Source organism: Vanacampus margaritifer, chromosome 2, assembly GCF_051991255.1.
Source record: "Vanacampus margaritifer isolate UIUO_Vmar chromosome 2, RoL_Vmar_1.0, whole genome shotgun sequence".
In the NCBI taxonomy this organism is placed as follows: domain Eukaryota; kingdom Metazoa; phylum Chordata; class Actinopteri; order Syngnathiformes; family Syngnathidae; genus Vanacampus; species Vanacampus margaritifer.
In genome coordinates this window covers 19793237-19897539 of record NC_135433.1, presented here as the reverse complement: position 1 = coordinate 19897539, position 104303 = coordinate 19793237, and the positions used below count along the sequence as shown (strand labels likewise).

Here is a 104303-nt window from a genome sequence, read left to right as displayed (position 1 = left end):
CCATATCATTCAACATCAGTCCTTGTATCATCGTGAAAATAAGATCGGCAACAACATTTTCATCACAAAGTAAAATTTAAAAAAACAATACAGTACTCGCATTTGAATTTTCTCATTATAATTAACACTATATATAAAATTACTAATTTATAGCTAAGTACATATTATGGTATATGCGTTTAAGACCAAATAATTCTAATAAAAATAAATCCATAAAAAATCTAATTAGTTTGTTTAGCCTATATGTATATGTGGACATGAAGCGACCTTTTTCTACTTTTTAGCAAAAACAAAAAAAGTAATTTATCTGTATTAATTGTAAGCATATTTTTTAAAGCATCTATTTTTTTTAATTTGATTATAATAAAAAAATAATATGTATTCTACTTAAATTCCTATTCCTTGGAGTGATTAGTACACAATTGAAAAAATAAGAAGCAAAGAAACAAATTAAGCGCTTACAACAATTTCACTTGACTAAATATAATCTAATTAAACATATGCTATAAGCATAAACCCCCCACTAATAAAGCACAGTTAAATAGATCTACTATAATTAATATATTGAAAATGATGATTGACCGTCAACCCGGACAACAGCGACGCTCTCAGGTTACAAAATGAACTTCGCTTAATTTGACAAACACTTACAAAAAGGACAAAGGTTAATTGATGTTTTTGCTTAAGTCATTATTTATTTTCCAAATTAATTCATTTAATTAGTTGTTGCACTTAGTTTTTTTAAACGTCGCTTTAGAATGTGTTTTTTCAATTGAATTGAATTACTCAATTAACTTTATTGACATTAAAATCATTAACATAATGCAATATGTTATGTCATACATACAGTATGTCATATGCAAATTAAAAACTTGTAAAAGAATAGCAAGTAGGACGATTTATCTGCTATATTAAGTGAAAATTATATGTTTGCAATCCAGTGCATTTTTTCCATATTACATTTATGGTTGATTTATTTTTCCTATCAATGTCATGGCATCATTAAGAAGAAAAAAAAGGTGTGTGGGGGTGGGGGGGTAGTGGTATCTAAATGATGTCCCGGGGCTTTTTTATAAGTGCACTGACGAGAAATGAAAAGACATTAAGGGAAATACTTCTCGGGTGTTGCTGTGACAGAATGAAAATGAAAATAGGAAGTTTCATTTTTATGTGTTTGTAAGTGTGAGCAATATCCAAATACAGAATGGCACCCAGACCTCCGCCAAGGTCTTACAATTAATTTATACAAGCCCCATCATAAACGTTAAATTTTTGGGGGGAAAAAACACACACACACACACAATCAGAGCATAAATATTTAAAAATAGATTCAGAATAATATAGTGAAACATTGAACATTGTAGTAGAGAAAAAAAGCAAAAAAGATACACTTTGAATAGAAACAAATATAGCAATGCTACAATGCACTGAAATATGTTTCAAAACTTTAGGCAATTTTTTAAAGTCCTTTTAATTGTCCCATTTATTTGGCATTTTTTCCCCAAGTATTTTTTGTTCATTATAATATACTTTGCACATAATATGATCCTGTGAGCTACCAAATTGAAATGTAGCATCATTTTAGGGTGAATTTGTTTTTATTGCCTATATATAATGAATAGCGGCAGCACGGTGGCTGACTGGTTAGCACGTCTGCCTCCCAGTGCAGAGGACGTGAGATCAAGTCCGGGCTTCGGCCTACCTGGGTGGAGTTTGCATGTTCTCTCCGTGCTTGCGTGGGTTTTCACCAGGTACTCCGGTTTCCTCCCACATTCCAAAAACATGCATGGCAGGTTAATTGAACACTCCAAATTGTCCCTAGGTGTGATTGTGAGTGTGGTTGTTTGTCTCTGTGTGCCCTGCGATTGGCTGGCAACCAGTTCAGGGTGTACCCCTCTACTGCCCGAAGCCAGCTGGTATAGGCTCCAGCACCCCCATGTCCCTTGTGAGGAAAAGCGGCCAAGAAAATGGATGGATGGATAATGAATAGCAACAGTAATGTTTACTTTTGTACAAGAAACAGTTGTCTAACATGGCAGTTGAGCTCCAAACAGTCATTTGAAAATAGATGGAGAGATTTTTAACACCACACATGGAAGGAGAAAATTTAAGTCAGGCCAGATCCAGAGAAAATGTGTTGATAGTACAAGACAAAAGAATGACAATAAAATGGAAGTATGTACATGTTGTTTTATAGTGCTTGAAAATGAATATGGTAAAAATGGCAAACACTACATTTGCATAATTACATTTGGCAGGGATGGAAAGTGAGAGTTTTTTGTGTGTGTGTTTTTTCAACAATGACGTAGCTTATACAACAATGTATCTCTCACAACACACCCACACCCACACATTCATCTCTAAAGGTAACAACTTAAAATGTATATCATATTTGCAAGTCACCGTGTGAAGAGACTGTTGAACGTTGAAGGTGATGGACACATCACAATCATCAGTACAAGTGGGAACATCGTTTACCATCTCTTAGCCACAAATGCTCCATGAAATTCAACCCAAGTTGGATGTGTTCACATGCATGGGAGAAGCTACATCCATGTCCAGAGTCAGAGATTCTGTGAAAGATAGCAGTAGACATGTATATGATGAATTTTGATACAGCAATTAACAGGTTCTATTTTTAGCCCTTTCTAGATTAATTTAAAGAAAACTATTATTGGAAATTTAATGGACTTAATGGTACCGCAAAACTAAACAAACAAAGACAATTAGTGCATTCATCCATGCCACATAATTTTGCCAAAAGTCTGTTAGCTCAATGCTAACAAATCATAGGAAACACCATAGGCATGCAAATAAAACTAGCATTGACATGTCGGTAATTCTTCACCTTTAAACAACTATTTGAATACAATCAATATCAACACATGCAGACACAGCATAAAACAATACTTAAAGGCGAATATGCTTTATCCTCTGCAAAAAACACTAATATTACTGAAACAAGTTTGCAACAGTCTTCATTTTCATCATCATATCTACATGTAGGATGTCTGTATGTATTATACTGCCCTCTAGTGGCCAAGGCGCACACACACAAGAAGGAGAAGCAAAAGCACCATAATTAAGCATCAAATCAGTAGAGTGCTGTTTTTTTGTTTGTTTTTTCATTAAAACCTGTTACAAAAATGTTTTGTTTTGGGGAGGCTGTAACGGATCAATGGCATTTCTATTCAATATAATGGGGAACGATCATTTGAGAATGTTAAGGCGGCTGATTGTATATGAATGTGCATGTTTGTACGCAACTCACCCAGATGTCCTGGATTACCCTCCGCTTCATTGGGCATCAACGAGTCCAGAGTGCGTGGAGACAGTGAGAGTGAGAAAAGGTCGCTGGTGTTGCCCGAGTTTGTGCTGGCAAGAGAAAACAAACAAACATGACAACTCTTGCTTCACTAGACAGCCATGGAGACACACGCATGCTGACACGCTAGTGGGTTAGCTGATCGTGAGATGTCGTGTGGCTGTGTAAAAGCGCACACAGTTGCCGCCATGTTTCGCTGGGTTCTGTATAAAAATGGCAATGAATGAAATGGACAAAGGAGGAGGTAGTGAAGTTTGAAGTTTCACACTCACTTCTCCCTCTTTGTTGTGGTGAAATAAATTGTTACTGTATGACAGCTATTTTAAAGTTCGACCCACTCATATATTCCCCATTTGGGGTAGTATCTGCGCCTTAATAGAGGCGGGATGAAATCTGAGTGTAAGAGGCGTGACGTTGAACATCCACTTCTGCCCTTGTGTGACAAAATGAATTGATCAAATCTCGCTTCATTGGGTTCTATATAAACGGCAGTCAAATATTAGTATCAAAGCAGTAACAGTGTCAGGTATTATAAGGGCACATTTTCAGCACTCGCCACTCCTACTCGTCATCTTGTTACATCATTGTGCGATATGTGTTGCTGTGTGAAAGCACACAGTTGCGGAAATGTGTAGCTTATCAAACGTTGGGGGCACAGCATTGTTTGAATATAGCATTGATGGGTGAGCTGACTACAGACATACATTAAGTGACGCACCACACATACACACAAACAGTCCCTACATGCCCCGCCCCACCAAAGGGCCTACCCCGGGAATCCGTTCCCAAGCAGCTCACTGTCCGGAAAGTCCATGAACACGGAGGGACACCTAAGGAGAGAGGTCAGGCGTGTTGTGGTCTTTTTCGCATGATGTGACTTTCAAACAGCAAATCTGCTTTTTAAAAAAACACCTGACAGTTCTTCTGTCAATACACTTAACCAACGCGTTGCATTGTTACTCAATTGGGCCCTGCTGACTAAGTGAAGTTTACCAAGTTCTTTTTTCCAAGCATCTTTTTTCTTCTTTTTTTTTGAGCCTTTAAAACGACTGTACTTAAAGCCAATCAGAAAACAAACGCAAATTTCTCTCTTTGGACCAGCCTGATTCATTCGCACGCACACAGAAACATAAGGTCCATCCATCTGTCCTTTTTGTACACATGGATAATGTCAATTAACAACATTCTAACCACACACGCAATGTTAACATTTATCTATAATTTGAAAAGCATTATATCTACTCGCACACACACGCGTAATTTAACTGTCTGTCTATTCACATATGCACATTATGTAAAGAAGGTTCCATCCACGTACACAAATCAAGTGAACACCAGTCCATCTGTTGACATACGCACGAAACGCAAACTGTCTACCCATTCAAATACATGCAATATAAACTGCCATTCTTGCACACATAGTATTAAGGTGTTTGTCTATTCATACAGAGAAATATCTGATATCAGTTTGTTTACACAGATCATGTAAACATTTGTCTGTCCATTTGTTTACATGCAAACAACACGTATGCACACACGCATTATTCAACTCCATACAACATAAAAAAACCATCTGTCTGTTATCTTATAGACGCAATGAAAATCTGTCTACACGTTCACACACAAACACACACAACTCCATTTTCCTACTCATAGACAAACAAAACGCCTGCGGACCCCAATTTTCATATCAACGCAAGACCCGCTGCGCGTTGGCCAATTTGGTAGACTGGTTTCCGCCTTTTTAATTAGCCTTATTAGAGCACAGCGGCGCAGCCCTACCTCTCGCAGACCCACCAGTCTGCACTCGTCTTAACCAGCCTCCGCACAGAGATGCACCACGTGCACTCAAGATTTAAACGCGAAAATAGAGACCATAATGTAAACCCCTGTCAGAGGTCCAGAGGATGCGTTGACTTGACTAGTGACAGCAGCTTTGTTCTTATTTTCTTTTAACATTATTAATTCAAACAATAAAAGGGAAACATAGACACATGGTAAAAATGTAAGGTCTTTGCATAAAATCTAACTATCAGCTCAGAAGGATGTTAAAAGTTATACTCACGGGGTGACACAGATGAACTTGGTCTTCAAGTATGGCTGAATGACTACGGCAGGAAAAGATGGCGTTAAAAATCAATTGAACAGTAAGATAATCATTAGACAAATATGTGTACAAAAAGCGACATACTGCTACTGCTGGAGTCTCCCAACTCAGGTTCAGGAGTCCTGCAGTACTTCCCAAAGGCTTCCTCCTTGGGAATTTCAGGGTAGAGGTACACGAGGGGAGAAACCAGGATGTTGGTGGCATCCATGATTTTGTAGCCCATGATGATTTCAGCGAAGGACATGTTGTTGAGCTGCTGCTTGGTGTACGGCTCCACGGACTGGATCTGAGTCTTGCCTGCAAATGTAGAGGGTAGCTCAGCATCACAACACAATACTTACACAGGATATCCGGTTGGATATCGTCCATCTGTTCGCTTTTTGATATATTGGGCTCTATTTTCGTAGACAAACGCACGTGCGTAAAAACGGGCGCATCTCAATTTCCGTGCCGGGCAAGTCTATTCCACGATGTTTGGAACGGCCAAGTGGTCTGGCAGTCTCCAATTTCCCATGTCACATGCACGGCCGTCTTTATCAGCTGCAGGGGGAGATCTTCCAGTTTGCTTGTATAAACGCACTATGCATGCACCAATCTCGTCTCTCGGAGCCCAGCGAGTCGATTTGCTTCCCTTAATGTCAAGCCCGCGTATGCTCTGACGGCCTTGATTTTAATACAAATGAGGGATGTCGCTTCAACTGGCCGGGAAAAGGCTACGTTCCACCCTACAACCGCAAACACCTCATTACGCTCACTTCTACCTGCGCACAGTCTAGAAAAATACCAAAAGAAAGAAAACTGTTGTTGAAAACTGTGCACAGTTAGGGCTAGTCTTGCGCTGTGCACAAAAATAGGGACCCATTATACACATATATCCATCATTAAAAAAAAGCATGGTATGCCTCACCGTTGATGTCTTTCTCAACCCACGTGAATGTGATGCCACCCTCCTTGCTGCTCTCGCTGAAGCGCAGAAGAAATGTCCCTGGCGGTTTGGGGCTGAGAATGGCCCTCTCTCTCTCCTTGCTAATGAAGCCCATGATGTACCTGAAGGTCAAAAAAGTACATATTTTTGATGTCTAAAAAGAGCAGAGGGTCTAAAAATGCCTACAAAATGTCACCACCTCCTTACCCTTCATTCCACAGCGCCAGGATGTACTTTTTGACCAGGTCGATGATGTTGTCCAGCCACACCCAGAACGAAAAGCCTTTGCCAGCCATGTTCTCCTGCAAGAAAATAAATAAAAAATCAGATCAAGATAGCAACAGAGCTGCAACTAAGGAGTTTAACATGGCGGATGAAGAGCGAGCTGAGGTACCTTACAGAACTTGGCCCATGTAAACTGACAGCCGGAGTAGTTGACAGACGGCCCTGAAGGTAAAATGCAACAATTATAGAGCACATTTCCATTCATCCAAGAAGTCATGTTCAATACAACCCGCAAAAATCTGTGATATAAAGAGACTCTGGAATAGAATAAAAAAAAAAAAACTATTGTTTTACAGTTTAAAACTTAAACCCCTCCCACACACTAATTGAATCTTATGTAAAAAAACAAACAAAAAAAAAAAGATTCATAGAAATATCTGTGATATGGTGTTATTGCGATATAACGGGTTATATACAGGGTCCTTGGTTTACAATTGTTAGATTTGGACTCTCTGGCACATAATTAGATAGTCGGACTTGAGCTAGATTTGTTTATTGCTGTGACCTTTTATTTTGCTGACACACTGTGCCTATATATCTTTTGCACCCTGTCACACACTTAGTTTGTGGACTCTGATAAGATGAGAGTCCACTTTCTTTGACAGTTGCAAACTTAAACCGTCTAGGAACGCCATTTGGTCCATCTTAAAAGAGAACGTGTATAGAGTCCATGCACATGCAGTCATACCGGATGTTCTTTTGACGATACAACAAGTTGCCAAGCTGCACAAGACATTTTGAAATGCTACGCGATCATTTAGAAAAAGGAAGCAAAACAGCCCCTAATATATAACCAAGGACACATTGTACATAGTTAACAAGCAACAAATGCTTTTCATCAGCCACACCTAACAGTTTCTCGGCCAGTGTGGTGAGCTGCTCGATGGTCAGGCCTCTCTTGGTGGTGGACGAGAATTGCCAGCTGAGCACTTCAGCCACTTGGTCCCACGTCCCCACTGGCGGCTTGGTGAAGAAGTTCACATTCTGTACGAGGATGCACAGCACCGTAATGCATCATATCAAAGTCTCTTCCTTTCCCACCCTCCCATTTTATGGTATGTGTTGACGTTGTTCTCAGAGTGGCACATAGGGGTCTCATCCTACCTTTGGCTGGTCGGTGAGCATGTTGTACCACAAGATGGACGCCCAGGCGTTTGGCATCTGGCAGATGTTAGATATGACCACCACGGGCAGTGAATGCGTCTGCACAAAGTGTTAGAAATTGGGCCACAACTCACTTTTAATGCAATTTGTTCTCAAGTGAGGATTCACTTTAAGCACTTTGATGTCAACTGCCAACATCTCAGGCATCTTTGAAGGTCTCCATTTGCTTTACCTCCAGATCAATCTTCAGGCCTTGGTGATAGACTTCAGTCTCAAAGGTGATCAGATGAAGCTCCTCAGTGACAATAAGAGACGCCTAACAGAAAAAAAAACACATTTCTGTAAGTACAAAGTGTGGGGCTGGGATACTATTACATGGGAATGTTGCCGTGATCATTACATCACTGTTGGTGCGTCCACCGTTACCACACCGCTGCTCTCTCAGGGTCTGCAACAAACAGGAAGCGGGGGTTCCGCCGTGAGGAAGTGCGTTTTGTCAGTTGACGCGAGCACATTCTGCCTCTGCAACTCACCAAGTGTTTAAACTCTGCTGACAAACTGCCATTGTTGGACTCCTCCATATTCATGACTTTGGTGTTTGTCCCGAGGATGTTGAACTTTCTGGACCTGAAACAAAAGCAAAAAGCGGGAAGTGAGACTTTAAATAGCATATTGAAATGTTTGAGTGTAAGACTTTAGAAACCTTACCCTCTGATTGCAGCCACATCCCCAGACTCTCTGGAAAACAGTTTTCACATATTATTCAGTAAGAAAGCTGATGTGCACATAATAATAAACATTTGAAAAACTCACTTGTCGATGCAAACTTTTATTTTCAGCTGGTAATTTAGCTCAGGAAACTTCACGAGTAGCCTGGAAGAATAATCATGTTAAAGATTAGAACATCTTGCCCTAATTAAGATCCTAAACTACATGAGCTTAAGTATTGGGAAATGTGACCTTGAAAATGAAAGGCCATGGTCCACCATTTGGCAGTTATAATAGCATCTAGTCTTATGGGTAATCTTTTCAAAAAATGAGTGGGGGATTTTGTTTGATTGTCCATTTGATGTAGAACAGTGGTCCCCAAATAGTTTCTGTTCCTCCAGACATCTTGTGGACCAGCAACTATTTGTCAAACTACAGCAACCCAGTGTTTGGGTTTGTGGACCATTGATCTAGAACATAAGAGGTCTATATAACATAAGCGGTTGATTTTGGCTTGCCATCTCATTTATGGTTTATTTGAAAGGTGTTTGCTGGGCTTCTTCCGTAGAAAACCCATACAAGCATCCTTCTAAATATCATGCTTCATGCACTGGGAGAATTAAAGAGTATTCCTAAAACTGTTCCCACAATGTTGGAAGCATGCAAATTAAGGACTTATCCAACTCTTGATCGATCAATCAATTGATTAGGAGACGTATCCCAAGACTTCATGTGAAATGAGGCGGAGCACATTCTCAGTCTTACCTGACTTTGTTTGTGAACTGCACGCCTGTTTTGATGACCAGTGGTCTGTCCGGGTGCATGGGCATACATGGCTGTCTTTCTACCACAAACGCACTGTTGAGTCACAATAACACAATAACACACTACTTTATCATTGAGTTTCATTTTTACGTTTCCTTCAGCAAATTGTGTGTTCATCCTTCAGCAATACCTTTTCATAAGATTTCTGAACAAGTCCACGATCTTCTCTTCGAGGGCGGGCCGGTGCTGGACGATGGGGTCTCCCTTATAGGACACTTTCTGTTGAAGCTCCTCCAGCTTCTTGATTTGCTGCCGAATCTGGAGCTGGGACTCGGCCAAGGACGTGATCCTAGTTGGGAAATGTTGAGCAGCTCAAGTCAGGTTAGTTACCAAAATAATCAATTTAGTCAGGCCAGTTACCCCAAAATAATCAATTTAGATACGTACCATGTTTCGAGGCGGTCCAGGCAGATGTTAGGTGGACCTCCGATGCAGGCGATTTGCTGTCGTCGCTTCCATTCGGCCAGTTCTTCGTCTGTCAGGTTCTTCTGTACGTAGTCCATTGCAGTCAGTAAGCCTCCCATCTCTGTCACAATTTGCTGCAAAAAAAGAAACAACATTGTCAAGATAACTGCAGTGGCTAATGTGCTAGCTGTTTTCAGACGACGGCGATATGCGAACACCCACCCGCCTGAGCTGGTCCAGGGTACTCAGCATCTGCTCCAGCTGTGCCATTTTCTGCCTGCTAGCTGCCGCCTGGCTATTCCCGTTCAAGTCCTGGTTTAGCTCTGCAAACAAAATGAACAATTTCGATTTGCAGTCACATTTAATATGAAAACTCTAAAAATGTGCATACAGTACCTCCTTGGCTTTTAAGTGTCTTGTAGTTGAAATCAAAGTCATCCTGCAGGTTCTCCAGCATCTTCATCTTTTGTTCCATGTCCTGTAGGAAACAAGAGGACATCTTAAATACCGACCACCTATATAGTAAGAGCGAATTAATTGCCGGACATGTATGCTTTACTACGCGGGAAACTACATTTATTTTATTAGTTCAAATCAAAAGAGACTCTAAATGTTTGTATAGATTAATTGCACACACATACATATATTTATATTAGATTATAGATTTTTTTAGTTCACAGCTAATGAAATACATTCAGGATCTCACCAAATTTGAATATCCCATAAACAATCACAAATGATTTTAATTTAACAATAAAGATTTAGGAAGCAATTGGCCTTTCTGAAAGTATTTTTCTGTGTAATTAATGAACCTGCATAATATGTTTTATTCTTGTAACTGAACAACTGCAATAAATGAACTTTTCCACAATAATCTTAATTTATTAAGATGACAAATGCCCTGACGGATCAGCAAGAAGAGGGGTACACAATGGTATAGTCACCAGCCAATCACAGAACACATATGGACAAGCAACCATTCACTCAGATTTGGAGAGCTGGACAATTAAAAGTCTGAACTTAATATGCATGCTTTGGAAGCAACCCAAACAACAGTAAGACTGGATCTGAGATTCACACCCTGAATCTCAGAACTGTGATGTGCAGGTGCAGACCACTAGGCCGCCATGATGTGAAAATACATCAAAATATGTCAAAACAAACCTGCACTCGTTTCCTGACGTCTTGTAGGTTGTGTTCCAGAATCTGCTGCTTCTCCGTCACCACCGTCCCTGTGGCCTGGGCGGCCTGTCCATCCTGATAGCAACATGTTGAAGCTACGTCATAAAATCATCCATGCCATTAAAACTGATAAACGTGTGTCCTTTCGAACCTGTGCAGCAGCAGTGGCCGTCTGTAGCAGCCGTTGCTCCTCCCACAAGCAACGGGCCACGATGCGGGCGATGTCCATGGGCTTCTCCAGGTACTTGCTCTGCAGGTGCTGCTTGATCCGCCGCAGGTTGTGCTGATAGAGGACGTTGTTCTCCTGTAGGAAGCGGCTGTATTGCTGGTCTATCTCGCCCAGGAGATTATGGAACACCAGGGTGGCGTGAGACTCTTTGTTGGCGGCAAAAGTCCTAAAAAAGAAAATAAAAAAAGATTGATGGGTAAAAGTCATTTACAGTACACACAGAGAGGTAATGTGGATATACACAGTATGACAATATTATACGTTGTCTAACACATGAAAGACAAACAAAAATGTACATTCTCAAAAAAACTAAATAAAATTATGCTTGATTTTGTTGTTGCTTTGTTCAGTTTAAAAAAATCCAAATTGCTGATTCTTTAAACAATGCAACAGAACCTTGTGGCAGTATTTTAGGCAGGTTTAACCAGATTTCATGGATTCACGTAAAGTTGATGCATTTACTCATGAATTCATGCTGTTCGAGGTAAAATACACTGTTTCAAGATGACTAATAAGTTAGGGCTGGGTATCATTCCAAATTTCCTTAATCGATTTGATTTCTATTCACAAGAGTTCCGTTCGATTCGTTGTTTTTTTAAATTCGATTTAATTCACTTCAATCTGATATTGATTAATTATGGAACATCAATTCTTCTTAATTATCAAGGACATGATAAAAACTCCACGAACATTAAATTCCAAATTACATTTTGTGGAGGCAGTAACTGGTTAAATAGTTTAGTTTATTAATGAAAGTAGCATGCGTTATAATCACTTAAGTGTTACACAAACACTGATATCAGCAAGGATGCTTTTCATAATTCTAATTCAATAATTGTAAATATAAAATAAAAAGTTTCTGAATTGTCTTAAAGTGCAAAACGTCAGGTCTTTCATAAACGTAAGAAAATACTTTTAAATTCATGTGAATGGTAAATTACAAGAAAACAGTCAAATACAAAAATAAATTGGCCTTCTACTTTCTTATGGATTTATGGGAAAAAGAGATATTAAAATAATCGATTCATGGTTTTATGAATACTGTATATTTTAGGAAAATTTTGCCTAAATATTGATTATTCATTTTTTTAAATACAGCCGTAGTAAAAGCTGCATGAAAGACATTAAAATCAGTATTTCATGGCTGAAACCTACATTAAATTGTTCCTCAGTAAGTCCTGAGCTTCTGAAGCTACATTTGGTAGTTGTCTGGCTACTCTAACATGCTGGTTGCTGAGGGCAAGTGAAGTGAAAAAAAAATTCCTTTTTGAAATTAGGATCACTGACATTATGACTCATTGTGCTTGCATATTGTGGATTTTTTTTCATGATTTAAAACAGTTCCCAGGTGTACTTAATAACAATTTAACTGTTTTCCTCAACACACCCCAAGGATTAAGAATTATACAACACTCCCAATTAGCTCGTTTGAGCAAGCAGTCCTGTCTCATTGAAGTGAGCGGCTGGACATCCTGTCACATATACAGTATGACTGGGCTAGTGGATTATGCTAGGAGGAAAAAAAATAATGTAATGAAAAGCTTACTAGAACAGCTGACATTTATTTGGGGTTAATTACAGGTGCTTTAAAATGTGGCAGGTGTGTACTGACTCTCATTTAACATGACTTTAAATACGACTGGTTAATTGTGTACACTCTACAGTCACAACCCAGTTATTAGGGTGCGTGTGCCACCTTATAAAATCAGTTCAATTTTATTTCAACTCCCAAATTAAAAATGAAAATTGGGGCACTCTGCATCAGGCAGTACAGATGGCATGCGTTTTTTAGGAAACTAAAGAAATTACACGAGCCGGACAGGAAATCGAGCGTTGGCATCAAGGTAGATCCAGTATATTTAAAAATAAAACCGTTTGCTAACTCATTTTTTCGGGAGGGAGGGAAGCTAGCTAACTACATAGCATGACATTTAAGACAAAAAACTAGTTAAACATAATAAAATAACACTATTGAAACACAAAACATACTTACCATGGTAGAAGAGCCATGGTAGAAGTCCCATAAATAATGTCCAAAAGCATATTGATGTGACAACAGGCAACTGTGGCTATTGTTTACCAATAAGACTCTATATACACGGTTGTTATCGCGTGAACCCCCTTGATCTTGTGGTGTGGCGAGTGCAGATTTCGGGACACGGACAGCTCACGCAAGGCACGCGGTTTGGTTTGCAGTCCGTGCGGATGCCATACGGAAATCGCACTGCGTCCGTTCCGCAGTCAGTGTGAATTGGGCGTAAGGCCCGTTCCTCCTCCTGTCTCCATTGAACAAAACGAACCGTCTCCCGATTCTTATTTCAAACTAGAAAATGTAAAACAGAAAATGAGCCTTTATCTGATCCTCTATTATGTGTTAATTTTACGCAAATCGGGAAACAAAATACAACCCTAATTTGTTTCCTTCGAGCTTACGTTGACTGGACAAGACGTTCTTCTTTTACTGTTAAATTTTCATCTTCTACACCGCTAAAGCAGCAGCGGCCAAAGTGTTAACAATAGCAGAAGCGTGTCTTCCGAGTGAAGGAAAAACAAGCTCAAGGGACACACAACATTATCATATAAATGTGAAAATCGCTGATATATTTGTGAATCGGAAAAACACGAGAAAATCACAATTATGTTTGTGGATCTGAAAAACATGTAAAAATTACAGATGTATTTGTGGATCTCAAAAACACATGTGTAAATGTATTTGTGTGAATAATTTTGAGTCAAATTTCTCACCACACAATTCCCCCTTTTTTGTCCGCCTTTGTAAAAACATGTTTACAGCACATTATGTCACAAGGACCTAATACAAAAGTATCCCTAAAAAGTATACTATAAAATCATGATCGCTCAACATTAATTGACATTTTATTTCAGGAAAGAGTTGAAATTAAGCATTTCACAGAATAGTGTGTTAGTTTTTAATAAATGCCGTGTTTCTTTAAAATTATTGTGATGTTTTAAACTGCATCATTTGTCCTAAAAAAAACGTAAATAGCACAAATTAAACATTGTTCATAAGAAAAGCAGTGTAGGCAGTAAAATAGGTCATGTACTTACTTTAGTCAACAATTGATTTTTTGTTATATCTTGTGAAATGTTGTGGTGCGTTTTAGAGGCATTAGATGTGCCTGTTTTTTTATTCCACTATGATAGCGTCTACTTGTCCAGTTGCTAATTTAATGCTTAATTCCTTAAATTTGTCCTAAATGCTGCTTTTCCATTTGTAGTTTATTTGACTGCATATTAATATGCCTGTAGTGTGTAAATGTTCAGTGAATAGTGCTTTTGCATTCACAACCATTAATAAAGGCAATAATAACCTGAATAGGCAATCATCATAACAATTACGACCGTCATGACATTACTGATGTTCCCGTTAAGGTGTCACAAAGGAGGAAGAAGACAAAAAAAAAAAAACCTTCAAATAAAAATGTGCTCGTTTATCGTCAGGACGTTTTTATGAGTGTCCAGGAAGTGGTTCATAAAAAACAAAGCTAATTATTTACCGTAAAACGGATCATGACACTTCACGCCCGTTTTTGTACCAGTTTAACTTGTCACTCACCAGTCCTGACTTTCAATCCAGGGTGCGAGGAACTGCCGCAGCTCCATGGGGAAGCTGTCACTGTACAGGTGGTAGAGCTGCTCCAGATACCTGGTCTCCAGCTGTTGCAACTGGTTCCACTGGGCCATCTTGACCGGGACAAACCTAAAAACATCAAAAGAAATACAACCATATGCTTTCAGAATGCTCACTTCCTGTATTCTGAAGCAAACAGCTGCGGTGTCACTAAACGACCGACGGCAGTTTCTGTCGCCTGTATGTTGGAAAGCTTCAGATCAGACTGAAATTACATTCGTGCAGTTGTAACTTGAGACTTTAGAGAAGATTTCATTGATTATCAATTAGTTGCAAGAGGCAAGTTCTATCCACCAGCTGCTCTTACAGCATGCTACAGCATTCCCAGGAGGGATCAACAAAATGACCGTATTCAATAACCCTTTTCTATCCTGTAACTGAGGCTACTTCATACTAAAGAATATTACAGAGTCCAACAGACAACCGCATTTAGACTTATCAAAACACTTTTGCTTGTGATCATACATGAACACACACACAAAAAAACGTGCTGTGTGAGTTGGGTGAGTCTTGGTGTGAGTGTCTGAGTGAGACAGCAGCTTCTGCATGAGTGTCCTCCTGACTGTGTATTACTGTTAATAAGTGTTCAATAAATGGCAGGAACGTGCTAAAAAACAACAACCATAGGGCTATATTGAAACACATTAGAAACAATCCCTTAAAAATGTGATTGATGGACAGTGATGCGTACCGCAAAGTAACACTGTACAGTTGTAATTTTATGAGAATAATGCCGTGATACAATACAAGAAGCGGTTTGGATAATGGATGGATGGATAACAATAATGCTGTCATTGTAAGAGAATAAAACCGTCATTTTACAAGGCTAGTGTTGTAATTTTAAGAAAATAGAACCAGAACTGCCACAGTCACAGTAGGAGGAAACATTTGTGGAGGGGGCAACAGTGCTCGGAGGCCCTTCTAACCAAGAGGGCAAAAAAACACATAATCGATGTCAAAGATTGGAATGCTTTACTTCAAACACATGCAAAAACCTTTGTAGTGATAAATTTGCTAATAAGCAGTTCTTGCATTACAAATCTCACTAGACGAACAGTGATAAGTAGAGGTTAGGATGCATGCTGTCGTAGTTATTGAGAAAAATAGACTGTCCAAGAAGAAACTATAATAAAAAGTACAGTAACAGTAAAATGTGGACTGACAGTGACATAATAAAAGTGCTATTTAACTGTGAATTACATTTAAATGCACTGGTAGCATTAAAACGTTGAGCATTTGCAAGAGAAGCAGCTTTGTTGCTTCGATTGGCTAACTAGTGAGTGCTTTATGTAAGCAGGTTAGTGCAAGGCAGGTCTCGGCCATGTTGTCATGCAGCAGGGATGGAGATGGGCGTGACTAAACAACGAAGCAAGCCAATTTACATCTCAGCAATAATCTATTATAAACAACGATTGTTGGTGTGAACATGCTTGAAACAATGATTAGTAGTCTTAATTTAAGTGACTGGGGCTAGCACGGCCATTTTGGACTAACCTTAAACTTATGTAACCCTAATATATTTAGCCAGCATAAATATTTATGAGATCAACACTGTGTAATAACATAAATAACGAAATATTATCATTATTATTTTTACAGAGGGGAAAAGGTCGTCCATTGACAATAACATTGTATAACAACTCAATCAAAATAACAGGTATATTACGGGTGCTTACCTGACTTGTAATAAACCTTGCTCCTTCAGGAAGTTCCCAGCGATAATCCTGCCAGCTCTCACTACTTTTCCAACCCAAAAAATGTGTCTGTAAAAAGATAGAGACGCAGAAAACTGTCACAAGTTTTCCACCCACGTCGTCGAGGTCTCACTTCAGAAGCTCTGTATACATTGCGGCGTTTCCAGCCAAACAAACTCCATTATATGCTTAACTGACAGCTCTGTCCGTCAATAGTTGCCAAATTTCAAGCACTGTAGCCAATCAGAACGTAGATTTTCCACAGGAGAGGCGGGGTTTAGATGCTGTGGGGTTTGACGGTCGCGTTTCACTGCTGTCGCAACTGCGCTGTTCTAATAAGATACGCCTCCCTCTGAATCACAATTGAACGGCGTACAAAATCCGAGGGAGTGAGAGCAAGTTGACGCAACAGCCAGTCTGGAAGTCATCTGAATTACTGGCAGTGTTGACGTCACCAACGTTATTGCTATTCATATTTTGATCCCTCAGACAGGAGAAATGAGTATTAAATAAGGTTTAAAGTATTAAAATTACATTTGGCTTACAATTTCCCAATTCACAATTTTTTTACAAAATGTTTTCTGTAGAATATGCACTTAACTCACATCATGAAAGTTAGGTTGTGATAGAATGCATAGATTACAAAATTTTCAGTTTAATCAAATGAACTAATGCAAAAAAAATGAATGCATCCCACAACAAAAACGACTACTTGTAGCATTATCTATGACCTCCATGACCGTTATGGATAACAACATGTCTGCTAGGGCTGGAATTAACAAGTTGTCAGTCTTTAATACATTTAATTTAAAAACTACTTTTTTTGTGGGTACTAATTCACAAATCTTGTTTGCAATCAATGGCCCACATTTGTGGGAATATTTTGTAGTATAGTATCCCATAGAAAATATAAATTCAGGAAATTAAAGGTCTTCTTACAAACATGTTGGGGTGTAAAGTACTCATTTTTATTTATATATATATTAGTGCTGTCAAAGCTAAAGCGCTAATTAATTAATTAATCACAAAAAAAATATCGCATTAATCATGTATTAACACAGAATAATCCCACAAATAATTTTGACCGCAGATGATCCTTTAGTTGACAGAGGATGCTTACGTTAAAGGTAGCACAGGTTGTGTTCGAGCAATAAACATAACTACATGTATTAAAGTAAAGCATTTAATAAACAAATGTTTGCGTATGACATTCAGAATATTTGTTCATGTCAAACTATTGGGGTCTTTTTTTTTGCATTTTTAATTATGTAAGTAATTAACTGATTAGAAAAATAGGAGGATGAACATGTGCAGTGGATAAAAAACTCCTGTCCTCATAACTAAAAAGATAAACACATAACAGGTGGTCTTTAAATTTGGTGGGCAAAAAAATGTTGGAAAAAAAAGCTTTTTAATTAAGCAATTAATCGTGATTAATCAAAATTTTAAGATGTGATTAACCGGATTAATAATATATATATATATATATATATATATATCCATCCATCCATTTTCTTAACCGCTTGTCCTCGCAAGGGTCGCTGGAGCCTATCTCAGCTGGCTTCGGGTAGTAGGCGGGGTACACCCTGAACTGGTTGCCAGCCAATCGCAGATATACACATATATATATATATATATATATACACACAATGCAGATTAAAACATGACTGTTCTAACAGAACAGTGATGTTTTAAAAATGCAGCAAAAAACTGTGAGGGTAACATTTTGGGGAGACACACTAAAGAAAGCCCACACTTGCCATGATGTATCTTCTGTGAACACGAGGTTGCAAAAGATGGACCACTGCGTTAAGTCTATTATTATCGGCGGATTTCTTTATTATCTGCTTTATCTCTATGACGTCAAATTGGTCAATAATTGCCGATATTATCGTGCATCCCTAATTATATATATATATATATTGAGAAGAAGGCAAAAAAAACAAGAAAGAAAAATATGCAAGCTTTATTATTCAAATGTAAAATTTTTCATGTTTAACCGGATGTGGATAACCACCACCCCTACCCAAGACCGCCATGCACTCAAAAAGGGTACTTACACCACTTTGTGGATATTCTTAATACTACTTTTTACATGAAAATCAATGCTTGATTCACAAATTACTGCTTGGTTCACAAAACAAAACAATGCCATCCACATATGAGCAACTGATTATTTCAATACCGTAATGCATTAAAACTATATGACGCCTTTTCTGATCCTATTATATTTCAATTTAATGCTGCAATTAAATCGCTGTAGGAATTATTGCAGATAGCCATTACAATAACACAAGCACATACAGACACACTTCATTTCTCCTGGTTCTTGCTGTTCTGTTCTCCGCTCTGCACATTCGAAGGGAGCGTTCATCTTAATTCTGCAGCTCAGTGGATGACCTCCTGAGCGACGTAGAGGGCTTGTAAACAATCGCAACACGTCAAGGTTTGATGATCAAGGTCACACACAACGGACTCTATAGTCATAGAAAATGCACACTGTGCCTGTATGTATGTATGTGTGTATGGAAAAGTGGACGCCGGAACATTGCTTGCTTGCCGCATGCTCACAATAATTACACAACAATTATGGAAACCTTGCTTGAGTCCTCACAAGTTACCACTTTCTTTTAAACGTAGCCTGCAATTCAACGCAATTAGATTGTTTTTATTCATGATTAATCTACAATTTAGACATACACAAGTTTGCACACTAGAAGGATGATACCTTCTTGTAAGTAGGAAGGTGAATAATGATCTACTAACAGCGCATTAAAGGAACATATGTAAAATTTCCTTTTTTTTTAAGTTGTCTGCCTAGCCATCAAGTAATACTTTGATTTTATTTAAGAAAATTTGTCTAGGAACAAACTGTTTAGTAGCTTTGCTAAATGTTATGTAACAGTGGGGCAAATTTTCATAATAATTACAGTGGAACCTCGGAGTATGAACATCTTGGAACTCGTACAAATCTGAGTAAAAAATGCCTTGGAGTTTGAACTCATTTTCGTAGTTCGAATACCCAAGCAAAGCAAGCTAAGCCGAACATACCTTGAAAACGGGTAGCCGAGTGAAGCCGAGTAAAGCCGAGCAATGCCGAATGCTCACGTTTTATGCTCAATTTAGATGATGCACTGCTCATTTCCAGTCAGATCGAGAATACTCCCTGAGGTGCTCCATACTCGCGAGTGCATTTAGATTTTTCCACGACAATTTTCTTCGCCATGGACCCAAAGAAAGACAACAGTGCCAGTGGCAGCAAAGAAAAACATACAGTGCTGCAAACCACAGTGGAATTAGGAAGGAGATTATCGCGCCGTTGTTACTACCGTAACTGACTACTTTCGTAAATACTGGCACAAGGAACCCCCCCCTTAGCTGTTCAACAACGTGCCTGACGTTAAACAAGGCACGCAAGGACCGCTTAGTAGGCTAACAATATGCCCAATGTAAAATAAACACTCAACACTGAACTAAACCAAGCATTAACATAGCATTTATCATCCACTGATGCCATCACACCACAACAAAAAGGTATGGTATTTTTTATTGTTTAAATACTGTACAGGGTGTAAATGTAAAAAAAAAAAAAAAATAGACATAAAAGGGGATTTTTCTGTTTTTGGAGCTTGGGAACGGATTCATTGCATTTACATTATTTCCTATTGGAATTTTTTTTTCTGAGTTTGAACAATTCGGATTTTGAACACTTTGCAGGAACAAATTATGTTCAAACTCCGAGGTACCACTTTTATGTGTTTCTCTGCCCATGGTAGCTAAGTTAGGTGAAGATCCAGACCACTTTCAAGCGGTGGTCTGATAAATATTATCATTCAGAAACACCCACATCCCCCACAGATGCATGCGAATGTCAAAAGGTAAGCAGAGCTGCATTGAGGATTATTTTGGATGCGCTCACTTCACCCTACCCTAGCTTCTGGTAAGGAGGACATACTTGATTGCTAATGTGCTGGCAGGGTATTCATGTTTGGTAATGTGTTCATGCACCGCATGAAAACACTGTGGTTACTAAGGGTGTGAATTGCCTAGTACCTGGCGATTCGATTTGTATCACGATTCATAGGTCACGATTCGATTCAATACCGATTAATGCCGATACGAATCTATAAAATTATTATTGCGATTTTTTTTAACTCAAATTTAGAAAATACTAATCAATAAATTTGTACCTGCCCACTGTAAGATTTGTATGAAAATGTATTTATTTATCTGAACATTCAGGTTGCAGTCGGTTTCATGTTTGAACAGCACTGAAATCAAATATTAATGCTTAATATTCCATCAATATAACATTCTTCCATGCTTAATGTGTAAATCATAACCCTAAGTAAGATGTTTTGTTGAATATTCCCATAAAAAAATTATGTTTAAAAATCGATTTGGCCGCATATGGAATCAATTCGAGAATTGCGCGCTGTAATATCGCGATGTATTGCCAAATCAATTTTTTCTAACACCCCTAGTTGTTACTAATGCTGTCTAAACACATTTCTGATTAACCTGTATGAAGTTAAGCTGTTCCAGTGGGCTTTACCTGACATTTTTCAGCATTGGAGCAGAATCATTGCTGTGCTTGGGAGATTTCAAATGTGTTTTTGCAAAAGACAGCTGGTCTTGCATGTTTTTCTTTGTGAGAAAACCTTCAGGCAAGGTTTCAGATAAGGCTTGCCACCCTAACCCAAGCCCAGACATATGAATAGAAGATGGAAGACTGCTGTCACATGTCAACAAGTCAATACTTGCCAGAAATTCATGCAATGTTGCAAAAAAACATTTTCCCCACTGATTTGGACTTCTGGGTATTGTTACTGTTGTGCCATCTTATCTCTATTTGATATCTGTCTTCACTGCGTTATATGGTATAATAATAGCCTGGGAATGACCGTTTATACCTTTCTCTTGACAGATACCTTTGAACAATGAAATCCCTCTGATGCCGTCGAAGCTCTCTACGGTCAATGTAAGATGTGATTCCAAAAATGTCAGGTAAAGCCAATTAAAACGTCTGAACTTTATTTGGGGTTAATCAGAGGCACTTTAAATGGAGGCAGGTGTGTTCTGCCTGCCTCGCATTTATTATGTGTTTGAAAGTGATTGGTTAGTTCTGAACGCAGCAACATCACTATCTCAGTTGTTTTTTTAATTTTACTTCCTCTTTTGAAATAATTTAATTTTGCACAGATTTAGGTGTCATTCATGTTTTAAACAAGTTATCTTATTTTAGTTGTATCATTAAACCCTGGCATTTGAATAGGGGTGTGTAGACTTTTTATATCCACACTGCACTTTGCCTCATACAACACTGGCATGGAAACAGGAGTTCAGAACATACAAATGCCATTACAAATATCACTTAATTTTGCCCAAAATAAACAATTTATTCAAATGCCCATCCATAATGTGATGTTATTATTATTATTATATCATTGGGTTTTGTACTGTGTGAGAATCCTTACATTGTAATGGCAACTGTGTTTCCCCCCACCCCCTTTCGTCTGACCACAGGAGCACCCCAAGACCTACCCTAAAACCTTCTAGACAACTTTCTGTTACCCTCGTGACTCATGCGTGCATACCATAACATGGCAAATAAAGTACTATACATCACATACAGCAAAGAATATTTATACCTTTTCGTCTTCCTAGTTGGCACTCCATTCATAAATTTTTTGACAAGCAAAAAGCACAAACCGGTTCTGTGTAAAAAGGTGTAGCCTATTATTAGCCTGTTAGCATTGCTTAGTTTTCCTTTAAATGTGGAAAAGTGAAGTGAGTATGAAAAGCTTTTGGATACATAACTTAAAAAAAAGAATGGAACAGATGTGAATATTTGCATCGAGTCCTCATGGCTACTGATGTGTCCTCAAGGAGATTCCGTGTTTCCTCTGCCTTTTATCAGGATGGACTCTCTAGTCACGATGGGTCTTCTCTAGGTGGTCCGCCTCCACTCTGACCAGCTGAGGGTCCTGCAGCATGGCCTCCATCTCCGGGCTGTCTACGCTAACCAGCTCCCCCTCCTCCACATCCACGTGCACGCCCAGCCCGTTCTCCTCGCCCTCGGGCAGGCCCCCCGCCTCCGTCTCCTTGGTCATCGCGGCAGGGTCTGCTACTGCCACCTCCTCCACGCCCTCGCGAATCTTCTTGACGTGGAAGGTGAAGGGGGGCACGCGGTAGACGCTGGTCTTGGAGCGGGCGTAGACGGTGTGGTCGGGCGTGAGGGACTTCTTCACCTTCTCCTTGGAGCTCTTCATTTTGACCCGGCGTTCCATATTGGGAGTCATGCGGGTGCCCAATTTGCTCATCTTATTCTCTAGGCTGTGCTTGGTCTTCTCCAGGTTGTCGCGGGTTTTCTGCCTGGTCTTCTCCAGGTTTTCACGGGTCCTCTGCTTGGTCTTCTCCAGGTTCTCCTTGGTCTTCAGCTTGGTCTTCTCCATCTTCTCCTTGGAGAAAGCCTTCTTGATGCTGTCCACTTGCCTCTTGGTTGAGCGCTGCAGGCGCTTGGTTCGGGACTCCTCCACAATCTCCTCGATCTCCACCTCCTCGTCCGAGTTGAGGTTGGCTGGCTGGCCCTCACCTTCGCCGCCCTCCTCGGGTATCTGCTGGAGACCCTCCACCGTCCCATCCTCAGCAACTGTCTCTGCTGGCTTGGGTGTCTTTGCGGCCTTCTTTTGGTCCTGAAAAGATGGAATAGGACAAAAAAAATGATTGCAGAAAAACTTCAACTGATTAGAATAATTGGATGTGTGCTAAAATGCAAAAGCTATAACTAATATTGAAATATATTATGACTGTGATGTTTGTTTAATTATCATGCTGAAAGAGTAAAGAGCCTCTGGGTGAGGACTTGAATTGAAAGCTTCTGACTCATTCTCATGAAAGGTTCATGAAAGTGCAAAAAGCAAATGCAGAGTGCCATCCAGTGGCTGCACGTTGCATTGGGTGGCTACATAGGTATCATTACTATACCAAATTGAGGTTGATGTGGTTGAAAGCCACATCCAAACAATATCTCCAAAACTTCACGGCTTAGAGGAAGAAACTAATTTCATTCTGCAACTACTTTAGTCAGACTCAGAGAAGTGCATGCTCATTTGCTGCTGTTTTTCATCTCCCAACAATGCCTGCACACTATAAAAGCTTGAATCTTTGTTTCCAAACAACACAAATAGCATATAACTGAATATTTATGTAACAGTCCAGCCACCGTATGCATATCAACCCATTGAAGCTATGCACCATGCTTCTTTGTGAATATAATCATCATCATCTTCTTCTTCTGCTGCTGCTGCTGACCCCCCCCCCCCCCCCCAAAAAAAAAACACACGCACGCTTGCACACACAAGAAGATGCATACTCCCTTAAGTGCATACAGCAGATTGTATAAATTCTTTGAGGTCTAAAATATACAATTAAAAATGTTCAAATGTTCAACTATGGGACAGAAAATAGTATTGAATTAAATTGAAATAATAATAAAACAAAAAAATATTTAGAAAATTACACAAAATATATACAGTATATAAGTAAAATACTGCGATTGGCTGGCAACCAGTTCAGGGTGTACCCCGCCTACTGCCCGAAGCCAGCTGGGATAGGCTCCAGCACCCCTGTGACCCTTGAGAGGACAAGCGGTTAAGAAAATGGATGGATGGATAAGTAAAATAAATTAATTAATTAAGAAAGTATCTTATATACAGAAAATATGCAATATATTGCAATAGACAAAGCTTTATACTATTATATACCAAACCATAAATAGTATACCATACATTGCTTGAAAATAATAAAGACAAATTATGAAAAATTAACAGATTCAACACAATTAAGTAAATATGAAGTTAGTAATGACTAAATAATTACACATAAGATAATAAAATAAAAAATCATTAAAATGTTAACATTGATAAATAAATATAATCAAGTGAATGAATTCACCTGTTAATGAGACATCAAGCTAATGCAATGCATAGTGGATCTCTGCACAGACAAAAGCTATTTTTAATGTATTAAACATTTCAGTAAAGTCTAAAAAGAAAGAAAGAAATTGTTTGACTCGCCAAAGTCAAGACAGCAGAGAGATGAAAGAAAAGGCCCGTGTCAAACAAAGACATATGATCCGGTCATAAAAATGGACATTCCCTCCCTGTGGAGTGGAGTGGACTGGGTCGTGGTGGTGCAATTCTGTCTGTGCGGGTTTATTCTGGGCTGGCCTTTTCCTCTCCCTGGATTCCAACTGACATTCGCTGGCCACCTTCCAAGCCGGTGCTCAACCCTATACATGGACACCGCCGCCACCCTTCCCCCCTGCCCCCCTGCCTGCTGCATGGCAACAGGTAAACACGAGGCCCTGTCGCCATGACAACCAGCTCCACACCTCGCCTGGCGCAGCTGCTGCAGTTTAGAAGGGCAAACAGCTGACGCCATGACGACGCCAGGATGAAAGACTAAACATGTTAATTAAACAAAATGGATGGCCGCTGGCTCTTTGCACACGTGCGCTGAAGAGAGTGATGTCATTGTGTGGAAGTTTAAGATAAACCAATAAAATCAATTCAGTCAAGTTAATCTGCCCATTTGACAATTGATATATTTTTAATTTCATAAGTACATGTAGTTTTAAAAGTGAAGCGTGGAGAGTCTCTGTTATTGAAATGTAGTCACTGAATGAGGTTGGCCTTGCCAACAGCCTGTCAAATATATTATTATTATATTATACTATTAACCGCTTAGTAATATTATAATATCACAGTGGCCAGGACAATTGTTTCTTCCTAGACAACAGTGAACAAATATTTGTAGTTGGGCAAAAAAAGAAGGCTCGAAATAAGCTGTTTCACATCGCAGTTCACGAGGCAAAATTTGCATTTTACACCTCATCAAAACACATGAAATAGCAAAACTGAGAATCAACCAACAAGACAATCCCTAGTTAGCAACAATCTTCTGGCTTCGGCTGGCTACTCAAGCATGTTGCGGAGTTGCTCCTCTTAGGCTACTATATGCCAAATGCAGCAGCACAGCACATTGCGTGGTGAAATAAAAACAATGTAGGACAATATCTTTGCAGTTGGTGAGAATTGAGCCTTTTTGTTACAGTCACAGTGCACAGTTGTGGAGAAAGGAGAGTGATGATGTTGGCATATCTGGTGAGTGTGTGACTTGTTTACAGCTGTTGAACTGTGAACCAATAGCATTTAGCAGCCACAGTTCAAAGCTTGATTTGTATGAGGAGAAATAAAGCAAATCTCAGTAGGGATAAAAACAAACAAAAAAGAAAAACTTGCTGTGATTATTTATTTGCAAATAGTTAAGAGGGGAAAATCTTGAGAATTTTGAGAGAACAAGCTTCCCGGACATACACAAGCCAAAAGGGTGACCAAAAAGTCCAACACCATCAACACCATTTTGTTAGATTTGTTAGGATTCCTGCAATAATTGCACAATACACTTTGTAAATAGACACATAGGGCACATAACACAATCCTTGGGGGTGTGGGGTAGTGTAGAGACACCGGGTGGGGGGTGCTGGGGGTGGTGGAGTGTTGGGGTTTTGTTATGATTTGTGTCTATCATGCTTAGGTTTATTGTTTTGGCTTTGTGTCCTGTCATGCTTGTTAGGTTTTGTTTGCACCCGTACTTGTCATCCTGTTCCCTTGTGTCATCCAATCATTTCCCCCAGCCACTTGTGTCTTGTCCAGGTGTATCTTGTTGTCTCGTCAGTTGGCTTGTATTTAGTTTCCAGGTTTCGTTCAGTCTGGGTTGGATCATTGTCGCTGTCACCACTCATGTGTTTTGTTGTTGCTTTGATTTTTGGTCTTTTCCGCACTTTGTTGATTTTGTTTATTTAGAGTTTTACTCAGCACCCCTGTTAGTGTTTTTGTTAAATAAATTGTGTTCAGTATTACATGCATCCCTGCCTAGGTTCTCCCGCCTCCATGCATTTGGGCCCTCCACCCCATCGTGACAGGTTTGGGGGGCGTGGGGGCTGGTCTGTGGTGGGGGGCGGGTGTGGGTGGGTGGGTGTCGTTGCAGGGGGGGGGGGGGGGGGTTGTGGGCCAGTGGGGTGCCTGGTGGGCCTGCTGTGCCCCGTTCTGCTGCGTTGTGCTGGGCGTGTTGGGGTGGGGGGCGATCCGGGCTCCTGGGTTTGCTCTCCGGCCGGTGGCCCCCACAGCAAGGCCCGGGGGTTGTGCTTGCCGGGGTCGACGGCTCCCCTCTTAGATGGAGGTTTTTTATGCATTCCAGATCTACCACACCAGCATCTACCGAAATTCAAACACAATCTCCTTCTTCCTCTGGTCGTTGAATTGGTGGAGGCTGATGTCTTTGGATCTCACTCTGCTTCATCTAGCCTTCCTTCCTTTCCTCAGTCTTTCCTTTGGTCCTTTGAGGTCTCTCTGGTTTGTTGGAATTTATATGCTTCTGGGATTGGTGAAAGATTCTGGTTTGTAACCCTGTGTGTAGTAGGTGGCGTCTGGTCGGTGCTGGATTTGACCTTTCTCTCTTTTCTTTGATCACTCCTCGGGTCTCCTGACAACTTCACGACTCTATCGGGATTCTGAAGTATTCGGTTTAGGTGAACGGTATGGGATTTTTAATAGGTTTTCAGTTGAATTAATGAGCACACACTCACAGGCACGCACATATGCACACACCCACACATGCACACGCACACGCATGTGTGAAAAAAAAAAAAAGGATTCCTGTAATAGAAATCCTCGATGTCTGGCTGAAACTGTTGACATCTTAACACCTTAGCCTTCATAGCATAGTACAAGAGTAAAAAATAAAAATAAAAAAGTCGAAACAATAAAGGCTGTGCAAATGTGCCTCATCATGCATTTAAGTTTTATGTAAAAAGTTAATTACTGTAAGTTGTTAAAAGAATGGTATCCTCCCTCAGTCTCAGGGAAAGAGACAAAGGAAAAGGAACAACACATTCAAAGATAACATCAGAATGGTGTGACGTCATTTATTGCTTTTGTAACTGCAAATAAAAGCCAAAGAAAAAGCAGCGTGCACACACACATACAGAGTTAATTCATTGATAATGAGGCATGTACCTCAACAGCAAAGAACTAAAATCCTACTGTCACGCAAGAGTGATAGCCTTTACAGGATTTTGCAACAAACAAGTTTCAATATGATCTCATCTCAAGAATCACATTCTGTTTGCATAGAAACCTATAGAAATAGGGAAATAATGAGTCAAATGGTGCTTACCGGCAATGGAAAAATATACACTTTAAATGTTGACCATGCTTCTTACAAAATGACTAATGGTTTGACACTGAGGGAAAGTCTATAATTCTATATGAACTTTTCTGTCACTTTTGGCTTGCATTAATTTAAAACTGAAGCTATTCTGCACTTATATACCGCCTAGGTAGGTAGGCCTACAACATGAGTTGTCAGCATCTTTGCCAAGTACTGAACTCCATCTGATTACATTCAACTTTTCCCATAGTTTAATTGTGTTTGGATTCAACTTATTAATAAACAACACAAAGATGTATTTTTTGGTGGGGTCAGGGGTTGTATGTTTTACTCCTTAGTTAAAATATTAAAAATGAAATTTTCTGTTTGTGTGTAAAGTGAGGGTTGAAAAAGGCTGTAAGTAAAAGGGGGGGGGGTTACATTGCTTAAGTTTCCTATAGTGAATCATACCTGAAAGATTACCTTTATCTTTGTAATCTTGTGCGTGTTCAAATAAATCAAAGATGAGATTCTTGTGAAGAGTGTCCTTGCAAGGTTGATTTATTACAGAGATCTCTGGTCACACAATTGCATATCACCCAAGCAGTGTCATCTAAGATGTGTGTGTGCTCTTTTGCCCACACAGCCTCTTTATTCAAAACATGAGGAAACGCCTCTGTCATCCCGTGAGGTACAGAATGACTTTGCATTTTCACAGTAAACTAGATCATCCTTGAACTTTTGAAAACCGGATTTCTGACGAACAGGAACTAGACTTCTTAGATAAACATACAAAACATATTAACTTTCTCATGTCTGGAAAAACAGTAGAAAAGATAGCAAGAATGTCAAAAGCATTACTCATCAGGTTATATTAGGTTAACATAATTACACCTACATCAACACATCTATAATGAAATCTAAAACAGGTCAAATGTAAAATAAAACAGTAAAAATGTTAACAATGTCAACATACAAAATGGAAAAGTTAGCCAAATGTGTGTATTTGTGTGTTGCACTAACTCAACAGCTATAAGTGAGTGGTTTTATCGGAGTGGATTTTATGTAAAGGTAGCAAAATGTCAGATAATGACATAAATAGAAAAGTAATAAGTCAAGGCAATAACATCATGTCTTCAGCATGTTCTCACAAACAAACTCGAGGTAGAGACTGACCACAACAACAGAGGTAACATTCCTCTGGCTAAAGCAGCAAGTATCTATCATTTACTAACCAGTCTACAGTGGCTATGCTTCTAATATATGTTATATCTACAGTATCCACATACATACTGAGCCTATATTGTAAAAATTTCATTTAGGTGCATCCCTGCTATCAATAGTGCCATACACCCACATACGCAAAGTCCCTTACCATCTACCAAACCTATACTGATCTAATACCTACCGTACCTACCAACCTACCTACCTACTTATGGGCATGTGATTGTGTCATTTCACTCACCATGGAGTTAGTTACATTACAGTGTGTTCATCAACCTGCATCAGTCCTGAATATTTCCGCTTTAATTTCATATCTACACAGTGGTATAAAATAATAATTAGGTCATATTTAATATTAAAATTAATAATAAAAATATCCCAACATTTTTAGCGGCCACATATGCGTCACTTCAGCATGTCACCGCTCGCTACTGCTTTCTAGCTAGTTAGCGATCTACTTACCAACCAACCACGTTTTGTCATCATGTTCCAAATAGTAAACATGATCATCAACATACACTACATGTATCATCATGGCAACAACCACATGATTTTTATTGTGTGCGCGCGTGTGTGTGATTATTAAAATTGAAGAAAAAAATAGTGCACTGCTTAGTGATGCAATTAAAAACACATATATAAAAGTTGGTACTATAGAGTCACATATCTACTCACTGGTTACTACATATAGCCCAATGTACATAAATGTGATCTAATGAGATGCCTTACAAAAGTGTTTCCAAAAGATCCATTTTGATTGACCCTGTCAGAGAGGTATAAGTGAAGTTTATTTTGTGTTTGTACAATTTTGTGCTCATGTAGCTAATTATAGAGGGTAAATTATTAGAAAGCCTTACATGCTTCTATCTTGTGACCATACAGTGTCATTACATTGACAGCTTCCCCCAATATAGATAAAGTAGTATATAGTATGCTGCGACCCATGACCCATATACAAGTATAACGTGATTCTGACTGTATTTCCTGCCTATATTTGGCAAGTATACAATTAATATTGGTAAAAATGTTTACTGCTGTCTGAATGTACATGAGCATTCCTGACCAGGCTCCACCATCACACACAGTCCTCGCACAGAAGCCATTCCTTTTCAGGCAGTGCGACGCGAGGCCTCCGTGGTGGGACCAGCTGTCGGATCCCGTCTGCCCCTCGCAGCTGTGCACTCTATTACCACAATGAGTGATACAGGCCTGCAGGCAGTAGGCCGCGTGAGAGCGTTGAAGGTCTGTGTGATCTGCCTGGACTGCCTGCCACAAGGCTAAAATAAGCCCCCTGTGTGTGCCTGGGTGTGTAAATGTGGAGCCCACTCACATCTCCTCACGTTTTAGACACACCAGACACTTTTGAACGAATGCAAGTTTCAGTTTTGTTTTTGTGACAACTCTGCTGTGAGTAATGGAAATCCCACAAGCACCAAACAGAGGCCTCACTATTCCACGTAACTACCGCAGTGAAGTTATACGACATCCTCACCTTCCACAACAGGGGGAGTTCCATGTGTTGGGAAGGGAAGCCCTTTTACATTTTGTGAGGTGGAAAATTGTAACCTTTTCCCTTCACAAACTAGCGAGAACTGGCAGCTTCAGTCAGTGTTTGGAACTTATGATGAGGCAACGGGCTCCTTCGCACTTGGGCGATGTCATTCATATTGACATAGACACACATCTGACGTAGTATGAAGCATTTGCTCTACCTCAAGAGTTTCCACAGGTGGGTAACTGGGAACAAACCCCCATTCTGTACAACATTATATAAGATTAAACTTAAAGGGACCATGTGTAAAATTGTTTTATTTTTCAATATTCATTCACTGTAAAAATCCACTATTAAGGGGGGCGCTCGTGAGCAGCAAAATGTCAATTTTGATCTCTGCATGAAACAGTTTTTTAATTTTTTTTATTCCAGCCTCTGAAAGGACTCTAACCTGCCAATAGTTGAGTTATGTATTATTCTAGATATTATACCTGCACACTCGCCCCCCCTCTGTTTTCTTAAATTTTATTTTGTATATTTGCTTTTCGTACAAGCAACTTTTTCGCTCATGTCCGACATGAAACGAACGGCAGCGAAGCCTGGGGACTCTCCTGAGGTGGGCTTTTCCAAGGACTACCCCGATCTGTCCGTTGCTACGATAATGCAGGCCATTAAAGCCTCAGAAAAATCTGTCTTGACCCAGATGGGAAACGCGGTGGCTGCGCTCTCAACAGACCTACACACTAAGATAGAAAGCTTTTCCAAAGAGCAGCATGGAGAAATAGCTCAAGTTAGTGCTGAGCTACACGAAACCTTGGACAGTGCTAACCATGAGCTATAGCTACATGCTACATCGATATCCGGGTTGGAAGACGAGGCTAATGTATACTCTGATCGGGTTGTTCACCTTGAGACACAGCTTGCATCATTGTCCTCTCTCAAGTCAAACATCTGACGGACGGAGTTAAGACAACGCAGGGATAACTGCCAGATTCTTGGAGTGGCAAAACTGTTGCAGGACGGGTTGTGTTGGGATTATACGCCGAAACTCGACCGAACCCACAGGAGTTTGCAGCCGAAACCCAAACAAGGGGATCCCCCGCGGCCGATTGTTGTTAAATTCCATTACTTCCAGGAAAAAATTGATGCGGCAAACCAACACCCCATCCAACAAACGGACCTTCATCTTCTCAGATTACACGGCTGCTGTCAGGAAGCGACAAGCTACTTTCAAAGAAGTTAGGGTGTTGCTGAGCCGCTGTCCTAACCAAGTTTAGTACTATTTCCCGAAAGGTGAGCAAAGATCATTTCTTAACTGAAGCGAAGGAGTACGTTCAAAGACACTTGCAACCGAGGGACTCAGGCAGCTGAGAAGTTGCTCATCTCACGATAACATGTCGGTTCGTGCTGCAGTGCTACATATGTGACTTTCGGTGGGTTTTTCCTTCCTTTTTTTCTTTTTTCGCTGATAATCGAGGAAGTGGGCTTTAACGGTCAGTGTGTTATTGTTTCCTCAGATGGATCTACAGAATGTGTGCTAATTGGTTCACTGATAGTTAATATGTGCACAACCTGCCTTTTATCTTACTTCTATTGGACTTTTTTTTTTTTTAAACCTGTGGTTTAAAAAAAACACTATTAATTGTAATAATATGAAAAAAATGTGTTCTATCCCATCAATATATATATTTAATATAAATTCTACACACTGTCACTTTAAGAAAAAAAGGAGTTTACAGCATAATGTGATCAACTGATCAATTGTACACATTTAGTCAGTTCTTTAAAAACAATAAAGCCCCTAGTGTGACCCAAGACTTCTGCACAGTACTCTACACTTTCATAGATGCCGCCTTTTTGCCCGAATTTCATCATTGCGATTCACACAGTATTTACTAAAAAGGCGGGGAAACCCTAACCCAACCCTGGTCCTCGGGGGCCCCATATCCAGCCTGTTTTCCATGTCTCCCTGTTGCCAATGCAGCTGATTCCAATGACAGCTCATCAGCAAGCTCTGGAGTAAGTCTGATAACAATCCTCACCTGCGTTGGAATCGGGAGACATGGAAAACAGGCTGGACCAGGGTTGAGAAACACTGAGCTAGGTTGTACAGACAATGGATGGAAAATATTCACATAGTTGTTCCTGTATATGAGAATCTAAATAATCAACAACTAGCAAACCAAGTTGTGTAAGTGAGAAATGACTGGCTATGTGAGCTGACATGCAACAATGAAATGTGAAGCCTGCCAGACAGCTTTCCACTCGCACGGAAGCAAGGTGCACTGAATTTCGGGATGATGGGCCCGAAGACAGAGGGAATGAAGACAGCGACAAAGTGTGGGAGCGGCGTAGCAAAGAAGACGTTGAAAAGGTTCTGGGTTAAAGGTCCGTGCCGCACGGGAGAAAATCTCAGACGAAGGAAGGGGAAGGGGAGATGCCAGTGAGATGAATCATGGCGCTAAATTGGTGCTGGGTTTGTGTATAAGCTCCGCTGTTGTCTGGCCTGAAGGGGGGTTTGCTAAGTGCAGCATAAAGAAACAATTGTGACAAGTGGAACTGACTGGTGTGCTCAAATGTAGAGCTGAGCGATACCCGAGAGGATGATGAGTTTGGCTAAAAGACAAGCAGACGGTAAGTGAGACACATTGCGTCTCGAGGGTGGCCCGTATGGCGGTATTAGCCCCAACACACCCAGATTCCAGTCGCACGCTCCCAACAGACACAAGACATCATTGACTGGATTTAGCCACACAATTCAGATTGATGCTGCACAAAGTCACAAAGCTATAAATAAAGCACAGATGTCCTCTTAAAACAAACTTCAAGCTAATTTTTGGTATTGTTACACAATCGCACATATATAAATGACTTCTGAGTCTGCCTGAATTGGATAAGGGAGAGTTTTTGAGTGTCCAACCCCATTTCCTGTTTGCCTACCCGCCTTTCGTGGTCCACAAGTCCTATGCGATGTGCTTTATGGTGGAGAACCTAAAGCCAAGCATGTCAAATCCATAGAGGATGAAGAATATTTTAGAAAAGCAGGAGACTGATGATGAATGTGGTGGACTTGATTGTTCTAAACACTATTTTCTTTGTAGAGGAAACCCAAAAATGGTGAAAATGAGGGTGCCTGGGAGGCCAGTTTTGGCAGTCATTGGTTCCCAAACTACCACAGTGAAGGTGTGAAGCCAGAATGTTGGAACAGAGTTAAGCGTGGGTGGGGTCTTTTCAATATAATCAAGATTGTCACAATGCAGGTACAATCTTGAACATTCAGACCGGTTAATTAAAAATGACCTACTGACAATATGATTATTATTTATCTCAGCCAAATGCGGACACACAAAGCCATGAGGTATTTTATTGGCTGGATTAATTGTTCCAGCGCCAATTTCCATTACCAAGTAAGAAACCGACAAAAGTTGTTGGAATGGAAACCTCAACAAACTCTTAGAAGAATTTATTGACACTTTTGTGTGACAGTGATTAACTGGCTACAAGAATGGCCTTGTGTGATCTTGTATTTCATGACTGTTAGGCCTTGGCGGAGGTATCATCTTGGCTAAATACTATTTTATTTACACCGAGTAAACATACTAGACTGAGGATCACAGGTAAATTTTACTCTGAACAGAGTGTATTTGGTCCCACTCTAAACAGAGTAAAATATTCACTTGGAAGAGAGTAAAATGTCCAGAGTAAATTTTAGTCAAAGTATTTTTAGTGTGAATCTGCCTATCCCATGAATTAAATATTTTTCACTCAGAAATTCTAAGTAAATTGTGCTTAGACTAAATTTTACTAGTTTATTTAAAAACAAAACAAAAAATGTTACACAAGGGTTGAGAAACAAACTCACGACCTTTAGCTTGGGAGACCGCCACTGTACCACCTGAGCTATGCCACTCCTACTGTTTGCTTATATCCAAAAGGAGTTAACAAAGATTCCATCTTAAATATACTGACAATATACTAACACGTAGTAGGAGCTGCATGGCTCAGGGAGTAGATTGGCTGTCTCCCAACCTGAAGTTTGGGTTTGTTCCTCAACAGACTTGACAACTTGAGTGACTTTTTTTTAACTCTCTTCCAAGTGTAAATGTTTACTCTGTTTGGAGTGGGGCCAAATAAACTCTGTGTAGAGTAAAGTTAACTCTACACAGAATTTACTGTAAAAAAAATTACTTAAAATAAAATCACAGGGAAAAAACATCTGAATTGATACATCTGATTCTATTTACTCTCATTCATGATTTTTACATCTACGATATTCTCAATACTTTGTTGCAGCTCTACATGCTTGGAACAAGAGGAGCAACCTTGACTAGTCGAAAGAGACGTAAGATGTTTCGAGGTTACATACGATGCGCAATTTAGAGCAATATATGTCACCACATGGAACAAGACATTACCGGTAACACCGTTTTTTTGAATGTTTTGTATCTATGGCCGAGAAGTGTTGATCCAAATATTTACACAAATTGTGTTGCATTAGCATAGGCTGATGGATAGATACTTATGTACAAATTCAAGCAACATGGTCGCTGTAGTAAGGGAAGTTCAAAACAGAGGATCCCTTTGCATGTGTTTTACCTCATGGCACCCCGCTGTTGCTATCTAACGTATCTATTCTCAGTGCATGGATACGGAGTTGAAGTTAGATTAAAATTCGACACCCATAGTTAACGCTGCATTAGCAAGCCAGGCTGCAAGGTCCTTTAGGGAAAACAAAGCTAATGCCGGTAAGCGACGACCACACACAATGGTGAGAGGACTTTAAACAAGAATGCATATATGTTCCAGTGACATTCATGCTGCCGTAACCTCCGCGTGCCTCGCCCTTATCTCATCCTTAACCTGATTCGGAGTCTAAACTTGTCTCAGTGTAACACATTAACACACACAAAGAGGAAAGTGGTAAAACTTGTCTCCAATGGAGGCTAATGTAGAGTTGCCACTGCGCCAATATCTTGCCAGGCCATCAAATTAAAAACAACGCACCTCATCCCTGCTGGCAAAAAATAGAACAGAGTGGGAGGGCGAAAAAATAGCGGCAGGCGGCAGCGGGATAGCTGCTAGCTTGCAACAGCTGCTCAGAAAATGGGATCGGGTGGAAACAATGATAACAGCATTAGTGTTGATTAATAAAAATGCTTGCTCGCTGCTCCAAATAACTGCAAGACAAACATGAATAAAGTGTCTCACAGGAATTTTGTACTATTTTGAACGTAAAGCTCTGTGTAATTATTAATAAAACTATTTTTTTGATGAACGTCTTGAATTGTATGGAAAAAATTATACTTTCATGCCGTTGTGACGTTTCTCCACAATGTGTAGTGACTTGTGAAAGCAGTCACCATTTTTCTGGAGCGCTTAACCAAGAGGATTAACACGTGGGTTGACTTATGAACCCCTTTTTAACATAATAACTGATCTTTAAAATGTGAGCGACACCACACATGCATGACAGGACACATTTCATATGCTTGTGGTTACTGCTCTTTCAGTGTATTATGTTTCAGGTCACCTCCTCCATTATTCCGTTTCATGTCACAATCATGGAGTTTGTTGCTCAACCGAAATCAACGTTGTCTAGGGGGTTGAACGATGAGGCTTGTTTGAAGTCGATCCTAATGTGATGAAAGTCGGGTCAAAGTCGATTGGTTGATGACATCACTGATATTTTTTCAGAATGATACGGCTATCCTCGGCCATTTTTGCACTACTGAGTGGTTTCACGTAAAGACATATTTCGACGGACGGGCATCGAAGCCAATGAAAATAAATAAATTAAACTGCAACTCACAACTGATTGCATCGAAGCCAATGAAAATAAATAAATGAAACTGCAACTCACAACTGATTACACTGAATTGTAATGAGTGGGTGTGGGCGCATTTTTTTTTCTGCAAGAAGCCGCCCAATCTCAGCTTGTGTTCCATATTATGGCCCTATCTAGTGTTGACCACCACACACACATAAATTTGCCATAGTGAGTATTGAATATGTTTGACATGTACGACTGTCGGCCTGACCGTTTTCTGAGCAGATCGAAGAAAAAAAATAACCCTTAACACCCCGCACAACACAGGATAATCAGTAAGGTCAATCATTTAAAAACATCCTACAATCGGGTCCTTTTTGACTTTGATTGGAAAGAAGTGAAATGCTCAAGTTGACCTTCAGTGAATCTAAAGTGGCTTGCAAGTAGTAAAGTTAAAAATGTACGGCTTCCTATTGCTGCTAAATTCTTGCGAAAACACGCTGACTATGTAGACGATCGTCAAGCATGATAGCCACCTGCTTGATGTAATTTATTCAGTCCTAATGCCCGCGGTTGAATTTCTGACAGATACCGATAGTGAAGCCAACCCCGTCCCTGCAGCAAAATTCCTAGGCGGGGGGAAAACCGTTCGGCATCCTGAAACGGATCACGCATGCGTGAGTCATCTCATCAAGTGCATTAAGCAAATCAGTGCTGCTAAATACTAAACCTCAGCCGGACCGGATGTGAGAACATGTTCTGCTAAAAACGGCGCATGAAGGAGCGAGTGTCAAGTTCACAACGATAGCTTTATCACTTCATCACGCGCCAACCTCTCGCATGTTAACTCATATTGTGGCCTTTATTTTATGACTTTTGTTTCCAAAATAATGTAGCTGCCGACTGGTACAAATAACCCAGAGTGCTCCAGGTGACCTTTGGAATACTAGTAACTACATCTTCATCTTGTGCCATGACGGCCTGCCAACTATGCTCAGGGGTGGGGCTCTAGTTCTATCTCGAGCCTGCCTCTTCACCCTCTCCCCAAGGCCAGCATTTGGGAGGCTAATCATTTTATTTACACCTATGTATTAATAGCGTCTAGCTGGCTAATCATGATGGAAGTCCTGTGGAATGGGAGTGGCCGAATGCAGCTTTCACACGACACTAAACAACATTGAATTCAGATCATGTTGTGTAAGGGGCACATTATGCGGAGAATATCCAGCAAATTAAGTTACATTCTTTTATATTTAATACAGAGTAGTTAGTCTTTTAAGTGCAAATTTCTCCTGTGACGAAATGTTTCTCAAAGTACTCACGGGTTCCCTACTCCCATCTTTGCACCTGCTCACCTGATAGATGAGGACTTTGAAGTTGCGCCTCTTGAGCAGCTCGCTCTCGTTGCTCTCCAGTTTCTTAATCTGGCCTGCCTGCTTCTCCAGGTTGTTGCGCACCGTCTTGACGTTGACGCTGACTTTGCGGACCTTGTCCAGCATCTTGGTGACGGTGGTGGATGTGCCCAGGTGGCTCTTGGACAGCTTGGAAAGCTCCCCCTGGATGGTGGACACCGACTTCTCCATGGCCTCCTGACGCACTTCCAGCCCCGTCTGGGTCTGCTGGATCTGGTCCACCACGCCGATGATCTTGTCGAGCAGGGCCAGGACCATGACGCCGTTCATCTGGGCTTCGCTCTTCACATCCTCGACGAGGTTGCCGCCGTCCATCGCCGGCTCCGCGGCGGCGCCTACCAGGGCAACGTCATCATCATCGCAGGGCACCTCTGCCAGAGCTGCGTGCTCTTTGTGGACCCCTGTATCCGCCATGGCTGTCAGCTTCAAAGACAAATGGCTTGCACTCCCACTGCGGATAAAAATACACCCTTTGGAAAAGAACCACCAGGATCCCCTTTACTCCCTCTAAACTTTGCTTCGCTTTCTACTCACTAAACCCTCTGTGCCTGTGCCTCTGGGATGCCAGCCAGTCAAGGGGAGTTGGGCCTCTCACTGCTCAGGCATGTGTGGCTCCACTCAAATGCTGCCGTTCCATGTGAAACCACCCAGTCAGAATTTTCCTGACCCACCTACCCAGGCCACTGCTGGTGAGACTCCGCCTTCTCAGTCCCTTTGGGCGCATGGGCGGCTTGGTCCCAAACTGTGGTGACATGATACAGTACGGGAAGTCAAGAGGCAATATGCAGCCTCACAAACAACTTGTGCACATATTGACAGTAGTGTTAAAGGGACAGCAACGTGGGGAAAAAATCTACTTTTTGGAGCTTTTAGCCATGTAAAAATGCTAATTCCTCACCAAAAACATCACCAAATTGTTGTTTTCCTCCATTCGCCCCTTTATGAGAAATTCTAGGTCATTCTGCTCTCCAAGGACGAGCCCCTCCCAACCTGAAAAAACAAGCTGTTGGAACTTTTTGACGTCATTAGGTGCGGCCCCACCCCCGCACCGCCTCTGCGGACTAAACACACACCCACTTTCTCTGAGACCTCCATGGGATAGTGACAAAAGTAGCCTTTATAAGTAAACATTCGATATTGAATCGATTTTTAAACATAATTTTTTTAATGGGAATATTCAACAAAACGTCTTACTTAGGGTTAGGATTCACACATTAAGCATGGAAGAATGTTATATTAATGGAACATTAAGCCTTAATATTTTATTTCAGTGCTGTTCAAAGCAGACTGCAACCTGTTAAATGTAGTGGCTCAGTTATATGTGGTAGCTCAGTTTGAATTTTCATATTAATAAATACATTTTCATACAAATCTTACAGTGTACATGTACAAGTTTACTGATTAGTATTTTCTAAATTTGAGTTTAAAAAAAGCGCAACAATCAGTTTATAGATTCGTATCGGGATTAATCAAATCGAATCGTGACCTATGAATCGTGATACGAATCGAATCGCCAGGTACTCGGCAATTCACACCCCTAGTTGTGGAACAGGATGAGTATGCATTTATTGTTAATGACGATAATGTAAATGAGAAAAATTTATATTCTCTGTTGGGGGTGTAGAGTTGAAAATGCTAATCGATTCAGGTGCTACAAGCAATGTGATAGGAGAAAACATATGGTAAAAGCTAAAAGCTGAAAAGATAAAATGTCACTCATATGTGCCCAAAGAGCAGAGGAATTTGTATTCATATTCCTCAACACAGTCATTATCTGTTAAAGGTGCATTCAAATGTGAAATCAAAATTGGTGATTGAAGAGGCTGAATTTATTGTAATAAGAGGCCATGGTGAACCACTCCTTGGGAAAACGACTGCTGTGAAGTACTGAAAATTGGTGAAAATGTGGCAGCAGTCACAGATTTAAAACACAGTCTTAAAGAGAAATACCCAAAAGTGATTGAAGGAGTAGGAAAATGAAATACCAAACAAATCAGCCTTGTATATTGATCCAAATGTGTAGCATAGCCACTGAGACGCATACCATACAATTTAACAGATGCAGTGGAAAAAAAGATTGATGAAGAACAAAGATATCAGAATGTGCTTAGACATGAGAAAAGCAGATGAGACAATAATCAGGGAAAGATACCCTATTCCCACCGTGGATGAAATCCTACAAGGACTAAATGGATCTGCAGTCTTTAGCAAACTAGATCTTAAATGGGGCTACCATCAGTTGGAACAAACCCCGGAATCGAGAGATCACCACGTTTGCAGTGCACAACGGAGTGTATCGATACAAAAGACTGATATTTGGAGTCTCATCAGCCAGCGAGCAATATCAGCACAAGATCACCAATGCACTGGCAGGCATTGAAGGAGTCGAGAACATTTCCGATGATGTAATCGTACATGCACCGGACCAGGAAACACATGATAAGCGCCTGCATGCTGTCATGAAGAGACTTTCTGAATGTGGACTAACAGTAAATTCAGAAAAGTGTCAATTCAACATGGACAGACTTGTATTCATGGGAATACTGCTGACGCAAAAAGGCTTTGGACCAACCAACGAAAGAGTGAGAGCTGTGGTGGAAGCCCGAGAGCCGAGGAACGCTACTGAGGTGAGAGGTTTTCTTGGATTGGTAGACTTCAGTAGACGGTTCATACCACAGTTTGCTATGCTCTCTGAACCCCTAAGGCGTCTAACCCGAAAAGAAACTTAACTTTTGGGCCAGAACAGAAACTAGCATTTGAAGAATTAAAGACTGAGCTAGCAAGAGCAGGTACCTTGGCTTACTTTGACAAAGAAGCTTCAACCAAAGTAATAGCAGATGCAAGTCCAGTAGGTTAAAGGTGCGGTACTAGTGCAAGTACAGAAAGGAGAAAAGGTACCAGTATGCTACGTAAACCAGAGTTTAACAGATTGTGAGCGAAGATATTCACAAACAGAAAGAGAAGCCCTGGCACTGGTATGGGCGTGTGAAAGACTACATCCATACTTGTATGGAAGAAGGTTTGACCACAGACCACAAGCCGTTGGAGGTCATATATAGCCAAAGATCTAAAACCTGTGCTTGAATAGAAAGACGGATTCTCAGATTGCAACCGTATGACCAGGCTTGGGGAGTAACGGAATACATGTACCGCCGTTACGTAATCAGATTGCAATTTATTTATTTTTTTTTACTGTATTGCATTTCAGTTACAGGAAAAAATATGTAACCAGGTTACAGGTACATTTCTTAAAAATGGGGATTACTTCAAGGGATTACAATTACGATGAGCGAGAGTGCGAAAGAGGGCGAGAGAGAGCGAGAGAGAGAGAGAGAGAGAGAGAAAGAGAAGGATAGAGCGAGAGAGAGCGAGAGAGAGCGCGTGCACGCCCGCGCGAGTGGGACCGTTGCTACATGTCGGGGAGGTGGGGACAAACGAACTGACTAGTCGTGTCCTCCACACGCGGGCAGTTTGAAAAAGCTTCACGGACGGGAGGTGGAAATGGCGACCGATATTCACTGGAACTTACTCAGAGCAAAAGTTTGAGCTGAGAGTCCAACGGCATGCTACGCGCTGTAGCTTCTTGCTAGCTAGCCCGCTAGCCTACAACCATAATGTGAGTTACACCTTCCAAACAAATCTTCTTCCCACCAATTCACTATTCATCATACAACATCAACATCATACACAACATATACAGTACACGGCTAAACTTGTGACTGGGATAAAAGTTCATTTTGCAGTTGATGTCACACATCCTCATCCTCATTAGATGACTATCTATCTATCTATCTATCTATCTATCTATCTATCTATCTATCTATCTATCTATCTATCAGTTCAAAAACAGCACATGGCCTTCAATCAATCAATCAATCAATAGCCTACATGCTTTTTAATTACACAAGGATGTTTGCTATCTGTCGGCTGCCCGGGTCCCTATAACCCGCAAATAGCAGGGGCACATTGTATAGAATATATATTGTGGTGATATTTATTTATTTATTTTCTTAATGAGCATACTCAATATTAGAGTTATCCAAAAGTAATCCAGTTACATTACTTAAATAGTATGGTACTTGGATTATGTTACTAACTACATTTTTTTAGCAGGTAACTGTAATGGATTACATTTTAAAAGTAACCCTCCCAACCCTGTGTATGACATTAAAGTAGTGCATGTTGCTGGCAAACTAAACATTGCAGATTCACTGTCAAGACTGCTGTCTGACGCAACGCCAAAAGAGATACACAAACATGAATCTGAAGAATATGTGAGATTTGTTGTAGTTAATGCTACTCCAAAAGCACACACTACAAGAGAGGTTGAAGAAGCTTCCGTGACAGATTCAGAGTTAACACAGGTGCAAAAAGCCACTGAAAATGCACACTTTGGAAAATGCAAGGCATATGCACCCATTGCAAGCAAATTGTGCATGATTGGCTATATAGTGCTACGAGGAACTCAAATTGTGTTACCAGGAAAACTCAGAGCAAAATCATTTTCACTAGCTCATGAAGGACATTTAGGAATTGTTGGAACTAAGCAACATCTCAGAACAAAAGTGTGGTGGCCTGGCATGGACAAAGCTGCTGATTTTTTTTGTAAAACATGTCATGGATGTCAACTAGTAGCCAGACCAGATCCACATGAGCCATTGAGAAATACACTCTTAACGGATGGACCATGGAGAGATGTGGCGGTAGACATATTGGGACCGCTACCTTCAAATCACTCAATACTTGTACTGATAGACTATTACAGTCGTTACTATGAGTATGATATAATGACATCGACAACTTCTGAAAAAGTTATTGACTCTATTGACTGTATTTTCAGCAGGATGGCAGCAGGCATGGATTACCTGTTATTATTAAATCTGACAATGGGCCACGGTTCAAATCTGAATTGTTTAGAGAATACTGTGAAACTAATGAAATCAAACATGTAAGAACACCACCAAAATGGGCTCAAGCAAATGGAGAAGTGGAACGTCAAAATGCATCACTGATGAAGAGAATCAGGATTGCACATGCGGAAGGACTTGATTGGAAACGAGAGTTGAGAAAATATGTGACTATTTATCGCATATTAAACATCCAATCACAGAAAATAGTCCAGCTGAACTTCTGTTCAACCCCAAAAATTTGAGGAAAATTACCAGTCGAAATCAAATAATTTGGATGTACGTGACAGAGGCGTAAAAACAGAAAAGAAAAGCAAAAAATTATGCTGATGAAGAGGATCCCAATTTTCAAAAGTGGAAATTGGAGACACCGTTTTAGTGCAACAAGATAAAGCAGATACGTTCACAACACCATTCAACGCGACACCACACAAAGTTGTAAGCAAAACAGGAAACCAAGATGTAGTTGAATCACCAACGGGAACACAATATCAACGGAACACAACTCATGTAAAGAAATATGAGACAAATGAAACCAAAAATGGACAAGAGGTAAACACAAAGATGGACACTTACACTTCAACACCACAAGAGGGCGCTAAGAGTCCAGAGAAACCAACTAAACCCCAGAGAGCTTAGACACCTGTGAGGTTTCTTGATTTTGTGGTGAAATAAACATTAAGCGGAAGGAGATAGTATAAAAGGTTCAAGGTTATATGTTTAATATATATATATATATATATATATATATATATATATGTTATTAGTGTCATGAGACAGACAAGAAGATATTGTTGGAATATGGAAAAAAAATGTGGAAGATAAAGTTTAAATCTAAGGAAAAGGGGGATGTCGTGTATTGAGTGGTGTTACGTTGGCACATGATGACGTATTAATACAGGAAGGAAACGTCGTTGGAGCGGGGAAACTGTGGAGTCTGCTGTGTTCAATGAAGCAACTGAAGTGCCCAGCCTAATTCGGCATTAAGGTAGGCACACAGCACCATGTGTATTTTTTTCTCACCAGATTATGTTGAACATTTCAGATCTAAAACTATTTCACATTTAAAAAAAAAATTCCTCATCTTTTTGAATGATAAACAACTTCACACAGAATTACAGTATATCAACAAGTGGCTACTATGGCTCAATGCTACGAGCTAGTAAATTAGCCAGCATTAGTTAGCGCTTGAATTAACATTATTGTTGGAATGTTATAGGATTAATGTTTTGTTATCATTATAATTTAGTCTTCTTCTTTTTTCTTTTTTTTTGTACTTTTCACCATGAGTCCACCTCCTGTCCTGTCCTAGGTGTTTGCGCTTGCATGTTGCACTCGCTAGCTGCAGATTTGAAAGGGGGTATGTCACTCACTGTGTGTCACATGACAGTGTCACAGTGACAGATTAGCACAGACAAGATTTTACAAAATCATATATTTCCCGCCTGGATTTTATTCATGAACTAAAATGTCGATAGATTTTAGTTCAGGTTTTATTAAGTGAAGTACATTTTCGTCTTGTCTTCATTAGTCAACGAAAATGCATTGTGATTTAGACATTCCCAATTATTGTTTATTAATAATATTGTTACCTATGAATTTGTAACATTATACAGTACCAGTTCAGAGTTCGAGGAAGCCGAGGGCAGCAGCCAAACTGGAGCGAGTTTGAAAACAGTCCACCTAACAGGAGCGCGGTCGTTTGCACAGCTGAATTTGCATAACGTGTGCAGATAAGACACATGAACCGAATGCCAACACATGCATTAAACGAGTCCACCAGACCACCAATCAGTAGCGTGCGTTAGCACAGCCACATTTGCATATGACACTGATAAAACCCGCTTGGCTGGAGGTGAAACGTTGTGAGTCGGGTTACTTCCGTGAACACCGCAACGTGACGTTGTTTTCGGTGTACGTCACTCGGCGTGTGCTCTTTGCGCATGCGAGTCGCATCAGGGGCGCGTTGCCTTCACATTAGACGTCGCATTTGTTTATGTGAACGGTACATAAAAAGACCGGATTTGATTAAAAAAATCCAAATTGGGCATCACGCCCTGCAGTGTGAACGTAGCCTTTAACTCCGTTACACAAGCACATTCTGTTTCTATGCACACGAATGACAAATACGTGCAGAGTTAAAAGTAGGGGTGTGAATTGCCTAGTATCTGTATCACGATTCATAGGTCACGAATCGATTTGATACCGATTAATCCCAATACGAATCTATATAAGTCAATTATTGCGTTTTTTAAACTCAAATTTAGAAAATACAAATCAGTAAACTTATACATGAACAATGTAAGATTTGTATGAAAATCTACTTCAGGCTTATATCTATGGTCCACAGTATTTAACAAACAAGTTGCAATCTGTTTCATGTTTAACTCTTTGACTGCCAAAAACGTTAAATAACGTTTAGTAAAATCCTACGGAGGAGCGCCAAAGACGTTAAAAGACATTCACCAAGTTTTTTTGTTTTTTTTGGGAAACGGGTGGAGGAAAGCCTTGGCCAGATGTGCTGAAAGTATCAAGCAGATCTTGTTAGTATAATGCCTATTTTTGGCCCCTAGATGGCAGCGATGACTCTCTTTGGACAAGATTGGGTAGGCATCAGTAGAAGACGTGAGGCGGAGCTAGAGTGTTGAGGGGACAATGGCTGAGGAAGCCATAATGGCGACCGGGTGCAAGCAGCTCACGCTTGAGCATTTTTTTCAAAGACGAAAAGCATCGACCAATGCAAAGAGCACATTGATGACGACGATGATGAAGATGATGGTGACTCCGAGGTTGACGCCGAAGTTGGAAGCGTTGACGGGGCGGCTATGATCACGTCATAAAGCCTCACCGGCTAGCGATGCTAACGCCGGAAAACACGGAGCACAACCGAGCACTTCTGCTCAGGCGGACGTTCAATCGGACGACGAAGAGTGCCCCGAGTCCAATGCATATTCATCGGAGGAGTGGGTACAGTCTGATCACGGAGAAGACACTGGTTGTGGACTACGATGCCACCACGAATGGAGCGGATAAGATGGATCAGAACATCTCTTACCGCCCGGTATAGGAACTGAAGGACATGAGGAAGCCAGACGTAACACCACCGTAACGTCACCGTATCACGATCCTGAGAGTAGACTTGATGGCAACATGGCCAAACACACACTGCAGTATATACACTTGCTATTTCCTGGAAAAAAAGGCCGGCAAGAAAGTGTATTGTCTGCATGCGAAGGAGCCATCGCAGTGAAACTAATCTGTTGTGCAAATCCTGCTGCGTCGCCTTGCACGCAAGGGAGTGTTACAAAAAGAAAAACTGTATTTGAAACATCCACACAATTGTAAATAGTACCACAGTTGCACACATTTGTAAATAGTTTGCCAAATTGTTTTGTCAAATTGTTACACTGTTGAATATAAATAAACATATTTTGCTATCAAAAAAACACTTTTTCATTGTTGGTGGTGGTGTATTACAGAAGTAAAGCACTGTTTAGGTGTTTGTGGCATCATTCATGGAAAAAAAAGGTGTCAAATTCACTAGAGTGCATGAAATAATATCGTTTCACAAAAAGCTTGATTTCTCCGTATTTTGTTTCAAAACAGAGCATTTGGGTGAAACTAAACATTTTCTATTGTTGATTACTGAGAAACGGAATAAGGTAGAAACAAACTTTTTTTTCTGATGAAAGATGAGAGTCCAATCATTCATTTGGTAGGATGTGGGTTTCCATAGTCCAAACACAAAATTTTCTGTGGACCTTGAAAGATCAGTCAAAATCCCTTTTCTGAAAACGTATGGCAGTCAAAGAGTTAAACAGCGTTGAAATCAAATTTCAAGGCTTAGTGTTCCATTCATATAACATTTGTTCATGCTTAAAATGTGAATCCTAATTCTAATTAAGACATTTTGTTGAATATTTCCATCAAAAATTGAGCTTTAAAAATCGATTCGGCTGCATATTGAATCGATACGAGAATTGTGCGCTGTAATATCGCAATTTATTGAAATTCAAAAGTCAAGACCAAGACCGAGACAGGCTGAGACCAAGAACAAAGATGTCAGTCATTACGGGGTTAGTAGTAACACATGAATTAAAGGTATTTGTTGTTTTAGCAAGTGTGTGTTTCTTAGTATCACATTCACGAACAAGGTCCGACATTTGGGCAGAGGCCCTGTCGAACCACTTTGAGCCAACTTGTGGTGACCCTTCCACAATCGATTTAAAACAATGAATTCAAAGCAGGCAACAATGAGTTCTGGGTGAATCATCTTAACGCTTGGTTCTCGATCCCGTCAATCAATCTGCCGTAACGACATCGCGCGTGCTCCTTCCTAGCTAGGCATGTGCACTTTAAGTGGGATTAAGCCACTCATTTTTGTAGCAACACCGATCTCATTGCATACTTTGAAAATGTCTGAGAGCCGCAAGAGGGCATCCGTCTATGAAGTGAGGCCGGATGCAGAGACTGATGAAGATGAAGATGAGCTTGCACGGTTCTTGAAAAAAACCTTTACATACTTTATTTCCTGTCTTTTTGTGCGTGTTGGTTGCTCGCAAGCTTGTAGGACTGGGCGGGGCAATTTTGCCCCAAAACCTCAGATTTTTCACAAAAAAGGGTTTTACTTCCGATTTCCCTCACAGCTGCTAAAGAAAACAGTAGCAAACATAACACAAAAAAATCAAAACAAGTTTTGCTTTTATTTGATCAAACAGTTGTAAATGGTAAATGGACTGCATTTTATTTAGTGCTTTACCTCCAGCACATGATACCCAAAGTGCTTTAGAAAGCCTCACATTCTTCACCATTCACACAAACATTCATACACCGGAAGGACCAGTTAACATAAGTAACCATATTTCCCTCTTGGAATTAAACTTCTGCCTTAAATTAAATAGGCTACTACTGGAAACAAATATATGCATTGATAAAGTGCAATATATATTCTTTTTTTTTGCCAACTTTGTTTAGAAAATTTTCGGCAATGTACTTGTATCCCTCAATGTATGACCAAAACAAACGTCCCATCACATTTTGGCTTTGGTAAAGGAAGTGAGGTGTGTGCTTGTAATCCCCTCCAATTCTCTGCTGATTTTCTTACAAGTACTGTTATACAAATGGCAGTGGTTATTTTGCCCTGACCAGCAGCTCTGATTGGTCATTCCCCGGAGTGAGAACTTTTTGCCCTGCAGAAAATGGGCTATTTAAAAAAAAATCGTGATTAGCCTGCCTCGCTTCACCCCCTTCTATCTCTTTTTAATGTGTTTTGTCATTGAAAATTGCCTGTTATTGGCATTACCAGACCACTATACTCCATTTTATTTACTGGGTAATTGATTTATGACATTGAGATCAATATTATGGTTTGAGGAATTTCTTAAACATGTGTGTCCTATTTAACACAATTATGTTTGATTTATCTTGCACTGTTTTTTTCTTCTTCTTTTTTTTAAAAACAAATCGTGGATTTTGGTTGTTTGTAAAATAGATCCAAGTCAATTCCTTGCACAACTTGCATTGCTCACTTATAGGCATTGCTTGTGAAAATCGTATGATTTGCTTTATTTTGTTTTAAACGGGTCCATTAAATGGCCAAAATCAACAAATTCCATTATATATATATATATATATATATATATATATATATATATATATATGTGTGTGTGTGTGTGTGTGTGTGTGTGTGTGTGTGACTAAAAGCATTTGAAATATAACATAAATTGTCAATAAAGCACGTATCACAGGCTACATCAAGTGGCAAATAATCTTTTAATTGGCATTTAATTGGCATGAGATCATGAAATCAAATTTCCCACTGTGGTAATATGACCTAATTTAAACAAGAACATACCACAAGGAGCAACAATAAAATAACCAAACTTTGGATAATGCTTCAGAAAATGGATTATAAGCTTAATGTGATACTCACCTAAATCGAAGCTGATGTCATCTGTGGAGAGGTCAAACTTCCTTAGGTTTTATAGGGTTCAAATATTGGACTACGGCCTTACCTGCGTTAGGAATGGACTTTCCACTGATATTTTAACAGTTCCTGAAAATTTCAGGTTCATATATTTTTCCTAAGGTGCTGGTTGCTTTGGAAGTAGATGACATGTCTCCGGTAGGCTAGAGCATCACCGCCTTCACGTGGACGAAACTTTACACTATAGTACGGCACTGCAAATTCTTCATTTCTGGTATGTTCAAAGAAAATAAAACACATGTTACAGAAAAGACACGACATTACCCTGTAAAGTTTAACCATGGTCTCAAATTTAATTATGCATTCATTTCATTAATATTTGCGATAGGCTTGACGTCACATCACGTGATCGTGATTCCACTTCCGCTTTGAGAAGTCGTTGACAAATTTCTCTTCTGTCTGTTGTCAAACAGACCGTCACAAACAAGGAACAGAACACGGCCGAGACTCCATCACAATAGTAAGTACGCCACTTAATAAAAGCGGCAGTTGATGGTAGAGCTTCGAGTTAGAAATTTGGGTTTTGACAATCGTCGTGGTTACTTATTGATCAACAGGTGCGCAAAGTTAGCCATTAGCCACAGTGTAAACTGAACGAAGCTAATTAACCGACTGGGGCGTAGAACGTTTATTTCCTATTATATGACTGATAACGTGATCCGGATCCTCAAACGATTTGTTCTTTGGATTGAAAACAATACAAATGTGCTCGTCATTAAAGTTAGCCGAGAATCAGCTCCATAAGGTTGCAACGTCAATTAAGCTAATTAGCTGTAAAGTGTACAGTAGGTGTTCCTGCTTTGACTTGTAACGCTGTCACGACCAAAGGCAAGCCTACTATTTGTTAGTGTTTAGTAACATAATAGACTACGTTGATTTTTGTTCTTAAATTGGGGTAGTAGTAAGGCTTAATGGTGCTACAGGTCACATGTTCCCTTCATAATCCACAGATAAGACCTGTGTGGTGACTGGTCCTTTCGCCCCACTACATGGTGGTTAAAGAGCCTTTAAGGAATCCTCCTCTCCCCCATCTGTCACCCCATAAACTGTCCCTAATTTTGCCTAATTTGGTATTAGCTTTCAATCACTCATTTTGTGTCATTTGTAGCTCACGTTGTGTCATTTATTGTAGTATTTATAGTACTCTTAAGGTTTGCCAGCGTAACCGCATTCCTGCCCTGATCATGGGATCAGCGTGAAGGCAACCAGATTTTCTCTTCACTTGTTGTCACATGCCAACCTCTCGCACGTTGCTGCTAAGTGCACACATATCTGCTATTGAATTCTTAGTCTCCATCATTAGTGAACGTCACACTGTATTGTTACTCCGAGTTTCTCCAAGTGGGACCAAGCGCCGGAGCAGAAATCTGCGAGTAATTGATGCCAACTCCCAAAATGCTTAAAGTTCACTTGAATGGACTTTTAATATCATCTCAAACTCATTTTACAACATTATTCTTAAAATATTAATAAACGGTTAACACACAGGGTGACATTGGGGTAAAAAAAAAAGACATCATACGTTGACGTTTGCATGGGGAATTTGCAGCACCTATAGGAGCTGCCCTGTGTAGAAGAGGTCCAATAACAATCCAGACCTTAACCTAAAAGAAGACGAGCACACTGGGAAAGAAAGCTCGTGAAGTGAATTGCAAATAAATAGGCAGGTGTTCACTGTAAAGGTTGTTTATGTGATTTTCTTTTAGGTGATCTTTCCTTCCTGAAGGGCGTGCTGGGGAACCCGCAAACCCGCCGCAAACATGGGGGAACTCTTCAGGAGCGAGGAGATGACACTGGCGCAACTCTTCCTCCAGTCGGAGGCGGCCTACTGCTGTGTCAGTGAGCTGGGAGAGATTGGGATGGTGCAGTTCCGTGATGTGAGTCTCCGATTGTAATACGGATTATTTGTGTGCTCTCAAAATGGCCGTGGTGTTGTGGGAGGGGCTGGGATAAGGTTCAGGAAGCTTGCCGAGAAGGAGTGCATGCCTCACCACAGCATCTCGATCATGTGCTCACAGCAGACACTTCATTCCCCACATAAGAACACCCACTCCTGACTATGCCTAAAGGAAGCATTGTACTGAAGAAGGATTATGTTGTACATCCATAAAAAAAGTTAGTAGTTGCTTATTATGGCATTTATTTGGAGTAAGGCAGGGAGGGATTGCTCCTCAAAACCCAGAGTGCTTAATTTGAGGTTTTCATATTTTAAGTGGAGCTGAGGCTTCTATTTTGAGGAAGTATGGTTCAACAGTATTATAACAATGTTAGAAAATATGTTTATTGTGTCTTGTGTCGCAGTTGAATCCTGATGTGAACGTGTTCCAGCGCAAGTTTGTCAACGAAGTGCGACGATGTGAGGAAATGGACCGCAAACTGAGTAAGTCTTTGTCTATGCTTATAGAAAGGAACTGCTCTTATATGTATATATTACCTGGTTACTATTAACATATTTATTCTTACAATATTTTCATCTCATACTTGCTGATGTTTGTGTAACACGTAAGTGATTATAACACGTGTTACTTTCATTAACAAACGGAATCATTTAACCAGTTACTGCCTCCGCAAAATTTTATTTGGAATTTAATGTTTGTGGAGTTTTTATCATGTCCTTGATATTTAAGAATAATTGATTTTCCATAATTAATCAATATCGGATCAAAGTTAAGTGAATCGAATCGGGAACAATCGCAATTGAATTTAACGGAACTCTTGTGAATCAAAATTGAATCGATTTAGGAAATTAGAACCAATACCCAGCCTTATGATTTTATGAGAATAATATCACACTTAATATAAATATATATGATACATTTTCAACATACTGTAAATAAATGAGTGGTGGCCTGTTACTGACATTAGGAATTAACAAGCCGTCTCGTTGGCAGGGTTTGTGGAGAAGGAGATTAAGAAGGCCGACATGGCGATCGTTGACACCGGTGAGAACCCCGAAGTCCCCTTCCCGAGAGACATGATTGACTTGGAGGTGAGGGAGAGAGAGCAGAGCGTTACTGGCGCCATCATTTGCCTTCCACCATTCCACACTGGAGCGCCGTTCTTCACTTCCCTCTCTTCTTCCCTTCCTCAGGCCACGTTTGAGAAGCTGGAAAACGAATTGAAGGAAATCAACACCAACCAAGAAGCCCTGAAGAAGAACTTCTTGGAGCTGACCGAGCTCAAACACATCCTGCGTCGCACACAGCAGTTTTTTGATGAGGTCAGCCGAACAGCATGCGCACTCGCAGGCCAAAACAGGATGTGACATATTTATCACACTTAGTGTCTGAATTACAGCCAAGTGTCTGTTTTTCCGCACCTTTGCTCCAACGTCAGTGCCGCTCGGCCGCCTCCATAAACATTGATGTCTTGTCCGCATGTGTCAAGTCATCTTTAATGAGTTGAAAAGAGCTGTGATGGCGGTTAATCATTGAACCGGACAGGCTGCCGATGATCAATTAACCTTCTGTGCTGCCTTTTATCCACCATCGTGTTGTGTTACTGTTAATGCAAACAATTCTGCAGATGGAAGACCCCACTTTGCTGGAGGAGTCGTCCACCCTGCTGGACCCAAACGAGGTCAATCGGGTGGCTCCCCTCAGGCTTGGGTAAGATTACATGGTTTATTGTTGTCCTTCAAGTCAACCTTTTTATTTACACGTACAAACAGTGACTTGTCCTTTTTACAGATTTGTTGCTGGAGTCATCGGAAGGGAGCGCATCCCCACATTTGAGAGGATGCTGTGGCGAGTTTGCAGAGGGAACGTGTTCCTGAGGCAGGCGGATATTGAAGACCCTCTGGAAGACCCTACTTCGGTCAGCATGCAGTTAAAGGAGACATTCACACTTAAAAATAGTTGCCAGGCATCATGCCATGTCATTTGGTCAAAATATAACAATGATCAAGAATTATAGGACAATTTTCACTCTTGATTTTGCCTGTTCTGAGGGTAAGGAAACTACTTATTTTCAAACAGCTCAGAGTCTAAAGGGAAAAGCGAGCTGCGGTGAAGTCAGTGTCATTTTCATTCATGGAAGCAGCACTTCATCGCCAAGCCACTGAATTACACTTGTCAACTAGTTTGCAGATCCATGCATGTGGTGCATGAAGCAGACACACTGACAAACACAAATACATCACAAGTCATCAAAACTGAATACTTTTTGGAACACGGAAACCCATAACAGATCGACTAGGGTTTAATTTAAGACTTAATGGGTGCGTCGGCACTCCAAAGACTAATGGAAAGTCAATTTCATAATATGTACCTTTTTAATCATTACGGTTGCCACGATGCAGGCCCACTTAGTCTCAGCACTCAGACTGCAGGCATATCTGACTCCAATCGGATTCCTCCTCAAATCCGATTTTTAGGGCTGACTGTCCAGACTGTTTTTAGCAATTCTCCAAATCCGATCTGGCCCTGTTCAGACTGAGCCACATTATTGACCTTTCTGACAGGTTGTTGTAGCAACGACACGGAACGGAGGCGGCGCCCAGCGTGTGTAGTGTTTGACGTCATTGTGAAGCTGTTTACCGCTCCGTACTTCCCCTTCCTCGCAAGCACATTTCACGGTTTTCTAGTATTTTTCTTAACTTTCTTATTTTTTTTTTACGACCATATGTCTATGGCTACGACCGGGCACTATTTCTCTATTTCCGGTTGCGTATGTGAAGATCTGATGGGGTAGCGAGACGTAAACGTAAACTGTCACTGTATTTCTGGTTGAGCATGACAGGAGCCGACGGGGCAGTGGAGCCGTCAAGGCGTTTGACTGCCGAGCATGCGAGGAAACAGCCGGGCTGGGAACCGATAGGATATTGACAGCGTGGGCAAATTTGGTTTTTGCATGACGTCAGGACAGTCAAATCCGTTCTGAGTTGTTCAAACTTATCTAACTGAGACGCATCCTGTCCAAATCGGATATGAAACACAATCCAACTCGCAAAAATCGCATTTCATGTGCTTTGTGACTGTTCAGACTACGAAAGAGCCATCCACTTTCAATCTGGATGGGCTAAAAATGGGTTGTGGGCTGCCAGTCTGAACAAGGCCTTTGTCTTTCATGTGTCCACAGGGCGATCAGGTCCACAAGTCTGTTTTCATCATCTTCTTCCAGGGAGACCAGCTGAGGAACAGAGTGAAGAAGATTTGTGAGGGGTAAACAAACAAAGCCGCATTGATTCTTTTGTTGTTGATTTTTGCTCATGTATGCTTTTCTGTCAGATTTCGAGCAACATTGTACCCATGTCCAGAAACACCTCAGGAGAGGAAAGAAATGCTTGCTGGGGTTAACGCTCGTATCGATGACCTGCAAATGGTAATTCCGTTAACGTTCACACACACACAGCCATACATCATCACACGGCAAGTACGCATTTCCCCCTCTGCCCTTCGTCAAGGTGCTGAACCAAACGGAGGACCACAGACAGCGGGTCCTGCAGGCGGCGGCCAAGGCGGTGCGCGTGTGGTTCATCAAGGTGAGGAAGATGAAAGCCATCTACCACACCCTCAACCTGTGCAACATCGACGTCACCCAGAAGTGTCTCATCGCCGAGGTGTGGTGTCCCGTCTCCGACCTGGACTCCATACAGTTTGCTCTGCGCAGGGGCACGGTGAGTGGCTGGACACATTCACACGAGTTGGCAACCACCTGCACAATCCATAATAATAAAGAACTGGAATTCCGATTGTACAGCCATCCATTTTCTATTGCGCTTGTCTTCAAAATGGTTGCAAATGAGCTGAAACATTTCATGACTTGGGGTGAAAAGGGGTGCTGTAAGTTATTCTTTTATTAAAATGATTTTGTTAGTTTTTTTTTTTTTTTTTACCTCACTGGCGACCCTAATGAGGACAAGCCTTAAAAGAAAGGATGGTTTAAGCAGTGGAAAAGTGGCGATGATAAAAAGGTTTGCTGTTGTCATTCAGGAGAAGAGTGGCTCCACTGTGCCTTCCATCCTTAACAGGATGCAGACCAAACAGACCCCGCCCACCTACAACAAGACAAACAAGCTCACCTCCGGCTTTCAAAACATTGTGGACGCCTACGGAATCGGCAGCTACCGCGAGATCAACCCAGGTATGCATGCGTGGTGTACTCTTACCTTGTCATACTTCGGGCTGCCTGTCCCGTCATCTATGAGATCTCCATTCACCACTCCAGCTCCATACACCATCATCACCTTCCCTTTCCTGTTCGCCGTCATGTTTGGCGACCTGGGCCACGGCGTCCTCATGACCTGCGCCGCTCTGTACCTCGTCCTGCGAGAGAGCCGGCTGATCGCCCAGAAGAACGACAACGAGGTATCCCCCACCACGTTCCATTATCTGCCCCATCATGTTCATTCTGACACGCAACGCGCCTTTCTCGCTGAGATGTGGCAAGAGATTTTGTAAAAAAATAAAATTTTATATATATATATATATATATATATATATATATATATATATATATATATATATATATTTACTTGACTGTTTTGTGTCAGATGTTCAGTATGGTGTTTGCGGGGCGCTACATCATCCTGATGATGGGCGTCTTCTCCATCTACACGGGCATCATCTACAACGACTGCTTCTCCAAGTCGCTCAACGTCTTCGGCTCGGGCTGGAGCGTGCGGCCCATGTTTGACGCCCGCAAGGGAGGCAACTGGACGTAAGTGAACGGGTGGGGTCAGAAAAGTCTACTTAAGCTTTTTTAAAAAAAATTTTTTTTTTTTTTTACAACAACCTCTCATCCTTTGTTTTCAGGTTTGAGACACTTGAAGGCAACAAAGTTTTGCAGTTAGATCCAGCGGTAGACGGCGTGTTCAAAGGGCCGTACCCCATAGGCATTGATCCGGTAATTTGCTCCGATGCTATGTGGGCAAAAGTATTGGGACGTCTTGTATCGCACTCACAGTGAAAGGCAAAAATGGGAAAGAAATGTAGAAGCGCTTCCACTCTTCTGGGATGACTATCTCCATCTATGGAAATTGGGATGGAATGTGAATGCCAAACCTTGAATATGCTCTACTACTGTATAAATAATGAAATTCAAACATTAGTAAAACAAGCACAAATCTTTTTCTTTCTTTTTTTTTACATCTTTATTACGTGAAAGGTTAATTATGAAGAATGTTTTGTTTTATCATAATATTAAACTCTTTTATATAAAGATTTTAAATGGCCTTGTCTACAAATTTCATGGGGCCATTTTAAAAATCGAATGTGGCCCTTGAGCGCAAATGTTTTCCCAGCTTTGCTATAGCCCAACTCCCAGTTGATTAAGTTTTGTCTCATTTTAAAAAAAAATAGTGGTGTCAAAATTAGTGCATTCATTTAAAGTTCCTTTATCGTCCCCAAATTTTTTTTACGTGCATTTCAGAACTGCCTCTTACTTGGAAAGCCTGTACTGGAGGAATTCCACTCGCAGCGCAACAGACACGTACATGTCAAAATTGAGCACTAATAATAATGCATATATATTTGTTGAGACAGGGGTCAAGTTATATTTTACAATTTTAATAATGTGCAGAATTTTACAAGTTACTTAACTCATTCACTCGCAGCCATTTTCACTAAAACAATCCCCTTCACGCCCGGCTGTTTTACTGGATTTTGACTGGTTTTCCAAGGCCCACAGAATATTGTATTAATTTGCTATAAAAACATGAAACCTACCAAAAGAAAGATTCAAGTCTCTCCTTTAATCGGGAGGGGGGGAAAGTATATTTCTATCTGTTTCCGTTTTGCAGCAATTAGTATTAGAATATAGCTAAGTTTTTTCATTATTCATAAATCTATTTAGAATTCTGAGTAATTGAGGGTTTTTTCAACATGGTCATGGTTCATTTCCTATGCTCTGCTGCTACCTGCTGGCCGTTTGTGTAGTAACTACCATTTCGTCAACCGTTCTTTGCAGTTGAGAGGCTTCATCAAAGCATAAATAAATTAAAACCTATAAAAACGTATAAATACGTCTTTGGGATACATAAAACATTTAAAATACAACGTATTTATACGTTTTGGGAGCAAATTAGTTAATGTTAAAGATTAGATTAGAGCTCTAAACATAAAAAGAAAAATGCACTGAGCTGTCACCAACATCTTGCAAATGCAATTATGCCATCTAGTGGCAGAAAAAGGACCTCAACACAAATCAATATCACACTCGTTTTTTTACAGGACTGTACATCTTATAACTCAATTTTGTGAATTATTATGAAATTACTGATGACTAAACGATGCAGCCATTTTTTTATTAATTTAATTCCCCCATATGTTAAGAGTATGAAATTATAAAATATGTGATTAATTGTGAGTTAACTATTGACGTCATGCGATTAATTACGCTTAAAAATTGTAATCGCCTGACACCCCTAGTTTTTTGAAATGTTGTATCTCTAGTTCAGATACTAAAGGATGTCTTATCCGTCAGATCTGGAATATTGCAACGAACAAGCTGACGTTCTTGAACTCCTTCAAGATGAAGATGTCGATCATCCTGGGCGTCGTCCACATGCTGTTTGGTGTCACCCTCAGTCTCTTCAACCACCTGTGAGTGTTTCTCCCCTCAACGTCTCCTTCTCATTTCTTCCCTTGCGAGTTGCTAACGCTCTTTCTCTTCCTGTAAGTTATTTCAAGAAGCCGCTAAACATCTACTTGGGCTTCATCCCCGAGATCGTCTTCATGGCCAGCCTCTTTGGCTACCTGGCGCTGCTCATCTTTTACAAGTGGCTCTCATACGACGTGCGGCTATCGCGCGACGCTCCGAGTCTCCTGATTGCATTCATCAACATGTTCCTCTTCAACTACAACGACCCCACTGTCAAGCCACTTTACACGGGACAGGTGAGGAGCACCTCTTGTCGGTAAAAGCGTCATTTTAGTGTCAAAATGAGCTGAATTCCCTTGTATTTGTTTTCTTGTCACAGCAAGCCCTGCAGACCCTCCTGGTGCTCATCGCCTTGGCATGCGTTCCTTGCATGTTGATAGTGAAAACTCTGGTCCTGCGGAAACAATACTTGTGGCGTAAAAACCTGGTAGGAATTCACATATTCTTCGCCCTCTCATACTGTACATCTTCAGTTAATGATGGAGTTTCGTTTACCTACAGTGGCAGCGTATCCCAAATTTGTACATTCAGTCATCACATCGCCTAAATCTAACCTACTGTATGCCAGCAGTGTAGATAAGCCAATGAGCCATAATTATACTAAAAGTGAAAACACTTTTGGCACAGAGCATGCAGTCTGGCACACACCAGGTCTATTAATACACGTGTACAACTCATTGAATTTAAGTGGTTGGTGCGGGTGTATGTGACACCGGTGAACCTGCAGACTAGATATAAGGTTAATATTCCGGATATCTGTCCAAAGTTGGCGGAATATAGACAATGTATAAAACTACATTCTATGGGACAATGTCAGAAGATAGCATTGTTTTGGAAAGAGGTTAAAAGTGTGATGGAAAAGATTATCCTTAAATCAGTACCAATAGAGAACCCAAGTTGTTTTTGCTTGGCCTCTACCCCGAGAGACATATTTTCTCATAATGATTGCCTATCCCTTTCCTGGAAGAAATCTCGTAGTCAAATGTTGGCATCTCTTCCATTAGAAAGAATTACAAAAGTGTTAAACGGCAAAAAAGGACACATTTGAATTGATGGGGAAGCCTTTTATTTGATGTATTAATTTTTTTTTTTTTATTAAGTAGATTGGATTTATGGTTATTTAACTTGTTTAGGAATAGGTAGTGTTGTTTTGGGTACTTGTTTCTTGTGTAAACATTGGATGGCATCCTGGTTTGTAGTTTTTTTGAAGGAAAAAAAAAAGCAGTTCTGGCAAAAAAATGAATGAATAAAAGTCTTGCACTTGCAGGCCATAAATTAGGGCTGGGCAATGTATCAAATTAATTCGATACATCGTCATTTTTAAAAATCGAATCGTTGAAAATTTGCTGAATCATAAAATCCAATTTTGGCTGCTGGATTATTTAAAAGCTGTTGTACTTATGTTCTGTTACATTCAAATGTTTTTGTGAGTTGTAATTTTGCACGTGTGGCAGAATGCTGGATTGGTGGTTTACAAGACATGTTTACAATAACTACTTAATTGTGGCATTTAAGAACAAACTGAATGTTAAGTTTATGTCAAAACTAATTTAGAATCCGTATACATTATGGTTGTCTGAACATTTTTGCACAGGAATTATTTTTGAAACCTTTAAATAAATGTTTGTTGGGTTTATTAGATTAAAATCGTAATCGTCCTAAATGACTGCAAAAATCGAGATTTTATTTTTTGTCCATATCGCCCAGCCTACCATAAATCTAAAACGGTTAAATGCAAAGTATGTAGGGGTGACTGAGCTTGCTTTCTGGTGCTGCGTGACAATGTATTCTTACACCGTTGCAAGGTGTTCTTAACCTCAAAATATTATAATTACAGTAAATATTTTTATTCATAGCACTTTTCGACCATAAATATGAAATGATCAAATGGGAACAGGTAACTGAGCATGTCATTTTGGGCCACGTAATGACATTTTTATGCTGCGCCATAGTCTTATCAATTACTGAGGCGAATGTAGTCGTAAAGTCATAAAATACAGTAAATATTTGTATGAATGACATTTCTAGGCCATGAATACTCCTATAAGGCAGCAAAATGATGTTACATGTTAAAATGACATTAAATACTGTGTGAAAGTATCCAACACTAAAGTGAATAACTCATATTATGTGGTTGTGATTGTGTTGGCATCAAGCTGCAAACTACTTGTAAATCATTGCATTTGACATAATTTGTCTGGCCTGAACGGAGGACCCACTGTAGTCCTTCTCAAACATCCCTTGTTCCCCTACAGGGCACTCAGAACTATGGGGGCATTCGGGTGGGCAACGGGCCCACTGAGGACGAGGCGGAAATCATCCAGCACGACCAGCTGTCGCAACACTCCGAGGAAGAGCCTGAGGTGAGGACGTTGTCCTAGCCTTTGAATGATGTACAGTATTTGGAAGCGGAAACTTCAAATACATCATCTATTATGTATGAAGACTCTTATGTTACTCTTGCTTGTGTTCAAATGCAGTGGAATTTCTCAGGTCGAATGACATGTACTCCGGTTTCCTCTGTTGTGTTGTGTTTTTTATTTGCCTTTTTTGTTTTTTTGCATCGGTGGAGTGTGAAGACAGGAGGAAAAACATGACATGTGATACTGTTGTCCTTAAGGTTTAATGAGGTCTTTTGGCTGGTTTTACACTTAGTTGACAGCGAAAGAATGTGAAGATTCATTAAAACATTGCCCGAGGGCTTCCAGGTTTTTTTGAGCGTGACAGTTCGCTTCCATGGTTTCCTATTGGGAAAAATTGTTCACAAATCTGCGGCAAATTAGCGATTGTTTTTGACCGTAGAAGTTCTACTGTATGTGAGATCCTGTTCGATTGACTTTGTTGTTTACCTAATTGTTCAATTTCAAATGTGTAACCCATTTCCTCCATGACTGTTTGCTGTGTTTGTTTGTGTGCGTTTGTGGGGGGTCAATAATCAAGCGTTGCCTTCTGTCATCTGATTTCAAGGCCCGCGAGGAGGATGAGGTAGGACCCGAATGAAGCCTGCCACTTGTCCTTTCCAGTGCATGTCATGCCGTCTGTCTCTCCCTCACCTTTGTCGCCCCCTTGTGTTGTGTTTGTGTTGGTGTATGTGTTTGGGTGACAGTGCATAACTTTGTGCTTCGGGTTCACACTTGGTTAATGGCTGGTGTCCTATCAACACAATTCGTGACTGATTTCAGGGGACCTCAGAGGGGTTTCCTCTAGTCCACAATATTGACCAATGTGTCTATTGTCCCTCAGTTTAACTTTGCAGATGTCGCTGTGCATCAGGCAATACACACCATCGAATACTGCCTGGGTTGTATCTCCAACACGGCCTCCTACCTCAGGCTTTGGGCTCTCAGTCTAGCTCACGCACGTAAGTTCTGAACACACTGGTTTGGTTTAATTGGTTACAGATTTTTTTTTTTTTTATTGGACTGTGTCCTTGTGGTTAGTAAGGGTGGGAATCTTTGAATGTCTCACGATTCGATTCAGAATCAATTTTTGATCCAAAATGATTTGATTGACAATGATTTTTGCTTCAATCTATAGATATGCAAGGAATTGTAATGATCTACTCCAGTCTGACTCGCTAATGCTAATTAGCGCACTACTCGCGGCACTTTTATCACTCAAAAGAATGGCTCCACGCATAAAAAAAAAACAACAACAACTTTTATTGGAATAACTTGATCGCGACTTTTTCCTTCTACTCTCTAATGCGACTATAACTTAACAGTGTATTAGACCGCGTGGAACCGCACTGCCCCTTAGTGGCCAAATCGGGTACAACATGAACAGCGCTTCAAATAAAGGCGCACACACAGACAAAGGCAAGACAGTATAAAATAATTTAAATAAAAATCAATTTTGGGACATTTAAAAGAGATTCTGAATCGTACTAAGTGAGAATCGTGATTCTTGTGAGAATCAATTTTTTTTTGGGTACCCCCCCCCCTAGTGGTTAGTATGTCTTGTACTCTTGCTTCCTTCAATATTCCAATAACGGGATTCAAGATTCTGAATTGTCCATAGGTGTGAATGTCAGTGTTATGGTTGTTAATATGTGTCCTATGATTATTTTAAATTTTATATAATTTTGTATTTTTAATTAGGGATGCACCGAAATGAATTTTTGGGGACGAAACCGAAAATGAGAAATGCTTGGCCGAAAACTGAAACATCGAGGAAAAAAATGCCAATTTTTTTATTATCATTGCATTTATTATAATCAATTAAAATTATAATATTACTATAAAATATTTAGGCCTATTTAGTGCGGGCATTTTAACAAAGCATAATATAAATTAAAATGCGTCCACATCAGAGACATGGTGGCCAATGGTACATTAAACACCAAACGCGGGGTGAGCAACTGAGCATTTTCTGGCGGTGCAATTGCACTTATAGTCAATGTACAGTACTTCGCACCGGCGGGCACAGATGCGATGGGAACGGACTGCAAAGTCACACACGGCGTCTTGTACAGGTCTGTAGTCACCCGCAGATAGTGGTAAGTGTCTACTTGTTTAAAACTGTTGATAGCAATAGTGCTAACATTAGCTAAAGTATTTAGCACGGCCACCAGAATGCAAGTGAAAAAATGGAAGCGCTCGAGGGGCTCTCATTAAAGAAAAAAAAAGAAGGCGCTGCAGGAGAAAGAGTGGCTCACCTGTAGTGCAGTACTTGACAACGTTCTTTTTCGACATAGTTTACCAAGCGACCCTCTCCTTCTCCGGTGTGCACAATGAAGCTGCCGGTACTCATAAACGGCAGCGAGCAGCAAGGCGGACACTCTTTTCCGTGTTTGGTGTTTAATTCAAACACTTGCTTGCAGCGTTTTTTTTTTCTTTTCTTGCATCACCACAACATGCTCTTTCGGCTTGAATTTTATTTTGTCCGAATGCCGAAAATCCAAATTTTTGCCTTTTTCGGACAAATATTCGGTGCATCACTATTTTTAATTTTCTTAATTTGTGCAGTAAATTATTATTATTTTATGTTTTCTATATTTGATTTGTATTTGTTACCTGATAGTTAATGTTAAAGACATCCAGTTTGATTCCGAAAGCTCAACGTCCCTGCTGATGGACAACGCGACATCTGGTTTACAATACAGAGTTATCCGAGGTGCTGTGGACGATGGTGATGCACATCGGCCTCTCCACACGCAGCGTGGGCGGCTTCTTCCTGCTCGCCATCGTCTTTTACTTCTTTGCCGTGCTGACGGTGGCGATCCTGCTCATCATGGAGGGCCTGTCCGCTTTCTTGCACGCACTTCGACTGCACTGGTGAGCACCACATTGTTGTTATCGTCTTTGTTTTTTGTTTTTATTTACTCAATTACAGAGGCAATTCCACACTTGGAATCGACTGATTGTGCCCTAGTTGATGCTGCTGGTTTGGTTAGCAAAGGAGTTCAAATGGGACTCTTTAATGTCCATGTGTGAGCAATGAGGGTTATGGACTGAGGTACTTTTTTGGGTTTATTTGAGGGAAGATTTTATTATATTAAAAGGACACAAGTTTTAAAATAAATTTGTACTATTTTGTTTGCAAGTTTCCGTTAAAGAATGTACAGTAAACCTAAAAATGTGTCATTTTGTGTTAACTAAGACCCCCCTACTACAGTACTTTAAGAACGTAAATCTGTAAATAAGAAATAAAATAAACAACTTAGTTTGACTTTTTATGACAAATTTTAAAATGCAAATAGTGTATTTTATACTAACAAACTACATTTTGAAAGTAAATAAACCATAACACCTTTATGCTCATTTTATTTAAAGTAATTTCAAATAAGGGTTGTTGTTTTTTTAACATGATCAAACTTTTGTGATAGTCCTTAAAAGTCAGTTTGATTTTATCTATTTTATTTAACTGACTTGATATTTATGAACTTTAACAGAACTTTTTCAGCATGTAGGAACCACCCCTTACCCTCTGCTGCTTCGTACAAAAGGTCAGCTCCTCAATTAGCATCGCCGTTTTTCTTTAAAAGTCGAGCCTGATCACTTTCCAGACAGGAAGTCGGCTTCACATTCTTGGGTGCTGGTCCAAGGCTTGCATCTGGCAACTGTGGGGGAGGGGCCCAGTGGAATGGAGAGCAAGGGTCGCCAACGACATCATTGGCCCCGGCGTTCCTGTAAACACCTCCGTCATGTATCCACCTTGATGTGTGCTCTTTGTGCGCGTGTGTGTACGCAGGGTGGAGTTCCAGAACAAGTTTTACTCGGGTCAGGGCTTCAAGTTCCTTCCGTTCACCTTTGAAAGCATCCTGGATGGAAAGTTTGAAGACTGAGATCAACCCATCTATGTGTGTGGCGTGCGTGTGTTATGTGTTGAAATGGGTCATGCATTTTTTTTTCCTTCCATTATTTGAAACTATTCCCAGGTGTGTTAATCTTGGGTCTCTGACATTCTTCAGTCAAAATGCAGAATGGATAAAGAATTATACGTAGTACCCTTAAAATCCACTTGTCACATTCTGATCCGCTTTCGTTACCATGACGACTGAGGACTAAACTATGGCGTGTTGCTAACGTAACAGCTTTGCTGCTCTACTCGGCGACTTTTCTGGTTAATTTTCAGGAAATTGACTAGCGGCAAATCCAGCAGTTTTTGCTGTTTTTATTGGAGACTCTTGGCGACGCCCTCTTGAGCTGCAAATGTTCAGACGGCAACTGAATGGTGCTTGCAACAAAGTCACCACTGGCAAATTTATTTATCCATGCTGTCCTCCCCATAAAGTAAGCCCTCATGAATTGGATGGATTCAATTATATTTTGACTTGTGGAGGCAGAATCTGAAGGATACAGCGGACAAATACCCTTCCGTGCTCCACGTCAACAATTATATTAACAATTATCGTATACAAGTTTTGTGTACGAGACATTAGGTTTTCCGTAGTATGTCCCCTTTTTACTTCTCACCCCCTTTAGAAACTTCATCCGGAGTCAGCGTTCGTAATAGAATCATCATCATGTCTGTGTGTTGTTTGCTGTAGCTAAAAATTATTTATATAAGTGTCTTGGTAACTGGTAGAGCAGCATCAGTAAATAAATGCACACTTGCTAGTTGTGAAGGTCCAGAAAAAGGGAAATGGTGTCTCAGGACCCATGTCACGAAATGTTCCAAGTAAAAATGTGTCACTCCCCAGGATCTTGGGCTCCTCATGCTGGTTGTGTGTTTTAATAGCAGACCTTCTCAATAAATGTGGGAAGACATGCTGTTGGTTGTTTGCTTTTGATGTGCACTACCACCAACAGATTAGGTCATTACATTCATGTAAATTTGCACAAACCCGAAAGGAAACTACAAGAACATAAAAAAAACAAGTTTTTCTTTACATTTAATAATGCTGTTGTACACTTACAATAAAAAAAATCTAAATTTTTTTTTTTTTTTTTTAATTACTAAAGTGGTAGTCGGATAGAAAATTATACAGAGATACATTCTGAATTGTAAGAATACGATATATACTCACACACACCAAGTCTTGACTCTCAAAAAGAACTTGGGACCACCAAAATATCCCTACAATTTCAAGTCGGTACCCACAATGGCAGTTAAACCTGGAAAAACGTGTGTATGGGCCCAACAATGTAGCAAAGACACACACACAAAATGTATTATATTGTATTAATTTCCCCCCTGTCTGGTCCTGAAAAGTTGAAAAGGGCATTATGCTTGCTACAGCTCTAAAATCAATCCACTAACTCTCCTCACGGTGGCGCTATTGGTCAGATGGAATATTCTCGACTAGCTGAACAAATGATCTGTTGACGAAGCCCTGAGGAATCCAGAAGCGTTTATACCTGGCGGCGTGACAGGATTTTTTTACATGCTTGCATGTAATTTCTTTATTTAATATTACTTTTTTTTCTATTAATATTCTTTTTAGACATGTTTTACTCATGTTTGTCTCAAGCTTAAATTATGGTTATTAAGCTTCCAAACAGAAGGATCCAATTTGCTGCTTCTGGCAAAAGGAGACAACAGTTTGATGCTGTTGTTTTTAAAATGTATTTATAGGCACACTTAAGTCAAACATGAACAATGTGGGTGGCAGGGAGTGTATTCTAAAGCGAGACGGTACTGTTGAGTTTTTGTTTTCTCTCCTTGCTTGTAACTGAAAATATTTGTGTTCAAATTTAATATCTAAAAGATATAAGAACTGGGCAACATCCACGCTAGTATTGTTAGCCCATCTTGGCATTTTACATTGTGTGCTAGCATTAAGCTGGCAGACTTTTGTAAGAAAAAAAATGAAGGGCTTTGTTAAATACATGTGTAAACATTTTTCTGTTCGTCTATATGTTTTTATTTTTTTCAACAAACCAAAACTATAATTTGTGTGTAAGATAATGACATCTAGGTCAATTCCATGTAGGCTACAAGTTGCATTGCTCATATGAGAATTGCTTGTGAAATTCCAAATGTATATGTTTTGATTTTGGTCGTCTGATTAATTGGTATGACATTACTTTTTTTGGGGGGCTGATTTGGCCCGCAGGCCATACGTTTGACACCCCTGGTTTAGAGTCTTTCTATAATGGTTCCTCTGAGGTTTCATTTGTCCCAAAAAAATATTGAACAAGTTGCTTTACAATTTGCACATATACTTAAAATTAGATCAAAAACAACCCTAAAGTCAGTTAACTGTGAATTATGAAGCCCGCTTAGAAGGTCTGCTGTACTTCTGTCGCATGGATTTGTTTTGTTTTTGTTTTCAACATGTTCAAACACCCGCCGATTTAAAGTGTGTATCCGGATAATAAGTCTTCTTCTAAAGTTCACATCATAATCCCCCCCAAAAACCTTAGCCCCACCCTAAAAGAGATAATAAATAGTAGCATGTTGTCTTTCTGCCACCTTGGGAGGCCTGGGCAGTAAAAGTCCACGATGAAGAACATCATGTCCTCTTTCCTGTGTATCTTTTAGTATGGGAGTGGGCGGAGGGATAAAAGGGGGGTGGGGGGGCGTCTTTGGTTTTAGCCACAACAACTCCAAGTAATAATAGATAATGGAGCTCTTTATTTATATTCTTTTTTTTCTGGGTTGGAACTTAATTCCATTTGATACTTCCCAGGGTGTCAGCAGGAATATGGAGACACTTGTATAAGCGACCCCGCAATTCCCGCCATGTTTACACTCCCCAAAGCTTATTATTGGGCTGCCCTATCTCAAGCAAACAGCAAAGTGCACTTTAGTTGGACTGCAAAGCATCTTGAAGGAATGTTGGCTTTCCTCTGAATAAGCTTCGAGTGGGTTCCTCTTACATGATAATAGAGATGCTGCAGGCACCCAAACATTTTATTTTTTTTATTTACCTGTCTTACTGTACTTACTTTCCCTAGAAAGTAATTTTTTGCTTCTAGTATTTAATATTATTTCTATTTTTAGTTCTTACATTTCTACTAAAAGAAGATCTAGAACAAACAAACAATTTTGATTGGTTTAATTTGGGAATAATTTCATGATAGTGATCTAATACTGAACGTGTTGCCTTCACGCAAGAGATTTTCGAGAATCAATTAGAATTTTTTGGCTTTGACATGGGAGCAGGAATTTGAGTTACGAGCCCTGTGTGGTTGGAGTGCGCTCAACCAAATTGAATTCATAGCCAGCTATTTAACAATTCTTAAAAAAAGAAACATAAAACAAAGAAAATTACTCATTGTATATTTAAAACCAAAGCCTGCTTAGCTTAACAAATAGCATTGCTGTATTTTTTAAAACTATATATATATATATATATAATGAGTATATATATATATATATAATGTGTACATATATATATATGTATATGTAAAAAACATAAATAGAAATTAAAATATAAATTTTCTGTTTTTGGAGCTTGGGAGCAGATTAATTGCATTTACATTATTTCCTATGGGAAAAAATGTTTCGGAGGTTGAACAATTCGGACTTTGAACACTTCGCAGGAACGAATATATATATATATAAAGTATATTATTGAGTGCTTTCTTTTTCATAAAAAAATACCTTTTTTGTTAGTCTGTTTGGGGTTTCTGGAATGGTTGAAAGATATTTCAAAGTATTTCACGGAGGAAAGTGCTCTGAGTTACAAGCAATTTTACTCGTAACTCAGAGCACTTTGCCCGGAGCAAAGTCATGGAACAAATTAAGATTGTATCTAAAGGCACCTCTGTATGTCACTTACATTTTTACGTTTTAAAAAATCATGCTGTCTTATTTTGGTTTAGATTTATGAAATTTTTACTTTTACTGTACTTTTAAGGTTTTAAGAATGTATGCCTTAAAAATGATTTAAACGTTATATTGTTTATATCTTCAAATGAGAGAATATTTCTCAAAAGTATAAACTTGAAGAAAAAAGTTAGCAAACATTTGACTAAGTGATTGCACCCCGCAGCTGTGGCGCACTTGCACTTTGATGCCGTGTCACTTTCAAACAATGCCTAATAGAATGATCCATTGCAGTGCTTGTGTTTGATGTGGAATAAACACAACTTGTTTTCTCATGTGAACTTCACCTGAGACCTTAATGAAAAACACACATTCCTCCGAGGGGCGCTGAAAATACTACACTTGCAGGACAATCCGATGTATTTACGCTAGGCCGAAAATGGTCCCAAGCTGCTGCTTTTTAGGTCGCTGATGTCACTCTTTTTTTTTTGGGTTAAGGTTAAAGCTGTTGACACGGGCCGAGCGTACAAACGGAAGCGCCTCTTTCGGGATTGCGGCGATAACATATTTGTGTGCAACCTGCCTGACCTCTGCCATTGTTTGTGAGCTGCTATTTTGGACAGGAAGTGGTGACCACGCCGGGGGGGTTGCGCGCTAGCATTTGGTACAGTGCACTGAGTTCATCCATCATACCTCTGCAAAGCATCTTGTGTAAGAAGTCATCAATTCCAGTCCTATAAGAAAACTTCCAAGAATTTCCAGGAAACATTAGTGTCACTTTGATCTACATTCCCATGAGTACATATGAGGTGCGTGAGAAAAGTTCCAGGTCCAGTGTATGTACACACAGAGATCATGATGCGTTTGATTTGTTGCGTGAGAAGAGGCGAGAGTTGTAGCTGGACAATTTGTGGCTGCTTTAATATGACAGTGTGCCGAACATCTGATAGTTCCTGACCAAAAACATCGCCGCCGTCCTGGAGCAACTTCCGTTCGCACACACCAGTTTGAAGATATCAATAACGGAACTTCGAAGGATCCTGGAAGAATCTTCAAGGTGTGCATGAAGGCGTGGCAAAGAAAGGCTGGGGAAGTGCGTTTGGATTCGAAGGATATCTTTGGGGACACCAGTCCTTGAACTTTTGGGACATGGTGTTTTGGAGAGAGATGATCAAAGACAAGTGTCAAGGGGTCTACATGTGTGCGCAACATATTTGTAGCCTTCCAACACTGTAGTAAGTACAAACAGTTTCCCTGAAGTCTGATATTATAAATGGCTGAAATGACATCAATTTAGCTGTTTATTTTTAGAGGTTAAGTTTCTCCGACAACGAACACCTACTGTACCTACACTCTTAAAATAAGGACATCCTGTCCCTGGGGTGGTAGTCTGAAAGGTTTTGCTTCTGTACCTTACTTGATACCTGTACCTTTGAATTCTACTTTTACAACTATAAGGGTACAACCAGGGTTGTTATTGTTTTGGAATTTTCATTTTAGTTCGTTTTTTATTTTGTTTTGAGTTTTATTTTTTAAATTGAGTTAGTTTTAATTAGTTTTCAGGTTAGTAGATAAATGTTGTAATTAGTAGATAAATGTTCATACATTTTACTAGTAAACGTACACTCGAACAAAGATTGTAACAGAGGTGTCGAATTGCGTGTTTCAAATCACATTAACGAGCCAGATAGTTAGCGTCCACTCCAACTGCACGAACACACAGCTTAGTTTTAAAATGTACCTTCTTTAAAACTATTAAGTGCATTTGACTGTTTAATAATGGGGGATTTTGTCTTTGTGCTTGGAGTTTTTCACTCTGGAGTCATATTCATGAAATGACTGCATAGCTTGCCACTACGATAGTCATTTGTTCCATGCTAGTAAACATAGTAACACAACATCATCACAGCGTTTCAATATAGAACGGACTATTTAAAAATAAGTCAGTTAGCATGATAAACAAGTTTTACCTTTGCATTACGAGGTATATTGTCCCCCGGTGTGAGCGTAGCATCTCGTCCCAGAGACTCAGCCAGCGACAAGCTTTTGAATCAGCCGGTGTAAGGAGAAGAGACGGCATTGACTACATAATGATACAGGTCGTGCGCTGTGAATTTCGGCAACGTCGGCGATTTGATTTCAAACTAGCGATCTCCAACTTAAGTCAATATCGCTCTATGAGTCCCGACTAAATGTGCAACTTCGACTGACAGGCGACCTTCGGTTGAAGTAATAGATTCCATGGCTCTATGGGCAATAATAACTTTTAATTTGTAAAATAACAGTTGCTAAGTCACTAAGTCGCTCCGGGTCACGTCCACTTCCATTCAACAATCATATCCTTCCGCCGTAAGTTTGTGATCACGTGACGTCGGTGCAAGTGGTCAATACCTTCAGGGATACAATATTTTATGATTGGGATGGTTGCGCCTCTCGTGACATGCTGTAGCGTAGACTGTTTTGGCTTTTGTCGCTTCTTAAGACACATACTCGCTTTTGCGTTGTACCAAAAAGGACGTCCTTGTCCCCGGGGGAGCTTAAAATGTTCTGTTTTTCTACCTTTGACACGTGACACCATTGTAGTCTTGAAAAAGGAACATACAGTTGTCTTGGAATCAGCCCTGTGGATGAAAAGGGAGTGTAGATTGTACATTTCAGTAGAGAAATGGTACAAGTAGTCCTGAGAGTGTGGCAGCGTCGAGTTTGGTTTTGTATATTTATTCCTGATGGTGGTGAGCATGCAAGCATGTGCTTCCAATGACTTCTTAATCCAGTAGTAAATATGATGAGCGAATCCAGACCACAAGACTCCTTTCAATTTCAGTCTGGGTGCCTTGATATACACCCTCTGTTGTCATTTGTATTGAGATGGATATCTATTGGGAATGCGGTCAGACAGAACACGGGTTGAGCCCGGGATAGACAGAGAGAATAGAAATGGAAGAAAAAATAACAACAGCATAAAAAAACTATAGTAGTGCCTTCATACTGTATGAGTTACGAGTTTTTCAAGATACGAGCCGTCGTTGGGCTGACTTTTTGTTTTTGATTTGGAAGCGCAAACATGACCTGTGAACTCAACTGAACTCACTTAACAATGAGAAGCTTTTGAAAAATAGTCAACAGTTCATAAAAAAGAGGCTTCATAAGCTGTTTATTGCCACTCCCAGTTGAAGTTTACTGACAAAATAAACATAATCAAAGTTTACATCTTGTGTATTTAAAACAACCACATAGCAAAGCCTTTCAGTCTGCTAGCTTAATGCTATGCTAAATAGCATATGTTGTGGTTGTATAATCCTAGTCTAGCACACCAGAAATAGCAGCACGATGGCAATTCAAGTGATGCAGTGTGACAAAAATGGTTTCATTCTTTTGAATTCTATAAAATTATGTCATTACTATACTTTATATTAAGTAGGCATTATTATACTTAAAAAATAATAAAGTAGGCCTACAATATTAAAACGCGCCAAATGCAAAAATAAAATATTTTTTGTGGGAAGTACAAGTAATCACGAGTATCAAATACAGTCATGGAAAAAATTATGAGATCACTCTAATTTCTCGTTTATTTTAATGCCCGCTACCAATAAATGTGCATTATGTGACTAACAGACATTAAAGAAAACATTGACAACACTTGAATTCAACTCTATTGGGTTATTTTTATTTTTTATGTTTGTTGTAATTTCCCCCATGAATGTAGGACAGGGCGAGACACAGGACTGGATGGGAAAGGGCACGGAAGGACAGGCAACAATTGGACAGGGCGGGGCAGGACATTGGCGTGTCTAGCCCAATTTAAGGGGTGCTGAATCCCCCTAAAATTAATCCAATTGCCACCAAAATTTGAGAGGTATAATTTGATTTGCTGTATGTCTTTTTTTTTCTCTTTTTTTTTTACAAGCTAGAGAACTGCGGTACTTGGAGAAATAAAATATTTTATCATAGCGTGGAAGCAATACAGGTTGTCAGACTGTTGTTCCTTTACCTAGTAAGAGAAGCACATCTTTGGCCTGCTAATGTGCTAATAATAAAGCTAACTAGCTAACTATCCGGATGCCCAAGATCATTGAAAGTCGTAGATTCCCCCCGTGCAGTACATAGGGTTGCCACTTTGGATTTGTGAAAAAAAGGGACACCTGACCAAGCTTGGGCACTTAACAGTCAAGCCTGAAATTATTCATACCCCCGGCAAATTTTGAATATGTGAGCATTTTAGCATGACAAAACCCAAAACACACAGCAAAAGTGGTTAAGAAATGGTTCGCGGATTCAGTTGAAAATCTGTGGAGGGAACTAAAGATGACAAGAAGAGCTCATTGCTAAAGATGAATGGGCAAAAATATCAGCCGGGTCAGCAAATATAGGATGGGTTTTATTTGCTGTAAAAGCCAATAAAGGCTTTTCTATTGATTTATGAGGAGAAAGGTATCGACGTATTTTGGACGTGCCACTTTTTGTTCAAATGTATATAAAAGATGAGGAACCCTCCCCCCCCCACACACACCCACAGAGACAGAGAGAGGGACTAATGCAATGTATGTCTCTCATCACAAAACAAATTGAACTTAAAGTAATGTTCTTTATTCAGCTAGTGACACACACTGTAAACTACAAACAAGGCATTGATAGATATTATAACATTTTTAATACTTCATTTTATTTTATTAACCATTGTTACACATTATTAACATTTTAATTCTTTATATTAACCTTGTCGAAATGTTTTGTGTCCTGTGCAGAGCAGATGGTGTTGATTTCGGTATTACCTGACCTTAAACTGGGACATACTATTTAGTCTAAAAAAGTTCCTTCTCAGCGTTTTGTGCGAAAACACATTTGGTCCTTGAGAACAGAATCTGTTTTGAACACCCACACCTGACTCTGTTTTCGCCATCGCTCATGGAAAATACCCAGAGAGTATGTTTTGTCTACAAATGAAACAGAGGAGGTCTTTTAACTATAAGAAACCATTGTACATGCGGAAGAACTACATTTGACGCTCTGAATCCCACCATTTTTAAGTGATGAAATTAGAGGCTGTTATCTGTCCAGAGATCTCTGAAAGATTAAAAAATCATTTTTGCAAAGGTGTATTTTTCTTACATTAAATCTATCTTCATTTTTGGAACACGAAAAGAGGACAAAATTAATTTATTCCTCTTCAGCATACACTCTATAAAAAAAAAACAATAAGATACAAACACGACGTGGCAATGTGTATTGTGAGAGGACTGAAATTATCGTAATGACAGTACTTTTTCTGTAAAGCACAAGGGTTTAGCTTTCAGACACCATTGGAATTTTTCAGATAGCACAAACGCTGCCAGAGTTACGGTAATCCAAAGTGCACCTACAGAAATGTGCTGCCGGTGGCACGCTCGGTAACAAAGCGTTCCACAGTAGCGCAGAGGACATTTTTAGACAGCTTTTGGCATTCTTCTTTAAAAAAAAATACGGGACAAATTGTGTCCTAGGAAAGATTTTTATTTTCCTAGGACAGCTGGTAAAAAAACAGAAACAAGAAACAAACAAACAAAGAACAATTCTGGGAAAAACTGGACAGGTGGCAACTCTAATAGGACAGGACAAGACAGAGAAGGATGAGTCAGGACAGAAGTCCTGAGTGAAATGGGAGTGGCTCACAATGCCAATCACACACACCCGATTGGGAGCAGTCTGCTAGGCCCACCGAAGAACGCATCCTGGACCCGGGAAAAGGTGAGCAAACCAATCCCCAGGCCAGCAAAAGTCAACGAAACTGCATCAGGGCCCACTGCAGGAATGAGGAGCCACAGGTTCACTCCTTGAACTAAATGTGTCCCCTATTGTGTTCTTGTTTTCGATCATTGAGTCCTCCCGTCCCCTCCACAAGCCCAAGAAGCCTTGGGAGGAAGTGGTAGCCGCAGACCGAAAACAGGCCATGCTCGCATCAACTGCCTTTGTTGAGAAGGCTTTTGTTGTTGTTCGCTGGTTTCCAGGGACAAAATAAATAACGTGGACTAACCAAAGGCATTCGCCTCCCTTTCCGCCCTTGCCATGAGAAACACATTACCGGCGGTTTACGAGTGTTGAGCCATTCTGCCGTTTCTCCTTTTCGGAGACGATACCCCCCACTCTGCTCAATATCAAGAGAAAATAGTGGCATTTACAGTATTTTCTTTGATGAGCTCTCTGTGTTTTGCTCCACTTTGAGCTTACGTGGCCTCGTGTTTGCATCGAGAAGCTCGAGGTCACCGCCGGAATGTGGCAGCAACGAGCGAGGAGGTCAGACCATCACCCAACGCATTCCACAGGGATGAAGTTAACAGGATTTGATAAGCCATGCATGCTCATATATGGGAGATGAACGGCAGGTCGCGGATGGTGCAAGTGTTCCAAACTCTTGAAGTGTACTTTTTTTTTTACACCCCCCAAAGCGTTATTTGAGAACTTAGACAGGAAGGAATGTACACATTATGTACGGTGCAAGAAGTTCTAAGAAATGCGGTTAACATAAAAAATAAAAAAAAAGGGGGGACAACTGGTTCTGGGAAAAATAAAGAGAGAGAGCTTCCTTTGTTTTATTTTATTTTAAATTTAACTTACAGTAAAAAAAAAATAGTGCTGTCAAAGTTAAAGCAATAAGTAATTATTTAATCACAAAAAAACATTGCAATAATCACGTCTTAACTCTGATTAATTACACTATTAATTTTGACCACAGATGATCCTTTGCTGGACAGCAGATGGTTACGTCAATGGTAGCATGTTGTGTTTGAGCAATAAACATAAATACATGCATTAAAGTAAAGCATTTAATAAATGTTTATGTATGACATTCAGAATATTATATAGTCAAAATATTGGGGTCACCCCCTTTTTAAATTATGCCAGTAATTAACTGATTAGAAAAAGAAGAGGGTGAGCGTGTGCAGTGGATCAAAAAATGTTGAAGACGTCCTCATAACATAACATAACACATAAAAAGTGCTCTTCAAATTTCGCGGGCAAAAAATGTTGATTAAAAAAGCCTTTTTAATGAAGCGATTAATTGTGATTAATCAAAAATCAAAGATGTGATTAATCTGATTAAAAATTATATATATATATATATATATATATTAGGGGTGTGCCAAAAAATTGATTCTCATAAGAATCTCAATTCTCATTTAGTACGATTCTGAATCGATTTTAAATGACCCAAAATTGATTTTATTTACATTATTTTATAATGTCTTGCCTTTGTCTGTGTGCGCCTTTATTTGGAGCGCTGTTCATGTTGTAGCCGATTTGGCCACTTAGGGGCAGTGTGGTTCCACGCGGTCTAATACACTGTTAAGTTAAGAGAGTAGAAGGAAAAAGTCACAATCAAGTTATTCCAATAAAAGTTGTTTTTTTGCAGTGTGGAGCCGTTCTTTTGAGTGATAAAAGTGCCGCGAGTAGCGCGCTAATTAGCATTAGCGAGTCAGACTGGAGTAGATCATTACAATTCCTTGCACATCTATAGATTGAAGCAAAAATCATTGTCAAGCAAATCATTTTGAATCAAAAATCTATTCTGAATCAAATCGCAGACCCAAAAATCGGAATCGAATCGTGAGACATTCAAAGATTCCCACCCCTAATATATATATACACAGTGTTCCCTCGATATACCACGGTTCCCTTTTCGTGGCCTCCCTGATTTTTTTATGTGAAATTTTGCATACTTTTTTTTTTTTCATTTTTAACATGAACCTCATGCAAATCAACTTGCGATTGTGATTGGTTAGCTAGGATCCCATCATGAACCAGAAGTGTTGACATCATCCAAATTATGCATTTTTATTGGTCTCGACACACATATGTCATGTCCACTGCAATCATTTATGGCTCCGAAGGGGTTCAGCACCCGCAGATTTGCAAATTCAAAAAAAAAAAAAGGAAAAATAAACTTCAAATGTTTTTGTTATCCCTCTCATTACTATTTTTTGGGAAAAAAATATACACTTAATATGGTTATCAGCACTTTGTGAAGAATTTTTGGGGTTAACCCCCCTAAACCTTTTCTTTTGTCTTTTAACCAATACAATTCAATGGCTGTCAATTATATGCAGATTTTCATTATTAAAGGTCCTTTCTCCCGTGAGTAGCAGTGGTTGGTTGACTAGGTTATAGTTATGCATGCAAAGTTTTCTTTCACCCCTTCGAAAATATACATTTCATTTTTATTCAACTTGGCCTTGGAAACAGTTCTGCTTAATTGACTTGTTTAATTTGATTTAATTTAACATATTCCCATTTTTAACTTTGAATAGCGAATATCCTTATCCATATTCACAAAAACAAATGTATTTGACTTGGAATTTGAGGGATTTACATTAACGCACACACCAAGTTAGAGTTTTACATTCTGTTTGAATTGTCAGTCACAAATGCGTCAGTCAAAAACACTTTACTTTGCACTTGTAGTGAACTCTTTGTTTGCACTAAAACCTTCTGTACTCATCTTATCTTCACTTACAAACTCAAAAGAGACAAACTGATCCGGTGTGGTTGTTTACTGCTCTGTCGTTCCTGTGAGTTGTGTTCACACCTGTGCAAGGTGCTGCTCGTCCACGCTGATGTGTGTGTCAACGAGTTTTAAGTGATCAAGCTTGACAAGATTATCTCTTGCTAGCAACGGCTGCACATTGAGCAAGTCGAAAGTCCTTTGTACAGTAAATGAGCTGATAAGGAAATGTGACGTCAAAAATGCACGATGTCGACGCACAGTGGTAAAGTCGATTTGTTGACTCGTCAGTCGAGTATGTTGTGGCCTTTTTATTGGATTGTATTGTGCGGCGTGGATGTGATAAATAATGCACAGATTCAGTCATAAGTTTGATACAAAATGTACATGTATTTCTCTTTACATTTTGCAACGACAAGAACATTTATTCACTTTTAAACAAAAAAAAAAAAGTCCACGAGGACAAGTGCAAAACTGCCTGAAATCTGCAAGCAGAAGGCGACGACTGAAAACACATAAAAGTTAACATTGAAAAAGCCAGACGTGTTACCAAATTGATACACAGACCGACGGGCGAGAAAAAGTCTTGAGTTTATTGGTCGAAACGCCAACAATATTGCGACGCCTTGCTCCCGAGTGTTGTGTCTTGTATGACTCTTCATCAGTTATCGTTCAACTATTTCAGCCTCCATGAGTTATTTTCAAAAACTTGCTGCATTCTCGCAGTTATGTACAAATTGTGTAAAAAAAAAAAAAAGAAAAGAAAAAAGGTGCATAGACTTGTGCAAACGCCCAAAAGAACAACGTGACTACACCAACGTGGCACTTTTTCCAGGCTAGGGCTGTGCGATTGCGTGAGAAGTCCTTTTTAACTAAATGTTTTTTTCTTTAAAAAAAAAAGAAAATAAAAGAAAAAAAAAAGTGCTCAAGATTGTTTTGAAAAAGTGAGAATGCTGACTTGGGCAAACGGTAGAGGCAAATGTAACATAAATAAACAATATAAAAATTAACTTCTTTTGCGCTAGCTCACTGTAAAATGTCCAAACTTTTTGTTTGTTTTTCTCCTTCACCAAGAACTCGTTGGTGACGGATGAGACGTTTGGAACCAGTTTCGGTTGCCTCTTGAGACCAATCCACTTTGGAAGGCTAATTCGGTTTAAAACGAGGAACCACTCTTCTTCATCCTCGTCATTTGTCCGAGTGAATCCACAGTCATCTCGAAAACGCGAGTCTCTCTGTCTGTCCGTCCGTCCGTCCGTCCGTCCGTCCTTCAGCAGATGAGCTCCTGCTGTATTTCGGGCCGAGGGGCGAAGGGGGGCTCGGCAAAGGAGAAAGAGCCGCAGCCTTTCTTCAGCTCGCCCTGGCACGGGCACGTCAGGTACGAGCCCATCAGGCCCAGCTCCGGGGACGGCGCCGGGCTCTCGGGCTCAGACTCGGACTGGCTGGTGTCGCTGGTGTCGGGTTCGTCCAAGGACGACGAAGACCGCGCCGCATGGAGGTGCACGAGGGGGTGGGGGTTCAGCCAAGGGTGGCTCAGGCATTCCTCCGCCGTGGCTCTCTTCCTGAGAACACAATAACATCACAGATGAGTGGAAATTTAGAGATTTTTTTTCTTTCTTTTTTTCACAAAATGGAACAAAAAATAGGTTTTACTCAGAAAATGTTCCCTTTCGTTGATTACGCAAGGAATGTTTCTGTCATCCCCAGTTAATTCATCAACGCTGACAGGAGAGAAAGCGTAATGGACACTTGCTTTTACCCACTAATTCCACTTTCTCCTGCTTCTGCTTCACATTAACAATTACTTTTAAAAATGGCCTTGTTGCTGATTTAATGAGACGCTTGACGGAACAACAAAAGGGTTTGGGATGACAGGCCAAGCTAAAATAGTACAGTAATGCCCCACCAGCTACAGGTGATCGAGCCCCATCGCAAATAGCAATGAATAAATAAATAAATAAGTATAAATTAGCGCTAGCTAACATGAGTCCAGCAATCTTATCATTTGGTGACTTTGAGTTTGTGTTAGCATGCTGGAGTTATTTGGGTTCTCTCACAGATTAATCACATCAAGGCAGTGTCCTGTTTAAATCTAAAAACTCAGAACTCAGTCTGTCACTTTGCCACCTTAGGGCCCTTGATTTTTCATGTCGGCCGACTCTTGGCATGGTAGTAACTATTGGTTAGCGTTAGCCAGGCGGCAACAAGATGCTACATTTGAGTAATTTAGTCATGTTCTGTAGGTATTTGTAGAAAATAACACAAAAGTGTGGTATCACTGAGAGTGGCTAATGCTAGCATGTGCTATTAATGCAAAAAACAATGAACAGGCCATAAATATAAAACTAACCAATGACAAACAAAAAATATGACACAAACCATTCGTAATTTTGAAATGTGGTATATTGGGACCATCGCAAAGAGAGGAATTGGATTTTTTAGACTACTATTTCTCACAGAGCGGTACAAGTACCGTTAGTGGTACACAGGCTCCCTCTTGAGATATGTGAAGGAATCACTGCAGAGGTACAGTTCGGTTGTATTTAACTTATTAGTGCAACATTTGCATTTCATCTTTGGGGACTTTTTAGCTTTTATTTAGGTAAGTTTTTTTTTTATTGAAGCATTATTTAAAAACTTTTTTTCTTCCTGTAATTAAGCACTGTTTTAATGTTCAAATTGTGCGGAATGTTTCTGTGGCTTCCAGAAGTACTACATCATACTGTATATTTTTTATGGAATAAAAACGGTCTTGTTTATGATAAATACTTAGGCCTACTATGCTACTGTGTTTTAATATTGGGTAAAGTGAGTGCAGGATGACGAGTAACTGGACCCAAACGAGTCATGTATCCATTTTGAAGTAATCACATCAAAAAATGCTGCAAAATGAAGTCAGAATTTGCGCAAGAGGAAAGCGATTTTGGCCTCATGCGCTCACTTCAGACGCGTTTCCGGCCTGACTCTCACCCTGAATGTCTTACATATTGTACGTCTCTGTAAACCTCACCTGGGGTTTCTCACCAACAGGGACTTGATGAAGTCGACGGCCGGCGACGAGATGTCCTGGAAGGTGTCGTGCGAGTATTCCACGCTGACCTGAGAGATGTTGAGGAAGGTCTCCTGGTTGTCGTCACCCAGGAAGGGCGACTCGCCGGTCAGCATGACGTAGGTCAGAACCCCGATGCTCCTGGCCGTGGGAGAAGACGGATGACTTGTCAGCTATGTAGCACGGTTTTAGCCCTGTGAGTCAGGGGGGGGGGTGAGCTTTATTGTACACTCACCACATGTCTGTAGCAGTGCTGATGGGTTCATAGCTGAGAATCTCTGGTGCTAGAACACAAATGACCTGAATTAGCCAATGGTGAATAGGCTACAAATTACATACAATAATTCCACTGTATATGAATCTTCAAAATACTTTTTTTCTTTGTAGGTTGTAATCAACATAAAATGTGTGTAGTGTTCCTGTATTAGGTCATTTGTGAACTCACCAACATACTCCGGAGTACCCAGAATCTCGCGGACCTCGCTGATGCTGTCCATGTGTCTGGACAGGCCAAAGTCTACAATCCGGATGTCGCCCAGGGGCCTGGCGCTGGTCAGCAAGATGTTCTGTGGCTGCGGGATTGCAAGGACTAAAGTTACATAAGCGCCAAAGTCGGTAGCGAGTGAGATTTGCTGATGAGCTTGGTTTGAGATGAAAAGCACCCTGGAGGATTTGGAAGTCCGCGCCGTCAGTCGAGCCTCAGATCTAAGCTAAGCCAATCAGGGAGAACGGGTCGGACATCGCATCCGATGACTTTCGGGCTAAATAGTTGCAGTGCACAATGGCTTGGACTAACGCCAGATTTGCTTGGGAACAAAATTGCCTGACACCCCAATCATGACCCACTAGGGATTACTTTTATCAAGATGACATGTTTTCTGGCGGAGAAACCGGATACTTCGAGGACAACGACCCTTCAAAAGAAAAAAACAACTAAGTAATATCCTAGTTACCTCATCTACTGTTATTAGACGGTCAACGCCCCCCCCCCCCCCCCCCCATGGGAACTCGGCTGCGTGCAGGGGTTACATAACGCTACATATCTCCATCACCTCCAGGGAATAGTCTGCCCCATATAGTCACGTATTGTCCCATATAGGGCCTCTTACCTTCAGATCCAGATGCACCACATTGTTCCTATGCAGGAAGGCCACTCCCATTAGGATCTGCTGGGCCAATCGGATTACGTCTTTCTCCGTGAAGGCGTCGTCGTTGTCGGCGACGCACTGGTCGAAGATCTCACCGCCGGCGGCACTGTTGTGGGAAAAGAAAAGGGAAAAACTGAGCAGGGAGAAAATTTTCTACTACAGGAGGTCTTTGGTTTTGGTTCTGACATACATGGCTTCCAGGTTGTGAATGATACCCAATAAACTACTTTTCATTAGCGCAGTTTTGCGATAGACTGACGAGGACGCTTTGCTATAACGTACAAATGGAACTTCATTATAAACAGAGGACTGCTTTTAATTACATTTTCATTTCCGTTTGTTACTTTGGAGATGTACAATTTATTTTTTCATGGTACGGGTTAAGAATGAAAATGGGATTTGGTATTTTGTGGACATTGAATGGAAGTTGAGTTACATCAGTGTTGCTGGCATAGAAATGGGAGTTCAGAATATTTGGAGTGACATTTTCCCTTTGAAAACACTTTGTGATGGACGACACCTTCCGACTTGCATTGAAAATCAGGGTTTTGTTTCAACTTGTCTCTTAAATTGAACAAACACAGCCTTAGCGCTGAGTCAATCTTCTTTTTGGTTTGCTTTCCCGCAAGGGGTCAAAAGCCATCCCGTCCTGTCCTTTCGATGTAATTGAGGACAACAAACCGAAACCTGATCCCACATTCTGTCATCGTTACATAAACCCATGTCTCTGTGTACTTTGGCTTGACAACAAGTCCATTTCTGTGCTAATGGTAGCCATTTTTATTTCCCACTGGCTAATCATGATGGGCGAGTTGGCAGCACCTTCAGATAAGAAGATATATGCGGGGTGGGTTGACTGTTATATGGATGGAATTAGCACTTTATATTTTAATCAGGCCTCTTTCAAATGAGTCTAAATATCTGATACGTATTAGGAAAAGCATATTGGATATAAATCACTTGATAGGCATTAAACTAAGTCTTAGTGATGAGATTTGTAGAAAAGGCGGCAAAAGGTTGCGGTTGGTAACAAGAAACTGGAAGAACATCTTCCCAGGGATTATACCTCAAATAACGACACATTTTTGCGGATAATTCGTCCCGCCGGCTACACTTGTGTAAAGCGAAGTCGTGGTAGATCAAGGCGTGATGCCCCATCCGTCACAACAGTTGACAAGGTTCAAACCCCCCGAAAAACTGGAAGCATGTGTGGAGGATTTAGACAGTTATACGTGCTCTTCATCGTCCGGAGGAAACGTCGCGAAAGGGTTACGTAACGGAGTCGGCCTCCCGGACGCTGCGCCCTCGACCGGCCTCAGCTGTGAAAACAGCGCCGATGTTTTGCTGGATTTGGAGGATCTGATCCTCCTTGTTGTGATCCTCATCGTTAAAAAAAAAAAATACCAACCGATAGCATCGACGGAATGCTTTTGAAATGCATATATCGGGTGTACTTTCATCTGTCAACAAAGAGGAGACCTTGACCTTTTCTCTTGGAGTGTTTCGCTTCATGGATTTTAGGTCTGCGTTCACAGTTAATCTGATCAAAATTGAGCACCCCCCCCCCCCATTTTGTTTAAAGTCAGCAATCCGATTTGTGTAAATAGGTATCTTGTGGTGTGGAAATTTGTCTAATGTGAATTTTCTCCGCCTCATGTGTGGGGCCTTTCACAAAAAAATCTGTTAAGATGTTAAAAGTCTTTATATTTATAGAGAACGTTTTTTTTGGTCCGTGGATCTTTCCTCGCTCTCACGACTTCAGATGTTCCTCCCCTACAGCAAGCAGCCAGATTAAAGCCCGCAGGCGACCACATGGACGAATGGATGAGGTCAGATCAGTCCTAAATCTCCAAGTAAGTGGCTGTTAAACTTGGCGTGCGCGGGGGGGGGGGGGGGGGTAATGTCTCAGGCTTGTAGCGAGTTAGCCTCCTGTTGAGCAAGTCTTCTCCTGCTTGGCTGTCCGCTCCAATAAATTTTAGGACCTCCAGGTTGCTGCCAGATTTTTTTTAAAGACCAGTGAAGTAATCATAGCTGCAGGCCAGTTTAGACAGTGCAAGATTGGAAAAGCATAAAAAAAAAAAAAAAAGTTCACTAAATGAAAACAGGAAATTAAAAGATAACTTTCAAGTCGTGTCTTAGCCAGGGTAAACTTTAATGGCTTAAGCTATAATTATTTAGCTGTGGCTGTTTTTTTCTTCTTTTTGGGATTATGTCCTGGGGCAGGTAACACACCAAGTTTTAAACGGGAAATGTTTTTCAAATAAAAATGGGGCAAAATACTTCGTTAAGTTGCTTTGGTCGTTCACTGACATGACAACTTTTGAAGACATCAAAAGCCCCTTTGACACTATTAATAATTCAATTTAAGCATTTAATCTCCTTCCAATCAAAATCGCCAAAGGCCCAATGATCTGATATCTCTTAGAGTTCAACCTGATTAACTGGTGGGGTGTGTCGAGGCGATTTTTCCTCCCGGTGATGGTGATGGGAGATGAAACCAGACAAAAACAGATTACTCTACTAAAGTTTAGGCTGGGAAGGTGCAACTAGTACAGTAGCGACTGACCCTTGATGATTCTTTGGGGTATTTGTTAGACTCTTAGAAATGGGAACTTGCTTTTTTTCCTTACAAAGTGACATCTGCAACGACAGCCTCTCTTCGCGGTTGGGAGTGAATCAGGCCAGTCGTCTTTACCTAATCTTTTTAAAGTTCAGATCTGACTTTTCATGCAGACTTTGCCCAGACTAGTCATTTTGCAGTAAGCAAAGGGGGGTTGTGCGGTCGGCTACTGGCTGCAGCTGCACGTGAAGCGCTGAGAAACTAGCCTCTATTTCACAGACAAGACTGCGGATGTGGTTGCGGCTATGAGAAATATGTGTGAGAGCGTGTGTGCGTGGCTGCCGGCGCGCTACTTTTAGCAGCTTTGCTTACTGCCTCACACAAAAAAAGTGAGAGAAAAAAAGTGAGAGCAAATCGTGCGACTCAGTGTAACCAAATGCAAACTTGACTTAATACGCTGCTGTGGGGGTGACCTGCGGTGCTACTTTCCGCTTTTGCGATTCGTTAGAACAGTCGGCGTAGCATAACAGCAAAGCCGCAACGAGACGACTTAACATTTCAAACCGCGAGCTTGTTTGCGAATAGGTTTCAATTTCCTGTGAGCGTTTAAAGGTATTCTACAGAGTCATTCCTCTCACACTTAAACTTACTGGAACCGCATGATCGCTAGGTTAGCCTAGGCGCTACATTTTGAATTTTTATTATCTAGCTGTTGTATCTCCAATTTTTGCAAGCAAGTCACATGTCAATAATGTCACTTTAAGCTGCCGATGCAGTAATCATTCCTGGGATTCTCCAGGCTTTGTAAATTACAAGCAAATCCTTTCCAACCCACTTTTGGCCCGGCTCAAGCTCACGACCCACGACCCACGTGAGCAGCCGTTTCCACTGCGAGCTTTTCATTCTTTGGACGGCGGTTGGTCTTACCATTCCAGCACCAGGACGATCTCGGTGGCCGTCTCGTAGACCTCGTGCAGGGCCACCACGTACGGATTGCACTTGGCCAGCTCCAGCACGGCGATCTCGTTGAGGATGTCCACGCGGCAGTCTTGACCCTTCCGCCGCTTGCGCAGGAACTTGGCGGCATACTGCTTGCCCGTGGCCTTCTCCGTGCACTTCTTCACCACTGCAAACTTTCCCCTGGAGACACACAGTCATGTACAGTACATTTTAAGTGACAATATTTTTTCTAAATATAAAAATATGGACAGGGTGGATTGAATAGCGCAAACATGCCACAATGGGCCACACGCAGACAAAAAAAAGGCCAAGTGATTTCATTGGACAGCACAGATGTTGCTATTGAGCTCAAATATGTGCAGAGGAAATGCCATTAGACACTCAGCAGGCCTCCCCCCTGCTTGGAAGGTCTGACCAGTGGAAGCACAGGCATCTGAGGATTCACAACACTGCATTAATGCAGTGCTTCTCAATTAATTTTGTTATACCCCACAAGCAAGAAAAAATATTTTGTGCTCCCCCTCAACTTTCCGTTGCAAATATAAATAGTATAATTTGTCTAGATTTTTTATTTTTTTTTTTAAGTACACCTATGCATGTAGCTAATACTCTTTGAACAGTTTCTAATAATAATAATAAGAGCACCACTGCCATCTACTGTAGTGGATGTGCAATTACACTTTATGCTAGCATGGGGAGGTGGGGTTGGGGGGGGTGCTGTTCCTCACACTCCACATCGCACCCCTATTTGAGAAGGACTGGGGATAATTTACTCTGATGGTTCTGAACTCCTGTTTCTATGAGAGTAACTCAACTACCCACCCAGTCAACGCTTGCCCCGTAACGTCCGTTAATCCCAGAGCCCATTAGGAATCTAATGTTTTCATTGTTGACCAGTGCCTCACACGTACATAAAATGATGTATGGGTCATAGACATGCGTTTTAATATGGCAACACTGCAAAACTAACAAACGGCAATGAAATAAGAACAGGGAGGCCTTAGTTTACACAGTCCTGTATCTATGGCGGCAAAGTTACCTGAATTTGAACTTAAATTGGAACTAACTTATGCTAGTTATAATAACAGAAATATTGTGCGAAACTCCTTGTTTATCAGTACCTGTCCGTTAGGAACCGAAGACCCACTTATGGATAATAAATGAGACTGCCAAAAAGTTCTAGGGTTCACATGATCATTAGTCAAAGGTTAAGATGCTCTCCCCAGCAGAAAATTACCCCCCCCCCCCCTTTTTTTAAACACAGCTGACAGCAACATGGACAAATGGACGCGCGTTGACGCCTCCACAAGAGGCCATGACAGTTGTACAAAAAGCTAACCAGTTGGCACCAGACAGGAGGACCACCCACCTGATCAGGCCGGAGGCAAGGGGTGAGACAGTTAGGGATGGGGTCATTGGCTCAAAGTTTAGCTGCAGCCATCATGTTTTGAAAGTGACCACAATGTACCTGAAAGGATCCAGTCAGCGTGGTGCTGCTCATCCTTCCCCCCCCCAAACATTCCCACACTGTCAAACCAAATCCAGCCTCCCTGTTTGTGGTCCAGAGCCTCTGGGTCATTGTGTACAGAATGTAAAAAGGCAAAACCCCCATCAGAGACTTTTCTCAAGTTAATTAGCCCTGTGGAGAGGGAGCGCCATGTGGGCTGGGGAACTACATGTGTGATGAAAAGAAATGATCAATGGCCGCAGAGGGCGTTGAGGGGGGTCTTTTCAAAGAGGAGTCAAAGGTTACCAAACATGGCTGTCATCCAAAGGGGCTATTAGACCAAAACACATTCATGTTGTGGGCTTTGTATGCGTGTGACAGCACTTGACCAAAAACGCTACAGTAAACCTCTGACGGTTGGTGAATCACATACGAGCTCACGCCAATTTTCCTGTCAAACATAACTTCCATTATTTGTTGAAATGCCTAGCCGCAAACTTTTGTGATCTTTCTGTAAGGATGCTAGCAGAGGAGTAGGAAGTTTTAACCATTGGCCAGTTGGCTTGACCGCAAAGAGCAGCAAGATGGAAGACTCCCATAAAAAGGTCCTATAGGCAGGGGAGGCTCCTGGCGAGGTTGACGTCGGAGAAAGCGGAGTGAAACGTCTCAAGATAATACAGAGAAAGATCCGGATCGCTATTAGCAGCGGTGGAAGTTGACGGCTGACACGCAGCTAACGGCTTGCTGCTCCATATAGAGTAATTATGGGATGATGTCATTTTCTGTCATATTCGTTAGTGTACATAGTGAATGTTGTGCTGAAGCTTGAAGGAAATCATAAGTAGATCCTTTCCCCAAATCATTCAGCCCTATGATGAAACAACACTCACTGATCCAATCAAGCCTTCACCCCCTCCCAGACAGTCGGAACTTGTAGAACCCCAACAGCAGTTCACCAACACAACTGCAGCGTGACCACATTAACATGTCATCATTATTCTTAAGAAATAGACTTCCTGCGACTTTTGCGCTATGACAAATGACACGGGCATGTAATCATGCACACAGAGGCCCCCGCGATGTTCTCTTCATGACGATGATAAAGGAGCCGCATCTAAGTGTACAAACTATAGATCTAATCTACAGAAATGCAAAGACTCACACACACATATGCAGTACACACTCCATGCGCTTAATGCGATTACAAGGGTCGATTTCAAACTGATGCCACAGGGACAAAAGAAACGGGGGGAGATGCTCCTGCTGCTCTATCAAAAAGTTGACAAGCCCCCCGCCCCGACACAACACAGACATACAGGTCCTGGCTGCCGTCCCAGGCTATCCCAGCGTGCCTAGCTGCATGCGCGTCCCTTTATTTCTTGATGTAGCCTTTGCTTTCAATGCAGTGATGAGCTCAGATACACTGCTACAGTGCTACTATTTAAAACGCTGTGATGAACACTTTGTAATGCTATGCTCACCTTATTTGGCTCCATGCGCAAGTGTGGCAAAATATAAAACACTTCATGGTATGGTATGAGTCAGCGAGGGCACTCTCGAACCAGAATCAGTATCATAGTGTGAAATTAGAAGACTGACGATATGAATTATAACTGAGTGCCAAGTATACATGAAAGGAAAAAGGGGATTATGTTTGATAGTGTATAGAAGTGTCTCCTTGTAAAGAGTTCATACCAAAAAATGACTTCAACACAGACTTCTCAGTTTCTGTGTTCAATTTTCAGCTCAGCTTGTGGAGTGTGTGGAGTTTTCGTGTTCTCCCTATGCTTGCATGCTTTTCTCCAGGTACCCTGGCTTCTTCCCACATTGCAAAAACATAAAATGTGTGAATGCTTGTTTATCTTCGTGCCCCTCAATTTTGTGGTGGCCAGTCCGCCTCTAGCCCAGAGAGAAAGGATGGATGGACTTCCAACATAATAATGCTGCACAAACTTTGGCTTCCAAAATGACATTAACGTACAATGTTCCAATTTTTTGTTTGCTTTTAGATGAGACAATCTTTATTATTCCCACAATGGGGAAATTCCCACATAGCTTAGAAAAAAGTTTTTTTTTTCCCTCCCAGGAATTCCAAATTGATCTTATTGCACATGCAAGATTTCAAGAAGGATAATTTCTGCACAGTAATTCCAAAAACAGTCTTCTTGGCAATCTACACGCGTCTCACTCACACGTGCCTGACGCAAATGAACTAATATGATTAACACAATCAGTTTAGCTTCCAAAGCGCCGTGGGACGCGTTCCATTCGAGGCTTACGGCTCACTAGATACAAACAAACAAACAAGGAAGACAAAAACAGCACTTACCGGCCCAGTTCTTTGCCTGCCAGCTCGTAATTGGACGCGAAGGGATCCGATTTTATCCTGGTATGGATTTTTGCCATCATTCCGCTCTTATTGTCAATCTTCGCTGCGTTTAGCATCGTTAAACAAAATTTAAATCAACTGTCTAGGGACACAACAAAAGTGCTGGGGGGTCAGGGAGGGCTGAGCATGGTCATAAAATATGTCACACAGGAGGAAAACAATCCAGATTACACGATAGGAGGAAGGTGAGTGACTGACTGCTGTTTAAATTGCTCTGACTTCCTCTCTTCGTTCCAGTTAATAAACTGCTACTGCTGGCCCGCCTGTCTGGGAAACGTCACCAGGCGCGAGCCAATCAGCTCTCGTGTATAAGCGGAAAAGGGCGGGGCCAGGTTTCGTGTCCATTGGCCAGCTGGCTGTGAAACTTTCAGGTCACGAGTTTGCAGGTAAAAGCGCATTCCACATTTTTCTAATTACTTTACTGTACAGTACAGTAGTGTGCTGTGCACTTGCACAGCAGCGATAACCTTGGTTGTAATGTTACTATGCAAAATGTTTATCTATACTGTATTATTAAGTAAACGTAAACGTGATATACATAGCCAAGTGCATTACCCCAAAATTCAACTTGTATTTGCATTTATACCTCTATTATTTAAGATTTGACATAATATTGATAAATATAGTTTCCAACAGATGAAAATAAAAAAAATAACCGTTTTCTATAGCCCTTGATTTCATTAGGATGATTTTGAACCTATCCCAGCTGGGCTAGAGGAACTGGTCACTAGGCAACCACAGAAATTTTAAGAAAAAAATATAGTAAAATAAGAAAATTGTTACTTAAAATAAGCAAAATTATCTGCCAACAGAACAAGAAAATTTAGCTTAAATTTACCTGTAACCTTCAAGTCTGAGGGTAGGCACTCTACCACTAAACCACTGAGCAGGTACTGAAAGAAGGATAAATATAACGAAATGAACCATATTGCACTCATCTGTTTTCATACTTGTATTTTTCCCCATTTATCTTATTACTAGATTATGCAAAATCTTAAAATAAGAAAACGTATGAAACCCCAGTTCAGGGCTTTTGATGTTGGTTAGTTGTCATCTTAAAATTTAGGTTAAATTTAAGAAATTATATCTTACTTAAGATTTTAGTTTTTGCAGTGCACAACAACCATTTACTCACACAATAATGCCTATAGAGTCATGAGCAACAGCAAGCATAAATCAACATTCAACTTTGCATTAACATTTGAACTGAGGTCAAAGCAGCGTGACCTTCATAAGCACTTCCATAGGTTAGCCCTTGCCACAAAGCCCAGCGTGTTCACAATTCATGTGCTCTTGCCAGGCATGTGAGGCACTTTGGATGGTTTGATGATCGTCATCGCTGTGTTTTTAGCCATCAGGGCTTGGCTCGGCTTGGCTGCGCTACAGGTGAGACTCAACTCAGGGAACATGTGTGGGAAAGTACCTGCCCGAGGAATTCTGAGCATCCCGAGGCGTTGCCCGGGACGAGTCAGCGTGGAAAGTGATGACGATCCCGACAGACTGGCTGTAATTGTCAACTAACAGTTTACCGGCAAATAGCTGCTTGTCTAAGCGGTCCGGGGCGTGTCAAGGCAAGGACCCGATTTGTTTTGAACAATATTCGACGTTAGAAGGCAGAGGTTACTTAAGGTTGAATTAGGTTTTCAGACATCTGATGATTCAGAATGATGTTTGACACAAGAGGGCCATAGAGGGTGGGGTCATAGATCATCTCAGGCCAAACTAAGGACCCTATTATGATCAAGTAAGAAGTACAAGTAGGCTACAGATGTCTGTTTTAAAATGTAGTAAAAGTAAGAAGACAAAAAATACATACATGAGTGATGACCGGACAGCTAAAAACCAACGTATGTACAGTAGCAAATTACGTTTTTTATTGCGGGAATACAAAGAGAGACACACACAGAAAAGTAAAGTACAGTGTCTCTCCCTTCTGCTAAATTTACTAAATTACATTAAATATGTTACATCCTTGTGATTAAGCTAACGTGTCATGTTTAGTGATTGAATTCATTAGCATACTAAAATGTGAACAATGCAAATTGCGTTAGCTTTTCAATGGCGATTCTCAAACTCGTCATGCTAATCGAGTTCCTTTCCTGAGTTTAGCATATACAGTATGTTTAGCATATACTGTATGTTGTGCTATTTCGAAAATGCTCTATTTTCTCTCTTTGTTAAAACTATGTAGGTATGCTAGCATTTCAACAGTCATTCTCGTGTTAGCATCATGTGAATGTCAACATTTTAAAGAAACATATTTGCCATTCGATTACATATAATAATTTAATGATACGTATTTATGTAATGTTTTCTGTGTTGTTGGTGTTGTGTTACTGCTTTTGGATGTTAATGTGGAGTGTGATAACTTTTTGTCAAGCTAGCTCTCTATCTCTATTAAACGGGATGAATACATCTGCCTGCCTGCCTGCCTGCCTGCCTGCCTGCCTGCCTGCCTGCCTGCCTGCCTGCCTGTCTGTCTGTCTGTCTGTCTGTCTGTCTGTCCGTCTGTCCGTCTGTCCGTCTGTCCATCTGTCCGTCTGTCCGTCCGTCCGTCTGTCCGTCCGTCCGAAAGAATTATGTGTCAGTTAATTTTCAAGATTGCTCACTGTGACTACCTATTACAATTCTAAACTGATATTGTGTGTGCTGGTGTCATGGCTCACGGCGTTGCACATTTTCTAGTATGTCACATGTTTGACATAGCTGTTACGTGGCACACAGCGCACAATTGTCCATTTTTATAGCAAAACTAATTGTGTTGCTGCCAAGAGGCAGTGATGTCAAAGAGCGCCATTGACGGCGAACATTCCACCATTCATTAATGCTCCAAGTTGCGTAACCTCTTGCTCTCCTTAAACGTTACCTGAAGTCCTCTGCAGAGGATGACCTTGACGCTTCCACCTCCGCCGTCTCTCCCATTAAACCAGGGCTCAAAGTGCAGAGGAGGTTGGTCGGTCGGTGAGCGAGGGAGCGAGCAAGCGCGACCCGGCCCAGAAGAGCAAAGCAAAACACATGCCAGAGAATGAGCCTACCAGCTCGCCGTTCAGCTCACGTAAATGTGAGAAGTTGAGTCGTGACCTTTCCGACGGGCTCGAGCAAAACAGTCCTGGGTCTTGTTTGACCACCGTCTCGTGAAAGAATCCAACATGTGGACATAATTGAATCATACACCATAGGGATTTAACAAGCGGTGCATTGAGTAGCTGTTTCAGACCCAACACATTTTTAATAAATAAATATATAAAATATTTTTTTCAAAAGGCTTGTGATTTATGTGCCTGTGCCTTTCATATAGAACCGAGCGAAAGATGAGATGAGATGAGCAGTTGTAATTGATCAAATTAAAGCTACTATGTGCAAATTGTGTTTTCATTCACTTAAAATGCTTTTCCATTTCCCTTCACACCTTTTTGTCATTTCTATTGGAAGCAGGCGATTAAAACATTGAGCTCCACGTGTGGTGCACTGCAGTGGTAACCAACACGTGTCAAAATACAGAAATTGACACGGGACTGTTCAATATTTGTCCCCCCTCAAGACTCTGCCTTCAGGTCTGTTGTCTTTGTAAGCACATTTTTGTTTTTTCTCCTTTTCAGTTTCTGTGACCCCGTTCCAAGAAACACATGAGACACGGAGGTTGGGGCACGAATGAGGAAGGCCCAATAATGGCAAATAAGTGAGCGACGCGTCCTTGTGAGCCACTTTGGAAGAGGTGATGTAAAGGAAAGCCAAACAGGCTTCTCACTGAGTGTATTTACTTTCCCCCTTTCTACTGTACTGTTTGTTAAGAAAATTTTCCCCATTTAAAAAGACTTCACCATGAGAAAACTGTGGAACACTGTAAGATCAGTAAGTGACTGCAAATGATTGATAATGATTATGTCAGTGTATTCTGATCAAATCCACACAGACACGTTGTGTCATTTACATACAAATAAGGGTCACTTTACAAGACAATGGTGACAATGCAAACACTGGAAAACATTTCAAAGTGAATGTAAGGCGAAGTGCAAGATAGACAACACCTTTATCAAAGCGATACCCGTTCTGAAAAGCGAAATGATGCAATGTGCTTGCCAGGCCCGTAGTGGGCGACGTCACTTGGATGGGGCTCAAATGAAACTTCATTGTAAATATCATTTGTTGCCTTAAACAATAAGTGATATGTGGAGACCTTGGTCAGAAAACTAAATGCAGCACTAATATTTTTAGGAAGTTGTGTGTGGTCCTACGCATTGCATTAAAGAAGAGCTACTTTGACTTTGCCTGTTGAAAGAAGTGGCACAAATTATGGTCTTATTTGCTGTCCTTAAAAATTACCCATGTCTGATTCCCTACAATTAGCGATTGTGTTGGTAGTTTTGCGACTCTTAATTTGTAAGCAAGTGTGCGTGTCGCTATTTAACGAGCTGATTTAATGTGCGCCGTCACTGAGGTCACACACTGGTGGCATCTCAATGCAAAGTCGTCTGAAAGGGGCTGCGAAGGGCTCCCACCTCATAAAACGCAACAGTCCAGTCCAGGTTGATTTAGATCGCTTAAACACACCACCCACGTCTTTAACACTCCTGATATTCATCTCCCCCCGACCGACCCTGCGTCCCCCATGATGCCACATTGACTCAACCATGGATAACGGCAACAACTCCTTGGTGGCCGACATGGAAAGGATCAGCGGTGTTCCCAGTATTTAGAAGTCGGTTGGCGTGCACTGCTGATGCCCGAATGGTATTAAAAGTTAAGTTACTAAACCCTTTTGGCAGGGTGTGGACATGAAAACACCTGGGGGATAAAAATAAGACATCTGGTAAGCTGCAGATCACAAGATTTTTTGTGATCTGGAGACCCGCTAACAGGAGCGCAATGTGTGGCCTTAAAAAACAGATTTCAAGTTAGAGTTGGCTTATTAGAAAGGGATGTTTGCCTCTGGAATGTATATTCAGAGTTTTAGTGCACTAGCCGTGAGCGATTGGCTATAGGGATATTGATGTACTTGGGCACGTGTGGAACTCAAGGCCTGGGGACCAGATCTGGCCTGCCACATATTTTTTAATAGAAAAAAAATAGACTGTTTCTATTTCATTTTTGGGGCTAAATGGGTTTGTTGTTATTATTTTTGGGGGAAAATCTGGGCAGAAATTGCAATTATTCTTCACAGTTGCTGGTTTATTTATTTATGTATTTATTTATGTATTTATCTATTTATCACCAATTCGAGTTAGACAACAGTTGTATCCTAAAATATTTGCTTGTCACTATTTCCATGACGCGGCACGGTGGATGACTGGTTAGCACGTCCACCTCCCAGTGCAGAGGACGTGAGATTGAGTCCGGGCTTCGGCCTTCCTAGGTGAAGTTTGCATGTTTTCACCGGGTACTCTGGTTTCCTTCCCACATTCCAAAGACGTGCATGGCAGGTTAACTGAACACTCCAAATTGTCCATAAGTGTGATTGTGAGTGTGGATGGTTGTTCACCCTGCGATTGGCTGGCAACCAGTTCAGGGTGTACCGTGCCTAATCCCCGAAGCCAGCTGGGATAGACTCCAGCGCCCCCCGCGACCTTTGTGAGGACAAGCGGTTAAGAAAATGGATGGACGGATGGATATTTCCATGACATCCCTTTAAAATACAAAAGCATATTGCATATATTAATATGATGAGGTCATCATGCAGTTATATGATAGCTGTGAATGTGAGTGTGAATGGTTGTGTTTCTCCGCTTCATGGCAACCAGTCCAAGGTGAGAAAGTCTCCAGCACGATAGAAAAATGGAGGCATGGCAGTCTTCTTTTTAGCTTTCATTAGAAGTTGTGTGTGCATGTCATATTTTGCCGTAACAGGAAATGCTAGAGTGGGCGACTTGCAGGTACAGCGATGTTTCGCCGCATCAAGACCACAGGAATGCATGACAAGCACCTTGCACACTCACTTTTGCATGTCAAGACAGAGAGATAGGTGCTAAAGCCAGCAATAGTGCAGGTATAAGGATGATATATTTTAATCGCATTTGCGCTAACTTGTGCTCATGGTTAGCCATATGGAAACATGAACACCTGCACTATATCCTTTTCAGCTGAAAGTGACCCGGCCTTACTCCACCATATAGAGAATCATGTCCTGAAAATCAAGGCAAGGCAAAATGACATTTCAATTCCTTTTAAATGGGAAAATGTATTTCACTGATGAGAAATTGAGTTGCAAGCCGAACAACTGTCACTCCTAATCCCTCGCTCTACATGTTTGCGTGGCACAGTATCAGGTGGCGTGAACAATAACCTTTGGAATTCAACAAGAGACGAGACGTCGTCCCAGAGCAGATGGAAAACTGATCGGGTGAGGGAGCGCCGCTACAAACGCGGCTGTCCGTCAAGAGGTCGTCTGAGCGGAATGGCCTGGTAAAACAACAACGCCGGTGTCTCACTTGTGTCTGATTCGATCTTACGAGAGAGAGAACACGTATGAGCAGGTAAAAGCACAGAGGAGAGACTTTCCTCATCCATCCATCCATTTTCCGAATATTCTGCAAAATGAACATGAGCGAGCAAGCGCCCGTGAGGACAGAAGAAGTCACAGTGGTGGAGGCGAAGAAAGATCGAAAGAAAGCAACAGGAAATAGGGAAACGGATCCATTTGGAATGTCTGACTCAGGAGAGAAATGGAAAACATTTATTGAGCTGGCGGCCGAGGGGAGGTGGGAGTGTTTGGGCCTGAAGGACACAGAGAAGGAAACATAAACAAACTTAAGACGAGGATGAAGAGGCTATCAAACACTGTTTCATTCTCTTGTCAAGCCCCTAATTTAGGATACGTAAACGTGTCATTTTAGCATCTAATGGGATTCTACATAACATGGACGCCGGTGGTTGTCTGACGCACAATTTCCCCTCACAGTAGTTGAAGAAATACCAATGAAATGGAAGAAATAAGCCACTGCAAATAATACTGGCAAAAAATGCTGAGAGGTTAATGCCATGAAACCTCACACTTGAATATAGTACAAGTGAGCATTAAAGGTTCAGTGGAAGCACTTGTGCAAAGCCAAAACCGGCGCCTGGTTTGTTTTACAAAATGACACTTTTTTCCCCCCCAATACGGTTGCAATAGAGGAGGCCCTTGTTTGAAGGACCTTAAAAAAAACGTCACTTTCACACCAGCCTTGTGTGGTCCGGGTCATTTAAAGTTAAGGTACAGGGGCCAATCAAACTTTCTCTTCAGAAATAAAATAACAAAAAAGGTAAATACCATGATAAAAATAGCTGTAAAATATAGTACATTTATTATTAAGCAATGTGTCTTACATATTTAATTCATATTATTTAAGTTTATTAACTCATTCACTGTCATTGACCGCTGTAGACGTCATAAATTAATTTTAACTATTTCTATTAGTTTAACATTTTTTTCCACTTTTGTTAACAAAAGTATGAAAACCTAGACAATTTTTTTTACTGTACATTTACAACAGATATAAAATTTGTGATTAATCGTGAGTTAACTAGTGAAGTCATGCGATTTATTCTGATTTAAAAAATTTAATTGCCTGACGCCCCTAATTTAAAAAAAAAAATCTTAAAAAAAACCATTTAATATATATTTTTTATTTTTAATCTTTTTGTTTTTTTTAAAGAAAATATTATTAAAAAATGAGGGGCGTCAGGCGAGTACAATTTTTAATCGTAAATAATCGCATGACTTTACTAGTTTCCTCATGATTAATCACAATTTTTTATATCTGTTCTAATACAATAATAACATTTTAGGTTTTCATACTCTTTTTAACAAAAGTGGAAAAAATGTTAAACTAATAGAAATAGTTCAAATTTTTGACGTCTATAGCCGTCAATGGCAGTGAATCAGTTAAGTTTGAATTCACAATTTATTTATTTTTTATTTTATTTAGTCCCGTTACCCTAACACATTAACCCCGCTTTGGGGGTGTAAATTAAAAAACAAACAAAAATTGATTAATCCACAAGTCACATGGTCCACAGACCACACAAAACTATATTAGGCCAAGGAACATCCAAAAGCAAGCCCACTAATTTATGTCTCTGCATATTTGATTATATTTTAACTACAATTAGTTTGGTTAAAATCTCGGCACACACAATCCTGTTATCTAAATTATATTTTGATGTGATAAATGATGCTATTTGTTTATTTGTCTACATGCTATTAGCATAAATGCTATGTGGCTATATGTCATGCTAATTTCTCGCTAAAAACTCACTCCTGTTATTTTCAGTCCTGTTACACAAATACAGAATTTTAGTTCAATAAAACAACGCAATAAATAAAAAAAGTTGCCTGAGATTACATTTTGAGTTGTTCAATATGTGTATTATGCGGTTTGTAGTTTAAAAAAGAAATGGCACTGACTCGGGGGAAAGGCCCATTAAAAAAATGTGTAAAATAATAGTGACTAATGTTTTGTACAAAATCCTACTAAATCCCTATTAGAAGCAACTGCAAAATGAGCCTTGTGATGACGTGAGATGTCAACATAAATATGGAAAACTGGCTATTGGATCCCTTGGAAAATGGAAGCGCTGCTATGCTAACCCACCCTCACGTGTTAGTTCTCCATGGAGAAGGCACGTCACTTGGATATGTACACATCCTAACAGACACATGAGGATAGAGGCATTCAACGTGAGCTCACTGCCTACTAGATATTCCCACACATCTATCCACGGGGTGACAAAAAAAAAACAACGCTTCTGGCTACAGGTGTTGCTAGTGTAAATGTACACTATGTACACATAAATCACATTTGCCATGCGGATGAGCATACTTGAAGAGATGAAACAATTTGGCCGCAGGTCACCGCATCCGTCATGCTTCCAGCTGTCGGGCTGCGCAGCTCACTGGCTTCCGGGAAACAGCAGGTGCATGTGTCCATATGTCACATGGCAGGGGTCATAGGTCAGCTTGGGCTGGCTGATTAACCGCTGAAGCGTGGCTGGTTTGTTTGATGAGTCTCCATGAATTGATGTCGGAATGCAAGAGGATAGAGAAAACCCACGCAAACATGGATGGAACTTGTAAACTCCACACAGTAAGGTCCGGAACAAAATCTCAAACTACAAAACTATGGTGCAGACGTACTAAACAGTCATCCAATGTGTTGCTGTGTTGCAATGTGTAGAGCCACATCCTGAGAATCCTGTCCATCCAATTTTTAACAAGTCTTCAATCAGCCGAGCTTGTGTTTTTAGAACGTGGCAGACATACTAACCACCAGGCCACCGTGTTCCCAGCTCATAAAGTCATGAAGATGAAAAGGATTGGTGAGGATAATTAAGATGATTGAAGAGTCAACATCAACTGGGAAGAATTACGGGAATCAGCGGGAGTTACGGCGCAAGATCCATCTCAAATGTGAACGCGTCAGCAAGACAGATTAGCGGCTCTGTTGTGCATAATGCATGATGACAATCAGTAAATGCAGGGGACAGCTTGCACCGCTGCTCTTTGGCCTTTTCTGCCCCCACGTGTGGACTCAAGCCGGGCGGTGGTAGGGGTGGGGGGAGGGGCTGGGGCGTGGGGGACAAAGGTCATAGTTCAGGCAGTAGTGCAAATCCTCCTTTTCATGCTGCAACTGTCCCACTCCAGTCAATAGAAAGTTGAGTTTGAGTTTGTTTTTTTAAGTTTGAGTTTGAGTTCATTTGAACATGAAAAAGGATAAAAAAAACAAAACAATAACAGTAATAAACATACAACAACAAAATGAAATAAAAAATAAGTTGCCAATAGTTGTTATCTTAAACAGATGTTTGTGTATTTCCTTATGACATGACCAACCGAGATAGATTTAGCATTCTTAATGGTCATGCAAGTGTAAAAAGATGATAGCCGCTGCTAATAACAAAATGTCAAAAACGATTAAAAAACACTTTGATAAAAAGTGATGTCTTGTTACATTATCAAGATTCCTATAATATATGTTGCATTAATTTAGCTGTTTTCCATTATATTTGAGTTTATTGATATATGTCAATAATAAAAATTACTTGAATACTCCAAATTGTCTGAATGTATCATTATGTAACCTGTGTTTCCAGAGCTGTCAAACCATTACATTATTTAATCAGATCAATCACATCTTAGAATTCTGATTAATCATGATTAATCGCCTAATAAAAAAGGCTTTTTTTATCCCAAAAAATGTCTCCGCCAAATTTGAAGAGCACCTTGACATTTAATGTTATGAGGACGTCTTCAACATCTTTTGATCCACTGCACACGCTCATCCTCCACTTTTTCTAATCAGTTGATTACTTGCATAATTTAAAATGGAAAAAAATTACCCCAATATTTTGACATGAACAAATATTCTAAATGTGATACGCAAACATTAATTAAATGCTTTACTTTAATGCATGCAATTATGTTTATTGCTCAAGCACAACCTGTGCTACCTTAAACGTAGCCACCCGCTGTCACGCTAAAGGCTAATCTATGGTGGCGATTAATCTGCGTTAATTCATGATTAATGCGATCATTTTTTGTGATTAATGAATCAATTACCGCTATAACTTTGACAGCACTAGTATTTTCATATTTGAATTGTACATAGCACATCATTTACATCCAAGTCATGCTTCTTTGGTAATTGTGCACAAATTCCCAGGTTACGCATGGCCGGTGTGTCAGGAGTCTGGACAAAAGTCCTTATTTACAAGACATAGGCATTTGTTGTAATTGTTCTTCTGGATGCAGCCATTCGACCTTCTCAGTCAGTCCACAAAGCAGATCAACAGCACCAGCCCTCCCTAGTTTCCACCAAACAAAACCTCCCAGTCAGACAGCCCTGCACAAAGAGTGGCTATCTTAGCACAGCTACGACTTATAACTCATGTCAGCAGCCAGTTATTCACGCCTTCCTGGGCGAGAGTCTTCAGCCGTAGCCTTAAGTCATTTAGCGCTGCAATCAGTCAAATTACGTAACAAGCAATTGACGAAAGGCGCCAATTAACCTTTGCCAACAGGTTTCATTCTTTGCGGAAGGTTTTAACGAAATCCACCCTGCAGTGTTTGGTGAGGACATGCGAAATCAAATTAAAGATGCTCTAAATCATAAATGGGGACTCTGGACTTCCTTGTTGTTGCTTGAATGGGAACATAAAACATTCTGGCAGGGATTCAGATGGAGAGGGATCAAGACCTGCTTCACATCCCGATGTCTGAGTTGGGATCGCTCCCCGACTATATTCAAAGACCTGAAACTACACCCGTGACGTTAAGAACTTGACACAATTTTCTTTTGTGCGGATCGTGGCCTCAAGTCTCTGCTCAGTGAGCGTTGTTCTCACAGGAAACCAGAGCGTCCGCGGCCACAGCTGTTTGACTGTTAAGTCTCGTGAGCGTCGCGACGGCGAAGCTCAGGCGTGCCAAGAATTTGACACCCATGCGATGGATCTCCAGGAATATTCGCCACTGACGCAAAAAGGCCGGGCCCGATGGAATCCACTGCCACTTTCCTGCTAAACTTGAGGCGAGAGTGAGAGAAGGCGAAGGTCTCGTCTGGGAAGACTTGCACTATACGGACAAAAGTATGTGGAAAATGCGGCCATTCCATTCTGCAGGTGTGAAAACTATGGAGATGTTCATGTCACATCACTTTCTCACACATCCTGACGTAAAAACATTTTTGTCTATGTGCGTTCTGCTACCTTCTTTCATTCAGCCCAATGAACATTTACATTATTTAGGGTGACCAAACGTGGGCGGCACGGTGGCTGACTGGTTAGGACGTCCGCCTCCCAGTGCAAAGGACGTGAGATCGAGTCCGGGCTTCAGCCTTCCTGGGTGGAGTTTGCATGTTCTCCCCGTGCTTGCGTGGGTATTCTCCGGGTACTCCGGTTTCCTCCCACATTCCAAAGACATGCATGGCAGGTTAATTGAACACTCCAAGTTGTCCATAGGTGTGGATGGTTGTTTTTCTCTGTGTGCCCTGCGATTGGCTGGCAACCAGTTCAGGGTGTACCCCGCCTACTGCCCGAATACCAGCTGGGATATGCTCCAGTGCCCCCCGCGACCCTTGTGAGGACAAGCGGTGACCAAACGTACTCTTTTGGGAGGACAGGTAATTTTTTACGTCCTGTTCGGGTGTCCGAGGTGTTTATATATTCATGTAACTGAAACTGGTACCATCATTTCAAGATTATTAATTTAATTTATAATATAATATAATATAATATAATATAATTTTGGAAATGGGAATATGGTCACCCTACATTATATAGAATCCAGTGATGTTTGTGGCATTTATTTTCTTGGTAAAAGTATTTATCCTTTTTTAACCCTTTAACTATTTGCCTTTAAAAAAGTAATTAAAAGGGCAATTAAATATCACCAATGTTGCAAGTAAGAAGAGGGTGATTTTACTTGATGTTGTGAAATGGAGTTTACTATCGTTCCATCTTCCGTCTGGCCTGAATTGACATTTTCCAAATGTCCTTGGATAAAACACATACTGTATCACTTTAGAATGGAAATATCTATGGCCTGATGCTCGTTATATAACAGGCTGCCATATTACTGATGACATCCTCCACTACGAAGAATTTGCCACGCACGCCACCCTTCAGAATGGCTTTCGCATTTGGTGAGCTCGTAAATCACCGACCGTCATAAATCATGGCCCAATACACCACTCTTAATGGCATCTATCACATAAACTTAAGTTCTATGCTGAGAAGCTCTTATGTAATTCTCAGCAGGCGTGAGTAATTGACAGGTTGCCCCAGATAGCATTTCACAGAGATTTCTTAGAACATTTGCTCCCTCCATTTGTAATCCCAAGAGGGATTTTTTTTGCCGTCTCCCACAAGGATATCTGAGAAAAGTCACCACGACCTCCTCGGACCCACGAAAAAACAATTTCAGCTCGGCTACCAATAACTCTTGAAGACAGCGGCTCGGAATGCTTGGCCCGAAAGAGGACAAAGGTGGCATAACGTGTCATCCATCTCACAGGCAATAAAATACAAATAAAAAGCCAGGCACGGACGTGACAGAAAGGGAGTCATGCGTGATAAGCACGTATGTGAGGCCTTGGCGAGCACTGGTGAGCCTTTTATGAGGACGTGATGTGAAGAGGTGATAAGAGCCAGATGCTTCTTGGGAATGTTTTGAATGTATCTTGCACTGGGTGTGTGTGTGTGTGTGTGTGTGTGGGTTGGGGGTGGGGTTGTATAAATGAGTCAACTTACATAATCAAACTACTGTGCAATACAGAGGCTTGCAACTACTTGTTGACATCGTTTATCAGGAAAGTGACAGCAATGGACATAAATAACACATTAACACATTTACGTATATTTGTTTATTTGGCTACTCCTCAATGGCAGTGAAATTTTTCTCATTACTGTTGTGTTATGTAGCAGCCTTACTAAAAAAACATCCATATGGGTTTAAAAGACCCTTAACTCATTCACTGCTGTGGACATTTGCATTTGTCAACTGCAGTTTTCAGCTGTTATCTTCTGTTTTTGTGGACTTTGCATTGCTATCAATGTTTTTTTTTCATGTTATAACTTAATGTGTCTTAGGCCCCATCCAGACGGAAGCAAAGCTACTGACTTCGTTCCTCAAACTAATCTCGTACACACAGAAGCATTTCAAGACTTGCGTGTGTCCAAAAGAAGACGCTGAGGACGTTTAACGGCTGTAATGTATATGCCAAGTCTGGGGTGGCGCTGTAGTGCAGCCACAGGGAGTTAACGGAAAGCGTAGAAGAAGAATCAGCCGAGAAGACGAACACTTCTTTTTTTTCTAACTTTATTGCAATCCACAGAACAAACATGGCTTTGCATGTATCAAAACATGAAAAACAAAACACAGGAGAAGTGACGGTTGATTCAAGTACAACACCACGTGTTGAACGTGGGAATAAAGAAGCAAAATATTTTGCTGCAAAAGCATAAGCAAGCTGAGGAGGCTGCACAAAACGACTACGACACGGCTATCCGCCATTGTTGTTAATAGATTGATGGTTCGCGCGCAGTCACGCGAGAATTGGCGCATACGACATCAATCTGTGACAACGCGTCGTCATCGAGCTGCCACCATTACGTCATCGCTGGAGGAGTATCCTGCACATGGTGTCCAGACGGACGTGTATTAAAATCTTTCCACTCTGGAGCCCGGTTTCAAAAGTGATCGGTTTCAAAAGTGATCGGTTTCAAGCTCCGAAACCGCGCGATCGTGTGGACGAACGGCCTAAACCATAAGAAACTTGTGAGGATACATTGAAACTGGCTTTCGTGTGGACGGGGCCTTATTTGGTTTTCATTTCCAACTGCTCTCGTTATCCCTGTTTCTCGTGTATACCAATTAGCTCCCTCTAGCTGCTCGTCTTATCCAGGTGTTGGGTCTGATATTACAGATCCCCTTAGTTACTGACCGTGCACCAAGGAAAAAGGAGGCAGAAGCTGTTGCTTTGTTTTATTGCAACCGCGGCTGGGAGAGGAGAGGAGGCGCGAGACCTTAACTCACGCTCGGCTCCTTCCGACTCTCTCTCCTCCCCCGGCCACCTCGTCGCTTTTATTACAGTTAAGTTTCAGTTTCGTTTCATACGTCATGGAAAAATACAAAACATTAGAGAAAGTTGAGCGGCGCCTCTAAACGACAGTTGATAATATAAAAACATAAAAATATATACAGGATATTCTTTAAAATACACATAATGTTAAGACTACTGTTTTAAGCAACTTCACATTCCCTCCTGTTGTGGATTTAAAAGGACATCAGTAAATACTAAAACAATTAAGTTTTCTCAGTATTACTTCATTAATAGATTCACAACATTTGAACCATTCTCAGGAAATGGCGAAAACCCTTAACTTAAAGGGAAAAATTCCATAACTCCCCCACCGCACGGTGACGAGAACCTCTTGGTCTGAGAATGGAACTGAATTTGAAGTTAGGGAAACACAATAAGATGAGGGTCACACTTTTGTGTCGGTCTCCACAGTGACAACATAATCCTCTACGCGTAGTAAGTTATATTGATACATCTGGGCCACGAACATACGGGCGACTAATCTCTTAGACATTGGGACAATACAGCAGGAACAAATAACACATAATAAGATAAACATTATAATGATCAAAGTCCAAACAATGTCTGAAAAAGGGTCATCTTCTCCTTTGTTCTTCTTCTTTTTGACAAGAATCAGGGGGTAATCCCTTATCTGAGTTCGGTGACCTTTTTGCAGTGACTCTGGTGGATCCACGTCTCTCTCTCAGCGATTTTGAGAGCGGTGGGTGTGGTCAGGAGAACAACGAATGGGCCGTCCCAGCGTGGGCTCGACCATGTTTTCCTTTTTATCACCTTCACCAACACCAGGTCACCCGGGGTCACCGTTTCCTGTGCAGGAGGAAGAGAGGTAGAGGGCAGATCATTTGCTCTTGACACAGTCCGTTCTTTAAACAAGTCACATAACCATTTAGTCAGTGGATCTGCCTCTCCTGTTTTGTCTGACCATGGCTGATTTTCCCATAAGGGGAGCACAAAGGGTCTGCCTGTTACTGCCTCAAAGGGCGTGATCCCTTGTGGGTTTGGCGTTATTCTCATGTAAGTTTTTACTAGAGATAAACACTCAGGCCATGGTTTTTTGGTTTCTTCCATGGTCTTTTTGAGTCTTAGTTTAATAGTACCGTTGGTCCGTTCGACTAAGCCTGCGCTCTGTGGGTGATATGCACAATGATTTTTTAGGGTGATCCCTAAGTGAACGGCCATATTGTCAACGATGGTATTTACAAAATGGCTACCGTTATCACTCCACAAGACTCGTGGAATGCCATGTTCTGGTATTATGTGTTTACAAATAGCTTTAGCTACTGTGAGGGCGTTTGGATGTTTTGAAGGAACAAGTTCAACCCATTTAGTTAGTGAGTCTACTAACACTAAACAGTACTTGTGCTGACCACTTTTGTGTAGTTCAATAAAGTCCATGTGTAAAACTTCAAATGGGTAGGAGCCCACTGGGCATTTCCCTCTCTGTGGTCTTAAGTTTCCCTGAGCATTGTGACGACAACACACCATACATGACCTACAAAAAGTTTTAAAATAGGTTTGTAAGCCCTGTGGTATTGTCATTGTCTGTTCTACCATAGATACCATCCCTCCTGTTGAGACATGGGACTTGCCATGACTCAATGTGGCTACTGCGTGGAACAGACTGCGGGGGATGACTGGTCGGTCTTCTTTGTGGTAGAGGCCTTCTGGGGTGAGTTCAATGTTCATCATTTTCCATAGTGTTTTTTCTTTGTCTGGAGCGTTGTTTTGCATGTCAATTAGTACTTGTTTTGGAATGTTGTTGTGTTGTTGTGTTTCTTTGTGGTTGGCGAGCATGACGATCTTTGTTTTGTCTTGGCCTGCTTGCTTGGCTGCCAAATCTGCTTTTGCATTTCCTACAGAAACGGCGTCTTTTGCTGAGGTGTGAGCTTTGCATTTGCATACTGCTATTTTGGAGGGTAGCAGTACAGCGGCCAAAAGGTCAGTGAGTAATTTGGCGTGTTGAACAGGTTTTCCTGTTGATGTTTTCATTCCTCGTCGAGCCCACATGGCGGCAAAGATGTGCAATGTCGAGTGGGCATATTGGCTGTCGGTCCAAATTGTTACTGCTTTGTCTTTGAATAATTTACATGCTTCTGTTAGCGCGATGAGTTCTGCTGCTTGTGCTGACAGATTTCCTATTAATCGTCCGCTCTTCAGTGTCTTTTGTTGTGTGACCACTGCATAGCCTGTGTTGGTGTTGCCTAGTTCATCTTTGCTTGAGGAACCATCTACAAACACTGCTTCTCCTTCTTGTAAGGGTGTGTCTAACAAATCTCTTCTTGGTTTGCAGATTTCCTCGGTGGCTTCTGTGCAACTGTGTGGTGTCCCATCTGTCTCCACTGGGAGGAGACTTGCAGGATTAAGAGTGCTGCATCTCTTGATGGTAAGATGGGGTTGGGACAACAGTACAGCTGTTAGGCCAAGATGTCTTGCTGGTGAGAGAAATGACATCTTTGTTTGAGTCAAAAGAACATCTACTGAGTGTGTTACTAGTAG

The 104303-nt window shown here is 40.7% G+C and overlaps 5 protein-coding genes and 2 long non-coding RNA genes across 10 annotated transcripts in view; 3 read left to right on the top strand and 4 right to left on the bottom strand.

The window, feature by feature from the left end:
- Positions 1-1303: 1303 nt before the first annotated feature.
- On the bottom strand, positions 1304-16601 carry stat3 (signal transducer and activator of transcription 3 (acute-phase response factor)). Of its 2 annotated transcripts, XM_077558340.1 has the most exons (24): positions 16424-16601; positions 14673-14816; positions 11018-11261; positions 10849-10941; positions 10081-10162; positions 9907-10007; positions 9667-9818; positions 9410-9568; positions 9220-9312; positions 8560-8619; positions 8455-8484; positions 8280-8373; positions 8147-8194; positions 7979-8062; positions 7747-7845; positions 7491-7626; positions 6752-6804; positions 6565-6659; positions 6340-6479; positions 5517-5729; positions 5391-5433; positions 4096-4155; positions 3272-3375; positions 1304-2573 (listed from the first exon to the last, which is right to left on the bottom strand). In XM_077558340.1, exons 2-24 carry the CDS (start codon positions 14798-14800, stop codon positions 2509-2511), a joined length of 2376 nt encoding a protein of 791 aa, XP_077414466.1. In that variant the 5' UTR covers positions 14801-14816; positions 16424-16601; the 3' UTR covers positions 1304-2508. The 2 variants fall into 2 exon arrangements, with proteins under 2 accessions (XP_077414466.1, XP_077414467.1); XM_077558341.1 differs by lacking the exon at positions 4096-4155.
- Positions 16602-22004: 5403 nt separating this feature from the next.
- Positions 22005-38172, bottom strand: cavin1a (caveolae associated protein 1a). The gene is made up of 2 exons (XM_077558606.1): positions 37494-38172; positions 22005-23136 (listed from the first exon to the last, which is right to left on the bottom strand). The coding sequence occupies exons 1-2, from the start codon at positions 37962-37964 to the stop codon at positions 22372-22374; spliced, it is 1236 nt and encodes a 411-aa protein (XP_077414732.1). The 5' UTR covers positions 37965-38172; the 3' UTR covers positions 22005-22371.
- Positions 38173-48793: 10621 nt separating this feature from the next.
- Positions 48794-64255, top strand: atp6v0a1a (ATPase H+ transporting V0 subunit a1a). Of its 3 annotated transcripts, none has more exons than XM_077557598.1 (22): positions 48794-48903; positions 50150-50320; positions 50745-50823; positions 51335-51432; positions 51535-51663; positions 51969-52051; positions 52133-52259; positions 53523-53605; positions 53672-53765; positions 53848-54060; positions 54377-54527; positions 54612-54751; positions 54937-55103; positions 55199-55289; positions 56868-56986; positions 57064-57280; positions 57364-57471; positions 59300-59407; positions 60012-60029; positions 60288-60405; positions 62149-62320; positions 63237-64255. In XM_077557598.1, exons 2-22 carry the CDS (start codon positions 50204-50206, stop codon positions 63328-63330), a joined length of 2526 nt encoding a protein of 841 aa, XP_077413724.1. In that variant the 5' UTR covers positions 48794-48903; positions 50150-50203; the 3' UTR covers positions 63331-64255. The 3 variants fall into 3 exon arrangements, with proteins under 3 accessions (XP_077413724.1, XP_077413723.1, XP_077413725.1); XM_077557597.1 differs by having other exon boundaries at positions 59985-60029; XM_077557599.1 differs by lacking the exon at positions 60012-60029.
- An 11796-nt stretch (positions 64256-76051) lies between these two features.
- On the bottom strand, positions 76052-87463 carry stk17al (serine/threonine kinase 17a like). Its single transcript, XM_077559069.1, has 7 exons — positions 87175-87463; positions 83366-83578; positions 79840-79984; positions 79176-79302; positions 78966-79014; positions 78692-78871; positions 76052-77243 (listed from the first exon to the last, which is right to left on the bottom strand). Exons 1-7 carry the CDS (start codon positions 87288-87290, stop codon positions 76952-76954), a joined length of 1122 nt encoding a protein of 373 aa, XP_077415195.1. The 5' UTR covers positions 87291-87463; the 3' UTR covers positions 76052-76951.
- On the top strand, positions 87425-94448 carry LOC144044573 (uncharacterized). Its single transcript, XR_013291298.1, has 4 exons — positions 87425-87620; positions 90834-90949; positions 93312-93367; positions 93492-94448. It is a non-coding gene; the product is annotated as an uncharacterized LOC144044573 (long non-coding RNA).
- A 4572-nt stretch (positions 94449-99020) lies between these two features.
- hsd17b1 (hydroxysteroid (17-beta) dehydrogenase 1) overlaps positions 99021-104303 on the top strand; it is a 23690-nt gene continuing 18407 nt past the window's right edge. The window contains exon 1 of the mRNA XM_077558246.1: positions 99021-99326. The gene's annotated coding sequence lies outside the window, so the exon portion shown is untranslated. The remainder of the gene's footprint in view (positions 99327-104303) is intronic.
- The window catches only part of LOC144043178 (uncharacterized), an 8191-nt gene continuing 4894 nt past the window's right edge, over positions 101007-104303 (bottom strand). The window contains exon 2 of the long non-coding RNA XR_013291057.1: positions 101007-104303. This exon is cut by the window's right edge and continues 3594 nt beyond it. This is a non-coding gene — a long non-coding RNA (uncharacterized LOC144043178).

Coding starts and splice junctions, on each gene's coding strand:
- stat3 (XM_077558340.1), bottom strand. CDS start 14,800: ATGGCCCAGTGGAACCAGTTGCAACAGCTGGAGACCAGGTATCTGGAG. Junction 7,846..7,978: donor GCCTGAAGATTGATCTGGAG/GTAAAGCAAATG, acceptor CACTTTGTGCAG/ACGCATTCACTGCCCGTGGT. Junction 5,434..5,516: donor GGGAGACTCCAGCAGTAGCA/GTATGTCGCTTT, acceptor TTCCTGCCGTAG/TCATTCAGCCATACTTGAAG.
- cavin1a (XM_077558606.1), bottom strand. CDS start 37,964: ATGGCGGATACAGGGGTCCACAAAGAGCACGCAGCTCTGGCAGAGGTG. Junction 23,137..37,493: donor TCAAAGTCCTCATCTATCAG/GTGAGCAGGTGC, acceptor CCATCTTTTCAG/GACCAAAAGAAGGCCGCAAA.
- atp6v0a1a (XM_077557597.1), top strand. CDS start 50,204: ATGGGGGAACTCTTCAGGAGCGAGGAGATGACACTGGCGCAACTCTTC. Junction 50,321..50,744: donor GGATGGTGCAGTTCCGTGAT/GTGAGTCTCCGA, acceptor CTTGTGTCGCAG/TTGAATCCTGATGTGAACGT. Junction 56,987..57,063: donor CTCAGTCTCTTCAACCACCT/GTGAGTGTTTCT, acceptor TCTTCCTGTAAG/TTATTTCAAGAAGCCGCTAA.
- stk17al (XM_077559069.1), bottom strand. CDS start 87,290: ATGCTAAACGCAGCGAAGATTGACAATAAGAGCGGAATGATGGCAAAA. Junction 83,579..87,174: donor GCAGGCAAAGAACTGGGCCG/GTAAGTGCTGTT, acceptor GTGTGTCTCCAG/GGGAAAGTTTGCAGTGGTGA. Junction 79,015..79,175: donor GGGTACTCCGGAGTATGTTG/GTGAGTTCACAA, acceptor TTTGTGTTCTAG/CACCAGAGATTCTCAGCTAT.